The sequence below is a fragment of the Cannabis sativa genome, chromosome 8 (assembly GCF_029168945.1).
Source record: "Cannabis sativa cultivar Pink pepper isolate KNU-18-1 chromosome 8, ASM2916894v1, whole genome shotgun sequence".
Classification (NCBI taxonomy): domain Eukaryota; kingdom Viridiplantae; phylum Streptophyta; class Magnoliopsida; order Rosales; family Cannabaceae; genus Cannabis; species Cannabis sativa.
This window is the reverse complement of record NC_083608.1, coordinates 43,480,893-43,622,639: the sequence shown is the minus strand read 5'-3', so window position 1 is coordinate 43,622,639 and position 141,747 is coordinate 43,480,893. Positions and strand designations below refer to the sequence as shown.

Here is a 141,747-nt window from a genome sequence, read left to right as displayed (position 1 = left end):
TTAAATTATAATACTTAACAACTTTGCACATATATATTAATAAACTTATGTGCACACCGATTTCTTATATATATATATAAAAGAAAAACTGTATTTCGTTTACTGTTATATGCAAATCGCAGCAAACTTTTGTTTTATTTTATAATATATTTATATATAAAACAAAACAATCATAATGGAAAGCATATTTATATTGCAAACAGTAAGCTATATATCTGTATCGCAAATTGATATCCCACAATGAGTGCAATTAAAATGCTATAATCCAAATTGATAAACCAACATATATATATATATATTCTCATATGTCGATATCACCAAATAAAACCAAAACTTTCAATATATGAGAGTTTCTTTCGCACATATATGCGGCTGACGATTGTAATCGTAAAGCAATAGATATATGCGGCAGAATATATATACAATCGTAAAGCATTATATAAATGCTTTGCAAAATTTTCACTTCATATATCATCGCATCATATACATAAAAAACAACTTCAATCGCAATATATATTAATCAGTGATTGAAACTCAGAACAAATTTCAGCGGTGGGACATTAGCATGATTAACTAAATATTCCAAATGCAAAAACAATAATTTAATGGAAGATCAAATTACTATAAATCCTCAAGAATTAATTTTATTGTTTGATTCTCTTGAATTAATTAGGGCTATATACAGATTTACAGTATTTCTAACACGAGGTGCTAAACCTTTACTACAAAAAATGTCACTTTTGTCAGCACATTTTTGTGCTAGCAAAAGTTTGGTATTGCACTGGTAAAATGGAATTTACTTCTGTTGTGTTGGCAAAAAGGGTTGGCAAATTAACGTTGGTATTAGAACTTTTGCGCCAGCACAAAATAAAAAGCGCTGGAAAAAATGACTTTTCTCAGCACGTGAATGCGCTGGTAAAAGTTAGATTTTAGCCACTGCAAACGTGCACTGGTAAAACTTTGACCTTTTTGCCAGCGCAGTTTGCAAAATAAAACTGTGTTAGTAAAAGTGACATTTCTTGTAATGCTTCCGGTCGATGTGAGCTCTTGGGGAAGATCTTTATTTTGGCATATTGATTCCTACTCTTTAGCTTTCTTGCATCTTCACTAGTGGTCCAAGTTAATTAAATGGCACGTAATGAACTTCTACCTTGAAGGCTCGGTCCTAGATGAATATGGTTCGGGCTTGTGTAGGTACCCCTTTTAAAAAAAAACTATTTCAGAAATACTCCAAATTATAAAACATTTATGGTTTTATAGAATTTTAAATTTTCTTATATTTTTACGGATTTTTTTTCTTACAAACCATTGTTTATACGTTGTTCTAAAAATATTAATATTTTCACATTGCAGAAATATAGTATAACGTTGTGACAATATGAAAATATCATTGAAAGAACACAAAACAGTAAAAAATATAAATAGAAAAAATTTGTAAAAATGTAAAAAATAAATAAATAAATAAATAATGTTTTTAGGTTTATTATGTAAATTTTTCTTTTAGAAAATGTCTGAATTTTCAGAAAGGCAGAAATTTATTTTTATAGTTTTTTTTTTCAAAGTTTACAAAAATATAATTTTTCAAACACTACAAAAATTTTTACTTTTAGTCACAATAAAACTTGTGACTAAAAGTAAAAAGTTGTGACTAATTATAAATTGTCATTCCTACGTTGTGATTAAAAAATCGTGGCTAAAAGTATTAGTTACAAAAATCATAATTTGTTGTGAATAAATGTATTTTTAGTCACAATACTTGTTGTGACTAAAACTAAATTAGTGACAACTTGTATTTAAATATGTTGACCGAGGTTTTCGGCAACTAATAAAATATGAATATAATAATGAGCTATAAGAAAGCGAGATGAAGACTTTTTACGTGGTTGGGGCGTTAATGAGCCTTAGTCCACGAGCCACTGATATTTATGGATGTCTTTAATACAGATCTTACACTTGGGAGAATGTTTCTTAAATACAAAGAATGTTCTTGGTGAGTTTTTTCTCTGTTTGCTCTTAAGCAGCCAAGATTCTCCGACCCCATTAAATGAGCTTTGAGGGGGTATTTATAGTGTTTTTAGTGGGGCAATCCCTAGAATTGTACTTACACATGTGTCTGTAAGTATCCATAAAGTTGGGCATTTCCGATGAATATACCATGGGTGATGCATGGTCAAATCCCTAGGTGCTGTAGGGTTTTTATGGAGAATGTCCTTTTTGTCTTATGATTGACGTGACTCTTCGCAGAGTAGCCGTCGCTAGACTTAAATGATCATTACTGTAGCGCTGCTGTTTGGGGGATGTGCCGTCAGACTTTATTGCGTGCACAGTCCCAACACGCTTCCTCCCATGCGGCATTAAATGCGACTTGATGTCTCGGGAGAGACCTGACACATCCCGGAGTGCCTTTGAGCTATGCTTGCTTCCGGGAGTACCTTGTATTCCGGGTGCATCTTCCGGGACCCATGTGAATAACGCTTCCTGGTGTCATACAAAGACTTAGCAGTTCTTTCTTAAGTAGTTTGATCCACGTGTCCCTTCCTGACTGGTCCACGTATATTGGGCGATTTTAGGAGCAACAAAATACTATGTTTAGTCACAAATAATTTTTTTGTTGTGACCAAAAGTCACATTTAATCACAAAACTTTTTTGTTGTAACTAAAAAATTGTCACTAAAGATGGTCTTTTTTGTAGTGAAAATATATTTTATGGGATAATTAAAAAAAAATATGAAAAAAAAACAATTTAAGGTAAGTTACCAACTCGCAGAAATGATCCGGAACACCAAAAGCCTTTAAAACTACTAGATTGATAAAACTCCAACTCAATTTGTCATAAGCTTTGACCAGATCAATTTTAATAGCAAACAACCCTGTCTTTCCTTTCATTCTTTGGAAGGAATGGATAATTTCTTGGATAAGGACATTGTTATCATGAATGTTTCTACCAGGAACAAATACCGCTTAGTTGAGGCACACAATTCTAGGGAGGAATATCGGTTTGACACGGTTTGCATTAATCTTAAATATTATCTTGTAAACAACATTGCACAGAGCAATAGGCCTGAACTGAGACACCTTTTGAGGATTAGGCACCTTCGGAATAAGGACCACATTGGTAGTGTTAATGCCTCTATGCATCCTTCGAGTTTCAAAAAAGTTTTGAACAGTGTCACAAAAGTCTAAACCCACATTATTCTAGTAATGTTTATAGAAAAGGACTGGCATACCATCCGATCCTAGAGCTTTCAAGCTACTCATGGAGAAGAGGGTGGACCTAATCTCCTCATCATCAGGATGGGCAAGTAAACACTCTTTCTCAGCTAAAGAGAGAGGGTCAGGATAACCAGATGGGAAAAGGAGATTCAGTCACTGTTAGAGTTACCCCCAAATAAAAGAGCAAAATGGCCAATGAACTTTTTGCTGATCTGGCCACGAGTAGACACCCAACTACTGTCACGGAACTTTCAATCTTGTTTCTCCTTTGTCTAATGGTAGCTGAGACAAAGAAAAATTTAGAGCACTTGTCACCGTCTTTAAGCCAAGAAACACGAGATCTCTGTTTCCAGGAAAGGGCTTTTCGCCTCAGTGCTTTGTTGAGCTCTTTTCTTATACAATGCTCCTCATGCCAGTCCCGAGACCCTACTGGAAGAGTTTGAAGCGAAGAAAGTTGGCCTTCAATCAACTTTATCTGACTATCAACCAAGCCAAAAGTAGACCTATTCCATCTCAAAAGGGCCACTCGAGTGGCACCAGTTCTTCAAAAGAGTCTAGCAGAGGGCCAGACATGGGAAGTAGAGATCCAAGCTTCATCAACAATCAAACGGCTAGATAAATCTCTAGTCCAAGCCGCACTAAACCGAAAAGTCCTCATACTCCCATCTACCAGGCCTCCAAAAAATAAACAGATCGGCCAATGATTAGAATTGCTTGTATGAAGCGATTTGATCAGAACTTTAGGAAACTACTAGGAGCCAACTCTCGTCTCACAACAAATTGGGAAAGTCCCAAAATGCCCAAAAACGACACAAGGACAAAACCCAGTAAAAATGGAAGCACACTTGAAGGGAACCTTCGGCGAGAAATGATGTCGCACTAAAGATAAAGGGACACGAGAGTCGGCCGTCGAGAGGCACGGAGGGCACGGAGCCTCCGGCAAGCTCAGAGGGGACAACGAAAACATAGTCTCCAAGGTTGAACAAACACAACTAGAGCAGTGGTAAGTCAAAACCACAAACGTTGTTTACTGAAGAGGAGAGACTAGACCCTAGGGAGTAGGCGACGCCGGCAATGGCAATCACAGACGGCTGGAAAAAGGCTCAAATACCCAAGCTTCTATTACTTAACTTGCCTTGAAAGTTATATTATAACATCAAGAAGAAGAGAAAAAACACAAATTCTTAATACATAAGAGCGTGTTTGGTATTGTTTTCTGTTTTTTGTTTTCAAAAAATTGTTTTTAGAAATGAAAACAAAAAATAGTTTTTAGAGTTTTTTAAAAAAGGTCATGTTTGGTTAATGTTTTTTAAAAACAATATTGACTAAAAGTAAATTGGTTTTTAAAACAGAAAATAACATTTTGTTGTTTTCAAAATTCTTGTTTTTTGCAACTCTGTTTTCTGAAAACTGTTTTCAAAAAACAAGGCCAAACAAACCAAATTGTTTTTAAAAACAAAAAACAATTTTTAATTATGATGCCAAACATGCACTAAGTTTTTTTCTTCTTCTTTAATTTTAAGGAAAAGTACGTATTGGACATTGTATGTTTTTGCATTAATTAATAAACTATGTTGAATTATATTAAGCAAAAAAACTCAGGCACATAATTTGAATTTTGTCCCCTTCAAGATCAATATGCAGAATGTAATAAGGCTGAGCTTGATTGAATGATCGAGTTGAGGATATATAGATTGCGAATAAGATGATTTTTTTTCTTCTTCTAAAGATTGCAAATATGGTCTAATTTAAAAAGAAAATGATGATAAATAATTATTATTACACATATTTACCATATTTCTAATGTTAATATGACTTTAATTTTTATTGTTTAATTTAAAAAGTAAAATAAAAAAATTTACATACAAAATTAAAATCTCTTCCTTTGGACTTTTTTTGTTATCATATTTCTCTATCAAACAAATGAACCTAGTATTAATCATCCCAAATTCATACTATAAATTTATCATTCTTCTAATCCCTTCTACCAAACAAAAGGTAAAGGATCACATAGACATATATATCATCTAATATTAATTACATTTCTCTCCTAATATAATACTCTATTTTTTAGAAATAATATAAAAAAAAAAAAAACATCATTAATGAGTTATTAATTCCTAAATTAAAAAAGAAAAAACAAAATCATTTTTGCTCAATTGCAAAAGATTGGGTAGTGGTGGAGACATTGAGGGGGTTTGCCAAGTAGGTAGGGTTATGATCTCCGGCCATGATAACAACAAACTTAGGCTCATCACAATCCACAACCACCTCATCAATTTCCCTCCTTTTCAGATCATCATCATCATCATCATCACCGCCACCGGCCGCGCCAACCGCGGTTGGAGATGAAGATGATGATGATGATTTACGGTAGGAACAAGCTAGGATTATCAAGGCCACCGTGATGAGACCTAACATCAGAGCAAGCCCACCAAACAAGTACGGAATTGGAGTGTTCTTCCAATGCGGGGAACCTCCATCACCGGCGGAATGTGTTGCTGGAGGAATCATTTGATAATTTGATATATATCTATTAGTTGTATACACTCTGTCTTTTATATCTATTTATATATATTTATATGATTGTATTTTTAGTATATTTTTTTTTTCTGAAGCTTATCAAGACTATTTAACAGTATAATCAGAGATAGGAATTAGTTACAAATCTATATGTATATATGGGGCTTTAAAAAAGGAGAGTGATGTTATTATATTCTTGCTTCTTTTATATGGTTGATATATATACTTTGGACTTTTAGTGTTTTAAAAGTTTCATTGTTATTATTGTGGTTTGATTTGTTGGGGAGTTTTTCTCTTTTATACCCTTTTTTTTTACAAGCCAAAATATGTATAACTAAGCCAACTTTTGAGTTGTTTCAAACAATGTCAATATAATTAAGTCCAAGTTATCATGACTGATATTGACTCTAGATGAGGTTAATGGAAGACGACTGGGGTCAAGTCTTTAATTAATCTATAATTTACAGTATATGGTTTTGTCTTAAATTTTGGGGAAGAAAAAGATGAAAATAATTCCAAAAGCTACAGATCATTAAGTTTATTTTTACCAATCAAGAGTAATTTAGTCAACGAAAAGAAGAAAACTTCGTAAGAGAAAGTGATAATGTTCGTTATAATGTCACACACAAATGTATTACCAAAAAATAAAGAGAAAAAAAAAAACGATTTCAATTTAATTAATATCATGGTTTTTATGTAAAATCACTAGTACATGAATATTCATGTTTTATTGATGAAGCAAACGAGCATGAAAAGCATAGACAAAGAATGTGAATTTATGTCTCTATCTATCTATATAAATATATATATCATTTCTTCTATCTATATATAAATATATATATATTAAACCAATAATATATATACCCTAGCTAGCTATTAGTACTAAACGTGTCTTTACAGCTTAAGTATTAATTCCCTCAAAACAAAAATTAATAATTAATAACGTAACTTAATTGCAAAATTTCATTACATATAAAAACAATATATACTATCTTAGTATCTCTTCCTTTTTTTTTTCATTTACAGTCTGAAATGAAACAAATTTAGGACAAAAAAAAAAGAAAAAAAAATAAAAGGATAATCATTTAGATAACCTATGGTCAGATTTTTTGCTCTAGCGGTGTATAGTGAAAACAGACACTTTATCTGTTTTGAAAAAAATTTAAAATAATTTATACAATGAAAAATAAGATTTAAATATTTAATCACACATGTAAAAAGTAGGTACAGTATAAACTCTATATACGACGTCATAAAATATTCATGTATAATCATGATGATGATGATCAGATACTAATGAGCAAAATGATGATCATATTGGTTATATATAAGTACTTTTCATGTCATTATATCATCATATATAGGACTAATAATTAATATCAATCAGAATTAATGTACTATACTACGTACAACAAATTACATATATAATAGAGATTAATGATATCAGTTAGCTATATAGCTATTTACATGGTTTTAAATTAAATATTGTTCATCTTCATCGATCATGAGCTTCTAGTCATAACCATTACATGCAGTTCCTAGCTAGCTAGCTGGGTCGGTCAGCCCAGCCCCTCGTAGAAATCTTTCATGATTTTCTTTTAGTTGTTTGTGTTATTTTTATTATTTGAAAATTTTTTAGTTGTTTATATACATATATGTATATATATATGTGCGTTACATGTCAGCAACAACATTAATTGTATATACTTTAATACTTATAATATACACTCTTTTGTTTGGTGGGTTCGGTTGGACTAGGTATATGCCATTAATTTTCCATGGTAAAATTGCTGGCTAAACAAAACATGTAGATAAATAGATACTAATATATTATTGAAATTATAAAAATTAATTAAGGGTGATGATGAGTAGATCATAGAGGAGGATGAAAGAAAATTAAGAAAAGTTGTTGAAAGCTTTCTCTGCATATTCACACAAGTGGGTTAGTGGAGGGTAGGGCTGTACATCGGTCGGTTTAGTCGGTTTATACTATATATTTTCCAACCCAACATAAAGATCGGGTTATAAAATTCTGCATGCAAACTGCCCAATTTAAAAAAAAAAAAATCTGGACCCGACCGACGGGTTGGGCGGGTTGGGCGGGTTAACCCGCCCAAACCGAATTAGGAGTTTTTTTTTTTTTTTTTTTTTTTTTTTTTTTTTTTTTTTTTTTTTCAGATTCAACTAAAATAAAAATTAATAACATTAAATACATAATATTCCAAATCTAAATTCAATTTAGGGATTGGGTTTTTTTTAATATATATTATATATTATTATATATTATATAATATATAATATATATATAAAAAAAAAAAAAAAAAAAAAAAAAACTCTTAATCGGGTTAAATCGGTTTGGGCGGGTTCATTGGGCGGTTTGGGTCAAAATTCAACCCGCCCAATTTACAGATTGGGCGGTTTAGAATTTTGTCAAGTTATGTCGGTTTGTATTTTTTTTCGGTTTTGTCGGTTTGGTTTAGTCGGGTTATTCGGGTTGGGCGGTTTACGAAAATTTCTGTACAGCCCTAGTGGAGGGACCGCTGTCCTAAAAATTATTGTATATATATTTGCAAGTGAGATTTTGTTAAATGATCTCTCTCTTTAACAATATTACATCACATGAAATTGCTTGAAAGTTATGTGCGCACACACATGCATGATCAAAACTAGTGGCGCCTATGAGTTCATGGAAATTATTATTTGCTTGGATAACTATAATAATATTATATTTACATAATTAATGACACCCCACATTGAATTTTAATATAACCGCGAAGGTTTAAGTTTAACTTAATTTTTGTATTTTTTTTTAGGGTAAATACCATTTTGGAGTTTTGCAAAAGTTACCGATTAGACTTTTTGTTTTGTTAAATGACAAATTAAATGGGTGAAATTTCGTATTAATGAAATTCTAAATTTTATTCAAAAAAAAAAAATGGATCCTGTACTTTTCAAAATGGTATAAAAATAGGACCCTGGGCTTAATTTTTGATAATTTTTTTTAATATAACCAACTTAAAGATAATTTCTAATACAAACGGATATAGAATATGTAAACAGTTTTGTCATAACACTTTTAGATCGGATTATAATTATATTTTATTTTAATACAAAAATCAATTCAGTGTCTTATTTGTACCATTTTAGAAAATAACGGTCAATTTTGTCATTTAACAAAATAGAGGGTTCAATTAGTAACTTTTGCAAAACACTGAATTTAAAATAGTATTTACCTTTTTTTTTACAGTTTTGAAATTAGAAATATAATTTATTATTTTTCAAATATGTAAAAAGACAATAAAATTACATGTGTAAGTATAATAAGATAAATAAAAAAAAATAATCATTTTTCAATTTAATAAATTTTGTGTGTAAATAAAACGTGAAATATAAAATAACAGTTGTAAAAGGGGTCACATAACATTGTGTCTATTTTTTATAGTGAAATTTACATTAAGTACTAATTTTTTTTAAAACTTTACATTTATACTTTGATAAAAAAAAAAAAAAAAAACATTACATTTATATTTTTTATACTTATTTTTTTTTTTTTTTGTTTTTTACTGTTTTTTACTTATTAAAGTTTCAAAGAATTTTTTTTCACTCTTTTTTTTTTGTTTTTTTTAAGTTAGTTGCTCATCTCTTTTTTATTTTTTTTTTGACAGCGAGAACTCGTCAATTAACTTGTTGATCGAAATGTCAAACTATGCTTCAAGCTCAGATCTAAGACGAAAAAAAAAAAAATATGAAATCAAAATGCTATCTCAAAATGGAGAGAAAATGATAAACTTTCTATTGCATGCTCTCTTGAGGTCAAGTTACAAGAATGATTTTTCAACCCCCTCTCACATCTGAAAAATGATTTATAGGCTCTAATGGCCTGAAGTACAAGGTGGTCTCAAGGGGATAATGTGTCACTTTCAGGCTGCACGTCGCAGGTGCAGGAGGTGGCCTTGCTTCTCATACCTTTGTTTGGTGCCGAGTGGTCCCCAGTCACAGAAGTGGTCCCCGAATATATAAGTGTGGTTACAGTGGACTCTCAGTCGGGTCCTCAGATCTTGCAGGAAGGTTGCCTCTACTACTCATACCTCCTTACTTTTAGAGCTTGTAGAGGGTGTGGTTGTACACTTCTCCTTTGCACGCCTTATCCTTTGATTTTTCCTATAACGATATTCTCTTTTATGTGCATTCAAATTTCACCTTCACTCCTCTTCACGCAAGCAACATACTCGGCACTTCGTAACGCTTTCACGCTAACAGGCTTGCATGCACACACATACACGCATGCTTGCATGCACGCTCACGGATGCACACACGTGCACGCATGCATGCTCACATTCGAGGCCCCATCTCGCAGCCCCTTGCATCCTCGTAGCGTCGCACCCGTACACATTCACGCTCGTATGCAAGCCCTCTTCTCGCCGCCTTGCAGCCTCACAGCCTTGCACTTGCATGCATGCACGCTCGCATGTGAGCCTTCGTCTCGCTGTCTTGCAGCCTCGCAGCTGCGCATGCAAGCCCCTCACACAGACGTTACCATGGGACGAACGGATGCTCCACCGTGGCTCGCACGGATGCTCCTCCACTTGCATAAAGGCTCCACAACTCACCCAAATGCTCCCCAACTTGTCCAACGGCTCATGTGCTCGTGCAATGTCTCATGAGCTCGCACAATAGCTCATGGACTCGCACAATGGCTCACCGTCTTGCACACTGGCACATGGGCTCTCACACCCAGTTGTCACAATTTAGCGGTCTTACTATTTTTGTCATAAATATCTTGATATATTTTGAAATTAGACGATTCAAAATGTGTTGGAAAGATGAGAAATAATCTATGGGTTTTATATTTATGACAAGATCTAATTCTCAATGCATCATTATGAAAATCCCCCTATAATTATAATTTAGTAAGTTAATCTTACTAACTCTGCTTGTGAGTTATTATGGGATTGACTTCCGAGTTGCGTGGATATACCTTGAGACTTGCAAGCATTGATTCTCGAAATTAACGAGCCCTAGACCATACGCATTGATTCAGTCTTTTTTCGGCCGACTCTTAAAGTCGATGTCTCTGTACTAAGTGTTTACTCAATCTTAAAAATCACTTCCGTCAATTTTCGGGATTAAAATTTCTCCTCTCTCTCTCTCTCTCTCTCTCTCTCTCTCTCTCTCTCTCTCTCTCTCTCTCTCTCTCTCTCTCTCTCTCTCTCTCTCTCTCTCTCTCTCTCTCTCTCTCTCTCTCTCTCTCTCTCTCTCTCTCTCTCTCTCTCTCTCTCTCTCTCTCTCTCTCTCTCTCTCTCTCTCAAACTAATTATTCTTATTTGTGCATACATATAAATATATATAATAAATGTATATTTTTATGTCTCATTTTTTTAACACTCTTTCTCTCTCTTATAAAAAAAAAAATTAAAAACATTCCTCCTTTATTTTTTTATCTTTTATATGATTAATTAAAGTAGTATATTTTTTTGGATGTTTTATAGTTTATTCAGAGTTAATATATGAATAATTTGCATATTTTAACAAGATTAATGTCTTATTATTTTTCTGTTGATTTATAGTTATCTTTTTGCTATTTTATAGTTATTTTTATATTGTAATTTAGGTCTTCTATAGTTATTTTTCTGTTATATTTTTATTTTTTTTAATAGTTGTTTTTTAGTTTATGTGTATTTTTTATTGTTATATTTTCAATTTATTGTAGACAATATTTTTGTTGTATATATGTGCATTTGTTTTGTTATTTTTTAGTTATTTTTAACTTTATAGTTGTTCTTTAACTGTCACTAACTTATAAAAGAAAAGAGAAAAAAATGAAAGAATAAAGTTGTAATAACAAATTCTATGAAAAAAAAAAAATGTAATAGTACAAAAAGATAAATCAAGTTATCAAAACTAAGTAAAAATAATTATAATACAAAAACATATTGAAGAGTTGATATTATTTTGCTCATTGCAATTAGATCAATGTTTTGTTATTTTTCTATTGCTTTATAATTATATTTTTGTTGTTTTATAGTTTTTTGTTAAGTTGTTCTAGGATTATTTTTTAGTTATTTTTCAGTTGTTTTTTTATTTTACTGAACACAATATTTTGTAATTTTGAAACTTTAAACACACTATTTTTATGAAGTTGGTACAATAAAAATGTAGCACATTTCGTGTTAATAAACTTTCTCCCATTTTACAGTTTCTTTGTAAGTTCCCTTTTTGAAAACTAAAAACTAACTTCCATATCAATATAGTATAGGATAATGCTTCAGTAGAGGTATTGAAAATAACTTTATATATGTCCTCCAGTATTTTAAAATATTTTGTGGTAGATTATACAAAGCGCAATATAATTTATCACCTAAAAATTGAAGAATAATATGTATAAAAATTATAACAAACACAGAGGAGGGAATGTGATAAATAAATGGAAATCAGACAAAAATATAATTTAATAGAGTCATAATCAAAATTAGAAAAATATATATATATATATATATATATACATATATATATATATATCTTTATATATTAAAAGTGTCTATCTAGCGGCATTTCTTGGTTTAACATTCTTAGTTTAACAGAATATACTTAAAAATAAAAGAATATTCTGTTAAATTTAACGATTAGGTTTGATCTCTCGTTAAAAAATAAACCCAATAATTAAACCCAAAAAATTAAACAATCTTTTAAATAAACAATCTTTTAAATATTAATAATCTCTTTTTAAATTAAAAAAATCATCTTAAACACATATCTCTAACAAACCTATCTTGAGAGAATATTAATAATTTTTTTATTTATTTTTTAAAAAAGAAAAATATAGATAAAATATTTAGAAAAGATAATATAAAAGAAGATTGATTGTGTTGGCTTAGAGATTTTTGGGTTGGGCTTAAAAAAATAATAAAAAAAAAAAAGATAAAATGGGCTGTAATTAGTATTTACCTTATATGTTTGTGCTTATTTTTAGTTTTATTTTTAATTTTACCACCAAGAGGAGAAGGTTAAAAAATATTAGAATATGAAAATATTATTGGTGCTTATTAGTAATTTGCAAAGAATGTGAAAGTCTATAAATATATAGTTGTGTAGCTATTATTAGATATGAAATGAGATAATAGAACTTTTTTCAATTAGAAGATTAATGTACATTTTACTATTAATAACATACATTATTATAACACAACTATATTTTACTTACTAAATATACTGACACATATTTTATTTTTATAAAACAAATCGTTCAAATAATTATACTATTTTAATTATTAATTCAAATAAAAAACTAAAATATTAAATAAAACTAACACTACGTGGCTTGGCACGTAACAATCACCTAGTATATATAGGGAAATTTGATTTTCTATGCTTAGAAAATCAAAAAATTTGATTTTTAAACCAAAAATTTAAAACCTAAAAAAACTATTCCTTTTTTTTCAAAACCCCAAAAATACCCCCCTCACAATATTCTCTCTCTCTGCATCATCTCTCTCTCCCTCTATCTCACCCCAACCGCCCACCCTCACCCGAACCACCCTCACCCACCCACGTCAACCCCAACGCCGATCACCACCCTCACCCCCGTCGACCACGACCCCAACCCCTCCGACTCCAACCCCAACCCGAAAGAGCAACCCCAGTCTCTGAAACTTTTTTTTTTTTTTTTTTCCGCGATTTGAGAGAGGGAAGAAGACAAAGGTCCGATGGTCGGACCTTGGGGGTCCGATGGTCGGACCCATCGGACCCCAAGGTCCGACCATCGGACCTTTGAATTTTTTTTTTTTTATTTTTTTTTTTTTCTGCGATTTTGGAGAGAGAGGAAGAAAGGGTCCGATGGTCGGGTCCGATGGGTCCGATGGGTCCGATGGTCGGGTCCGATGGGTCCGATGGTCGGCTTTAATTTTTTTTTTTTTTTTTTTTTTCCCCGCGATTTGAGAGAGAGGGGAAGAGAGAGGTCCGATGGTCGGACCTTGGGGTCCGATGGGTCCGATTGGTCGGACCCCATCGGACCCCATGGTCCGACCATCGGACTGGGTGTGGGATTATTGGGGCCAGAGCTAGATAGAGAGAGAAAGAGAGATAGTTTTAGTTTGGGGGTATTTTTGGGGTTTTGAAAAAAAAGGTATAGTTTTTTTAGGGTTTTAATTATTGGTTTATAAATCAAATTTTTTGATTTTCTAAGCATAGAAAATCAAATTTCCCTATATATATATATATATATATATATGTAATTTAATTGAGAAAAAGTAAAAGGATGGGTACTTTTTTTGACAAATTGACTAAGCCAACTATCACGCCCTACTAACTTAAGTATACTACGGTGTTTTTTAATTATTGTAATAACTTTTGCTAACCAAAGAGTTGTAACATAAAATGGTGTATAATAAAAATTAGTATTAAATAAAACTTTATTAAACATACTTCATAAAAACAAAATTTGATATGAGACATAGGCTAGTCTCATTTTATTTTCTTTGCTACGTTTTTATATATAATTTTTTTGGAATTTTTTCATATATATTTTTTAATTGGCTTAAATTTCATAAATATATAATATACTCAAGTTTTAATTTGAATTGAGAAAATAAAATCCTTTGGATTTCTTTTTATTTACCCTCTTAAATTCAAGGTCCAACAAGGCCTTAATATTTTAAAATTAAGTTTCAAACATATCAATTTTATAGAATAGATTAAACTGTTGTAATTGTGGGATAAGTTGAAAAATACCACTTTTTGTATTTATTAATTAAAAATACTCTTATATTATATTTTATTAAAATATACCTACTTTTTTGAGTGGATTGCCCAATATATTCTCACTCTCTACTTAAATCTAGCATATAATTTACATTAATCTAAGAGGTCTAATGAAGATATCATCCATAAAAGTGGGTATATCTTAAAGGATATAAAAATAGAAGTAAAAATTAAAACAAGTAAAGTAAAGTGGGTATAGCATGTAATTTCCTCTATAATTGTTTGATAAAAAGAAAAGCCCAAAGTTTGAATAATATTTGATTGGCCCTCTTGTTAACACTTGTTATCCTTAATTGGACTATGTTGTTTCTATTTGGAGTAAGTTGAAAAATGCCTCTTTTATTAATCAATTAACTAAATTTACTTCTATTTTTTTTTTAATTGAAATATACTTCTTTTTATATGTATTGTACCCAAAATGCCCTGACATAAGGGAGTCACATGGAGAGTATCTTGAAGTGAAAGTGGCAAAATTGGTACAATATTTAAAAAAAGAGGTAAAAGTAATAGACTTTAAAAAAGATGGTAAAAATAAAAGAGTACAATATAAAAAGGGTATAGAATCTAATTTCCTCAAATAATATGTTTCATAATGAAAAAATTACATTGTATACCAATTTTATTTTATTTGTTTTAATTTTTTCTTTCATTTTCATATTCTTTAAGATATACACATTTTTATAGATGATATCCCTATTATACTCCTTAGATTAATGTAAATCATGAGTTATACTTAAGTAGAGGGTAAGGATATATTAGACAACCTACTCATAAAAGTGGATAGATTTTAATGAAATAAAATATAAGAGTATTTTTGATTTATAGATATAAAAAAGAGGTATTATAAAAGAGCTAGCCCATCAAAAGAGTATTTCTCACTGCTAATGGCCCCTTAAGATGGGTCTGAATAAGGCTCATTAACAACAAAAATTTGAAATTTGCAAAAATAACATCCTGAAATTGCCTTGTCAACGATCCTTGGTAAGCTGTTATAATACTAGACAAAATGATAAGCAAACAATGAATTAATTTGCTCCAAATTTTGGAAAGAAAAAAAAAACAGTGATCCTAACGTTAATAGTGGATAAATTATTGTGTTGTTTTCATTTTTATTCATGTATTTGAGTTTTTATGAGCTAAGAAATTATATACTAGTAATTTCATGACTTGGTTTTACAATTTTGCTGTGACTAAATGTATTTTTAGTGACAATATTTATTGTGATTAAAACTAAATTAGTGACAACTTGTAACTAAATGCTATGTTTTAGTCACAAGTAACATTTTATTGTGACTAAAAGTTACATTTAGTAATTAAAAATTTATATTGTGACTAAAAAATTATCACTAAAAGTAATTATTTTTTATAGGATTTATTCTTTAACATATGTTTTTCGTACGGCTATAGTCGTAAATTAGTAGTTCCTACGTTTATGATAGATGATGAACTACTCTCAATTCTATTATACTCTAGTTATTATCTGTTCATTGTTAATAATAATAATAATAATAATAATAATAATAATAATAGGAGTGCTAATTATAATTTCATATTACAATTTTTTAGTCAACCTCCACGTTTGAAATCACATGCTAAAATATTTTTTTTCAAATTTTTTTTCATGGCGGTATTTGTAACAGTTACAATATCATCCTTGTAAATTTAAGTTTCGAATAGTTTACAGTAGCAAAAACAGAGTTCTTGATAATTTAGTTTACCACGCGCGTTCAAAAATATTTAAGCGTATTTTCAGCACCGTAAGCATAACGAACGCCCCGTAAAAAAAAATTGAAAAAAAATAGTCCAACATGTATTTCGAGCGTGGAGATTGGCTAAAAGATTGTAACAGGAAGTTGACGGTAACACTCCTCTAATAATAATAATAATAAAAGTGTATTGTGATGCCATAAGAAGATGGGCAGTCACAGCTGAGAGCAAACGTTACATCTCTTGTTTAAAGGTACCCCTCTCTCTCTCTCTCTCGGCTGAGTTTTTGGTTCAAATGACCAATTATCCAAACCAAAAATGACAATGAAACAAGACCAAAACAAAAAACAATACTCAAATATATAGAACAATATGCTCTAGATGTTAGGATTGACTTGAAATAGAAATATACATATATGTGCATTTACATATAATAAAGTATACAAAAATATCAGCACCAGGCAGACATATAATATCATATTCATCTAGACCAAACAAATTGGTGAAAGAAAAGTACAATATATATATTTATATATCAGCAGTTGTAGTAGAAACTTCAGTGAATTTTTTCAAAAAAAACTAAAATCTTCTCTTCTGAAAATGCCAAAAAGAAAATTTAAAATGATGGGACAATTCCATATCCATTGTCAGCCATTAGAGCTGTGGAGAACATCTGGTCAACTTCAACTTCTACATCAGTTCTCTTAGCAAACCTTCCTTTGATCCTTGGTCTGGTCTCTGCATAGGCCTTCCTCGACGCATACCTTATTGTCTTCTCAAACTTCCTTGTCTTCTTTTTCTCTCTGTACCTTAGGACTCTTGCTTCCCTGTCCATTGGGGTGAGCTGTGTTGGCATTTGAATGGGTGGCCCTGAGAAAAGGTCAATTGTCCCTTTTGGTGGTCTTGGGTTGGAGATTGAGATATCGCTCATGGTTGAATCTGGTACAACGCTCACATCCATTGATGAAACAGAGACCTGAAGATTAGGATGAAACGACATGTCGTTAGAAAGCTAACACCATACATTAATAGTTGAACAAATTAAGTAAAGTAAACACTTTTAATGAGAATTGATCGGATTATAAGGAAACGTGTAAAAGGGAAAAAGGGATAAAAGCGTAGGAGCTTTATATAGTTCGATATTCCAATCCTTTTAGGGAGAAAGGTTTAAAAAGATAAAAGAGAAAATGGAATAAAGTGCAGATTAAAATATCATAAGATACCCTTTCAGATTTAACATACAGAAACCACGTATGTAAATGTCTAAAACGTGATTATGTAAGCAATAGGATTAAAAAAATGATATTCATGTTATGCATAATAAATATGAAATAAGAAAATAAAATCATAGAAACTTACACTGTGACTAATTGAACCGTTATAGCTGTAACCAGATTTTGAAGATTCAAAGTCCAAACCTAATTGAAAACCAGTCTGGCTCTGCTGCAATTGGCTTTTTCCATATCCACACTGAACTGGAACCACACTATCCCCACCACCACCGCCATAGCTTTTCTGTTGAGAAACACCGTAACTCTGCTGCATCTGATTATTGCTCTGGCTGTACTGATGATGATTATTATTATTATTATGATCACCAAACTGGTTATCAACACCGGAATTGTACTCCACCAGATCCAAATACTCATCCACTTCCCCACCAAACAAGTACCCATTCCCCTGATTCTGACCGTTCTTAACAGGATTCAGCAAAAGCCACGAAGCAGCTTCACTCTCATCGTCCTCCTCCTCATCCGGCTCCTGAATATCATCCATCCCCTCGTTTCCCTCAAGCTGAGAGAAGAACCCATCACCGCCCGAACCGACCCGGTCAACCGACGGAGGACCTGATATAGGAAGTACCGGGACACGGTGGTGGCGCCTGGCGAGCGGATTGGCCGAGTGGATGTCCGCATCGCAAGTGGCGCAGAGCGAAGCAGCGTCGGCCTTGCAGATGAAGGCCGCCGGGGCTCGCTCGCAAGCCTCGCAGACCCAAACCCGCTCGTGCCGCGATGCCACGCGGTTAGCTGCGTGGATCCGAGCATCGCAGCCTGAGCAGAGGTATGCAGAGTCAGCTCGGCAGTAGACAGTGCAGGCTGCTGCTCTGCAAGTGTCGCACACTCGCGCCCATGCCTTGGTCCCTCCTCCTCCTCCGGGGCCGGAGCCGGTGGTCTCGTCCTTCATCATCATAATCAGCAGAAGAAGATTATGTTAATTAAATACTATGATGTAAAAGTAGTGAAGAGTGTGTAGTTTTGAGAGAAAAAGAGTAGAGAGTTTTTCTCTTTGGTTTTGGTAAAATGAAAATAAGTAATGGTTTTAGCTTAAGCATAAGGCTTGGGTTTAGTTTTGTGTTGGTAAGTTTTCCCGGGTGATTGGGAAGAGATCCAGGGCTCACCACGTGGCAATAAATTAGTGGTGTGGTTGAGTTGTTGCGTTATCTTGTGGCTGGCTTTAGTTTGTGAAATGGGGTCCAGTGCTGAGTCAGTGCTTTATGGGACCCACCTCTTTTCCCATTGGTTGGACCATGAGGAGAATCATTCTCAAGCGAGAGTCGACATTAGAGAGTATAGGAAATAGAACAACAACACTCGCTCTCGTCGACCGAACCGTGTTAAGTTTGCGGAGTGTGTGGTGGGTCCGACAAATGGAAAGGAAAAGCACAATATAATTTTCTGCCAAAATCTAGGAAAGGAACACAATTAAACGTTTTTTCATCCAAATAAAAAAATTGTTACAACATGTTTTTGTGAATTTCATGATCCCGAATGAGTGAAGAGTGGCTTCCAGTAAGAAGTTCTACTTCTGTATAGTTTCACTTTTTCTTCAAACCAATATTAACACAAGAGAAAGACAACAATGATGAGTCAAAAAAAAATGAATTATTGAAGTTGAGGTTTTTTCCTAAATAAGCTTGAGTCATAATTTCTTAATTAATATATCCTATTTGAATTTGACTTCTAAAAATTATACTCGTGTTTTATTTACATATATTTGAAAATAAATAAAGGGGAATTCTCATTACAAGTTAACAAAAATATGATTTTTTATTAAAAAAACTTATTTTATGAAAATCTTTTAGAAGGAAATTAAAAAGTATGAAAACCCTTGTAATTTCTTCATAAATAAATGATTCCATAGCAGATGCCTCCAACCACATAGATGGTTACTCATTTTTTTTTTTTTTTGAACAAGATTCTCATCTAATCATCTTGAGTACAAAGACATTTTAAAATTAATGCTTTGTTTATTTTTTGAAAAAAAAAATATATAATTCTTCATATAATTGATTAAGTGATGATGATCTTCATTGCTTCATCAAATATGTCATGAATAATGGCTTGAATATTAAAAGCTATTCAGGATCATCATTGTCTTGCCTAAGCTCTACCACCTACTTCAATATATATTGTCATTGAATTCAGTAGCTATTCTCCTTCATCTCGTGATCGAGTACGTAGTCTTTTTTTTCTTTTTTTTTAATTTCCACTTAATTTTGACCTTTGTCTCCATATCGGAACCCTAGCGCTTCTCTAATCTCTCTGCAACTGCAATTCTTCCCGGATGATGATTGCTAGCTTCTTTCTCACCTTTCGTACGTGATCATTTATACTTTCCGTAAAATATACAAAGGGAAAGTTAGATCATGGCCTCATGAATCAAATGATCCAATTAAAGAAAAAAAAAAGTAGAAAGAGAATAAATTATGTGGCATAGTACGCAAAAACAGAAATTCAGTAGATTATATATATTTTAAAAATGTAAAATATTATTAATATAGTCTAATTAGGATTTTTACCCCTGAATTTTGACATGTACCAAATCATGCTCCAGAACTTTTAAGATCGTAAAAAATGCCGCCTGAACTATTGAGATTGTTAGATTTAAGGACTTTTTTCTAATTTTAGTAAAAAAGTCTAACATACATGAAAGTTCAGGGGCCATAATTTAGTACATATCAAAGTTCAAGGGGCATGATTTGGTAGATATCAAAATTTGGGGAGCATGGTTTAGTACATAAGCCATCAGTGAAATAGTAAAATTGAATAAAATTAGACAAAAGTCCTTAAATCTAACAATCTCAATAGTTCAGGGTGCATTTTCAACAACCTTAAAAGTTTAGAGAGCATGATTTGATACATGTTAAAGTTCTGAGGCAAAAATTCTAATTAGCCTTAATATTATACATATTGTTATACACATTATTATTATTATTATTATTATTATTATTATTATTATACACATTATTAATTTGGTATCCACTTTTATTTTACTCTCTAGCTATACAAAATAAAAGGTCACGTTGAGTATAGTAACTAAAGGGGACCCAACCCCATGACCGCCCTTAATGACACGATCGTTGCGTCACGAGGGGCTCACGTGGCAGTCCACGCCAGCCAAGCAAGCTGCTCCATGCTGAGTCAAACAACTCACGTGTGAAAATTCGTCTATCCAATGAAAATTTGCCACGTAAGAAGCAAGTAGATGAGGATGCACCTCTGCCACAAGTTAGTTGAAACACAGTGAGTCACAAAAGAGAGCCGATCTGATCCTCTAGACTTGGCCCAGGCTTGGCTCATATATAAACCAATATTGGGTCTAACTATTATTGACAGAAAATGTTACTATCATTTGATTTGATTTCATTTGTTTTGTTTTGCTTTGTTGATTTGCACATTTTGTCAGTCTTCTTACTCCCTAACCACTAGTGTTTTCTCTTTAATTAATTTTCCCATTTAATTTCAATTGTATTTGGTCTTCTAATTTTATACCACTTTTGGGATACGTTTACTTTTTTTTGAGTTAGCAAATTATTCTAAACAGGCAAGACTTTCACTAAACTATAATATAGCTATATTGGGACATTGTTCACAAATGAAGCTTTTGTATTATTCCATGCAGGAATGTAAAAGAACAATAAAATGAGCCCTAAATTTATTTGTTTTTTAAAAATTTATTATATTAATGTACATATATTATATTACTTTGTATTGATTTGAATTTCTGGACAAGATTTACACATTAATTAACAAAAAAAAAAGTTAAAATACAATAGCTAGGTTTATTTGTACAAATATGTTCGTTTTCATAATAAGATATTAATCAGATTATTGAATTAACTATCTAATTTGTTAAAGAATATTGGCAGTGGAAGTTATCTTTTGTTAAGCATAAAGCTATAAAAATATAAAATGTTATGAATTTATTGTATAATGAAATAAAGGGGGTAGATAAGATTGGGAAGCTAGGCAAGTAGGTCCTTATGCAAACTTAGTCATGAAATTTAAGTTCAGGCTCACTAGTCAGTAGTCACATACCGATGTTGACACTTTGGACATTATCTTTGAGAACATAATATAAGAAAAGAAAATATAATATATATGGCTGTAATGAAAGGAGAAACGATACACGTAGTACCATCTGGTCCAAGAAAGAAATCCTAATTTCCCAAAAGGGGCTTTGCATTGCAACTTGCAATAGTTGATCACTAGATCACTTTGAAAGTGATTTATCCTAAAATGTCTTAGGAACACACCCCACTTCACCTCACTTCATGAAACACACAAAACTCACTCTGTTGAGTTCTGCACATTTGTTTTTTTTTTTTTAGAAAAAGAAAAAAAAAAAAATTTGTGCACTCTTTTTCTCATTAAATTACACTACTATTAAAACACCCTTTAGAGACACTTTTTAAGGCCTTTTAGCGTCAATTTTGACAAAATTCACTACCAATGCTGATCCAAGTAATACTGTAGGGTCTAAAATAACCGACGCCATATGTACACTATGACGTTAGCTATTTTATAGTAACCGACACCATATGTACCTTATGGCGTCAGTTCGTAACAAATAACCGACGCCATATACCCCCTAACAACCAACGCCATATACCCCCTAACAATCGACGCCAAATTCTGTAATAATTTTTTTTCTTCAGTTTATTTAATTTCATTTAATTTATTTAAAGTAAATATTTATTAATTTATATATTATATTATTTAATTTAAATTTAAATTAAATATTTATTTTTTTAAAAGGTAAATTAAATATTATTTAAATTAATTTTATAATTAGCCGATATACCTAATTTCATTTCATAGAAATAATTAAATAAAATACAATTAAATATTACACAAATATCGTAAAATTAGTCAAATTATTAACAAGTTAATAAACCTAACTACAAGAAGCTAGGGAAGAAAAATTCTTAGGCCTTTTAGCATCAATCGTCTAAGTCTTCGTGAATCACCGCCATCAACCGTTATATCCATTGTCGCTGTATTGGTAATAAATTGGTTTTTGAATTATATTCCTACTTGTCTCCAAAACTCAAAAAAAAAAGTAAAATTTTATATTAGTTTATATATGTTATTATTTGTTATTATAATAAATACTATAATCAATAATTAAAATTTACTGTTTTTTGATCTTGTATATAACGATTGGGGTTCGCACGTGCGACAATGTCAGTCATGTATTTCAAAACATAAAAACTATTGTTGGGATTAAACTCACTTAACCTCTCAAGTCAGTATGTCCATCTATTTGCCTATCAGATGAATTTAAAGAAAGCTGCTGCAATTTATAACAGTTGGCTTTAATACCAACTTAAAGGGGACCCACCAGCAACTATATATAGGGGTTATTTGAGGAGGTCTGAGGGGAGAGTTCTGATCTCTAATCTCCAATGCTCATACTTTAGATTCAGTTGAGAGAGAGAGAGTCCAAGATCATAGTGAGTGTGTGTGGAGGGATGTAAAAAGGGAGTATCACTCTTGAAGTGATTTCCCTCAATGTGAGGCATTTCTTTGTAATTACTTGTTGTGTTGAGTTGTAATCTTGGGCTCAATCTATTGTGTACTACTGACTATTCCTATTCAATAAAGATCCATCATTCATCCATTATTGAGTTAAGTTTTCTTTGTCTTATTTCAATTAAGCTCAAGTTTTAGTTTTGTGATTGGTTTTAGTTTTGATTTGTGTTTCTTGAACATTGTTACTGCTGTAACAACTTGTTTTGAGGGTGAGGATTCACCGCAACTACATTCTTGATTTTTAGGTTGTCTTGGACAAGTTACTAGTGAAATTCCTAGACACGACCCAAGATACGCATTTGATGTCCCTATACATTCGTATGCTCTGTTTGAAAAATTATATTAACATTTCAATTCATTAGTTAATTAAATAATTTGTTACATAAATAGTCATTAAATTATTACCTTTTCAACATTTCAGTAATATGTTCGGGAACTTGGTGGCCACGTATAGGGTCTAAATGGATAACTTTCCTTAGCGCAACGACCTCTATAGCATCACATGCGCACTAAAAAATTATATTGGGATATAGGTAAGATAGTATAAAAATAATTTCAAGTTATAATATACAAAAAAATAATTAGCATTAAAAAATTAAATAGTGTTTACCCGATATTCCTGGGAATAAAGAACTTTTGGTGGTTGTTATTTATCAATGATAACCAAGCAGCCAATTGTCTTGTCACATTGTCAAAAGACTAACTCTTCTCTTCATCATTGATACTAGGGTTGAACATCGGGCAGGTTGACCAGGTTTCGGGTTTGCGGGTTTCGAGTTCGCGGGTTTCAGGTTCAAAAAATTGTACCCGGACCCGACTCGTGAAATGGTTCGGGTTCGCAGGTTTCGGGCTCGCGAGTTCGCGGGTTCGGATTGATCAAGTTGGCCGGGTCAACCCGGTCAACTCATTAATTTTTTTTTAAAAAAAAAAAAATCAAATTTTATGTAGTTTTTTCTATATATTAAATTAAGCATAACCATAATCTATATTTGTTAGATTAAAATAAAATAAAAAAATACATTTATTTCAAATCTAAAATACAAAAGTCAAGTTCCAAACTATATATAATATATTACATATTGTTATTTTTAATATATTATCTATGTAATAAAAATAAAATGATTAGATTTTAGGTTTTTTTATTTTTAATATATTATATATGTAATAAAAATAAAAAGTGATCGGGTTGGCGGGCGGGTTCAGGTTCAACCCGAAACCCGGTGACCATAAAAAACCAACTCGCGAACTCGTCCGAAAGTGTACTAGGTTGAACCCGAGCCGCCCGAACAACACGAATTTTTTTAATTTTTTGAGTTGACCGAGTCAGATTCAGGCGGGTTGGCTGGGTCCAGATCAAACCCGGTCAATATGTTTAGCCCTAGTTGATACCATTAACTACTAGAAGCTCTGAGTCATAAAACTTGAAAATTTTTCTTAAATCTTTTATGCTCTCCCAGATGTGTCTGCATTAAATTGTTAAGTATCAGTATTTTATAATAATTTTACTAGAATTTGATATATAAGGTTAATTAGATTAAGGAAGAGTATACATCATTCCAAATAGCATTCACTGGTTGCCAATGAAGTCACACAATGCAACCTGCTGCAAAATTTTTGTTTTTAAAATTTTATTTTTGAAAAAAGTATGTGTTTTATAACCACTTTTATTTTTTAATTTTAAAAACAAAAAACAAAAATGTGTTCAATAAATTTTATTTTTATTTTTATTTGTTGATTTTATTTAAGTTGGGTCTGGGGCTGAGATCGGGATTCGGGTCTGGGTTCCAAGGTCTAGGTTGGAGCGGGAGTTTAAAATATTGATAAAAAAAGATCAGTTTGAAAAAATTTTGAAAGTTACTTTTTATGTTTTCAAAATTTTTTAAATTTTGATTCTCAATTAAAAAATTAAAAAGTAAAAATATTTTTATAAAGCATGATTTTGAAAAATATTTTTATTTTTCTAATTTTAAAAACAAAAAAACTAATTAAAAAAATATTTCTAAACACACCCTAAAATTACTATTCTATCATTTTTTTTATGTAATTATACATTATTTTCTAAAGGGTAAAAAACATATTTTATATATTTTTTTATAATTTATCTATTCCTTTGTCCTTCTCCTTCTACCGCTCTCCCTCCATCTATCTCTCTTCTCTACCAAACATAGTGTAAAAGGTATTAGTGGTGAGGGCTACAATCATATTAATTTTTTTAGGAACACAATCATATTAATTTTATTGGTCATATATTTTTTATTTCATAACTATTATAAAATATATATATATATTTTTTATTGGTCATATACATTTAACTGTCGCACTTATACTTAAAGACACCAATAGTATCTGACACCACTAAATATATTATATTATTATAAATATAATTTAATATTAAATCTCACTTATTATAATATAATATTTACTATATGTTAGAAAATTCTTATGGCTTCGAAATTGTTGGGAGAGATAGTCTTGGTAAGCTTATTGAAGCAAAAACCTATTACAAGGAAGGGTTATATGTTGCTGAAGTAGTGAAGGCTATGGGAATAAAAGAGACTTTTAGTTGGATCAAGAGTCAGACATGGCAGATTGTAGAGATTGAAACGGATAGCTTGGTCACCATTCAAGGGATTCGACATAATCAATCAATGTACTCTGTCTTCAGTTTGATCATCAACGATTGTAAACATCTGTTTTTCTCTTTACATAATTTTAATTTACGTTTTATCAAATGATCAGCAAATTGAGTTGCACATGTTATTGCTAAATACTCTCGATTTCTTTCTGGTTGTAGCATTTTTTAGCATAATATCTAGACTGATTTATAGGCTCTTTTGTACTCTGAATGTTAAATTTAATGAAGTTTCATTTCATAAAAAAAAATGATGTTGGACACTACTATATGTACCTAATATCAATGTATACCATTGAAAGCAAGTCATTGCGTTACACAATGACTTGAGAGATACTGTTTTTTCTACATTTTATTGAATTTTTCTCATAAAATAATTATTTTTGAAAAAAAAAACATAATTTTGCTAACTTTTGCTATAAAACCCATAAAAATGAAGATTCCAGAAAAAAAAAAAAACATTTTGGTAAACATTTCACTTGTCTATAAGGCCCATGGGCCTAATGGGCTACAATTTGGGCTTGCTTAACAGAGCTTCAGAAGTGGCGTTGTACACGAGAGAAGCTGTTGTATTGGTAAAGGCGGTCTCTAACATTCTTCAAAAACTAAGAAGAAGAAGAAGAAGAAGAAGAATATTGCGAATTCCCATGGTTTGAGGCATGTACGGCTCCATATTCACGTCCTCTACTTCATTCTCAGTCGCTGTCACACACACGATCGCTGATCAACCTAGATTCCGTTGCATCGGTATTTTTCTTCTTCTTTAATTTACTCTTCTTTTAATTGCTTTTCTTTTTTGTTTCCCTACAAAATACCGATTAACTAGTATGGATTATGGATTATCTATAGGAAAGATATTTTTTTTTTTTTTTATGATACCCTTTCATTTATTTATTTATTTGTTTCTCTCATTTCATTTGGTTGATGGGAAAAACTGTCATGGAAAATGAAATGATTTGTTTTTTATTATTACTTTTTATTTTTATGCTGGTTGGGTTTGAGTTTATTGATTAAATTAATATAGTGATTGTCAAATATTGCCTATAATATCTTTGTCAAATAATAGTGCCTTTAATTATATAGGAAAAGGAAGTATGCTGTCTCTCCCGCGCCAAGAACATAAAATTAAAATATAATAATAATCTCCTATGAGTGTTACTAGATGGAGCACACACATTTCATGATTTGTTAGAACAAAAAAAAATGGACTTTGGTGTCAATTTAAGTTTTTCTAATCTATTGATTGGTGTATGGAACAGTTGTTTATGCAAGGGGGTTGATTTTCAACGTTAAAGCTATCATCTTTTGATTGGGTTTACGTTTGAAGATTTAACTTAAGTGATCCTTACCCGTTTGGCTGAAAATTAATGGAAAGGAAAATTAATGTAGACAGGCTTAGCAATTTACCATGGGATGTATTAGACAGCATTCTTGTACGCATTCCCTTGAAAGAAGCTGTGAGGACTAGTGTTTTGTCTACAAAGTGGAGGCTCAAATGGACTGGCCTCTCCCAATATCTCATTGATGATAGAATCTTCCCCACCGGTTTAGTGTTGGACCCGGTAGGCAGAGGGGATCAAGTTGCGGGAATCTTGCATCAAGTTCAAGTGAATCACAATGGCCCAATTGAGAAGTTCAAGTTCTCTGCTTATTGTCGTTTGGACCATTCAGTTTTACTTCAGTGGATCATTTTCTTAGGTGGGAGAGGTGTAAATGAGTTTCTTTTGGAGAGGTTTGATTCTCCCATGCCTTTTGAGTTTCCTTTTGATCAGTTCTCTTGTCCAAAGCTGAGGCATTTGAACCTTTTTTGTTGCACTATCAAGCTACCAATTGTTCATGCTTTTGAAGGGTTTAACCACCTTACAAGCCTTCAGCTCACTGAAGTTAGCATCAACACAGAAACGCTAGAGTGCTTGATTCACAAGTGCTCTGTTCTTGAGAAATTGACATTGTTGGACTTGGAGTTTGGTGATCCAATTTTCTTGAAGATTCAAAACACAAAACTTAGATATCTGAAGATAATTTCAGCAATTGGAGATATAATTCTTCACGATAATCCTTTCCTAGTTAGTGTTGAAATTCGCTTGAGAATCCCACCTATACCGAATATTTTGGAACAGGATAGCAATTTAGTCAGGATCTTTAGTTCCTTGCAGGGGATTAGAAGACTTGCTCTGTCGAATTTCTCTGTTTTGGTAATCAATCCCCATCATTATTATTTATTTATTTATTTGGATTTTTGGGAATTTATTTTACATTAAAATTGTTTCCTGCATTTCTTGCTAGTTTTTTTCAAATGGAATTATCCCAGAAAAGCTTCCTTGTCCGCTTCACAACCTGACAGTTGTTGAACTGAGTGAAGTATCAGTTGATACTTTGAAGCAAGCCATGGTTTGTCTCAGCCTGATCAAGAGTGCTCCAAACTTGGAGGAACTATTCATTTCAGTAAGTTTGTTAACTAAATTTTTGTTAATATAGAGGGCTTCTTGTTGCCATGTTAATGAGACTTGGCTTTACTTTCTTAGGTTGCTCGACCATTTACTAATGGAAAATTTGTGACTGATTTTCTGAGTGATAAATGTCGGTTTGGCTTGTATTTCAACCGGCTTAAAGTAGTGAAGGTCAGAGGTGTATGGGAAATGGATCATGCTTGGCACTTTGTCAAGTTTATACTTGCTAATTCACCAGTGCTTGAGACTTTGACTATAGTATCCTTAAGAGATGGAAGGTTTACAGAAGAACAATTAGCGCAATTGGATCGAGCCTCAGAACGTGTGAAGATTTTAAGCTTAACTGCATGCAGTTAAGACCCCTTTTAGCATTCCTCAATTTAAGTAGGAAGTAGCTCTGTTTGGTGATTTTCATCATCCCTTTGATGTAAATGCTGTTTGATAGTCTTATTTTTTTTTCCTTTTCTTGAGAAAGCTAAGCTATAATACAGGATTTTGAGATTGGTTTTAAGTTGACGTATGTATGTACGTGTAATTGGTTTGAGTTTAAATCCTAATAATTATGGGGTTTTTCATGTTAGAAGCCAAGTTTTTGTTCTTCCCAAAGTATGAGCGGCAGCATATTATGCATTAATTTCTGCGGAAAAGAACCGATGGGAATATCGATGACATTATATTTCTTGAATCAAGAGATGTCAGTTTCACAAACTAATATTCTGTACAGTTGCAATACAAGCATCAAAAAACTTTGTAACTCTAATATACAACAGGTAAAGAAATAACTCTCAATATTCATATATATATTTTTTTCACTTAATAACTTCAACTATAATTTGTCCCTAAGATATGCTCCGTTTCGTTTAGAGGAAGAAAATGGTTATTTCAGAAGAGGTATCACCTGGGACCAGAAAGCTCCATTGCTTGGACTAGTAATGACGAATCATCTGTGAGATCAGAATATCTATCTGAGGATGAAAATTCATGAGGTTTTCCCTTAGTTGCCTCAACTCTTTGAGAAGCTTCCCATCTTTCGACGAGCCCATCACCTTCAAGCATCCGAACAACTTCAGACATCTTTGGTCTGCGGCCAGGCAGGTATTGGGTACACAACAGTGCCACTTGAACCATTTCCTCAAGCTCCACCCTATCATAGTTTGTCTTAAGATCCTTGTCTACTAGCATTTCGAGTTTCTTTTCTTGATGGATTTTTCTTACCTGTGATCAGATTATTTCAATTTCACATAAATATACGTACGTACATACATAGTCATGAGATTTATAGCTAATCACTAAAAAAAAAGTGAACTAACCCAATCAAGAATGGCTCCTTTCTGATTAGCAGCCTTGCCAAATTCTAGTGCTCTCTGGCCTGTGATAAGTTCAAGGAGAAGAATCCCAAACCCGAAAACATCTGTTTTCTCTGAGGATTGTCCAGTGGATAGATACTCTGGTGCAATGTGTCCCACGGTACCCCTCACAGCGGTAGTGACATGTGAGTCTTGATGATCCAAAAGCTTTGCCAGTCCAAAATCTCCTACTACAGCCTCACAATCATCATCAAGCAGTATGTTTGCAGCCTTCACATCCCTGTGTATTATCTTGGGATCACACTGTTCATGAAGATATAATAGCCCTCTTGCTGCTCCTAAGGAAATTCTCTTCCTTGTGCTCCAATCTAGTACTGGTTTACCTGTTTAATATCAACCCAAGTTCAGAAAACTAATCCAATTTTCCATCATTGTAGCACATCTACAAATAAATTACACAAGTACTATAACTACAGTAACATTTTACTTACCTTTGAGACGAGAAGCAACACTGCCATTAGACATATATGGATAAATTAGAAGTCTTTCTGTCGGTGTAATGCAAAACCCATATAGTCTGAGAAGATTCCTATGAACTGCTAAACTGATCATCTCAACTTCAGTCTGGAATTGAATCTCTCCTCCAAGTGCACTGCCATCTTTAAGCCTCTTAACAGCTACAAAAGTACCATCATGAAGAGTTCCTTTATAGACATGTCCAAAACCACCTTTGCCTAGTATGTTCTTGCTGCTGAAGTTGTTTGTTGCAACCTGAAGTTCCCTAAAGTGGAATCTCTTCAAGTTTCCTAGCGAAATTTCTTCGTGATGCCGGTCTGAAAAGTTCATTATGTGTGGCAATAAGTAAAGGAGTTTAACAATTGGTTTAAGCATTGTTTCATGCTAGTGTTCCTAACTGAAGAATTGTGTTTTCTTTTCTTTTTCTAAACTTAATTATCACAAACCTTTGACATCAAAGAACTTTTGTTGATTCCGCCTATGCCTCCACCATAACACGGCTCCAAATCCAAGTGCAATCAGACAAAGGCAGCCTAGGCTTAAACCGAAGGCAAGGGCTATCTTGTGATTTCTAGGCTTGACAGAAGGAAGAGCTGCTCAAGAAACAGAGAAACTAAGTTTAGAAGCAGTGAAAGATCAACCAAATTGAATTTTGAATCGTTACGAGTTTAAAAAGCTTAGACTGAATTAAGCTCCTTACTATCTGAACTATTCAGGTTCATGGACATTGGCATTAATGTTGTCCCATAACAGCCTGCTTCAGATCCAGTTGGGCAGATGAGAGGATTCCCAACAATGCTGAAAAATAAATAAATAGATAAATTGTGTTGAACTTAGGCATTTGATTTGAAAAGAGAGAGAGAGAGAGAGAGAGAGAGAGAGAGAGAGAGAGAGAGAGAGAGAGAGAGAGAGAGAGAGAGAGAGAGAGAGAGAGAGAGAGAGAGAGAGAGAGAGAGAGAGAGAGAGAGAATTACTTGAATGTTTTAGCAGGAAATCTTGGTACAGGGGCGCTAAGATTATTGAAGGACAGGTCCCTGAAATTCAAAAGATAACAGAATGAGAAGAGCATAGCCCAAAAGACTCATGGTTTATGTATTAACAAAGAAATAGTTAATAGACTTACAGAAAGGCAAGCTGGGTCATGTTAACCAATGAAGTTGGAATTATTCCAGAGAGACTGTTATTATTAAGCCTCCTAAACCAGGCGACAACATTCATATCAGAATAAGAATTAGAATAGAACAAATACATTATGCAGATTGTACAGTATGAGTCTTTGAATGCTTACAAGTACTGGAGATTTCTGAGGTGGCCTAATGAGGAAGGAACTGTTCCGGTAAACATGTTATTAGATAGATCAAGGGTGTGAAGATTAGGGAGCTTCCCAAGCTCTGAAGGAACTGGCCCTTTAATGTTATTGTTCTGAAGTAATCTGTAAAGTGAAACACACTTCATTAATACCTGAAAAGAATGACAAAATGAAAAGAGCAAGAGGGAATTGGAAATAAATGCTAAATTGTACGGATACTTACACAATCTGGAGATTTGTTAAGTTGCCAATGCTTGGAGAAAGTGTACCGGATAGATTTTGACTAGGAGTGCCTCTGAAACAAAAACAATATCAATATACCGAAGACCTCAGAGGATTTGACTGTTATTCCATTATAACATTTTCTTTCTCTGTAATGAGCCAAAATAAACATTTCAAACAGAGAAGGTGGTAAGACTTACAGGCCAATGACTAAGCTTTCAGGTGAGCAAGTAACCATAGTCCAGCTACATGGGTCAACAGAATCTGAATCCCAATTCTCAAGCACGCCATGAGGATCTTCTAGAGAATGCTTTATGCCCATTAAAGCTTGAACTGAAAAAAAAGTACCCAGATGAGAAATGCCCATTTTTATTTAAGCTCAAACACATGGAGGACAAAACAAAGCTATATAAGCTTTGTAAGAGTTATACCTTCAAAGTTTACTCCTTTTGGTGATAGAATTCCAAATACAGAAGTCCAAAACAAGAGAAACGATAAAAAACAAAGAGCAGTTTCTGCTCCTTTCATTCCCATTGAATTGAAACTTGTAAGTCACAAAGCTTGAGTTCAGGCTCAGAGAAGAGACCCCCTTATGAATAATGAATTCTGTTTTGTGATATGATGACTGAGAGTGACAAAAGAAATCCAAAAACCAAAGTGGGGATTTCAATTTGAATTCAATATTTTCTATTTTCAAATCAAAAGCTTGGTGCTGCTGCTTCTGCTTTCCATGGCTATAATCCTTTTAACCACAAGAGACCATGTATGCTATGTAAGTATTCAATCAAGACCCAAAGAAAAAGGCAGTGTCTTTTGGTACTAGCAGTAGTACAAGTAGTAGTAGTAGCATAAAGGAAACCAGCATGCCAGACGTGGAGCCAAGAGGTAGTGTGAATAATAATATTTAATAATAATAATAATAAAAAAATAGAATAAGTATCTTTACAGGAACTAAATTAACCAAATCTAGGTAGAATAAATAAGGGAAAAGGATAGAATAGTAAATTCCACTATATAGTGTGCAAAATCAATCATGCATTTGGCTTAGAAAAAAGAAAGAAGGAAAAATATAGAAAGAGTAGTTGTGAATGATCTATTCCTACTCCAACATTACACATTTTAAACCATAATGAGAATAAAATGGGGTCATATAAAAACCATTGTCTAGAGATGGGCACAAGACAAGTATTATTATTATTATTATTATTAACCCAAGAGTGTATTTTCCTTTCTTTTTTTGTTGAATTATGTTTTAGATTAGAGACATAAAGTGAAGAGAGCAGGGTATGTGGTATAATTAGTTTATGTATTGTGAGTGTGAAAACTTGGAAAAAAGGGAAAAATGCTTTACTTGGGGAGTGAGAGAAATCCAACATTCCCTGGGCATGACCATCAAGTACTAACAACACAAACATCATCATCTTCTCCATCTGTTTTAAGGAAACGAGAATATATGTTAGTGGGAATCTCGAGGAAGGAATTGAGGCTCGAGATTGAAGATGGATTTGGTAACCCACTACATATATTTAACCTTCTTTCACCCCAGGATCTTTGTTTTTCTTATTTTTTTTTAATATATTTATATAGTATTCCCTATATATTATATAATATGACATGTACACAAGTTTATTTTATAAGTAAAGTTGGTCTCTTTTGGCTGGAAATGTTGGGCATGCTTTGTAGATAGATTCCACTATATCAACATCAGCAAAAGAACAATGACACATGCTCACTCTCCACCTTCAGCACACACTCATTCCCCAAAAATATAATATATATTAATTATATTTATATATATATATATATATATATATAAAGATAGAAACTTTAAAAAGCAAAAGTTGCCTGCCCTGCCATACCTCCTCTTTTCTCTAGGATACTCTCTCTCAATTATGAGACTGAAAATTAATATTATTTTTACAGCTGCTAATAATGAATGAACCCTATTTTAGAAGCTCTTAATTTTATGCAAAAGGAGACAATACCAAATAAGTGAGTTAAAAAAAAAAAAACCAACCAAATATTGTGTATTGCATGTTATTTTATATCTCTTAAGATTAGTTCTGATATAGTCATGTATGACTTTTCAAATTGAAATACACCATTTTGGTAGTGCTACTGCTATGCTATATAATAGGGACTGATATCACTCTCATGATTTATACTTACCTTTCTTTATCAAAGAAAAAAATGAAGCATTATTTGGTGATCCTTTTCTTTAATTCCAATTTCAAAATAAATACTAATATTCTTTCTTGTTTTTCTCATGCATGTATTATATATAATTTGCAATAGTATGGTTCAAATACAAAATATATGAAAAAGAAAAAAGAATCTGTAACTTTTGGACAACAAAGTGTTAAGCATATAAGCTTTATTTTGAACAGAGAGAGCTCACAGCTCTCAAGGAAGAATACACTTTTTACCACACAACGGTATATTTGTGTGATATATTTATATAATCCCTTTTTTTATTTTTTTTAAATCAGTCTTGAAAAATGAACAGAGGTTTAATTATGGTCTCTTGTGACAGCAAAAGATGTTAGTTAAACACAGGCTAATGGGGCACTTATCTATATAAGTTACAAAGTTGGAATAGACCAAACAGAGAAGATGAGAACAAAGTTAATTTTAATGCTGGAAAATGACAAAACTAACAGTGGATTAATAAATGCTGGCTAAGCCAATATTGTCTCTTTCTTCACATTTCATTTCTAATTATAAACCAGTAATAATTAAAAAGAGGTTTTGCATTTCCCACTAAACAGATTCTCTCTCCTCTTGATCAGAATCAGGACCATAACCTTAGATTTTGTTTAGATAAAATAATCCAAAAATAAATAGTTTAATCCACCATTTTGTTTACATTGCATGTCTTTTTCTCCCTTCTATTTACTAAAATTGACAATGATAGTGTGCCCAGTAATCTGAATATTTCTTAGAACAACCACAGCCATAGAAATTTAATTTTGACACCTGGACCAAATATATATTTGGCTTTATTTCATATCTTCTTGAATGGAGTGGTGTATGTATATGGATATGAACCATTCCTATATTATATAATGAAGTCATTTATATACTTAATGGCCACATATTGTTTTGTTGTTACATTATTAAGAGTAGTAAAATAATGAACAATATTTTGTGTAATTTTTTATTTTTTAAAAAAAAAAGTTTAATGGGGTTATTGTGTCTCAGATTATTTTGTTTATTAATTTCACTTTGATGATTAATCGGTGAGCTGTCTAGTGTGAAACTTGGATAAAGCTTTTGGGGCTGGCTTTGCTTATGTTCTCAGCAAACAATTTTAAAGCGATTGAAATTGATATTGCTTTAAAATTTCTAATTAAATTTTCTATTTCAAAAATATAAAAAAAATAAAAATAAAAAATTTTCTACTAAAGTAAATAAATAGTTGTGGTTTTAGGACAGGATGCAAAAACAAACTAGACAGAAGAGTTGTTTTACTCTATATATATTGAATTTGGAATACTGCTATAGCTAGCATTTTTTTTAACAACTACAATATAGCTAGTTTTAGTAGAATATATATACTGTATATAAGTTTCCATATTTACTTGATTGGCATAAATCATCAGATGGTCAATTTGTGTACCATTCTTTCTATGGATAAGAAGGGCAGTAGTAACATGTTGATAATGAGTTTCCCACTATTGAAGAAATAATTTCCACAGCAAAAGTAGGGAAAATTTAAAAAAAAAATAAATAAATAAATAAAAACATGTGGGGTTGGTGTGTTGAAAGCTGAGAGGGTCAAAATAAACCCTAAAATCAGAGAAATAATTGTTGCTATTCTTCTTCTTCTTCTATGTGTTGGGGTTTTGAATAGAAAGAAAGCTCAATATATATCACCACTAGTTTGCACTTTATTATTCTGAACTAATCAAGTACATACCCACCACATGCATTACATTAGTAAATGAATAATCATTTATTTATATTTAAATATATAGCCCATAAATATAAATGTAAGACAATTGTCTCTTATAAATAATATATATGTATATTTTCAAAACTTTGTTCAACCTCCACTCATTAAATATCTCCACAATTTGAGAATTTTTGTACCCACCAACCATAGCCATCAACTATATTGCCTACCCTCTAATCTTATTTCTTATGTTTGATTACATTTTAACCTTTGAATTATGTGTATTATTGAATTGATACTTGACCATGTGTATTTTTAAGCATAGAAAATTATTATACTATATCCTATTTGCAAATGGTAACAGTTTATATTCATTTGGACTAGTTTAAACTTTAAAGTTGATAATCAACAAAAAAGAAAAAGTGAATAAATTAATTGTATGAATATAATTTGTATAATGTATATAGTTAGTATACGTGCATATATATAGGATTTCAAGAATATAACCAAAGAACAAAATGGATATATAAAACATGCAGTAATTATTTCTTTGATTATAAAAAGCATAATAGTCTCATTACTTATTAGTACTAATTAAACAAATCTTAAAAAAAATAGTGTACTTAATGGAATGGAATCTGATTATTATTCTAGCCGATGGTTGTTATATAATGACATCACTATATATAGCTAGTGTTTTTAAACACACCTTAATTATCTTTGGACATTCTTCATAATAGCAATGATAATATTGTAATATTATTATAGGCATCCCTATTATTATAATGGTATCAATAAATGCCTTTTAAAAACTGCGGGAATCACTTGTCTATTGCCTTATAATTGATGAGTTTTCTGTCATTCTCAAACTACAAAAGTAAATTACAGAATAATTACTCCAATGCATCCAAAAGAATCTGTCAAATGGAGTACTTAAACTACTAATAATGATCACAACTCACAAGTACTTACTTTTATGTTACCCCTACTATACACATACACATTTATGTAGGAGAATTTGGGTTTTTCAATATTACAAAAGGTAAGCAATTGATAGTAACAGCAGGTACGTAGAAGTAATATTTTTGTTTTTTTTACTAGTAGGGAGTCTCTATTTGGAGAAATTATTGTTAGAGTACATAGTCAAATATACTTAAGGATAAAGACTAATAAAAACTAGTCCTTTGAGGTGTGCTTTGAAAGCATAAGTATAAGTGGAAACTAATTCTTAGAGATGTCCCGCTTGAAAAAAAAAAATACAAATTTACATATGGAAAATCTAAATTTTGGGTTTAAAATTGTTAGGGTATCAACCTGTCTCACATCGGAAGAGTAAGCAAGAGTTGCCTTGAATATAAGTATTTCACCAACTCTATTAATATGAGGCATTTTAGAAAAGTACCCACAAATAAAATTGTTAGGACTTAAACCCGAATCGAAAATATCATACTAATGTAAGAGCTAAGGTGATGTTGCAACCCAACAAGATAGAAGAACAGTGGTATCAGAGCCAAAGGTTCAAGAGCGCTGAGATGATGGGTTGTATTTACGATGTGTGGGAGAAGCCCTTAATAAGATGATATCGCAATTGGAGATCTATTAGGGATGCACATTTCTCTCATGGGGATGGAGCTTTGCGGGGACCTGCCTTTAATAGGGCGGGGATTTCCCATCTAAATGGGGAACGGGATAAGGACGGGGATTACTTTTTTTTTCCAAATGTTAAATAGGGCGAGGACAGGGATCACATTCCCTGTCTCGACAAGAACTCATTTAGTATTTTATTTTATATTTCTAGTAATATTTTATATTTTATAATTTACGTTTTCATTTTTTTAGTATATTAGTATTCTTTTTATTAATTTTAAGTTGTATTTTGGATAATAATTAGTTTATTGAATAATAAGTAATATGTAATATTTTAATTTTTATGCAGTTTAATAATTTTATATATTTAAATTTTTATTATAAACTTTATTTTTTTTATTAGGGGATTCCCCACCCTGTCTTTGCCTCCATTAGGGGATTTCCTGCCCCATTCTTGATGGGAAATAATCGGGGATAGAAATTAAAATCCTTAACGAGGATGAAGACGGGGGGAACACTCCCTGCTAATTCCTCACCCAGTGTGCATCCCTAAGATCTATATAGTGCCTTGCATCGAAAGTCTATATGATATTGTGGTGGTCAGACAGCGTGTCTCATTGATGATTACGACAACACAAGATGGAGATTGGTGTTTAGGGTGTTTGTCGAAAGTATTCTTGACAAAGTTGATGGTTAGACATCAAGTTTCGTTAGTGATAAGTTCATAACGGTGACACGAAGTGGTTTTTCCAGAGGGGAGGCCACGAGTACATGGTCCTTGGTTTGAGGGGAAGATTGTTGGGGTATCAACTTAAATCCCACATCGGACGAATAGGCAAGAGTTTCCTTAAATATAAGTGTTCCATCAACTCCATTAGTATGAGGCCTTTTAGGAAGGTTCCCAAAAGCAAATTGTTAGGGCTTAGGCCCAAATCGGATAATATCATACTAATGTGAGAGTTAAAGTGAGATTGCATCCTAAAAAGGTGAAAGAATGAGGCCCAACAAGTAGTATCAGAGCCAAAGGTTCAAGAGCGCTGAGATAGTAGACTATATTTGCGATACGTGGGAGAAGCTCTTGATGTGATGACATCAAGATTGGAGATCTATATGGTGGCTTTCATCGAAAGTATACCTGATATTCTAGTGGTCAGACGGTGTTTCACGTTGATGATCTTACGACAATACAAGATGGAGATCGATGTTCAGGGCCTGTGTTGAAAATATTCTTGACAATTGATGGTCAGCGATGAGTTTCGTTGGTGATAAATTCATAACAGCCGCAAAAAGTGGTTTTGCTGGAGGGGAGGCCACAAGTATGTGGCCCTTGGTTTGAGGGGAGGATTATTGGGGTATCAACCCAAGTCCTACATCGAAAGAATAGGTAAGAGGTTCCTCAAATATAAGTGTTCCACTCCATTAGTATATATGAGGTCTTTTGGGAAGGTGCCCAAAAATAAAATGTAATAGATTAGGCCCAAATCAGACAATATCATACTAATGTAGGAGTTAAGGTGAGGTTGCAGCCCAACAAAATAGAAGAACGAAACCCAACAAAAATAACCTTATAAAGTATATAAAGTTTTTCCAGAAATATTGGATCATTTAGAGATGTCTAAGTGGGAGCTCATTTGCTCTTGTAAGGCAAGATTCGGGTTGTCTCGGAGGTTCTTGCCTTTCTTCAATTTTCGCAGGGAGGGGGTGTTTGGTGTTGTATTTTTCTTTTGTTTAGTTAGTTTTGTCCTTTTAGCTTGATTTATGTTTTTTGTGTTTTGCACTCTATGTTCTTAGTGACGTTGGCTTTAGGTCTTTTTTGTAGGGTTTACTCCATTAGTTACTTCATTGTGAGTTTTAAAATGCCTTTCTTGTTCTCGGATTGGTTCACCGACATTTGGTCGTCCCCTCTTATTCTCAGGGGGTTTTTGGTGTTGTATTTTTCTTTTTTTATTAGTTTTTTGTTCTTAGCTTATTTTATATTTTTTTCGTGTTTGGCACTCTATGTTCTTAGCGACGTTGGCTTTAGTTTTTTTTTTTTTTTTTTTTTTTGTAGGGTTTGTCCCTTTAGTTACTTCATTATGACTTTTGGGCTATTTGCTCATCTTGTTCTTAGATTGGTTCACCAACAGTTTGGTCGTCTCCTTGTGAGATTTGTGTTGTCTCTGCCACTTGTAGGGCTTTGTTTGTTTGAACACTACTACAAAAAGGGTCTTTTGCTTTAGCTTTTAAGTGATTTAAAAAATCTGCATCAGTTTGTGTAAACGACGCCATAAACACAAACACAAATACTATGATTTTTTGCTTCACTTCATAATCGAAACTAGTTTTTTTTTTTTGCTTCATTTAATAACACAAACACAAATACTATTAGTTTTTTGCTTCACTTCATAAACACAAACACAAATACTATTATTCACATTTTGTGTCGGTTATTAAATTAGGCAAAAAAATTTGCTTCATCTAATAATTGACGCAAACTACAAATTAAAAAAATAAATAAATAAATCTAAAGATGGTTTCAAATCTGAGACGGTTCGATTCACCACCCCAAACTCGTTATCCTAGAACCCAGTCGCGTGCCACCACCCCAAACCTGAAAAAAAATACCAAATCTTGTGCGTTGAGAGAGCTGCCATAGAGAGAGAGAGAGAGAGAGAGAGAGAGAGAGAGAGAGAGAGAGAGATAAGCTAAAAATACCTTACTTATGTGATGGCTCTCCTGTGGTTTGGTGCGTGCTCTAACTACTCCATCACCTCAAACTTGCAAAACAAAAAAAAAAAAGCAAACCAACATTTTCAAAATAAGATGAGAAACAAGAGAGAATAAGAGCCCTCATTTTTATTTGCATGGAGATGAAGATGGTGGCAGGGTGCTCCGTCCACTGCTGGCAACGAGCTCGTGTCTAGCAAACATCGAAGGGGTGGCGCCATTTGTTGTTGGCAACGAGTCGGTGTCTAGCAGAGAGAGAGAGAGAAGGCTGACAACTGTGTGTATGAGTTAGGGATTTTCTAAATGGGCACGAAGCCCATGTGTTTTTTAATTTTTTTTTAAGTAATTTAGCATCGGTTTTGCACAGATGCAAAACACTAGTAAACTGACACTAAATGGTGCATCTGAACAAAATTGACGCAAAAATCAACCCCTCATTTGTGTAATTTTTTTTATAATTTCATCTTTAGTGTCAATTTTTGTTTTAGTATCGAAGTAACAACTTATGCAAATTAATTATTATTTGCATCGGTTAACAACCGAAGAAACAAAGTGAGGGTTGACTTTTACGTTGGTCAACAAGTTTGACCAGACACATTGACCGATGCAAAAACTCCTTTTTGTAGTAGTGAAACCTTAAATGAAATGGGACATCTTAGTTTAGACAGAGGGTCCAAGTAATATCGCTTGGTATTGGGCGACATGTCGCTTGGAAGGTGCATGAAACATGCAAAAACACGTAAAATGGGACACTGATCAGGTGATTTAGGCGACATGTTGCATAGGGCATTCTAGGACAATCTTCAACATTAGGTGATTTGTGTATTTCGGCTCCAAACTTTGAACCAAATATTTAAGAAATCTTTTCTTATTTTTCTTTTCATTTACGAACAATCAATTGTACATTAATAGCAATATGTAGAGAAACAACTCTAAGATATCTGTAAACCAACTTAATTAATATCAACCAATTTAATATATTCATATTCACCATGTTAAATAGAATTTTATTTAAAGAGATTTGTCTTTCACTGACAATATTAAACACCTGCAAATTTAATAAACACCATTATTATAGTATTAGTTTGTAATAGGGGTGTACAAAAAAATTTGTAAACCGCCTAAACCGAATAACCCGCCCAAACCGAACCGAAAAAACTGATAAAAATTACAAACCGAAATAACCCGAAAAAATTACAAACCGCCCAATCTGTTAATTGGGCGGGTTGAAAATAGGTCCAACCCGCCCAATTAAACCGACCAACCCGACCAACCCGATTTTGCACTTTTATTTTTTTTTTAAAACTTTTTTAGTTTTTATTATATATAATATAAATGATTAAATATATAATAATATAAAGTTATATACTTAATTATTAGTTTTAAAGTCATATATATGGTATTGTACTTTGGTGGAATGTGATATTTTTAATTTATTTTTAAAATTTTTGTTAATTTTGACTTTAAAACTAAAAAAAAAAAAAAAATGGCCGGTTTGGGCGGGTTAACCCGACCAAACCGCCCAAACCGTTGGTCGGTTTATAGAATTTTTTTTTTAAATTGGGCGGGTTGCACTTAAATTTTAGCAACCCGAACTTTAGATTGGGTTAGAAAATATATAAGATAAACCGCCCAAACCGACCGATGTACAACCCTAGTTTGTCATTATTGATATGTCAAGTTTCAAAGCATTAGCAAAATTGTTATGCAACTGTAAAGCAACCTTACTTAAACATAAAATACCAAAATAGTATTACGTGACTATTCTTACATATGAATTTACTATTCTATTTATGATTTAATATGAATAAATTTACCATTGAAAATCTGTAAAACAACGTTAATGCGACAGGATAAACATTAACTCTAGTATTGTTGCATTTTTCTTATTTTTTGTACTATACCTGATTTAAATTGATTGGGAGCTCTAGATCTATTTGTTAGATATCTACATTTTATGAATTTAAAAATTGATATTAGTAGGATCAGTTATTTGGGAATTAAATCGGAATTTTAAATTTTAATTTCGAACTAGTTTTTCTACTCTTTCTTTCATCAATACGAAACTATATTTGTTTACATTGATTCCGATCTTCTTCTTAAGTGAGTTTGTCGAAGATAATCGTGGTATTTTGCCTGGTTTAGTTTCGTTTAGATTTTCTTGCTAGGTTGATCGATTGAAGTTTGCGTTGGTGAGATTTTTAGTTCGTGCAGCTGAAAGTTTATAATAAGAGATGTAATTATAATATTTTGTTTGTGAGTTGTATAAATGTTTAAAGGTGCAGCCCACGATATTTTTATAATTTAGTTGCTTTTTTTTTTTTTTTGTATATATACCTAAAAAAAGCCCTTAATTAAATAATTTGAGAGATAATGTTCAAATTGCTATAAATATGGAAACGCCCTAGCTAATCGATATAGATAAAATGTGCCCCCATTATAGAGTTTCTTATAACTATATATGAAAATCATAGAGTTGAAGAATAATAGTGCACCCATACTAACTTTTAAATATGTACATGAAATGATTGAGTAGAAGAATTTGTATTGCTAGAGAGATAGAAATTTATTAGCTTCAAAAGTACTGCTATATGAATGTAAAAATTGGTACAACTGATGCAGATATAAAATAAAAGAGAAAAGTAATGAAATGCTCATAAGATGGTTTTGGTACCAAATTGGACAAAAGAAAGCTAAGTTTGAGGGAACACAATATGTCCCATTCTTTTACTATGCTTGTTGATGGATGATGCCCTAACCATGCCATCTTCAAAGGGGACCCAAAAATCACTTCATCAACAACAATTATTTGGTCTCTTTGCCATGCGCCCTATACTACTTTAATTTACTTTCTTCTGTAAAACTGTTAAATAAAATTATTTTCATATACAATGATTTCTTTCCTTTTTCTTTTTCATTATTTATATTTTTCTTGGATGGGAAAATCTGCCTCCCAAAAGGGTCTTTGGCTATTGTGTTTTCAAAGCTCTAGGGACCCTTTTGGGCACTTCTGCCGTTCTAAAAGTAAATATTCATCATTGGGTTTACGTTACTTCAAAATAAGATTCCAAATACCTAATGTAATTCTTATAACGGGTGGCTAAGTATCTTTGCAACATTATATTGAACTGTCCTAAAGTGACATTTTTGTGTGTCCTTTTTCATAAAGACCTCTCTCTCTCTATAAATATATATGTCTCCCCTCCATTAATGTCATGTACTATTTAATAGGTTGGTATTTAAGCAAAATATATAAGTTGGAAACTAGTGTTATTAATTGTCACATTTTAGCTCTTGACATCCCATGTGTATTGAGATTTAATTTTATACAAGTATATATGTGTGACATAAATGACTCAATAAACTTTCAAACTACTATGATACTTAATTTTCAAAGCCTTTAATATGTTCATTTATAAGAGTCAATGTAAGACTCGAAACATGGACTGAATCCATTCAATTATTATATATATATATACACTTATATAATATGTTAGTGATTTATAAAACACTTAAGAAATATATAAATCACAGATCTAAACATATTCATAAAGTGCTTTAATATAGAAAACCCTAAATCATAAATCTATAAAGCCTTTGCTAAATTAAAGAAGAAGATGATGATAAAAGATCAGCGGAAGCACTAACCTGAAGCCATTGTTGGAGATTGCAGAGAAGGTTTTGATCTTCCAAGAATACACTATTTTCTTAGGTATTTTCTCTGATGGGGAAGGAGAGAATACAGAAACCCCTAGTGTTTCTTGGGGACCACTACCTATTTATAGAGTCATTTTAGAATAACACTTGGGTATTTATAATTTGGCCCCTCAACAAATTATAAATTAACTTATGGTATCTACACATTAATTCCATGACACTTTAATACCCTTTTGATACCCATAACATAATTGGTCACTTAATTTTGTATCACACTTTATAATAGCATATACATTATACATATGTGCCCACAAATGATTTTTAATCCAACAATCTCCCACTTGGGCAACATATGTTACCTGATAAATGTATAACCTTATGAGCTCAAAATTTGCTATTATGTAAAGGTATTCACAACAATCTCGTCCATCAACTATACCCATATAGGATCAAAGCGATTTTCGTCATATCAATCATGACTAAACCCATCAATGGTCACATATACAAACATAGCCAAATGACATAGATCAATCATGGATGTGTAGCATGGAAATTACATGCAATGTGAACCGAACATGCCTATTTCCAACTGGTCCTCCTTAAACCAAAGTGAGGTCAAACTTAAACATAACAAAACAGAGTGAATAAACTGAAAACTTTATTTCTGATCAGAAAATAACCAAATACATAAATGTCTTAAACAAACATAAAGCAAAGAGAATACAAACTCCCACTAAATCATGATATCCTCAAGTAATACTACACCCATATGAGCAGTGTGCTCATGAAAGACCTTGGGTGGTAATCCTTTTGTGAGCGGATCCGCTATCATGGAGTTTGTCCCAATATGCTCTATGGAAATCTGTCCACTCTGCACTCTTTCTTTCACAACTAGGAACTTTATGTCAATATGCTTTGACTTGGATGAGCTCCTATTGTTGTTGGAATACAGCACTGCTGATTTATTGTCACAAAATATCTTAAGTGGTCTTTCAACATTCTCCAAAACACGCAGCCTAGTGACAAAGTTTCTCAGCCATATTCCCTGATTTGATGCCTCATAACACGCTACAAATTCAGCCGCCATAGTGGAAGAAGCTACAAGTGTCTGTTTGACACTTTTCCAAGATATAGCTCCTCCAGCTAACAAGAAAATGTAGCCTGATGTAGACCTTCTGCTATCTTGGCATCCAAATAAATCGAATCGAATACCCTACGACCTCCAAATGATCCGATTTCTGTATGTGAGCATGTAATCTTTTGTTCTCTCGAAGATACCTCATAACCCTCGTCGTTATCCAATGGTCCATACCGGGGTTGCTTAAATATCCGCCTAACATCCCAACAATGTACGCAATATCCGGACGCGTACATACTCGAAGATACATTAGACTCCCTACAACCGATGCATAGGGAATCTTTTTCATTTCCCGAATTTTAAGGTCGCTTTTAGGGCATTGTCTAAGACTGAATTTGTCTCCTTTAGCAACAGGGGTATCACCTGGTCTACAATCTTGCATGCCAAACCTTTTGAGTACTTTATCGATATAGCTCTTTTGTGATAATCCAAGAATACCCCGAGAACGATCTCGACGTATTTGAATTCCTAATACAAAAGAGGCGTCACCAAGATCTTTCATCTCAAATTGCTTAGATAAAAATCTCTTGGTTTCGTGCAATAAGCCTATATCATTAGTGGCAAGCAATATGTCATCGACATATAGAACCAGAAATATGTATTTACTCCCACTGAACTTGTGATATACACAATCATCAATAATATTCATCTCAAAACCAAATGAGATAATTACTTGATGAAACTTGTGATACCATTGACGAGAAGCTTGCTTGAGTCCATAGATAGATTTCTTTAATTTGCAAACCATATTCTTTGGGTCACCAACCACAAAGTTTTCTGGTTGCTCCATATAAATTGTCTCATCAATGTCGCCATTGAGAAACGCTGTTTTAACATCCATCAGATGTAACTCAAGGTCAAAATGAGCAACAAGTGCCAATATTATCCTAAAAGAGTCTTTCGATGAAACCGAGAGAAAGTCTCGTATAATCAATGCCTTGTTTCGAGTATAGCCTTTTGCTACAAGACGTGCCTTAAATCTCACCACATTACCATATTCATCCTTCTTGGTTTTAAGTATCCACTTACAACCAATTGGTTTTACACCTTCTGGTAATGGGACAACTTCCCAAACTTTATTGTCTTGCATAGACTTATTCTCTTCATCCATGGCATCAATCCACTTTTGAGAGTTAGAACTTTTCATGGCCTGATGTAAGTTGATTGGATCATCTTCCATCATTCCAATTTCATCCTCATGTTCTTGAAGAAATACAAAATAGTCATCTGAAATAGCATTTCTTCTCTCTTGTGGACCTCCTTAATGGCTCTTGTTCTTGAGGGTGTTGAATTTGTTCTTCCGGAACAATAGCCTCATTTTGATTTGGGAGTTGTTCAACATTGTCTTGTTGAGGTTCCGGATTCATTTCTTGATCAATGACAGTGTGGAAGCTGAACATTGTCTAAAATGATAGTAGAACCGAGTTTGAATTCAATTCCTCCTCAAAAACAATGTCTCTAACCTTATTTCTCCCCCCAAATTCAACATCCTCAAAAAATGTTAGCTTCCCGTCTCAAAAATATTTCGACGGTGGGATCATAAAACTTATAGCTAGATCTCTCGTAATAACCAATAAAGTAGGCTAACCGTTTTGGAGTCCAATTTCTTTTCATGTGGCCTATAAGGCCTTGCCTCACCGGACATCCCCAAATGTGAAAATGCTTTAGACTAGGCTTTCGACCTCGTCCAAAGCTCATAAGGTGTTTTTGCAATCGCTTTACTTGGTACTCTATTCGAATGTAAGTCTTGTCTTTAATGCTTCTCCCCGTAGGACTCGGGTAAGGTAGAATGAGCGATCATGCTCCTTACCATGTCCTTAAGAGTCCTATTTCGTCTCTCGGCAACACCATTCATGCTAGGTGATCCCGGCATGGTGTACCGTGGGACAATACCACATTCCTCTAGGAATTTAGCAAATGGTCCCGGACGTTGTTCACCCGAGCCATCATATCTACCGTAGTACTCACCACCACGATCGATTTGACGTTCTTAATCCTTTTGTTGAGTTGATTCTCAACTTCGCCTTTGTAAGCTTTGAACACGTCCACGGACCGAGATTTTTCATGAATGAGATATAGGTACCCATAACGTGAGTAATCGTCTATGAATGATATAAAATATTGTTGACCATTCCAAGATGCCGTAGGGAATGGCCCACAAATATCCTGTGTGAATCAATTCTAAGACTTCGAAGCTTTATTGGCACCTAATCTCTTAGTTTTGGTCCGTTTTCCCTTGATACAATCTACACGTACATTGAAATCCGTGAAGTCAAGAGACTCTAAAATGTCATCGTACACAAGACGCTCAATTCTACCTCTTGAGATATGACCTAAGCGTTTATGCCATAATGGAGCTGAATTTTCTTTATTTAATTTGCGTTTAGTACCTCGTGATTCCACATACAAGGTTTCATTATAGGATGCAATTGTTTCTAACAAATAAAGATTGTCATAAGTATTCAAATAACCAGTTCAATAATATTTGAATTTAAAGACAAAGTAAACCGATTGTTTCCAAATGAACAACAATATCCAAATTTGTCCAACAAAGAAACGAAACTAAATTCCGCCTAAAAGACGGCACAACAAAAGTGTCTTTCAAATCCAAATAAGAACCAGCTCCTAATAACAATCCGAAATGCCCAATTGCTTCCACTTCCACCGATTGACCATCGCCCACAAAGATGTATCTTTCACCATCACTTGGCTTTCGGTAGCTCGTGCAACCCCGCATAGAAACACTTATGTGAGTAGTAGCACCGTAATCTATCCACCAAGTGTTTCTAGGTACCGAAACTAAATTAACCTCGTAACGTACCAAAGCAAGATTAATACCTTTCTTTACACGCCATGCGTGATATTTGGCACAATCTTTCTTCACATGTCCAAAGTTGGTCACAAAAGAAACAACCCTTAGAATCCCGTTGTTGTTTCTTTTGAACCGGACCCTTAGCACTTCATTCTCAAATTTCCTTTTCTTGCCACTTATCCTTAGGAGTAGTGGCCAAATGAGCACTTTCGGTTTTGTCCTTTTTCAACCTTTCTTCTCTTCGCACACAATGAGAAATAAGCTCGTTGAGAGTCCATTTCTCCTTTTGACGATTGTAACTAATTTTAAATTGGTTAAACCGTGGAGGAAGCGTTAACAAAACCATGAGTACAAGTACATCATCCGAAAGCTCAATCTTAAGTGTCCTTAATCTTGAGACAATATGATGCATTTCCATAATGTACTCCCTTACATTTCCTTGACCCTTATACTTCATGTTCATTAAAGAACCAAGAAGTGTTGTCATTTCAACCTTATCGTTTTTAGCAAAACGTTCCTCAATTTGTTCAAGGAAATTCTTAGCCATAGTAACCCCTTCGGATTCTGTGCCCCAAAAGGCTTCTGGAATGCTGTGTTTCATAATCATTAGACTCATGCGATTTGAACGATCCCACCTCTCAAATTCCCTTTTATCATCATGGGAACTTTCCTTAGTGAGAGGTGCAGGTTGTTCATTCCTTAGTGCATGGTCCAAATCCATACATCCCAGAACTATAAGTAGGTTCCTTTTCCAATCCTTGAAATTGGTCCCATTAAGCATAGGAATAGAATTAATGTTAGCAGATATTGAAGCAGCAGAAGATGAACTAGCTGAATATAGAACAAATAAAACAAGCTCACATTAATATGCATAATTAAACAATAAATTCAAAAATTGGTTAATCCCATCTCAAGATACCAAACAAACATTAATATTAAGTCTTTTTGGGCAGTAATATTAACTATAGTCTATAAGCGGTACTCTTGGTGTATCAATCAAACATTGACAATAAAATCGTGTCAAACAATAGATTAATCTTTGGACTAACGTATTGTTCACACAAAATACCTTATAATTGTCACACATTTATCGCCACAGGTATGTTTGAAATCTAGCAAAATATTCACTTACCTTTGGGCTAGTCAATATAAGCATCAATTACAAACACACAACCAACCTAATATTTAAATAAATTAATCTACACAAAAGAGGTCACTTTGGCGACATATTGTTTCAATTAATTTACTCAAAATATTAGTCATAAACCAACACCAAAATTTGAATTAAATTGTTCCAAATATATAATAAACTGAATATTTATATATCCTTAGTATATGTAAACAATACAAATTCCATAGAGATTCTAAACCATAATATGAATATATTGATCAATAAATAAAACTTTATGGGTATAATATATATCAATACTGAGAGAGAAAAAAAAAATACATCGAAAATTATTTATATACTGATCCAAAAAAAACAGTAATATCCAAATCAATATAATACCGAAATCAATTAAAATATATATGTGAGAGCCATATATACTGTACGACTCAATTAAAGTCTCAAATCTTATACTGTTAACTAGTACAGTACGAATATATATATATAATTTAATTTATCTCCTTTACTCGTACAGTAAAGAAAAAACAAAACAAATAATTATACTGAATTGTGATAATCTTATGGCAATATATATATAATTGTATTCACAAAAATTGACGGCAGCATAAAAAATAAGAACCCTAATTTTTAAAATCTCCAAATTTCATAAACAAATCATCAGATCTTCAATTAATTCAACAAAGGAGGCTCTGATACCACTTGTTAGTGATTTATAAAACACTTAAGAAATATATAAATCACAGATCTAAACATATTCATAAAGTGCTTTAATATAGAAAACCCTAAATCATAAATCTATAAAGCCTTTGCTAAATTAAAGAAGAAGATGATGATAAAAGATCAGCGGAAGCACTAACCTGAAGCCATTGTTGGAGATTGCAGAGAAGGTTTTGATCTTCCAAGAATACACTATTTTCTTAGGTATTTTCTCTGATGGGGAAGGAGAGAATACAGAAACCCCTAGTGTTTCTTGGGGACCACTACCTATTTATAGAGTCATTTTAGAATAACACTTGGGTATTTATAATTTGGCCCCTCAACAAATTATAAATTAACTTATGGTATCTACACATTAATTCCATGACACTTTAATACCCTTTTGATACCCATAACATAATTGGTCACTTAATTTTGTATCACACTTTATAATAGCATATACATTATACATATGTGCCCACAAATGATTTTTAATCCAACATAATATATATATGGTCCCCTCACTTTAACAAAAGATAGAGGAATTCAGTACTAGTACTCTATAAGTGTGGGGGAAAACAATAGCTACTAATCATCACGAGATGATGGCCACTTTGTCCCACTCTCTGTTACAATATCAGTTGTCGTTCCTCTCTTAAGAAAATATTCACAATGTTAAACAAAATATGAAGATAAATATTCACAAGAGAAATTTGTAGGGTATAAAAAAATCTCTCTAGCTAGAATAAATTTGAGTGAGCTCCAATATAACCAAAGATATATAGTGAAAAAAGACACAAAAATATTGAAAACCTTCATAGTCTCTGTTTGTTGTATAGCTAATATAAACATAGCTGAGTGCTCATGTTGTGTCACACTCATCACGTTTTGCCCTCGTTGTTTAGTCTTATTCGATATCCTTTTTGATAGACAGACGAGCAAAGCTTGTCTTCACTTGAAGAACCTCCAATACTATTAATTTAATATTTACAAAACAATTACCTCTATAAATATTAACATATTTATTATGCCATGCAACTGAGGTTGTTTGTTATGATATATTTAATGTAGTTTTTTCAACCATCTCATACATATTTAAGTCACTCATAAGTTAATCACAAGTCAAAATCAAATCCAGATATATAACGTACCATACAGATTAATTAGTGTATTTTATTATTTTAAGTTTAATTATATGTGTGGCACCATTCTACAACACTAAATCATGATTGTGAGTATATTAGACCAGAATTTTATACTCTTACCACTTAAGCCTTTGTGTTTGGAGCCCATTTATTGCCATGTGGCAATACCCTTTACCAATAATAAACCGAAGAGACAGCTGGGTTTATTTTATTTTTACACACTTGTTGGTGTTTTATGTTTGTTTTCCGTATAATATTTTGATGATATATATATTTATATATTTATGGGTTACAAAATTATACTAGAAGAATATGCACATTCAACACCAGAGCCCATACCCAGAAGTTGCTCAAGCCCATCATTTGTTATTTTACTCTTTCTCTTTTGGGTTCTTCTCTTCTGTGTAGCCCATATGTATTAGAGGTTTTCCCTTAGCCACCAAAATTAATATACATTGTGGTTTCATTAATGTAACTATTAATCTGTGCTTATTGTCTACATTCATTTTGTTAATATAAGAAAAAAAAAAAGGACAGATTCTTCTTTTAAATTTGAATTTAAATGATGTAATTATAATGCTGCCATGTAAAGAACTTTCTGCGTGTGCTATATTTATATATTACATATTCGCTATGATTGTTATTTATTATTAGTTTCCCCACCCATTACAAAAAAAAAAATGGTTATAATGCTAGATTTCTTTTGATGTTGTTTATTATTGTTTCCGAAAATAACATGTCGTTTGTTGTTTTAACTAGACAAAGAAACATGTCATTTGGTCACTAATAAATTACAATTTGGAACAGAAAGTGCAAACTAAGAAAAATACCCAAATTATTAAGTATCATGATGAATAAACCATATAAGCAGCTGATAATTGATAAAAATACAAAACTAATACTTTGAAAACAACAAAAAATAATAATAATAATAGAAAAATTAATGTTGAAATCTTCCTAATACTCGTTAAGATCATAGAGTCGAGGTGAAATTTTCGAATATGAAAATATGAAATCGGGGTTTTTTACCTTTTTATATGTTAGGAATGTGTCTTAAAAGCATCTAAACATATTAATTATTAGTTTATTATTATTATTATATTTAAATTGTTAAATTATTAATTAATTAATTTATGTAAATATAACGTAATTTTATATTAGTACAAGAGAATTAAGATCACATAAATTATGAATAAAATAGTTAACAACTAATTACACTTCTAGAATTCTTTAATTAGGGTTGTAAGTGCGATTAATTAAGCATCATGTTGATACAAATAATCTAGATTAAGATTATTGATATGGCTAGACATTCGATAAAAACATTTTATGTAATTATGTAATATATATATAATAATGACCCATATGAATTAAAATATTTATACAAAATCCATTTAATAATACAGATTAAAATTCATATCATAACATATGATAAACTTAAATCAACTTCATAAAGTCTTATTCATGTTAATTATTTTTTTAATTCAATTGTTAAAGTCTCTTCATTCATTGTACAAGGCTAGTAATTTTCTTTTTTAAATGGTCTAAGAAAATTAAGAATCGAAAGGAACTACAGTTATAATATAAATACAAATGGTAAAGTAAAAGAATTCAAAACTAGGAACAAAAAAGCAAACTATAACTAAATTATTTACAAAGCATAGGAGTTATATATTATGTCCTAAAACATAACAAAATAAAAAAGAAACATACTCATTTTCATATTACAAAAGCAGAAAGAAATGCCTTCAAAAGAACATCATCTTCGTCCATATCAACAGAGAAAAAGTGCAATAAACACAGAAAATAAACGTAGCTGTGAAATCATATTAAGTTTGAATCCAACACCATTGGAGAGACATGCACCTTAATTAACAATGAGATTGTTCACCAAACGATTGAAAGGTCAAAGGCTTATATCAATGCATGGCATTATAATGAAAATACTTGAGCAGAGCTTCTCTTCGTTTTCAATCTTTTTCCATTGAAAACACAGTATTAGCTTTATTCTCAGACAGTAAATATGGATGCAGGAAGAAACATAATAGCCATGCCAAATTTTTTTAACAAAAATGTCTTTCTACATTAACTCAAAAATACAATGAGATAGATACCTATAAAAGTTTAAGCAGCCACAGGACTGGTAGGAGCATCTCTCTTAGACTTTGCGGACAAAAATAGTTCCAAAACATCAGGGTCATTACGGATGAAACCAGGGCATTTAGAAAGGAAAGTATGTGCTTCATTGTGCCTTCTGGCCTTGAAAAAGGCTTCAAATAAACGAAGCACTGCAGAGGTAGATGGGAAACTCTTTGAAGTCATTGCCTTCAGAAAAGCTATAGCATCATCTCCAGTTCCATGTTTTGCAACAAACTCAATAAGTGGATCAATAAAAGGTGGAAATCCGTTATTTCTCATCAACTCCAAAATATTCAGAGCCTCCCCAAATCCATCTTGGACTAATAGATTTGTTATCAATGTTTGGTAAGTGGTATGCCATGGCATCACCCGATTTTCAGTGATCAGATCATTAAGAAGCTTGTAAGCCTGTTTTGCCTTGTTCCTTTTGCAATGTGCAACCACAATCACATCAAGAGTGGAACCAATGGACATAGCATCTTCGATTACAATCATCTTCCGGAAACAATCAGAAGCTTTCTTAAGATCTCCGACTGCACAAAGTCCCTGAATTATTGTTTTCCATGTCTTCTCATCTGGTTTATAGCTGTCTTCAATGTTATCCAAAAAGGCATGTGCTTCATCCTTTTTGCCAATACAATTTAGCTGGAATACAATTTTACTCTGCAGATGACCACTAGGTACGTATCCACATTCCTCCATTGCTTTCAAAACCTTAGTATACTCTCCAACTCTACTAACACTAGCTAAAGACTTGAGAACGGCATCTAGAGTAGAATCTGTCAACACATTCCCATTGTCTGTAAAAACCTTCACAACCCTAGAAAACAAACTCATATCCAACTGCTTAGCCGAGACTATCTTCCTCAACAGAAATTTTTCACAATGTGATGAAGGCTTATCCGAACCAGCCATTGCATATTCATAAAAGGTCACAGCTTCCTCAAACATTTTTCTCTTACAAAACCGCCCTAGAACAGTGGCAAATGTTATCCCCTCTAATTCAAATTGAAAGCTCCTCATCTCATCAAGTACTTTCCAAAACCTATCAATGCAATCTTCCCTTCCAAGAACTCTTGCCATAGCATTATAAGTTTGTTGATCATGCTTGAACAATTCACTCTCATCAAGCCACCTAAAAAGTATAAGCGCTTTCATTGGCTCGGTGCTAAGCTTATCTAGAATCATTTTAACCATATCACTAGAAAAGGTTACATTCAAATCCTTCAATTGTTTTTCAACATCGTCCCCCCATACCTCATTTCTGATAATCCTACAAATCCTCACACAGATCTTTTCATCCGAGTTGTCCACCGACCCTGAAGAAAACACCTCTTTCAATTTCTCAACGTCCCCATCCAATCCTTCCCCCTCACATTTCTCCAAAGCTATATCACGTACGCCCTTTGATATACCATAACCCTTTTTCTTCATAATCTCAACCAAGCCCCAGAACTCACTCACAAACCCATTCAGACCCAGAATGCGCAACATCGAATTATAAGACTTAGAACTCAATTTCTTTTCTTCACTCTCAGATACCCAATCAAAAAACCTCCTGGCAACATCAGGACTAGACTCAAGCTTTTCCAAATTCCATAATATGAATTCATGACTAAGCACAATGTTATTTGATTCTAAATCATTCTTAATCTCCTCCAAACTCATCGGTTTGGAGAAAATTTCTAATACAACCGCGTGATCCGAATCCTTAAATTCAAGCTTCGGTTCGGACGAGAAATTCCGAAACGAAGAGATTCCAGGGTTTAAGTGATTGACGAAATTAGGACAAAAAATGGATTTTGAAGGAGAAAGCGAACCAGTGTGAATGAGTGAAGTGAGAGATCGAAAGGACTCGTGGTTGGGAAAAGATGGTACCTGAGAGTACGAGCGGTGTACGAAGACACGAGACCCCGGGCCAACGCGAGATCGGAGAAGTAACAGACGCCATGAAGGCCTCATTGTAAGTTCTCAGTAAAGGAAGGTTTTTTTTTCTTTTGATGGGGCTCCGAGCAGGGTGTTCAAGCGAGTGAGAAAGAACTAGTTTAGGGTTTAGAGAGCGAATCGGGGTTTTGACCCTTAGAAAAAATTGTGTAAAGTGAAAACGACATGTCGTTTCTTTAAACAATCCCTAGCTTGGAACATCACTGGTTTATTAAGTTTTTTTTTTTTTTAATTATTATTATTATTTTACAATTGTATGGTTATTAATTTTCTAATTCTTTTTCTGAAAAAAAAAATGTTGCTGGTTCATTTTTATTTTTTAGGGTAAATATTATTGGGGATTCTGTATTTTGCAAAATTTATCTTTTTATTTTATTAAATGACAAAATTAACTCTATATTTCTTAAAATGGTACAAATAGGACCCTGAACTGATTTTTTATCAAAATAAAATTTAATAATAATTCGATCTAAATGTGTTATGACAAATGTTATATTAAAAGAAAAATTATCAAAAATTAAGCTCAGGATCTTATTTTTACCATTTTAAAAAATACAGAATTCATTTTATCATTTATCAAAACAGATAGTCCAATCTATAACTTTTACAAAACACAGTCCAAAATAATATTTATCCTACTCTTAATAACAAATATATAATAATTTTGTTCAACAACCGAAACATTATTGGATTCTTTTATAAAGAGAAAATTAGGCTGTATACCTCTTTTAACTTGCAGTATTTAAATTTTACCCTCTCTTTCTATATCTTTCATTTCTACCTTTTTTTTCAGCCACTATACCAATTTTGCCCTTTATCTCCCTTCCTCTCCAACTTGCCCAAACTCCTACTGAAACCTAAGCATCTCCAAATCCTCTCAGATTTTTGCTATTGCTATTGCTTTCCGATTTTTTCAGTAGCTATGGAGGAATTCGTAACTTATAATAAGGGTATATTTGGTAGTTAATTATAAAATAGGGTATATTTCAATTAAATTTATTTTAAAGTTATTTTTGGTGAATGTGTAATAAAAAGAGGTAATTATCAATTTATCCCTTTTATAAAAGCCTTCAAGTGCTCAAATTAAAATTAATATGTTTCTCTAAGTTCAGTTCAGGTTGTGCTAAAGTCTCTTCCGAAATCAAAAAGAATGTTTTATTAGTTATCGGGTTGTGAAAATTATCATCTAAAGGTTGCTTGAAAATAACTAATTTGAATTTTAAATTAGGAATTTTTAGAAAATAATTTTTTTATGTTTTATTTTATAATTTTACTGTTTAAATTTTTTATTTATAAAAATACATATGTAAAGTTTTAAACTTACAAAAATACATTTTATTCAGAAAATGTGAAAAAAAAAAATAATGAAAAATCAAAATCAAGATAACTATAAATCAACTATAAAACAACCAAAACAATTACAACTTCATAATAACAACTATAATACAATTATAAATAAACTACAAAATAATAAAAAATAATTTATTATTTTTACTAAAAATGTATTTTTGTAAATAATAAATTTTAAAGAGTAAAAATAAAAAATAAAAAAATAAAATCGTGTGAACGTATTTTTATAATTTTTTTCAAAATTTTTGATCTATTATATAAATTTTTCATTTTAAATTGCGTTATCTCCAACATCATTTATTTTGTATGTCAAATATCACCTACCAAAATTCATAATTTAGCATCACAAATGTTTTATAGATATTTTAAATAATAAAATAATACTACATGAGCTTTACAGTTATGATAAAAATATGGTAAATGTATTATTATTTACCTCATTTTTGGTATTTCCATTAGTGTGTATATAACCAATAATAATGCTGAACATTTGTCATGGAGAGAGAAAATACTGGGCCTAACAATAAGTGCCTTAAAGTTGAAGTTGAAGCATTGTCCCGACAAAACTAGCCCAATAACAATTACATCATCAAACTTGGTGAAACAAAAGTAATTTTATCAGTAATTGGGCCTAACAATAGTGCCCACAAATGGTAGCATTAGTTGGATATACACTATGTTTAGTATGATAAAAAAAAAATTAAAAAAAAGGAAGAAATTTACATCAAGTATTATTTTTTTAAAATTAAATATATATATTTTTTGTATTTTTACAATGTCAACGAAAATAACACAAAATCACGTGAAAGTAATAGAAAAATAATATACAAATAATAAAAAACTAACAACAATACAATAACAAAAGTACAATATAAAAATAACATGAAAACATATTTAAAAAAAATCTATATTTTCAACAAATAATTATCTTAAAAACCGTAAAATTATATAAAATTTTGTATAGTCATATTTTTGTAATTTTTTTTAGTTTTTGGTATTTATAAAATTATGCCAAAAAAAACATAAAATTGATTTTTTTTTTTTTAATAATAATAATAATTGCGCTTTAACTTTCGTGTTACGTTTTATTTTATGGTTTATTTAATTTTGATTTAGTTGAGCAACTTGTTTTAATTATGAACTTCTCTCCCCAAGTAGTTGCCATTTTCATTTGGCTAAACAAATTGCTGATATTTATGAATTAAAATAATAATATAGAACTTAAATAATAGCAGTTATACTGGCACTAAAATCCCTTCAGAATTATTTTATTTTATGCACCAAATTAAGATTGTGTCCATAATTATTGGTGCAGTATGCAAACTTTGGTATTTGATTGATTGTAGAATTTGCTAACCACAAACGTGAGACTTCCAAATATCTTATTTTCAATACATAATTTACTTATTAACATAATATTTAATAAATAGCCGTGTTGATTGAATTTATTAAAACCTTTTTGTGTTAATCATTACATTAAAATACATTTTATGTTTTAGCCCTGCTATGTTGACATGCACAACAATAGTCCATATGTTCAATCATTGAATTAAAAAAAAAAAAAAAAAAAAAAAAAAGCCTATTTTGCATCATCAAAGTATGAGTTTATAGAACTTTCAATCAAAGTTGAACAAAATTGGTATCATATTCCAATTATTTAGGTATGGAAATATAGTACAGTATGGCTTTCCAATTTTTTTGCTTATAAGTCATCATCATTTTTTTTTATTAAATAAATTATCATCTTACTTGGGCCATTTCTTGATCTGGTCAAGTTTGGTGGCTCCATTACCATTATAATAAATTTAAAATTCTTTATTTTGTGGTCCCAACTTAAATTATTATTACTTCTTTACAATCATGTTTCTGTACTAAAAAGTAAAAAAGAAAAAGAAAAGAACACGCATATATAAACAGTCAATTTAATTAATTGATTTGTTACTTGTTTACTAGCACAAAAACAAACTCTCCACTTGCAATTTTAAAAACTTTTCTTTTCTTGTTCAAAAAAAAAAAAAACTTTTCTTTTCTTTTGTCTTGTCTTATCTTATCGAAATCTTCAAGAAGATGTACTCTCCATTGTGAAAAGATTGGGTTTGATAATTTATTAGGAAATACAATGCATGCACCTCACCACCCCAATTGGAACCTAACAACAAAGACATTGCTATTCATCACAGCTGTATCTCTAATACAATCAACATATTTGATTGTCATTGGATTTTGTAAATTTTAAAATGGGACTAGTAAGATATTCCTAGAAGGAGTAATGAGAAAATGTGGTATTTTATTTATTTTTGGAAAATAGAAAATGTGGTATTTAAATCATTACAATTATTTTTTCTTGATATTTTCAAAAACAAAAAATATATATATTTTTTCTTGAGAAAAAAAAGTCCTTACAATATATATATATAAATATATATTTTAACTTCTATACATCTCAATTTATTCCAAAATATATTCTACAATAGCATTAAAAGAAGGTTAATTAAAAAAGAAAATTCGAATTTTGACATGTACTAAATTGAGTTCGATAAAAGTTTAGGGGACATGATTTAGTAAATATGCTCCTAATAAGATTGTTGAATTTAAATTTTTGTCTAATTTTAATAAAAAAAATTAAACAGATAAAAATTTAAAGAACATGATTTAAGTTCGAGTAGCATGATTTGATAAATATCAAAGTTTAAAAAATATAATTTAGTACATACATAAACAATCATTGAAAATTTAGAGATGGTCATCTTGAGTTTATTTTCTTACAATTATTTTATCACTTTTTAAATTTTGAAAAGAGTCGATGGTTTTAATACATGTGACCCATGCAAAAATTTCTACCATGTTTTTTTTTTCTTCTTTTTTATCATAAAGAAGGGCTTGCCTAAAATTTCTACCAGGTTGAATTGCAAAGTTTTATTTAATTGCGATGATGGTAGACAGCGACACTTAATAATATTTGATCTAATTGGATTTCTGGCAGGACAAAATACAAATTTTGTTTTTATACCTACCAAAGCTACAGAGATCGATATCAATTTATTATTCTGCCCACTTCTATCTTTAGTATTATTAAAACCATATCACTTGATTTTTTCTTAAAAAAAAAAAAATCCTATCAATTTAATAATTTCATTGTATTATTCTGCCCACTTGTATCTTTACATAACATATATGAATGGATGTCACTTTATTTTTAAATTGATAGAATCATAGAATAAAATAGGAATAAACTTTTTGGTTGAGATGGGAGCTTATCCGAACCCTGACTGTGCTTTGAGCCTTCCCTAGTCCACATCATTAAAGTCATGCTCCTCCATTACACTCCATTTCCACAAACTTCTTCAGAAGACTATTCATGTCAGCAATAGCATGGCCCTCTTCCATCAGTCAGCTAACCCTAAGAGGAAGATGCTTCCTACAAAAATAAAAATTGTCCCCACACAAACGAATTGGTCCAGTTATAAGATCTAACCCTACTACCACAAAATCCTTTCCCAAGTGACCCTTACCCTACCCTTAGAAACAAAATCAAGTATGGGTGCTCGTGCTCTCTAGGATCTTTAGAGAAAATAAATTGACAATTGATAGAGACGAGAGAATTCATGAAAACCGTAAATACAATAAGAAATTCCTTTATTTATTTAAATAGGTCCAACACTCTCAACTCAAAGAGATAAAAAGCGTCTCGCCTATTATCAAAGACAGACTCTTAAGTAGTAGTTCAAATAAACATAAACAATGACAAAAGAACAAACCATAACCCCGAAAGTTTGCTTTATTCAATGACTAACATTAATAGAAAAACCACATCCGAAATAACGATAGGAAGAAGAAACTAATTCTCGTCGGATTCACCTCCTGAATCCTTCTCGTCCTCGCTCCAACAACGTTTCAGAATTGACCGCGGAGATGCACTCTCTGCATCCTTAACAAAGCTGTAGTAGATGATACTTCCACCCATGCCGAGCGCTTCAGTGTTCTTTTCTCCAATAGAGTAGCCCTTCAGGTGCACTGGGAACTTGTTTCCAAGGTCTTCGTTCACAACATTAGAGTGCAGAGCCACAGAGAATTCATTTGGCTGGAAACAAACCAAGACCCTCTCAAGCAGCTGGCTCAGATCAACCTTCTCAAAATCATATCCCATTGTTTCAAAGCTTGCATAACTGAACCCATCTTCAGGGGTCACATGGATAGTAGAGATTGCATCCCCTTCGATAGAGTTCATGGAGTAGCCACACGGCTCAAACTCAAAATCACATATTTCAGATTGGGGGAGAATCTTCCTGATACCAGAATTCTCAGTCATCCCGATGGCAGAGCTTGCTTCAGTTTTGTAGAAGACAGATGCGCTTTCTCTATCAAGACCAGTCATGCACATCTCAAGAGTATGCACTGACCCAGACTGCTGAGTGCCGAAGACAAGGCTAGCCAATTCAGCGTGGGCAGAGTACACATGCCACTTCTGTGGTTGATCAGGGCTGCCCATCATGTAAGCGCTGCTAGACAAACCAAGCTTGCCAAAGTAGCTATCAAGGACAGTAACTTCCTCAGAAAAGCTACGGTGAGGGTACGACTGAGCACCGGGAAAGATGAAGTTCCCACGAGTGTACTTGACAGATTTTACAGCAAGAGAAAGGGAGCTTGCAAGCTTCAGTATAGCAGGAATAGAGAGTAGCAGTTTAGTAGTTCCGCAAGTTTTGATAATGACCTTGTAAGGGTACACAAAGAAGCTGGATTCTGAGAGCACATATGAATCAAGTTGATCATTAGACAGTGAGGAAACAATAGTGCACTCAGCTGGCTTCAGAATCTCATCCAATTGAGACTTCGACAAAGATCGGAAGCCCATCCCCGAAGGATCAGCAAAGAGTCCAGGCTCAAAGAATGAAACTTCGAGCCTCTTCTCAAATCCTTCAAACCCGATTGCAGAAACTTGATCGGCCATTTTTATGTCAACTAATCAAAAGACGCTGAAAGGAGCAGAGGACGAGTAAAGGAAACAGAAAGTTCAAACAGACGAGAGTTAAAGAGAATAGACAGTAAGTGAAGAGGGAAAGAGGGCGAGAAAAGAAAGAGAGACAGTGTATTGTTTTGGATGCAGTTTAAACGAGCTCAAGGGGTTAGATCGGAGCACGGGAGAGTCAGGATGGCTTGCGAACGCACTGCAAAAAAACACAAAGTTAAATAAAGTCAATAAGCCATTAAGACACATAACTGAAAGAACTTTCGCATAAAGAATAAAACTAAACCAAAAGCTTACGTTGGAGTAAGCAGCTGATCTGAATTTCTTGATTCCACCGGCAGGGCGAAGGTCTTCAATGCTGTATCCGAGGGGTGCTTCGTAGATCAATGATTTACTACTACTACTACTAGACTTCTTTTTCCCACCTTTAGACTCCATTAGCTCATTCAGATATCTGAAAAACCAAGCAATAAACAAGAGTTAGCAAAAGAAAATAATTACAGTAACATCTAACAAGACAAGATAAATAAAAATTAAGACTCCGAGCAAATTGTTACAAAATTATGTGTAACTCACAATCATACCAAATTAAAGTTTAATATTAAAACAAAGACCAGAAGTCACAACAATCATTAACCTATGACAAGACACGATAAAAGAAAATTAAGAAACCTGGTAAAATGGTTACAATATTATAGTATGTCTAACAATCATAACAAAATAAAGTTAAAACATTTTATCAAAAGACCAAAAGTTTATCCTTCCCATATAAAAAGACATAACAATCATTAAAAAAGACCAGTAGCTTGTCCTTCCAAAACAAAAAGACATAATCTTTAAAAGTTACAAAATTATAATCATTATACACAAGATCCGAAAAAACCAAACTATGAACCTCAAATTCTTCGCCCTTTAGTTTTATTTAATTCATCATTCAATAAAAAAAAGCTTCAGAAAACAAGATAAACCCTAGATTCGATAAAATATTAAGAATCTAATAGGCATCCAAAATCACCTCGTTTATCAATTAAAATATTTCAAAGCAATAATATCGATGAAAAAGTTTGGCATAGAGAGAAATCATAAAACCTAGAATAAAATAGCGAACAGTGATAGTACTTACAAATTAATATGATATCGTGAAACAGAGAACGAACTCCTTCAAGAACCCCCTTTTGTAACTTTTAATCGAAAAGCCTGAACAATATATTGCAAAACAAAAAAACAAGAATTAAAATCTAAAGAAAGCAAATAAAGAAACGAAACAGAAATTTAGAATACGAGCATACAAGAGAACAAGATCGTGAGAGACTTACGATTTGGAGAAATATAAGGAAGAAAAATTGAGAACAATTCTGAGGAAACCCTAAAAACTTGAGAGTAAAGGACTAAAAGGAAAAGGATGCGAAATAAGCTGGAAGCAAAGAATAGAAAAACCTAATGGGAGACTGGGCTTATATAGGGGAGGGAGAGAGAATGTGAGTTTACGAAATTGCCAAGCAGTTTCTAATGTAATTACTAAAATACCCCTTTCCAGGCTGGCCTAGAGCTTTATCCTCAGCCACGAGTTCTCTACGGTTACTCATTCACGCTTTTCGGTCCCAATAAGTTAGGAGCGTGTAAACCACTCTCGACTAAGAGACAGATGTCCTAATTTTCAGTAATATTCACCGTGTCATTCGGAAAAAGGGTAATTTCGATATTTTACATAAATTTCCACGTGGCAAAAATTTGTTGGTTGAATTTAAAGGACAAAAAAATCGAAAAAAGAGCACCAGATCCCTGTACGTTGAATTATGAGAATCTTTTTTTCTGGGCCAAGAGTTTTAAAAGGAACGACGCAGATATATTGTACGGTCGAGATTGCTCAGATACACGTATTGAAATTAATTTGGTCTGAGCTGTCTTTTTTTGTTTTTTCCTAATGTGCTTTGATTTTAGATTTTTTTTTTTTGGGATTTGTTTTGGGATTTTTTTTGGGAATAGCTTCAAATTTTCTTATATCTTCTATACACGTAACACCTGCTATTAATGGATAAATGGGCCCAGTTGGACCAAGCCCAGTCCATATCCATTAACTTCTTTCATATTTATAGTAAATTTATTTTGGAGTGAAATTAATACATGCAGGATGGAGGGTAGTTGATAGTCGTAAATAATGTTAATTTACATTTTATAATTATATTATTTAAAAAACTAGAAAAAATTAAAATATCACATGTAGAAGAAGATTAATTAATAATTAAACAATATAAATTTTTGTATTGGCAGCCGATTAGCTTGTCACGTGATATGGGACGCGACTATTTGGATGAGAGAAAAAAGAAAAAGATGCCATCCGAATATATTCTCATTATGACTTTTTCTTTTTGATGGAAGACAAAATTAGGTTAGCTAAGCCTACCTATTACTAGTATATTAAATTGACATCTATAATTATACTAAAAATATATAAAACTCTCTAATCTCTTTTCTTTTGTATTTATTTATTTTAAAAAATATTTGTTAATAAGTAAATCAGGATCTTGTTTAATATAATCTTAATGAGAAATATTAAAACACATAGTGTCTCATTGGATTTTTAGTCAACCTATCCGGAGTCGTCATAAATGAGACTTAAATCAAAATCACAGTAAGAAATGCAGTTAATGACATTGGGACTTACAATAAATGTAAAAAAAAGATACCAAAAGTTAAAGAGATTCGGCCCCGAATATCGGTAATAGCCTACTCCCCTTGTGTTTTATTGATCTGAGTTGCAAGACTCAAAAACAGGCTCTTAATTGCAAAGAATGATATAATGTTTATTTTCTAAGTACTCAAAATTGTGGATCCCCCTCTCAGGTCATGGATGACCCCTTATATAGGGGAGAGGATCGGTGCTCTCGCTTCATGAGACGCGACCAACGCGGAGCTACCTCAACTGTTTCTTTGATTTTTTGAGGTAGTTGAAGTCTGTTTTTTATGATAATATCCTGCTATTTTTTGTGGGTTGACAACTATCTTTAAGTCTTTCGTGGGATTTGAACATTTGAAAGAGTTACTGAAGACGAGGGTCTCTTATGGGTATAACATGGTCATCAACCACCTTTGGGGACGAAGCCCATACTTAGGGGCAACACCCCCAAGACCCAACTTGAGCGGAGTGACAGTCGTCATCGTTGGGTGACCCCCCGAGACCCAACTTGAGGGGGTGACAGTCATCATCGTTGGGTGACCCCCCCGAGACCCAACTTGAGGAGGGTGATAATCGCCATCGTTGGGTGACCCCCCGAGACCCAACTTGAGGGGGTGACAATCGTCATCGTTGGGTGACCCCTCGAGACCCAACCTGACGATGGTGACAATCGTCATCGTTGAGTGACCTGCCGAGACCCAACTTGTCTGTTGTCAATAGTTATAATGTAATGTGGATGTCTACATATACCTTTGAGAATGTCATTATGTCTATGGTAAAATACATGACTTGTACCATGAGGGTGTAAGGGGTATGGGTATACCTCTAGACTAACTCTATAGGGGTTAAGAGGTGTACCCCTAGACTAAATCCCACATAGATCATTGCAGTTGAGGTAGGGGTAGTAGTATGTACCCCCAAGACTGGTTTGACTCCCGTAAGTGTGTGGTGATTGTTCATTCCGCTTACGAAGGTGTTAGCCCATCATTTTTCCTTCTTGGAGACGCATATCTTACTCAAGTTAGGGGTAAGGGTGACCGTCTGACTTCCACTCTAACGGTCATGACTATCGTTTATAGTTGACAGTCATCCCAACGGTCATGACTTTACATATTCTTTATTAATTTAGTCCCGGTATTTTTGTGTCACGTGTTGCTACTCTTGACACGTCATCGTCGTTAAAATTTGGGTAAATATTTGCCCCTTGTTTCTAGCGGTATGATCATATGGTAAGAACTTTCTTCTGTAGTTCGGGTCTTGCTTTTGTTGTTGACGGCTTGGCGCAATGTCACCAAAAATACTATGCCTATACTAAAATTACATTCCAAAAACTCAAAAATATTTTTCCCAATCATTACTTTGTTCACATTTTACAATATATCCCAATGATAATTTTTCCATTTACAAGCAAAATTAAATTACAAGAAAAATAAATTATTTACAAAAGAAATAATCTAAATATTTACAAAGAAAAAATTGAATAAATTACTTGGAAGCTTTGAGGTTTTCATCTTCATAGTGGGTAGGTTCTCTACACTTCCTCTTGCAATTTTCTTGCTTGAAATTTGAAATTTGATGAAGTTTTTAGCACTTCTTTTTGGTAGTTTTTTCCATGGCCGAAAATAGCATTGAATCTTTGAGATTTTTGAGTTTTTGATAAAATGCGATGGTTTGGCTGAAGAGATTTTCTCACGAGGCAAAATGATATGTCGTTTTTCACAAAAAGAGATTTTCTCACGAGGCAGTGGAGATGTGTGATTGTTCAACTCTGGAACATTTCTGGCGACGATTCCGGGAGCAAAGAGGATGATCATGGATCATACAATTCAACAAGTTGGAATAAATAGAGCCTGTGAAAATAAAGCTATCAAAATTGATGTGGTTATGTCTAAAGGTTACATTAATGTGCATACACCTTAAGGAGACGATCATGGTGCTAAAGCTAGAGAGGTCGACAGTTGACGGAGGTGGTTAGAAAGTAGTTGGGTGCGTAAGGAAGAGAGAGAGAGAGAGAGAGAGAGAGAGAGAGAGAGAGAGAGAGAGAGAGATGGAATTAAGGTTAGTAACTTCAGAAGAAGAAAAAAGAAAAGAAAAAAAAAACAAAATATTTTTTTATAATTTTAAATATTTTAATAATTAATATTATGTGATCATTCAAAATTGGTCATGTGTGGACAGTTCACTGTGGTACTTAACAAAATTTTTTGGATGAAACAATAAGTAACAAAATAGAATGGGAGTTTGGAGGGTTCTACTATCAAAAAATTAATTTATGTGGTGTGATAAATCGTAAATTCATGTGGTTTTGCCGCTAATTAAAAATAACGAATTGGATGTAAATATTTCTAAAAGAAACATGAATTGAACAAATCCATAGGTAAAATTTCCTATGTGAGATGCATTTCCTTGAAAAGAGTTTTTGAGAAAAGGCCTCTCTCAACCAAATGGTCCCAGAAGATATGTAGGATTTGATTGTCACTAGCATAAGAATCGTTCATACTTCTATAAAGGTTGCGATTTATCATCAACCTTCTCTTATACATTTCATCTAACAACACCATAGCAGCACTAGACTTCTCAGCTTTCATGTTGGCATAAGCTAGAGTGGTGTATATGACACTGTCTCCTGAAACTTTTTGCCCTTGCATAGAACTGTATAACTTTTCAGCACAATTAAGCCTTTCCCTTTTACATAACCTTCTAATTAAAGCTCTGTATAAAGAAAGATCAACACATAGACCTCTTCTTGCGAATTCCTCTGGGAGTTTTGCAATGGCATCTTCATTATCTTTATTACAGAAACCATCTACAATCCATGAATAGGTGCAATAACTAGGGGAGAATCCGGCATCGAGCATTGAGAACAAGAGTTCTTTAGCATTCTCCATATCCTGCATCTTGCAGAATCCGTGAATCAGCGCTTTGTATGTGAACTGATCTAGCTTTAGTCCAGCATCCAACATCTTCTCCTTCACCTTCATTGCAGACTTCATATCTCCTATCTTGCAATAAGCATTAATTAAAGTATTACATGTAACATTGTCTGGTTCAACTTTTCTTTCATTCATTTCAACCAAAAGTTTATTTGCACCCCTCATCTTGCCTTGCTTACACAGCATGCGAAGAATCGAATTATAAGCAACTACTCCAGGGTATAATCCTTTGGCCTTCATCACCTCAAGCAATCTTAAACTTTCTTCAACATCATTCTCTCTACAATATCCATCTACTAAAGTGGTGTACGTTATATGATTAGGGGCAGCACCTTTGATTTCTCGGAAAAGCCTCACAGCTTCTCTCATCCTACTTTCTCTACAAAATCCATAAATAAGTGAGTTATAAGTTACAATATCAGGACTAACACCTGCGCTCTCCATTCTATGTTGAACAGACAAAGCTTCATAGTGCATGCTCCTTTTGCAATACAATGATATCAACGTGTTATAAGTGAAAAGATCAGGAAAAATACACTTTGACTCCATCTCACTCACTAAACTCTCTGCCTTCTCTACATCTCCTGAATTGCAACAAGCGTGAATCAGCACATTGTATATGTGAATATTTGGAACAATTCCAAGTCGAATCATCTTCTTGTAAACCTTCCAAACCAAATTAGTTAATTTATCCTTGACCAGAGAATTCAGAAGCACAGTGCAGGCTGGCAAATGTGGCTTAAGCCCATGTAACCTCATATGGTCGAAAACCTGAATTGCATCTTGGGTCATCTTCATATTCGCGTAAACTATCACAAGCCAACTAAATACATGAGAATTTGCATCTGAGTCACCATGGGTGCTGCTGACCAAGGCATTCAAAACTGAAGGTGAAGACAAGAAATCTCTCTGGGCAACTTTTCCAAGCAGTTCTTGTGCAGATTTGAACTGTCTGTGCCTTGTTAGAATGTTAATCATAGTCCATGAGCACTGCAAGGAATGCTTGTAATTTGATTTGGGTATTGATTCGACCCATTTGTAGAAAGCCCAAGTGGGAGAAGGACCATAGCCATGGAGTGAAAGTTGCAGAAGTATTTGGTGGATAGTAGTTGAGTTGAGACTAAAGCCGACCTTGGGATTAAAGAAGTTGTTCCACTGGCCCTTTATTACAATGGCACAAGCACCCAGAATCAATTGTGTCTCACCGATAGGACAAGTTAAACCAACCATGGGCACAAGCAAGCTCACAATGGACTTGGAGAGTTTGCAAGACAATAGTAGTCTGCTATTTGTTTCTGGCTTGGTTTCAAAAGTGTAATCACTTTCATTTCTAGGAAGCTGGAGGGAAATAACCTTGAAAAGAAATATTGATCAATATTATTTTGTGCAGACACAAACAGAAATGGATAGAGATGAAAAGCTTACAAATGGAGGAAGATGGTTTGGAAACGAGCTCACAAATGACAATGATATTGAAGACGAATGCATATGATAAATACAATTACATCTCTATTAAAAGACAATTTATGAAGAAACAATACAAATATAAAGCATTTTCTTATAGCTAATTGACAACATATTTCCAGACTAGTAACCTAGATATGTCTTTTAGTTCAACACTACAATTACGAGAGACATAAAGCATTGCAACTTACAAAACATTAGCAGAAACATGGACATATTTTACTTTAATGTAATTCCAAGAAATAGAAATAAATGATTCTGCAAGCAAGCCATACGTATCTCCCAGTAATAACTAGCTTAATCCAACTTATTGTTAAACAATGAGATAGTGAATTGTAGGAACACAATCTAAAAAAAAAAACTCATGTTCAAGGACTCCACATTCATCATATTGCTGTTTAATGGGATACTTTATAACTACTCATACAAGTAATGATGTATTGAGAGAGAGCCTTAATATGGGAGTTTTTCTTGTTCATGATTGCAGTATATTGGAAACAAATGATTCAAGAGCCTTTACGGAACGATTTTGAAGCTGGCGACAATAGGAAAATGGACTTAAGTGAATGTTCAAAAGATTGTTAAATGTTGAGAAGAAGATTAATAACATTGGAGTTTGACAGTTATGAAAGTGTCATAAGATTCTCGAGTATTTGAACAAATTTGGGGTTGGTTGTGAGTTGTAGGAAATTGGTATGTGTTCTGATTCTAGTTGAAAAAAAGGGTAAAAGGAGCATAACCCAGATAAAAATATACAGTAATATGAGCCACACATAAAGTGAAATCATCTAGACATCTGATGAGGAATTTCTTCGAACAGGTGGCGTGCAAATGAAGCCATGAACACAACATTAGCCAAACAAGTACGACACATGCAATTCAGCGGAACACTTAAAGACGCATGAAGAGCAAGGGTAGAAACAAATCATACCTTGGCGTGTTCTTTCAATTTCAAGCTTGAGAAAAATTCAGAGAGTCCGAGGTTGGGTTGCGAACAAAAGGCGAGGAGAGACAACAGCTTGCTTAGGCTGCCTTACTCTGACTTTTTTGAAATCAACTGAACTGACTAGAGCATCTCTCCACCCTAGTGTAGTGTGTGTGTGTGCTGGACTTAAGTGGTCATCTAACAATGGCTAGTGGCTAGGCCCCTCCTCCAATGTAACTTTTAATCATCGGAGTTTTTACACTACATACTCAAATTATTTTTTTTTTTTTATTGTAGAGCAGAATTTTTTTAAAAAATATTGTGTAAGTTTGACGCTGTGTACTGTATTAAATTTTTACTATTGTTTTACGGTTGTCTTTTAATTGTTCTACTGTTGTTTTTAATTGTTTTGTTTTATTGTTTTGCGGTTATTTTATAAAAAGATAGTAATTTGTAAAAAATTCCGCGTGACAGTAAAATTATAAACTTTGATCCAAAATTCAGTATTTTTGTAAAAATTTATTAATCATTTAGTTTTATGGGTTTTTTTTTTTTTTGGTAAATAAAAAATTAATTGAACTTATTTTTATATGGTATAAATAAATAAATTAAAAGATAATTAAAATTTAAAATATAAAAAATAAAAAAATAATAAATAAATTTGATAAAATTTATAATAATAATTAATAAGTATTGTTGGGAAAATTACCAACGTCAGAAAAGTTCAAGTCACCGGAAAAGTTACAGAGAGTAGATGACTCAGATATAAATTAAAATAGAATTAGTTATATAACATAATGATTAAAACAAATAACACAGAATAATTCAAAACAGTTATAAATTCAAAAAATATGGGGATCAATTCTAAAAATACCGAGACATAAATCTAAATTGAACCAGTTCTATAACAAAATAAGTAAAACAAATAACGTACAATAACACAAAATATAATATAAAGAAACAAATTATATTTATTAACTAGTTAAAAATCTGAGACAAAAAAAACTAGTTCTGTAAAGTAACCAAAATAAACACTTACACACAAAAATTAGTTAAATAAAATAAATAAATCAAAATCTCACTACTTGAATTAACTAACTTAAAAATTGATTATCGAAATAACTTAATTAAAAATCAATTTTTTGAATTAATTAAATCAAAAACTAATTTCTGAAATAACTAATTCAAAAACTGTTTTCTAAAATGGCTAAATAAAAAATCAACTAAGATATAAATTAAAATAGAATCGGTTCCACAACAAAATGACTATAAACAAATAACACACTATGACTTAGACACCAATTATAATTAGAAGAAATAAAATAAGTGGGAATCAATTCCAAAAATACTAATACATAACTTAAAACAGAACTAGTTCCATAACAAAATGAGTAAAAACAAATAACAAAAAATAACTTAGAAATCGGTTCTAATTAAAAAAAAAAAAAAAAAAAAACGTTCCCAATAACACTAAGACATAAATTAAATAGAATCGATTCCACGAATAAAAATAAATAACACCTAATTTAGAAACCAATTATAATTTTAAATCTCATATTTGAGTTGTCGACACTCTTCAGTCGTGTGACCAATATCCTTGCGAAAGTGAAATTTTTTATTATGATCCCGTTTATTCTTTCCATTCCTCATAGGTTCTGGTTTGCAAAATGCGATCATGTTCTTCTCGTGTTTCATTCAGCTCGATATACACAATTTAAATTTGGACATACTTCTCATTTTTTTTTCTGTTTCTTTTTGTCTTTGGATGATTCCTTGGACTCATCTTTCCTTTTCCCATGTGGCTCATGGCTCTTGCTTGTGTTTGCAACATCCAATTCTGCATTTCTTGAGCTGGGTTTATTCCCCGAGCCATCTTTTAATACTTTTATTTCAGACCGAGCTTCTTCTTTTCTAACATATATAACTGCCTTGTCGTTAAATTCATTTATTGATTTGACTTGGTGCCCTTACAAACCACCCCACAACTCGCCTCCCATAGTAGACAAGTGAGTAGTTATCCAAGCTTGGAGTATTGTTAACTGAATACTGTCATTCAAGTTTTTTACCTTTGATACTGTCATGCAAAAGCAGCTCAGAAATGCCTTTAAGGACTCCCCAAGTTATTGCTTGATATTTGTCAAGGATGATGCCTTTGGTCGTCTGTCCCTTGTAGCCTGGAATTACTTTTTTGAATTCTTTAGATAGTTGTTCCGAGGAGGTGATGGAATGATTTGTAAACTTATCAAACTAACTACTCGCTGTCCCTGCAGGGATGTAGGGAACAGTATGCAACATAAGTTATTAGAAACATTACTTGCTCGCATTATGGTATTAAAGTTATTCAAATGTGCATCCAAGTATGTGGTTCTGCCGTATTGCGTGACATGAGGGTTCTTAAATCCTTTTGGAAACTGAGAGTGAAAGGTTTTGGGTTGTCAACTGAATCATACCCTGGAAGCTTTCCTTATTCTCCATCCTAATATTTTATGAACTGATCTCCAACTGAATTATCCTTTGTTGAATTGAGTTATCGGTAGGTTGATTAGTTTGTTCATTTGCTTGATGAGTATTTTTATTTAATCTCTCTCTAAGGTCTGGTGTATTTCTATTTATTTGCTCGTGTAGATTAGGACGCCTTCAATTTATATGGTCTCACAAATCAGGTTGATCACACATATTTTGTCGTTGATCTTGCCTATCATCGTAATTGCTCACTGATCAACTTGTACTTTTGGATTGGTAACTTTGAAAATTACTCATACTTTCTTGCTCACTGCAATATTCATATCGAGGTGTTCTCTCCCCCCACGTGATGGGTTTTCCCGATTAGCCTCAAATTCTTGTGGTGAATCTCGGACAGGTCTTTGCCTTTCAAATAGGTTAGCGAATCTTCCTCTGTTCAAGTATGTGTAGATATTGTCTCTTTCTTCCATCCTATGTCCTTGTGGTGGACGTGGAGGACGACCAGACCGGTTAGACGATTAATTATTTGTATTTTTATTATTTCTTTGAGATGTTTGTTGTCCCCTTGCTCGCGTTTCCCGTGAGATTGTGGCACCCTGATTCTGGGGACCTCGTCTATCAACATGAATGTCCCTTATTTCCCCTGGTTGTTGCTCCTAGGGGCAGTGGGATTATTTGGCTCGCCTCTCTCAACAGTATTCAAGAATAGCTGGTCTTATTCTGCGAGACGCTAGTTAAGATGTTTGTTCTCGCTATAGCCTTTCACGACAACTCTTGAACTTAGTCTTTTGAGATTCTAAGATAAGTTGCACTTTGCTTATTTCCCTTAATCTTGTTAGGCTAAAATTAGTCTAAGTTTCGGGACGTATTTTCGGTTAGTTTTCACTCTTTGTTTCTAGTTTTAGGACTATTTTACGCTTGATTCTTTTGTTTCAGGTCCCCGAGTGTTTAAAGAAAGTATTTACAAGAATTGAGGACAAGTGGTGAAAGAATTGAGAAGAAAAACCAAAAAAAATATGTTGCTGCCAAATCCCGTCGCGACGGGACAATATCCCCGTCGCGACGGGGATTGGCAGAGAGAAGTTCGAGACAAAGTTGCTTAACCCCGTCGCGACGGGGGCATTGCCAGTCGCGACGGGGACCCCAGTGACAGGATTTTTGGGCAGTTTCGTAATTTCGCGAATTTTAAGGATGAGACTTGGTTTAAATAGATAGAGTGCGTGAAAATTAGGGTTCATTCAGAATTGGAGCCCTAGAAACCAAGGAGGAGGCTAGAAGAGCGACTTGTGGCGACCCGGATCAATTGCTTCAACTAGTTCTTTCTCTTCTCTTTAATTTTTCTATGCTATTTTCTGTTTCAATGTTAATTATGGATTTGATTATGGATGTTTTGAACTAAACTCCTATTTAGGGAGAATGATGAATGTTGTTTAAGTTTTTCCTAGTTAATGGATAATTGTCATTCCTCCATATTGATTGTGAACACTATTCATATTTGTGTTTAATTTCCATGTGCAAGATTGATCACCTTTTACATGTTTTATGATCTCAATTCGAAATCTGAAAAGTGAGAATTGAGAATGCTAAAATTGGATAGTCTAGGTTTTGATGTGAAACGAAAGTATTTACATAGCCTTTGTGACATTTAGATTATTGCTTAATGCTGATTTCATGTTAGTTTAATTAAGAGATTAATTAGAGAGCATGAGATTTAGAACCTAGAAGATCTGAAAAGAGCTAGGTTAATTTATAATCTGTCATTCACTTCAAGAGAAGGATAGCGATTAGACATTAACATTGGTAACTTAACAACAGGATTCGTCTCCATATTCTCTCATCTTGATTAATATTCACTTGTTTCTTTAAGTTTCTTGAATTTCTTTCTTCCTTTTTCAATCATAAATACTTTTGATTTGCCAAATAGAATTATAAGTATAGTTTAGTAGTAATTAATCCAATTCACTGTGGTTCGACCTCACTTGCGTGAGTATACTACTTGATTGCGTGCACTTGCGTAGTAATTAATAAATTTTTCGCAACAAATCTTTCAACATACTCACGAATATGTGGGCCAATGATTTGTAAGCTTTTAAAGAACTCATTATCTACCCTTTCTAGTGATATTGTTTCGATCTGTTACACCCAAGAAGACTTCTATATTTATCATCTTGCTATACTTTCCTTATTCCACTGTCTTATTATCAATGTGTAATGTGAGACTGATATTACTTGTTGTCCATTATCTCTCCAAGACAATTCATTTATTACGCAATGAGTTTTTTGTAATTTCTGTGTCCATGTGGCACTTTTATATTTATGACTTAAAATATGGGCATAACAATATTAATATTATAATAAAAAAAATTAAAAAATTAAAATAGTGTAATATTGAGTTTTTAATAAAGAAAAAATTATTATTTTTAATCTATTTTAATATATATTCGGTTGGTACATTTTGAGTCATTATAACACATTTTTATAATTAAAACAAACTATTCAAAATTTATACATTGTGATGAACAAAAATAATCTTCTTTTATTTTTTTTTTCCGAATTCATCTATTAATTTTTTTTTAAAAAAAAAATAGGTATATTTTCAACATAAATATCCTAACTAGCTAATCTATTATTAATTTCTTTTAAGAAAAAAATAAAAAGTCTTATAATTTCAAAATACATATAAAATAATGCTGATAATTAATTTTTTTATTTTTTTTTTTAAAAAAAAACTTTACCATAATATAATGACGGTTACAAGTAGAATATGGTGATGACAATGTAGTGGCAACTACAAATGAGAGTACGGCTTTAAAATTATAAAATAAGTTTTCTGTAGATTTATATTTAAACTTATTAAGAAATATATTGACAACCACAAATAAGATATAAAATTAATAATGACTTTGAATGTAATAGTGACTACAAGTAAAGTATGGTGATGGCATCAATTTTAAAATCATACAATAAGTTTTCTATAAATTTATATTAATTATTATATATTTTTTTAAAAATTTTAATTCAATTTATTCAAACGATATATATTTTGAAAACTAATCGTATAATAATATACATCTATAATAAACCAATTAAAAAAAAGTAAAAACATAAAAATATCCAAAAAAAAAAAAAATACGGTAAATTTATTATTCATATTATAGCAAGAAAATTATAAAAAAAATATATAAATTTAGAATGTAATATAATTTTATAATTCAATTATCATTAAATAAAAGATAACCGCACGCAAAGTGCGTTATATTTTCTAATTTGTTATAAAATATGATTATTTAATTGAATTAACGTCAAATTTAAATTTAAATTAAGATTTATATTAAAAAATAATTATCTAATTTTGTTGATACTTTTAAATTAAATTTAAATATTTAAAATTATTTTTTTAAAAAAAAAAATGATCAATTAATTGATTTAACGGTGTTAATTTTAAAAGTAATTTGCAATGTAAATATCTAAGTTTAACTTTCAGTTGTAGATAAATACCTAAGTTTAATTTTTTACGATAATAATACTTAAGTTATATTTTTAGAACTTCCGTAAGTACCTGGTCGTTAAGTATCAAATCATTATCTACGTTTTATTTTCTTATTGATATATTTAAATTAATTTTAAATAAAAATAAAAATTTAATGACTTGGACAAATTATGGACTACCACGTGACCTTTGACTGTTTGACTTACACCTAACAACTAGGTATCTAGTATTTACGAGAGATTCAGAAATGTAACTTAAATATTATTACCGTCAAAAATTAAAATTAAGTATTTATACCATAAATTACTCTAATTTTAACTTTTTATTTTAACAAAAATAAAAATTCATTAAACTAATAATTTTTTTTAGATAACCATATTTAATATGGTTAGATATATAAGAGAGAAGATAAATAATATATATTTTTTTATAAAAGAATCCCTTTGGTCACACAGGAACAGGATAGGAAAGAACAAAGCATTTATGTGCTGACAAGGCTTTACTATATCAATAAAGAACCAGAATTGTTGGATAAGAAAGCCCAGATTAGCATAATCTTATTTATGTGCTGGTAGTTGTCATTCGAGATTACTTTTAAATTTAAAAAAGAGTGATATTTTATTTATTTAGTCAAATTACTTACTTATAATTGTCACCAAAAGACTTTGGAAACTTGATTAAGAAAAAGAAAACAAATTAGACGAGAACATTTAGGAGGGATAACTTAGTAGATAAGTTATCAAGTGAGAAAGCTTCAACGGGAAATACGAGAGCTGCTTAACTCTTAAGAAAAGAATAAGAAAAAGAAAAAAAATCTGTTCTGTTTTCTAAGGGATAACTAAGCACGAGTCACATATGAGCTCATTCAATACATTCCAACAACCCAAAATATCAACACAGGACATTTCACACTTCATTAATTAATTGACTAATAATAATAATCACACTTCAAGAAAAAGTGATGACATGGGTCACAAATGGAATTTGTCACTGTCCTTGGTAGAATTTTCAAAAACATTGGTCATGTTTTTGTTTTGTTTCATAGAGAAATTTTCAAATGTTGACTCCGAACGAAACAGAGACACTTGTGTTTCGAGTTTTAAGACATACCATGGAATAGAAGATTGCCCCACTATGCAACATGGTTAGACTATACTATTCTATTCTTACTATATTACAAGTCAATTTTGGCAGAAGAAATATGAGAGTTTTGAAAAGACGTTGATCCGGGTAAAGCTGCCATGACTGCATGAATTTACATGACAAAGAATGAAAGAATTGGTTTATTGTGTGTTCGTGATTAAGCGCAACTCCACTTCGAATACAAGCCTTCCTAGCAAAGTTCCTATTTCCGACCTAATTCTGTAGATCAAACGAGCTTTCCGTTGTTCTTCTCATACTCCAGCTTCAACTCCTCTAAACGCTTGGATACCTATGTAAGAATCAACCAAAATACATCTCATATAAGTCAAAGCTTAATGCACCTATCAAATGGTCCTCCAAACTTGATTGAATAAATAACTATGTTTGTTTTGTTTTACCTTCCAAGGTTAATTTCCTAAAAAAGAAAAGCATTGAATGTTTTAACATAATTTGATTGAGAAAGCTAAACAGAATATTACCTTAATTGAGTAAGCCATAGGTAATAATGTATCAGGGTCCATTGCGTCCTCGGGGAAGTTGCGCAAAGCTTGTATGAGTTTCTCAAAGGGTAACTTCACCTGTCAAAATTTACAGACAAGCATCTGTAAGCATTGAAACACTAGCTATATGGGTCTGAAGCATACAAAGATTCTTGACATGCTCACCAAATCATCATGGCAATACTTTAATAGGGCCAAGCCAACTTTAAACACAATCTTAACACCCTGTCAAAAATGTTTCAAAAGACAGTCATAATGAGTTTATAACCGAAAGTAGTAGTTCAAAGAAACTAGATACAGCGATATAGTAAACCAACCTCAGAGAGAAATACATCCCAAATTCGTAGAGCTAAGTGGAACGGGAATGAATAAGAGAAAACAGTTATGAACCATTGACTGGCATACATACTAGGATTTATCATTTCTTGAGTAAAATGCTCCCCAAGCTTTGGCAGAAACTCCCTCACCAACTGTTCAAACTGAAAAAGGTATTGCTGTACCAGAGGTAACCCTACCTACTCAGCAAGAACAAACTTAACAGCCTCAGGATACTAAAATACTGTTCTTTGTCCACAAAAATGTGAATATAAAAAAAGGTTTCATATATATATTTATATGGCTACATGCATACACATAAACATACACACCTTTCCTCTAATTAAGAAAGGAGTGCAAAGACAACAAAAAGAGTTATCAGATCGTAGGATATCTAGGAAAAGCTTATAATGTCTACATAATTCAAATAGGAACTTCTACTAATTAGGGAGGCTTAAGCACATTATATTAATATTGCAAGCCAAGGTCCAAGATGTGTGGAAGCACAAACACTAGGATAATGTGACAAAAATAAGATTGAAGTACCAGATACAATCCTTCCATTGGAGCATGCACAGCTCCTTTAAGTAGTGCAACCAACAACCAAAATGCATCTTCTTCACTCATATAAAGAAGCAACAGCCCAGCCAGGAAACCCATTCCCTGCATTTTTTTTTTTAAACAAAATGACTTTATTCAGCATTCCACTTGAAAAAAGGTAAATAAGAGAGAAGGCTGAAAATAACAAACCTGAACATATCCAACATCTCTGTCATAGACAGAGTACGCCTTCAGAACATTATAGAGGGACCTTTGACCAGGGCCATGTCTTTGCTGGAAGAAAACATGCGAAGGGAAAGTACGAGAAATATCTCGAATTATATCCAGTTCTGAAGCTGAAGTCTCGTATATCACTAATTGCTGCATAAAAAATTAAGCTTCTTCAGCACTACTGTATGAATACGAGGAAGCAAAAGAACTGATAGTATTTGAAGAGAATCACCGTGAATCAAGAAAAGCATTATGGGAACATACTTTGGCAGTAACCTTAATCACAATCGAAAGTAATACTGATGCTACTAAACTATAGAAGATGTACAAATTTGGCACCAATTATCAATCATACAGAGCAAAAATGAAAGTACCCAGAAGTACGATATGATAAACTTCACTCCACAAAAGATTCTATTTTTAGAAAAATGAATCAATGCAGATTCAATAAAACAACCAGGATTTTCAAAAAAGTGATCAGCTATAAGTATTTACTCAATTGATCTATCTGCTACAAGAAATTGATAAAGTTTTAAACTACCTAAGAAAACCTCTGCCAATAACAAAAGCAAGTCTGGGTACTTTAATTTTAGATGACTCAGAAATGCATCATGAGCAGAGTAGGTAAAGCTTCTGTGCCATCAAGTAGAGGTATGTAGATTCAGAAATTTAAAGAAATAAAAATTTAAAGCTTCTGCAAAAGTATACACATTCCAAACATACCATCTGTCAACACACCACTTTAAAAGACTACAATCCAGGATCCACATTAGGATCAAAATTCATCAAAAGTAAGATAATTTAAATATCTATTCAGACAAGCTAAGAATATGAATATTACCTCATATACTCCTGGATTCATCAGCAAAAGGTCACGACTTCCTGAGATCAACTGCCAAACAAGACCCCTTAAACAATCAGGAATCCCTTTCCTAATACGCCTTTTAACAACATGAGGTTTTCTTCTGACATAATGCTTCCAATCACTGCCTCCTACCCCAATCATCTTTCTCCATTTTCTAACCCTCCTTTCATCTCTAAGAAACATCAAAAGTAATCACGAGTTGATACATCTTATTGTGAAATCTCTCTTCACTAGAACATCTAATAATCATTTAAACTAAATCACTTATAAATGATTCAAGTAAAAAAAATAAAAAACACACCTTTCGTGTTCACTGGCTGATCTACTCTTAGTAAAAGCATCAGATGAGTTATTGTGTTCCTGTTTCACAAACCCAAATCTGTCCAATGCCCTTGGAGATGGAACTGGACCGGGTTCATAATCATCTATTCGTTTCTTCTCCATTGTAGTATATCTAACAAATTAATTTAAAGCCATAACCTTGCCAGACAAGACCCACATATAAAGCAATCTGCAATAAATTAGGAAGAAAATAATTAATACAGCTTGCAGTAAACTGTGATCAAAATCCAAACTAATAAGATTAAAAGAATATATATGTTCCTACTGTTTCCCAATGACCCAGATTTCAAGCACTCTACATAAGACTTTTCAATAATGAAATCTAAGCAAGAGGATTTTATTATAAAGATACCTAAAGAATATGCTGAAGCAAAATGTTACTACCAGACAAAACTAAGGACATAAAACCCATCTTATCTTACAATGATTCAAGCCTATATAATTCAAAATGTAAGACAAAAAGCTAACCATACCCAATAATGAAACACACCATAAATTGATAATGGAAGCATTATAACGGATGGGGGGTTCCACCCATTACCATAAATTATCCCCTAATTGAGATAAAGTGTAAGACCCGTGAAGAAAAATAGGATGAGAGAACGAAACTAGGTCTAGAAATCTGAGTCGGGGAGTGATGGGTTTTCTTCTGCGGACAATTTTATGTAATATTTTTGCTAATAAATAGTGTTAATATTTGCGGTTTCTTCTTACCAATGAAATCGACAGAAAAGGAAAGCTCAGATATGGTGAAGCTTGTCCTTCCAATCACATGGATCATAATTCATAACTACGCGTGTATAAACAAACGACAAATCTCATTGGTGTTTCTGTGATTTTAAAGTGATCAGAAGAATATAGGTGTTCTGCAGTGGGTTTCATTCGACAACAACAATAAAACGACATTAAATAGATCGACGACGACATTATTATCAGACAACGACAGCTTTTGGAGAATGAAGTGGTTTTGAATAAAAGACTTTTTTTTTTTTTTAGAAGTAATGGAAAATATATTTATGATTAATAGCTCAATTGAACAAAGTTCATTATAAGTGTAAAATCTTTATTGAAAATTTACAAAATTATTTTACTATTGTTGTCCTTAATTTTGCCTAAAATACGTAGACTAATATGACAACGACACGTGGATCTAAGAAGCACAACTATTAGATAAATCGACCAAGTCTTTTTGCATCAGGAGTGTCAACGAGAATATGCCTCCCGGAGGAGAGGTGAAGGCTCCACATACTCCTGGAAACCAAGGGAACGCTAAGGTATCTCCGGGAGGTACTGGACCTTATTTGAACAGTCACCTCTTATTTAATGCCGCATGGGAGAAAACGTATTGGAACTGCCATAAGCAATATGTATGACGGCGTAACCCCTCTTTTGCAGCTATTACGCTATGATTAATAAGGCTAGTGATGGCTACTTTAATTCTGGGTTCATAAGAATTAAAGAGAGCAACTAAGAGGAATATCTTCCAAGAACATTCTCTGTAATAAATACTCTCATAAATAAAAAAGACTCGTGGACTAAGGCTCATTAATGTCCCAACCACGTAAAAATCTCATGCATTAAACTTCCTACTGCTTTCTTACATATATTATTAAATTGGTTACCGAAAACCTCGGTCAACAACTATGGTATTATGTGAAAAAGTTCATGGGCACGATTTACTACATGTCAAAATTCAGGAGAAAAAATTACTAATTAGCCATATTTTAATTTCTTGTACTGTCTAGTACTGTGTGGATATTGTTGAATTTACTATTTATTAGAACATGTTCTGAACGATTATTTTAAGGAATATTTTACACTTACTTCTTGATTGTTTCCTTTCTCTTTTCTACTATCTAAAATGTCTCTAGGGTGTATATAGACATTCTTATGTCATTGGTTTCTGATCATCTCTCTTGTTTATTATTTTTTAATTATTTTTCAAATTTTTAGAAAGAATTTTATTATGTGAAGAATTTGAGTCTAGCAAGTAGGGCTGAGCATAAAATCCAGAAAACCGAAAAAACCGATCGAACCGACCTACCGAACACCGCTGAAACCGAAACCGAAAAAACCGAAAACCGAAAAAACCGACGACGGTTAAAACCGCCACTAAACGGTCGGTTTTTTTTTGGGTACTGAACCGACCAATTCAAACCGAAACCGACCGAATATGTTATACATACATATATACAACTTTCATATTTAATTTATAATGCACACAGTAATAACATATAATACACTTATACACTCAGTACACAATACACATAATATAACCAAAAAAAAAAAACAAAACCCTTTGACCAGTCCACTCTTTTTCTCATTAAATGAAAAGTGAATTGTACATTTTCATTTTCCCACTCTTTCGTCCAAAACCAACACAATACACATAATGCTATTAATTATCATCTCTTTCCTTCTTTCTTTCTTCTTTAATTTTCTTTTGCTGCAACTGCTAGGGTTTTAATTTTCTTTTAACTACATATTTTAATTTATATGGTTGCACTTATAATATGTAGAATCATGTGTTTACAATTGGTTTTTGAACAAATAATTTGCATGATTGTGGTATTTTTTTTTTTAAAGAAAGTGTCTATATGGTTGTAGCTTTAGATTTAAGAATAATGGGTTTATGGAATAAATTGGACTATATTTTTCAGCAAAAAAAAAAAAAAGTCGGTTTTGGCGGTTTGAACCGACCGAACCGCGGTTTAGTTTGGTCGGTTTTGGGGCGGTTTTAAATTTGGTCGGTCGGTTTTGGATTGAACCAATCCAGACCGAAAAACCGAAAGTTGGATTTTTTTGAGGGAAAAAACCGACTAAACCGACCAATGCTCAGCCCTACTAGCAAGCTCTTAGTGTTTTACTGTTTCTGTAAAAAAAAAATTGTGATAATTATGCAAGCACTACTAGAAAAACAAGTTTTAGTGACCTATGTTAAGTGACTTTAAAACTCTATAATGACATTTCATTGCACGTCAATTGGTTTTGAGATGAAACCTCATTTATTTTATCCCAAAATTCTAACACACTCACGTACTAAGTAACAACAATACACAAAAACCATCACTTTATCTTTTTTTTTTTGTTATTTTTTAATTCTTTATTATTATTTTATAGATTTAGTGATTCAAATAAATGCCATTATATTAGTTTTTTTTTTAAAAAAAATAATAATATATAATTCTTTTAATTCAGATTTTATATATTATAAAAATTATAATAATAATTTAATATATTATATATTAATACTATTAAATATAACAATAATAATTTTAATTAATTAAATGTAAAATTTATAATTAATATATATCTCATATATATTACTAAAGAAAATAATTCAAAATACTTTTTAAACATTAACAAAACTAACAAATATTATATTGTTTATTAATAAGAAACATAAGTAACATCAATAAAAAATAACTATAAAACTATATATAAATTCCAACTAACAACTAATGTTGGTCTATTAAAAAAAAACTAATCTCGGTAAGTTTTAATAACCGATAACATCTCACTTGCTTAATACTCTTTCACTTCATCAATTTCTTTTTGTGTATACTTTGTATTAGATTCTTTACTAGTGGTTCAGGCGGTCAATAGTACGATTCCTATGTCATCTTTGTTTGGTCTTTTAGTTCAAGATTGTCGTTTATTGCTCTCTTCTCTAAATCATATTTCTCTATATTTTGTTCAACGATATGGAAATAAGACCGCTTATTGTATTGCCAGAAGATTTTGTTTTATGTTAGATTGTACTTTCAACAAGCTTAATGCTACTACTTCTCTAGTGGACATTGTAATAGTTGAAAATTATTGAATAAAATTATTCACCATTTGATAAAATAAAAAATCTCTTTTAATTATATATTTTCTGTATTATTATTATTACTGTTATTATTTTGAAAAAAAATACTATTCCTGATTTCAATTTATGCATAACTTTTTTTTTTTTACTTTTTTCTTAATTATAAAAAGAGGAAAAAAAGGAAAATTTGTGTTGATATTATTTTTGGAACCTCTTAGTCTTAAGACTGTGGAAATTTATATTAGACTGTTAAAAATTAGGATTTGCCAAACTCCGGGCAACAAAACACCGCGTGGCTTATCTCTTAGCCTCAAACGGGACCTAATCGAAACCCAAAAAATACGTATTTCTTCCAAGCTAGTAAACCTTCTCTTCCGTCTTCACCAGACGATTCAATCAGGTCAGTTGCTTCATCAACCTGTTCAAAGCTGGTAGCTTTAACTCCATTCATTTAGTTTTTTATATTTCAAATCACAAAATGGATATACAGTTAGTGGCAGGAAGTCTTGCTCATTAGTGGTAGTTCTGTAGTATATAGAGACATGGCTTGTTTTTCTATTTCTTGCAGTAATGGGTTATTTATTACCCACAACAAGTTGGAATTTTGTGGTGGAAAAACCAAGCCTTTGAGGGGATGTGAACGTTTTTGTTATACTTCTTTTCCCTACAGTTATAAGGGATTTCATAAATTTAATAAATCTCAAGTTGGGTTGCTTTGGAATGGTAATTTTAGTTCATTGATTAATGATAAGGGTAGAGTTGCGCCATTTGGGTTCTGTAGCTGTTGTAAATTGCATCATGGGTTGCCTTGTAAAGATGAGATTAAGTCAATGAGGAGTGGAAACAATGGAGATAAACAATCCTATTTAGGGAAAAAGGAAAAGGGCAAAATGAGAAGGAGATTTTCATTGAGATTACGTCCGAGATTGCGGTTATTGACTATTAGAATGAAGAGAGTTTCAATTGAGACAATGTTGAATGATGTCAAGACTTATGTGCGAAAGAATATAAGAAGAGTATTGCTATCTGGCTCTGTTTCAGTTGCATTGGGGATGTGCTATTTGTTTTTGAAACTAACAGCATTGCCATCTCCAAAAGTAGTTCCATATTCAGACTTGATAGCGAACCTTCAAAACGGGTCTGTTACAAAGGTTCTGATTGAAGAGGGGTCTCGCCGTATATATTACAATACAAACTTGCAGAGTGAAGAAGCAGGTACTCAAAAGTCCAATGGAGAAGCAATGCCAATAAGTTTGCCAAATGAAGATGAGGCCAGTAAGGTTGAGAGTGATATTGGTACAAGATCTGTCACACCACAAAGTTTCAATATATTGAAGAAATCCTCAAAGGCTCGGGCTTCAATCCCTGAGTGGCAGTATGGCACAAGAAAAGTAGACCATGATGAAAAGTTTCTTCTTAGCTTGATGCGAGACAAGGGAACTAGTTATAGCTCAGCCCCTCAATCATTATTGATGTCAATGAGGAGTATTTTGATAACTGTTCTAACTCTATGGATTCCTTTGATTCCTTTGATGTGGCTCCTTTATCGGCAACTTTCTGCTGCTAACAGCCCTGCCAAAAAGAGGCAACGCGATACCGAGGTAGTTGGTTTTGATGATGTTGAAGGTGTTGATTCTGCTAAAGTGGAGCTCATGGAGGTAAGCACTAAACATTTTGTCATTTGAGGTTACATCCAGTGTTTAAATATTTTTTCTTGTCAGTCATTTCTTATCATGGTAGTTAGATGATTAACTAGATAATGATATATGTGGTTCTGGATAAATAATTATTTTTGACATATAAGTAGTTGTTATGGTTAAAATCCCTTCTAAAATTATGGGAAACGTGTCCTGGTTCAGCCACAATGAGTGTTGTGTACCCATAACTGTATGTTGAGTGCATACCACTGTTGGGTGCTAATTGTTATAAGCCTTGTTTGTCTGGGGCTATTTTTGTAACCAATGTTTTCCTCCGCCACAAGTGAGGATTCTCAATACATAACAGGGAGGGTCCTGTCTAAGACAAGAGGTCCCTTTCTCTTTTTCAAAAAACTGTATGTATTATGTGTATGCATACATAGAAAATCTTAAGACTAGAATCACAAGTGTATCATAGTTTGTTGTTGGAGCTTTCTCTTTTGGGATTAATTTATTGGTATATGTAGGCGTATGTACATATTATGTATTACACTAAGAAATTTTTATGGGAACAATACAGACATTTTAGGATTCAGTTTGTTCCGAAAGTGTTTACCTACAAATTTGTGCTGATAGAATCTCTTTTTTGATGAGTTAAAACATTTGCTGACAAGATTACTCCAAGAAGTAGAAAACTGCAAAAGCTAGCTTTTTTTGTGAAGTATCTTAGTTTATCTTTAATGACACAGTTTTTGTTTCTAGATAGTTTCATGCTTACAAGGTGCTATAAACTACCAAAAGCTTGGAGCAAAATTACCCAGAGGTGTTTTACTGGTGGGTCCTCCAGGAACAGGGAAAACGTTACTTGCCCGTGCAGTGGCTGGAGAGGCAGGTGTACCATTTTTCACTGTTTCTGCTAGTGAATTTGTGGAGATGTTTGTTGGAAGAGGGGCAGCACGCATTAGAGACCTTTTCCTTGTGGCAAGGAAATCTTCCCCTTCAATTATTTTCATTGATGAACTTGACGCGGTTGGAGGAAAGCGTGGTAGAAGTTTCAATGATGAGCGAGACCAAACACTGAATCAGGTAGCCTAACTTTTCATTAACTTACGTTTTCTAATTATGCATATTGCTCTTCATAGTTTGATGCATTCTCAGAACTGTTAGTAATTTGACCTTTTAAACCATTAATCATCATCTGGGATTTTTTTTAGTTTATCAACCATTACTCTAATATAGCTTTCCCTTCAGACAACTTCTTTTTCTTCATCATAACCTCATATTAACTTTGAACCTTTTTCTTGTTTACTAAGGTTTCTACTTTGACATTATAATTTTATGAATAGCTAGTCTGCTAGTCCATAATTCTAAAACTTTTCTGCCTGTGCAGTTGCTGACAGAAATGGATGGATTTGAGTCAGACATGAAGGTAGTTGTTATCGCAGCGACCAATAGGCCAGAAGCATTGGATCCAGCCCTTTGCCGGCCAGGCCGATTTTCGAGAAAAGTATATGTAGGAGAACCGGATGAAGAAGGAAGGAGAAAGATCTTGGCTGTCCATTTGAGATATGTTCCTCTAGAGGAAGATATGAATCTAATATGTGACTTGGTTGCTTCCCTTACCCCAGGTTTTGTAGGTGCCGATCTTGCAAATATTGTCAACGAAGCTGCTTTACTCGCTGCTCGCAGAGGTAAGTTTAAATATATTTCATATACCTTCAAGTCAAAACGCATTTTCCTCTATCGAAATATCCATTTTTAAAACATGTCATAGATGCCATTCATTATGGATTATTCAATGTTTAGTCTGATTGTTCTTGTAACTTGTAAGGAGAGAACAAATACAGACCAAAAAAATGTGAATATATAGCAACTGTGAGTAGAGATATTAAATTCACTTCTGGGGTTTGCAGGTGGTGAAATTGTTACAAGAGATGATATAATGGAAGCAATTGAAAGAGCAAAGTTTGGAATTAATGATAAACAGCTGAGGCCTTCTACAATAGGGAAGGAGCTGGGTAAACTGTTTCCATGGATGCCATCTTTGGCAAGAAAGAGTGACACCAGAACAGAAGGGTTTCAAGATCCATTAGGATATCAGACTTTAAGCTGAAGTGAAGAAGAGAGTATACAAAGAGTCTATTGATGTAACTTATATTGGATTTTGGACTTGAATATCCATTTAAATTTGGATTGGTAATTTTTTTTTATTATTTGTTACCATCTATTGAACATATAAATTTTCATAAGAATGACATAAATGGAATCTCAAAACTATTACTTGAATTTGAGCTTCACATCATAAGAGCCAATCAAATTTCTGGTATGAATTCCATGAAGTGTCATGCTGGTAAAAATGGAGTCATATTCTGGTCAAAAGTCAACTTCTAAAATGTCCTAATCAGTTACCACTCAATTTGAAGGCCCAATATGAAGAAAGCAATGCTTACTCAACTTGCTTTTTGTTTAGTGCACAAAATTATCAAGTGTATTCTCAACTTGCGTTGCATGCATTGCCAATCATATCAAGTTTTAAGATATTGGAGTGAAATAGTGACTATAAAATTGGTTTATTGTGGGAACCATCTCATTATATCAATGGTCTTACCTTACTTCTTCCTATTTGATTTATGTACTTGAAGAACTAGGCGTGGGATATTATGGAAATCCAATTCAGCTAAAAGACAAATAGAAAAAGTAATATTAACATTGTCCTATAAAGATGACTAGACCGTTACTAAAATGGAAGTCCTTTTCCAAATTGGTATATGTTATAACATTTTTGTTCCTATTTATTTCCTATTATTCATTCTTTTCTAGAGTCTAGTTGATGATTCCATTGGCCAGCAGACAAAGGGAAAACAAAAGAGATGTTATTTATTTATTTTTGTAATAAATTTATCTTTTCTCTAAAATTTTGGCACAATCATTTCATTATTTCATTGTAATTTGTGGATTTTGAGTGCATTTAGTAATTAAAAAAATGTTAGGTATTTTATTTACATAGACTAGTAGATTAACACGTGCGAAACACGTGCATGTAATTTTATTAGCATTATTAGGGAGTTGGCTTTGTGTGAGGTTAATCTTTTTGTTGATGTTGGGCTATGTGTTGAGGGTGCAAAGATGGGAATGGGAGTGATTGCTTTGGATTCTGATGAGGTAGTGTTTTTTTGTTGCTTTTCCTTCGACTGATAATTTTGAGCCTCATGTTACTAAGGCAATGGTATTGTTTCACGGTCGTTCACTTTATTTTCGATTGGGTTTCAAAATGTTGCAGCGTTTTTTGATTGCTTTCGTTTGGTGGCGGTCAATAGTCAGAATGTTCGTCATAATGAATTCGGTATAGTGCTTATAAATCTCATGTTCGAAAATTCTTCCTTAGTTTATCTTTGTCTTATTGTAATAAGTCAGTAAATACTATTGTTTATTCTTTAGCAAAGAAGACGCTTATTTTAGATGAGTTTCGTGTTTGGTAGTTGGGACTTTCCATATATCTAATTGTTTGATTTTGTGTTCTTTTTTGTATTTTGGACCTTTTAAGCTTTGTACCGTTTAATGGACTATTTTTGTTAAAAAAATCATTTTAATTTTTTTAATTAATTCAAATATAAAAATTAAAAAAAAAATCTATTTTGTCAAAGAGAATCATTGAATAAATTAAAACAATATATAAATGTAAATATATTTTATTTTAGGGTTAATTTTACAAATGCACAAAAACAACAAAAAAACAACAAAAATACGGTTTCACGTAATTTTAAACATTTTTACGATTTTTTTGATTTTATTTACATAAAATACAGTATTTTTATGTTGAAATTTTGTTCATTTGTTGTTAATTTTTTGTTATATGTATGTTATTTTTTGTTGTTTTTTTGTTGTTATTTTCATGTTACTTTTATGTTGTTTTCTTGTTGATTTTATGTTGTTTTCGTGTTATTTTTTGGAAAACCATAAAAATATAAAAAAACATTCTTTAAACGTAAAAATGTAAATATTTTACAAAAAATGGTGCCTTAGTAATTATTCCTTTATTTTATATATACTAAATAAAATTATAAAGAAAAAACGCAAGGCCTTTATATTTAGTAAAATAAATTCAATTGGTGCTCTGAAATCAATTTTAATAAAATAAGTTTTCAAAAAATTGATAATTAAACAAGGTCAGTCTTGAACTTTAGTGAGTTATATATATATATATATATATATATATATAAAAAAAAAAAGGAATTACCTCATATACTATTATTTTAACCTTTTTTTTTTTTTTTTTTTAAATTTACGGTTTAGGTTTCTAAAGTGGTTGCAGCGCTAGTTGCAATAGGGGTTACTATACGATTTTTTATTGCAATTCAGGTTGCAGCGCTAATTGCAATAGGAGTTTCTATGTAGAATTTCATAAAAATGCAAAGAAAATTATTTTGAAGTGTAAAAATGAAAAAGTCCCCCCAAAAAATTAGGCCTTTATCTAGAAAGAAATGTAGTCTTTTCAAAATCAGTAATAAAATGCGTGTTTTAATAAGAGAAAATATATTTTTTGGGCTCCTACGCTAGGTTGGCCGTAGGCATAGGCCTAGCCCGCGTATGCCCAAAATAGAACCTGTACTTAAGCTTAATTTTTCAACGGTTGCTTCAGATGTAAGCTGATCATCAACTTTAAATTTAGTAATAGGAGAGTTTTATTTACACTCCAAAAATTTTTAAATACACTTCATTCTAATCATTTTTATTTTACACAAAATATATATCTTTTATTATATTAATTTTTTTTTTAATTTTTTTCTTCGAATTCATTTTCTTAAAAACTATACATACTAAATTAAAATAAATTATATTTTAAATATTATAACAAAAAATATTAAAATAAAAAATCATAGGAAATCTTATTAGAATTTTTTCAAAAACAAAATATACGCAATTTAAAAAAAATTATAGTGTGAGAATATTTTCCTTAGTTTATCTTTGTCCCATTGTAATAAGTCATTAAATACTATTGTTTATTCTCTAGTAAAGAAGACACTTAAAGGCGTTTGGTTGGGAGGAATGAAAATATAGGAATAGGAATGAGAATGGGAATGGGAATAGGAATAGAATGGAATAAAATTTAAAATGGATAAAAAAAATTGATAAAAAAATAATTTAATTTTTTTTCTTGTTACATTGGAATGGTCATTCCTTCCTTTTTAAAATGGAATAGCCATTCCACCAAAATGGTGGAAAGAGCATTCCATTGGAATGCCATTCCAATACTTTAAAATGCAACCAAACAAAAGAATGGAATGAAAATTATTTCCTTTCCATTCCATTCCATTTCATTACCTCCAACCAAACGCCACCTTAGATGAGTCTTGTGTTTGATCGTCGGAGCTTTCCATAGATCTAATTGTTTGATTTTGTGTTCTTCTTTGTATTTTGGACCTTTTAGGCTTTGTGTCGTTTAATGAATTATTTTTGTATTTAAAAAAAAATTATTTTAATTTTTTAAATTAATTCATTTATCAGAATTAAAAAAAAAATCTATTTTTTTTCGAAGAGAATCATTAAATAAATTAAAACAATAAATAAATGTGAATATATTTTATTTTATATATATTAAATAAAATTATAAAGAAAAAAGGTATAAATTTTTTCAAAAGTATTAGCGAAAAATATATGATTGGCCTTTATATTTTGTAAAGTAGATTGAATTGGTGCTCTTAAATCAATTTTAATAAAATAAGTTTTCAACAAATTGATACTTTAAGTAGGGGCAGTCTTGAACTTTGGTGAGTTATAAAAAAAAATTGGGTCCTTATTTTGAAAGAAAAATAGTTTTTTTAAAATCAATAAAAAACTATGTGTTTTAAAAAGAGAAAATTTATTGTTTGGGCCCCTACGCTAGGTAGATCGTAGGCATAAGCTTAGTCCGCATATGCCCAGAGTAGAGCCTGTACCTAAGCTTAATTTTTCAATGGTTGCTTTAGATGTAGGCTGATCACTAACTTTAAATTTAGTAGTAGGAGAATTTTATTTACACTTCAAAACTTATAAATACACCCCATTTTAATTATTTTTATTTTACATAAAACATATATCTTTAATTATATTAGTTTTTTTTTTCTTCCAATTTATATTCTTAAAAAATATACCTACTAAACAAAAATAAATTATATTTTAAATATTATAACAAAAAAAATTAAAATAAAAGATCATATGAAATCTTATTAGAATTTTTTTAAAAAAAAACAGAATATACATAATTTAAAAAAATTATAGTGTGGGAATTTTTTTTTAAAATATTAAGAGTAATTTTTAAAAATTATTTTAAGCTTAAATTTTTAAAAAATTTAAGTGTACTTATCATTTTGTACCTCATAAAGTTATAAGTGTACCCCAATATTATAAAATAATTAACTTAAATAAATTTTAAATATCACTTTTAATATTTTTTTTGAAATTTCTTTTTCATATAATTTTTTTAATATCAATAGTTAGTTTTATTTTATTTTATTTTCATATTTTTTAAATCATGTATGATTTTTTGTAATAAAATTTTATATAATTTTTTGTTTTGATATTAAAATATATTTTATTTTTATTTTATAAGTATATTTTTTAAGAATATGATAAGAAAGAAAAATATTTTAAAAAAATAGTATAAATTAAAAATATATATTTTATATAAAAACTTTATAAAGTGCCAATAAAACTCTCCTAAGAAAATTCTATATATACTTCCTAAGAGTTTTTGTTTAGAGAATTATGAATGATTGAATTGATAGTGACTACAAAAACAATATCATATGCAGTTGTATCAATTGTGTGTGTAAATTTAAGTTCTAATACTAAGATCGTAAATTATTATATATAAAAATTTATCTTTTTAGAGCAACTCTAACGAGCCACTAAAAATGTATTATTGTTGTAATTAATGCTTCAAGTAGACAACAAATGGTGCACTATTTTGAAGCTTTTTTTAGAGTGCATATTTTTTTTTTAATATTTAATTAATATTTATATGTATTTATAATTATATTTATGAAATAAGAAATTTATTTTTAGAAAATTCTACAATGCACCTTTTTAAAAGTGATGTAAGAATGTATTTTTATTTGTTTCGGTACCTAACAAACTTTATAAATATTATATAAAATTTTAAAAAGATTTAAAAAAAAATTAACACGCCGAAAACAAATTTTTTTTTTTTAAAATAGTACACTGATATACTCTGCATGTTAAATTAAATTATATTAAATTGACTATTTTATCAACAGCTCTTAATTTAGCATTAGTTGTATCTAAACACAACTACCAAATGTTAAAAAAATAAATTGAGCACATGATTTTGAAGGGACATGATAAGGTGCTTTACTGGTTGGAAGCATGCTTAATGGAATATAATATGATATCTACATGGGCAAGTGACAGATTATAATGAGTATTCACTGACTGTATTGGCAATTTTAAAACAAAATTCTTTTAGAACTTTAAAATAATGATGATTATTTAATCAATTTGCATTTTGATTTGAAGCGTATCAAATTAGATTATGTAGGGCACTTGACTCAACTGCGTGTGTACGGCTAATTAATTACTTTCTATATCCAACTCATTCCATCGTGTCAGTGCTTATCTTACATTTTTTTATTAATACCATTTCCAAGAGAACATTAATATTTTTTAGGTACAAGCAAAAAGTTTCTTGCAACTAACGTTTTTATTAAGATAAAGAAAAAACGTTTTTATTAAGATAAATTAAATAGTCTATGAAAATGTCGGCTCTATATATTTTGTAAAAGAATATTGGACACCAGTAGTGCCTAGCACCCTTAAGACGTGTCGCATTACGATTAGCTAGCGATACTCCCTAAAAAATTATTATATTAAACTATATGAGACCCAATACAAAATTAAACTAATAACGATATTGACACGTAAGAGGGTGCTTGACACTATTAGTGCCTTTTAGCATTTCTCTTTGTAAAAGAGAGGAAACTTCATAGATATAACGATCAAATTAATTTTCAGAAACAAAATGACTGCCTTTTGACATGTACAGAGAAACCTGTTAGGTCATACGCGTAGTACTAATTTTGATTTTGTTAATAGAACAAACCTCACAAATGTTTCACCAAAATATAGTGTATACAACTGACCGATTTACATTTATTATTAAAAAGTCTTGAATAAAAAATACAAAATTGTAGTATAATACCGACCAAATCCCACCACCATGTGAATCAAGACAATAAACAAGAAAGTAGAAAATCAAATGCCAAAACATATTTAATAATCCTTTATTCCCGAGATTCTAAGTGAATATTCACCATAGTAATGTCTTTTTTTATTATTTTTTGAGAATTGTTAATTGGATTGTAAAAGAAGCAAGAAAGAATGAAATGTATTATATCTGTCTTTTGAGTCACATCAATGACACTATTTGTCAGAATTTATAATTTCCAAGCCCAAGTACAAAAATTCAAAATTAAAAAAGTTAATGAAAATCATAGACCATAATAAATAACGTAGTTTACTTTTATTATTATTAAACTTCGGGGGCATTAGGCTACACAACATGAAAGTAGCCCTTTTTCCTTTTTCTCATAAACAAACATAATTAAAGAACTACTAATTAGCACACCACCAACACAAATTATCCTATATTTACACACATTGGTAGTGCGTGTGTGTGCGATTCAAATGTGCTCCGTTGAGATAATGTGTCTAGGCTCCCACAATGGCCGCTTTGAGTCTCCTCTTCAATTCAGTCCTATTAAAAAAGAAAAAAAAAGAAAAAACAAGTGTTAAGATTATATTTAATACTAACCAAGTGGGCTAGAAGGGTTAAAGGATTTTCGCACCACCAAATGACCTAGCTAGGTGGGTCACTCTCTCAGATTCTTCGCCAATAAGTCTCAAAGAAGACTTGATTGAGTGAAGTGAATGGTCAAATTATATCTTCTTCCGATCCAATCCAATCCAACACGTCGGATAAGTGAAATGATCACCGCGTCATTTTAGTCCGAACTCCGGAGGGAGTTAATCCACACCGTTTTTTTCCCTAATGACTATTTCTCTATTAGGATAATGAAAAAGGAAAGCAAAATCCGAAAAAGAAAATTACCTCATGAGTTGCCTATCAAGAGAGGAAGCAGACAAGAGGCCCCTATTCTCTTCAGCCCTACGAAGGAGATAAGGCATCACCATATCAATAGGCCCAAACGGCATATACTTGCTCACTTGAAACCCTGCGTTTCGTAAACCAAACGACAACGACTCTGACATCCCATAAAGCTGCGCAAATTCAAGCCTATGATTCACTTTACCAATCCCCAAATCATGGGCTTTAACCGCGGCCAGTCTCCCTGTCGTTTAGCCAAAAAATAACACACATCAAAACAAAACTTTTACGCACGCCAAGTGTTTGATTAAAACTTTTCATGTTAATTTTTTTTTACCTGACTCAACATTATGGCTGGCAAGCACCAAAGCGCCGGACCCATTAGCGATATTTTCGAGCATGAAAGAAGCACAGTCGTTGTAACAGTCATGAGTGTCCTGAATAGTGTTGTGAATAGGAGATTCATAGCCTAAAGAAGAAGCAATTCTGGTCTCACTCGACATATAAGCTCCTCTCACAACTTTGAACCCCATTTGGATTCCCTTATCCTCGGCGGCATTTGCAGCCAGGAGCAACCTATCTTTTGCGTCCTTGAGATAAGCTTGGATGGTTCCATACACAATAGGGCTATTATTTTTGTTGTACTCGACCGCTGCAGCGTACGTTAAATAATCAATGATGGGCTGAACCGAAGTGTGCTCGGCATCGACCGAGAGAGGCACATTGGCCTCGGCACATGATTGACACAATTTGAGGAGTCTCTCGTAGCCTAATTGTAGGTCTCTCTCTTCTTCTGGGGTTAATGGTTCTGGCTTTTTAAGGGTATGGTACATTGGGCTATTGTCTGCGAAAATAGGCAAGCTGTCTAGCTTCCATGGGAGCTCAAATGAAGGGTCTTGGTGATGCCATCTAAGCAAGTCACTAGCTCGTTCCAACACACTCATGGGACAAATTGCCGTGATTTTAACAATAATGAAACTCGCCTGTTAAGATCAATCACAAAACCATAATCAAAAAAGGAAAAAATAAAATAAAAATACATTATAGGTCATTGTCACAAAAACCAAACCAAACTTCACGTGACTAAATCAAACAAAGATTGACGATATTTATATTGATAACTATTGGAAAAAGTCATGATAGCTTGTTTTGATTTGAATTTTAGGTTGCGTGAAATAAAAAATATTAATTAAACTAGTTTTAGCTGTGCCTACACATTACCTTAAAATTAAAGGTGTTATCTTAAACAGTCAAAGCCACCAATTTCCAATTTAAAATATTTTAAATATCATACCATATTGTTGGAGCTTTGATTTTATCGATTTAACTTTTATAATAAAGGCAGAACCCAACTTGTTTGTCAACTAAGTAGTAAGGCTAGTACGGATCGAACATCCTCGACAACTTGACACGGCTACTTACCTCGTAGCTGTAACAGGACTCTTACATATCCCAGGTGTGTACATGCATGGGTATGTATATGTATTTATATATATATAAACACAACAACAGCTGTGACTACTTTAATCAAGCTCATGAGGCCCACAAGCCACGTGGCAAAAAGCACAAATAACATATACGTGGTTCCACGTATTAAAAATTTATCTTTTATAATACCCTTTAATTTCTTACCTACTCATATAAACGGTAAGAGTCCCCACTTTTCTTTAACCGCGGTTAAACGGTAAAATATATATAATCCATTTATTTTTGTTTTCATTGGCCTAAAATATATTTACCTTTTTTGATTAAGACCACGTATGGTTATCGTTTTGATTTATATATTTTCATTCATATAAAAGAATATGAAAAATAAAGAAACTAAAAATAGTAACAACTCACAGAAGATGGAGGAAGAGACTTGGTTGATTCAACGGTTTGAAGAAAGCCATCAAGATTACGATCGCATGACTCGTTATCCGCAGCGTACTCCAACGCGTACACAAGCATACCTCTCAAACCAGCTTCTCGAAGCTTCAAGATCGTTTTGCCGGCGGCTGCGGTGTCTTCGCCGGCGCAAAAATGCTCGTAAAACGTGTGACGTATTGTCTCCATAACGATGTTCTTAACCAACTCCGTTTCCATAAGCTTCGATTTCATCACCCACATTCCCAAGTCCACCACCGGCTCGATAGCCGCGACGTGGAGATTCGCCGACGCTCTCAGCAGCCTCGTCGTGGGAATGGAAGAGAAAAGCTTCTCGGTGTTGTAAACGTCGAACACACCGGGGCTTCCAGTTTGGAATTCGTCGGCGACGGCGACGGCGGATGTCTCAGATTTCTCAGCGAAATTGAGCGGCGGAACGCCCGGAGCAGAGAAGGCCGAGGAAGAGGCCGCCGAGTTTAGAGGCCTTGAGAAGTAACGTAGGCTTTTCAGGAGATTTCCACGGGGAACACGGCTTGCCATAAACTCTCTTGTTCTTTCTTTCTAACTCTTTTTTCTCTTTCTCTTTTCTTCTAAGAGCTCTGTTTTTTTTCAAGGAAATAGTTTTGGAGTTTTTCTTTAATTGCTCTGCAAAAATTTCTGTTGTGAAGATCAATGGTAGGAATGGTGCATTATATAGAAAAATATTTCGTGATTTTTAAGTGGTATGGGTAGTTTTGTAATTTCCAAAAGTTCGGGAAAGTGTTTAAGTTGGCTTTATATTCTCTACGACTAAGGTGTACATAAATTATGTTGACCATTAGGGAGGATGGTGTTTGACTTTTTGACTTCAAATCAGATATTTTGATTGGTGAAGGTTTATAGTAGCGTTATATTGAGTAGCAGTAGATTATATCCCCCGTACCCCATTGGTTTCGTAATTGTTACTAAATGAAGGCAAGTGGAGGCAGTCTCATATTTTCACGCGCGGAATTTGTAAACGTGGGATGGCACGAAGATCCCGGTTGAGAATTGACGATGCAGCGTGTTCGTCGGGAGTGTTTGTAGTTCACGCGCGTATCAGAGAGTAAATATGTGTTGAGTAAATAGGTAGCTGTCAAATTTGTATACTTACGTGGATCCACGGAATCTTGATCAAGTCTTAAGATTCCATTAGCTGACGCCAGCTTTCCCACTCTTCTACGTGGTTCTAAAACTTATTACTTACCCCTTCTCGGTACTTACCCGTTCTCTCTTGTTTTTTTTAACTTACCCGTTCTTTTTTAACAAGTTAAAAAATAAAAAAAATTCTTTCAAAAAATAAAAGATAAAAGAAAATAATGAAGGTCTCTCTTAAATGTAATTCAAATTATTCTTAAAATAATAATAATAATAATAATGTAATTTAAATTTAAATACATATCTAAAAAAATATTTTATATTATTACTTTTTTTCACTTATCTAAAAAAAATAATTTTATAATTATAATAGATACAATTAATATTTCTATTATACATTATTATTATTATTATTATTATTATTATTATTATTATTATTATTATTATTATTTTACATTATTTAACCGATCCCAAAAGTAAAAGACCATTAATTACCAAACTCCCTTTCTTATCAAAAGCAAACAATAATAAAGTAGGAAAAAAATATGTTTTGCATTTAAATTTAAACCCTGTTTACTGAAAGATAACAATTTTTACGATTAAAAAAGAGAGATAAATATCATAATAATGAATGCAAAATTTTGTTTCCATTAAAATAATCCTATTTTTTTAAGAAAAAAAAAAAGATAAGAATTAAACAATTATGGAAGTTACTTTATTCAAATCACCCTTCGCTTCATAAAAATAAATAAAAATAATAATCTCAATAGTAATAAATAAATAAAATACTTTAACCATATTATAAAGAGGGAAAGATAACATAACCAATATGGAAATTTATTACTAAAGATCTAGAAAAATTCACAAATCTGGTAAATAATATTTTTAAAGAATACAATCCGACATTATTCAACTATATACTTTTTTTAGCTAATGTTACTATATGTATATGTACTATTATTCAACTACTTTTTTTTAGCTAATGATATTTTCATAATTTAGGAAAGTTTGTATTTGTTGTGTACGGGTAAAGACAAATATTATTAATGAATATTATACACGTATATATGTATTAGATGGATAGATATTATATTAATGTTTGGCGGTGGTAATAATAATAAATTGTTGTTGGGTGTGTGTGAATGTATGATGACGAGGCTCATCTCAATATATATGGATCGAAGGTTAAGGTGCACCTTCAATTTTTGGTGGATCGTGTTTTGTAATAGGTACTAGTAAATTTGCGAATTTTAAGGTAATTATTAAAATCAGTCTTGTAAAATTGTTCAAAAAAATTCAGTCTAATAAAAAGCATCTACCTAATTAGTTAAAGTGATCACTCTCATACTCAATATTAATTCCTAATTAAATAATTATACTCTTCTCTCTTCAAATTATTAATCATCTTAATTATTAGAGCCAACTATATAATGATCGCTATATATATGCTGTCAATTCTTATCCCAAAAACACACACGCACTTGTGTGATGATATGAAATGATGGTTATATGTACAGCAATTGGATTGGATAATGGATTGTATGTAGTTTAATTTTTAGTGGTGCACAAAGTGTAACAAGTAATTGTTACAACTTGCTCAATTAATTGAAGGGTCCATTTATTTATTTTATTATTCAGTTCTCCCGAAGAATTTGGAAAGTGTAAGGCTAATTAATAGTGTTTCCTCTCATTGGTTTGTCTATATTTTGAAAGTTGAAATGCATTAATCAACTCATAAATGGAGTATCTTCTTTGATTCGTTTCCACTTTTTAGATTCCATGCATGACTTTAAAATTTGATATTAAATATTATACAATTACGACACAATTGAAGAAAACACTATATTCTCTCATAAAAAAACACTATACATTATAATTAATTAACTGAATTAGATATCAGTTAAGTCCCGATAGATTTTTATTATTAATATTATTTTTTAAAAAAACAAATCACGATAACTAAATGTGGGATTGTGCTTTTAATTAGATTATGGGTAAAAATAACATGGAATGGATGGATGGATATGCAACTTTTGAGGAAATGTACTAAAATCGATCTATTATTTAATTTGAATTATAATGTAATTGATAGGGAGATAGTTTATGTTGGAGAGAGATGAACACATATACATGGGCTATATATATATGGCCATAAAAACAGGATCATAATGTACAAAGCAAGACAAACTTTGTGGTGGGTGGCCAGTTGCTATATAATATATATATATATATATATATATATATATATATACAATAATTTGCTCATCATACTAACTCATGCAATACTACAGCAAAAAGAGTACTTAGTCATTTTCTTAAGTTAGAAAGGATATCAATATATATTGCAATTGTTCGCAATCAATGTCTATGAAAAGAAAAGTAAATTAACACTCTTTAAAAACAAAACTATTATATAATTAGGAGTGCTAACAAAGATTTAGAGCCTAGCCTTTGGGTGTGTTTTTAGAATAGAATAAAATATTTTTTTGTCATTTTAAAAATTGAATAGTGTTTGGCTCATATTTCTTAAAACTATTTTTAGATTTTTTTTATTGAAAAAAATATCAATATTCTATACCATACCACGATATAAACCTAATCCACTTTAAACCAGACTTTAAATTCAGACTCGGACCTCGTACCTGAACCCCGACCCTGGACAGAACCTGTGTCTGTGGTTTGGGATCGAGGATTCGGAGTCCAGATCAGGGTATATGAGCAAAATTAAAAAAAAAATATGTTCAAAAATAAAATAAAAAAATAACATTTTGATGTTATTTGTTTTCACTTAATTCAGTTTATAGAAATCTCTGTTTTTAAAAAATTTAGCTAAACACATCGTCTAGTTTTTAAAAGTTTTTTTTATTTTTTTATTTTCTGTTTTAAAAATTAAAAACAATTTTTAGTTATAAAGTCAAATAATATCCCTTAGCATCCATTTATAAAATTTATATATAATATGTAATTATATGCTTAGAAAAATAATTAAAAGTTATTTTTTAATTAATTTAAAAGCATTTTTGGGAGAAACTAGTTTTTTTCTTTTTTTTGAAATCAAAATCAAGTTACAGCTTACAAAGGATTAGGCATGTCTCGCTCAATAGCAAGACTTGCACAAGGGGGAGAAACTAGTTTATTCCTATATAATTTATATATAATTCTTAATTTATTAATATATTTTTTTTATTGATATCTAAATAGTTGGAAATAAACTTTTCATTTAGAAAAGATTTTTATATAAAGAGAAAAAAGATAAACTCTTACTTATCTCATACATGTAAAAAAAACAATAAAAGTTTAATTAAAAAAAACATAATCTTCTTATTAATTTTTATCTTTCGTTTTTTTATTTTTACTAAGTTTAATTTTGAAGGGTTTAAATCCTGAGAAAAGAGACGTAACAATTTAATTGTTTAATAGTAATTCTTCGAAATTACTATTTTATTGTGAAGATACATTATGCCTTATAAGTAGCCTAGGCTGCATGGAAATAGCTGAGAAGGACATAAGCAAAAAGAATTTGGTTTTGCCTTTAATTTGCTTGGGAAAAACTAGCTTATTACTAAGTCATTTTGTGAGCATCAAGTGAAATGTGTATAGTGTATGTATACGTATTTTATTAAATATATGGGTGGAAAAGTAAGGTCTTCTTATTCTAAGTCAATAGCAAGGTGATCCTTTGTTAGTGAAACTCTGAAACAAACCAATAATCATAGCTTTTGTTGTATATTGATTTTAGAGTAGAAAAAGCGGCTCTTGTGATGAATATTCAATATTCTGTCTCTGTTATTAATATAGATTGGTGTTTGGAAATTGCCAACTACTTTTCTCATGCTAACCTTATTATTTATTGTGCAAGTTGAACATTATAAAGCAGCTGTCATTAATATATGTCATCAATAGAAAGGTATGAGTACATCTTTCCCTAAGGTCTACTCAACTTTAGTGAAGTTTTCATTTGGACTGATTTTGAGAAAAATAGAAATTATTTAAAAGTTAATTTTTTTATTGCTTTGGGGTTATGAATTTTTTTATATTTTTTATATTTCTATGATTTTTTTATACAATATTTTTGTAATAAAAGTTAAGAATACCATATTTTAAGTTTTTGTATTTTTTTTTATATCACATTTAATACACTTAAAAAATATTAAAAATATTTTAAAAAAGATATTTACAAAAAAATATGAAAAAATAAATAGAAGTTTTATAATATATATAGGATGTAAAGTTGATGTCACTAAATATGACATTTTATAAATAAACTAACTAAATATAAGAGTATTTAAATAGAAAATGCTATAAAAAAATATTAAAAAAGATAATTAATTTTTCAAAATAGGATCACGCTTTCTCCAGCCACACAAATTTTTTTTATCTCGTGCGATTCAAATTGCTTAGTTTCTCATGCGATCAAAATCAATTACCAAAGATTATTTATTAAAAAACTGATTTTTTTATTACAAAATTGGTTTCTTCATCAAATTTTTTGATCTTATAAAATAAAAAAATAATATGACAAATATATAATAAAAATAAAAGGCAAAACACTAATTTTGTTGAGTAGCTTTGACAGTTGGAGAAGAAATTTCCCTCCCCTTGAAAACTACCAGCCTCTAGGCTAGCTAACCTAGCACTTCAAGCCAGTTCATCCACTACTGGAGAAATCAAACAACACTTAATAAAATAAAACTTACAATTGTTCAACAAATTATCTAAGTCTAACACAACAAGAGAGATACGGTAGCACCCCCAAATCAGGAGCACATTTTAGCTTTGAGAAAGCCAACACAACAACTTGACAATTAAAGAAAATGGAAACATCATCCCAAGAATTCCTTTGAGTTCAAGAGAGAGCAAGGTAGATGGCTTGCACTTCGCCTTCCAAAGCTGAAGCAGTTGCGATGCATTGAGTGATGTAATTAAGCCGAAGAGTGATCTTCATTGTTGGTAAACCATGAAGCATCAGTAATCAAGGAGTACTTCGTTGGTTCTTTCTTGGTGTTATCAATTCCCTCCCTTAAGCAATGAGTTTGGCAGCCATGATCAACGTCCAAGGAGTACTCCTTGAACATAACTACAATATGATTCTTACAGAGAGCCCAGATAGGGGGTCTGCCCTTAATCCTGGTACTATTTATCTGTTTCCAAATCTCCCAAGTAACACAACCAAAATACAAGATGAGTGAATACACCTTGATCTCGTTAAGATTAAAGACAAGGCCTTCTAAGAACTGGATTAAGTTGTCGTCTGGAATTTTATCAATCCGAAGTGGGATATCGCAGGAAAACTAAACAGCCTTAGCAAAAGCAGTCCCTGAATAAGTGCATACTATTTTCTTTCCCACCCCGCAGAGGAGACACTCCTTCTCTTGGTTATTATGATGCTATATTATTATAATTTAATCTAGTATCAGATCTTGCTGGTGTGTTTTTTTTTTTTGGGTGACTTACGGTTAGAGACAAGATCCCAGTTATAATGCTAGCTAGTTTTGGTAGCAAGAGCAAAAAAATCACTATTAAAGTATAACATGTTAGCAGAAAGTTTATTAAGGCTCTTAGGTAGATGACCAATCTGTCTACATAAAAATAAAAAATAACAAGGATTATTATATTAATGAATGATAATATTTGATTTGAAATTGAACTAAAATTTTCAATTGTAATAAGTTCTTACAAATGAGAAGAAGTTGAAAGAAACTTTTGAATTCTCAATTGATAGAGGTTTGATAAATTGGAAAATGGTTTTTGAAGACTCATACGGTGTTGTTGTAGGTACTTGTGTTACTTTTGAAGACTTAGTTGCTACACTTGATTGAGAAAGTAATTTTTGTAGAGTACTCATTGATTAGTTGAGATGATTTCTCTTTCTTTCTTAAAAAAAACTTTGTCCTATGTCTCAGTGTTGTTAGAATCAATTTTTTTTAATTGGAACCGATTTTTGAATTATTGTTTGTTATTCATTTTTATTCATTATATTGTGGAACTGGTTCTATTTCAATTTTATCATTATATTTGGAACCTATTCCCTCTTATTTTTTAATTATAACTGGTTTATGAGCTATTGTGTGTTATTTGTTTTTAGTCATTTTTTTTTTTTGAACTAATTATATTTTAATTTATATCTCATCTGGTTTTTTATTTAGTCATTTCAAAAAATAATTCTTTAATTATCTATTTCAAAAACAGATTTTTGATTTAATTAATTCAAGGAACTGATTTTTAATTTAATTATTTCGAGAACCAATTTTTGATTTAGTTAATTCAAGGAACCAGTTTTTGATTTACTTTTATTTAACTGGTTTTTGTGTGTCAGTTTTTATCTTGATTTTTTTATATTTTTATAAAATACCCTAAAAGTATGGGAAAAAAATGTAAAATTTTTACAAAAATAATAATTTATGTAATTTTTCCTTCAAAAAATTATGCCATAAAAAAACATAAATTCAATTTTTTTAAGTGTAAATTCTACTTTCATTTACTAAAATAAAAACAATTTTAAATTCTGAAATACGAGTGCCAGAGTAAAGCAGTCAAGTGGCGAAGTGTATCGACCACAGACCTTATTCCTCTTTGATTAAACGAATAAAGCTCTTTCAGCCAAAAAAAAAAAAAAAAGATTAATAAAGCTTGAACAATCCGCCATTGAAGCTTTTTGAAGGTAAACATGTCAGCCTCTAAAAATGAAAACTTGTCTTTCCATTTCATCGATTAAAGCTTTTCAGTGCTGCGCTGCTCGGTTTAAGTTTCTTTCATTTTCTTTTTGTGTTGATCCCTTTGTCTTTGGTTTTAGTTTAATTCCAGGTCTGAACCATTTGGAGTTTCGTTAATCCGAAAGATAGCTGCTTTGAGTTTTAAAATTACATACTTTTTCGTATATTTTAGTTCTTATCATCCAAATTGTGATCTTAATATTAATATTTGGTCTCATTGAATTGCTTATCTTTTCAACCTTGTTGCAGAATTTGGATTGTTCTGATTGGCTCTACTCTTCAAACTGAAAAAACCATAGTTGCTTTCAACACAGAGAAGGTCAATAAACCCTATTGATAACCATGAGTAATCAACAACAGGTAAAGAAAAGAGTGGCATTTGTGCTGATTGATGGGCTGGGGGATGTGTCATTACCAAGGTTGGGGTTGAAGACTCCTCTTCAAGCAGCAAAAATACCCAATCTGGATGCTATTGCGTCAGCTGGAGTTAATGGTCTAATGGACCCTGTGGAAGTGGGGTTGGGTTGTGGGAGTGACACAGCTCACCTCTCTCTTTTGGGATATGATCCAAGAGTATATTACCGAGGTAGAGGTGCATTTGAATCTATGGGTGCTGGATTGGCAATGTCACCGGGTGATATTGCATTTAAGGTTTGTATATATAAATGTATATGTGAAGAGTTTGCTTATTGTAATTCTATATTAATTATCATGTTTTTAGTAGAAAAAAGGCTTTTAGTTTATACTTATGCTGATTATGCAAGATTTAATATGTTGGGCATTTTGAATTTTTCATTTGTTATTAGTGTGTTCAACATAGTACTCATGGGCAACTTTTGATCTGCAGTCTAATTTTGCAACTTTGGATGAAGAAACTGGAGTTGTTATTAGTAGAAGAGCGGACAGGCATTTTGAAGAAGAAGGTCCCATACTCTGTGCCGGGCTTGATGGGATGAAACTACCATCATTTCCTCAGTATGAAGTAAGAGTCAGGTGCAATGTTTATTACTGCTATAAATTTTCTTTGAAATTGATTTTGCTTCCTTTTAAGTTGGTAATTAAGGCTTTTGTTCACAGCAATCTCCTTTTGTTTTTGAGCATACGCTATACTTTTTTGTATTTTTTTTTAGTGATTGCAAAGAACTAGCTTCACTAACTCTACTCAAACTTTGTAGTGTGTGTCACACTGCAATAACAAGTTGTAGCGATCCTTAAGTTTTCACTTAAACTTGCACTTCTAACATACGTATTACATGGAGCAAAACTGATATATAATAATTTCTTACAGGTATGCTACAGAACATAGGTGTGGAGTGGTCGTAAAAGGACCAAAATTAAGTGGAAACATATCTGGAACAGACCCATTAAAAGACAACCGCTTGCTTTTGAAAGCTGAAGCTCTTGATGACACCGATGAAGCACGACATACAGCCAATGTTGTTAACGAGCTATCCAAGGAAATATCACGGATTCTAATAGCTCATCCATTGAATGAAAAACGGGCCTCAGAAGGCAAGAACATAGCCAACATTGTACTTTTGAGAGGATGTGGAATTCGGATTGAGGTTTGTTGTCTCAAAACTTGTAATTGAATTATGCCCTACTGATGTTAATAGAGAATCGGTCTTGTAGGAATCGTCATCCTTTGGAAAGTTTTATAAACTTGTACTTTGTTTTTAAAATTCTAAATCCTGGTAAAATATTTCATGTTGCAGGTTCCTTCATTTGAACAGAAACATGGGTTATGGCCATGCATGGTGGCTCCCACAAAAATTATTGCTGGTCTGGGCTTATCTCTTGGCATTGATATTTTGGAAGCTCCTGGAGCAACTGGAGACTACCGAACACTTCTAACGTCTAAAGCAAGTGCAATAGCTAAGGCACTTGCTGCGCCTTTGCAGTCATGTCCAAATGTTTTTGTTCCAGGAGCGGATGAGCACAAACCAGGCCGTCCAGATGGTTATGATTTTGGGTTTCTTCATATAAAGGTATCCTATACTGTTCTACTTCTTGCTTCTTGTTTTCTACTTGCATTTTACTTAACCCATAACATGGTAGTTTGTATTTAATTTACTAGAATGAATTTTGAGTACGTTAATAGTATGTCGATTTGCTGAAACTGTTAACATTTTTTTTTTAATATTGTAGGCAATAGATGATGCAGGACATGATAAGGCAAGTCTTTTCAAAGTCAAAGGATTGGAAGCTGTAGATCGAGCTATAGGACAGCTAGCCAAGTTCCTGTGGGAGGCTGAATCAACTGGGGAATTTCAGTACTCCTTGTGTGTCACTGGAGACCATTCTACCCCAGTTGAATATGGAGACCACAGTTTTGAGCCAGTACCATTCGCATTATGCCGATTGAAAGATTTTGTTGGTGCAGTTGGATTAGAATCCATCTTAGGAACTTCTACTGATCCATTCCCACTTCCAACCATTGATGAAGGAGAAGACCTTGCAGACAACGTAGCAGCGGAACAAGAGGAGGCAAAAGGACCATTGCAAGCTTTTGCTGGTGATTCAGTTTATGAGCTGAATGAGATTGCTGCTGCAAGAGGATGTCTTGGGCGTTTTCCTGGTGGTGAGATGATGGGAGTTATAAAGCGATTTCTTAAGCTAGATGCATAAACCACTTTGACCAAAACCTCAGTGAATTATGAGTGGAATCAATTCACCATTAAAGGTTACCCAAATAAGTTTTCTCTTAGCTTGAATTTTCTGACTAATAATGTCCTTTAACGAAGGTTTGAGAGTTTTCTCTATTTATTGTTCAAGTAATAATATGATAAGTTGATGCAACTTTTTTTCTTTTTCTTTTCCCTTCATAATTTTTTATTGTTGTTTTAACTTTTGCTATTGGAAACCTGCATTATCGGCTGAACCAGAAATTAACTCCGAAAAGGGTAAATAATAATAAAATAAAATGAAAAAAGAAAACATTGTATATTTCCTTTCAGAGGGGCTAGACTAACAAGGGTCTAATGTATCATTCTTTCTGATAGGCTGAATATGCCTGATGGTGCTTTCAATAATGCATTTCAGTTATGTCACAAAAGGAGGTTGCTTTATCTATTTGAAATTAAAAATAGAGAAGAAAACAGACAAAACTCTCCGTGCTACCAACTTTTGATATTTGTATTGTTTTCCCTTGTCACATTTGCTTTATTTCTCATTATGCAAAATAATATATTCCTAAATAAGGTTATGAATGATTTCTATACCGTGTGTATGAGATTTCTCTGGAAATTGTAATGTGTTTAGCAAAACAATATTGTTTAAACATATTACAAAAAGAAAGTGGTAAAGATCAACAAAAGCAAGGTAGTCTTTCTTTTTCTTTTCCCCTATCTACTTTAACTTTATTAAATGAACACCATTCTAGCCTCTTGAAAATATATTTCTCTTATGAAAAGCAGTAGTGTTACACGTACATGGTACAACAAACTCCACTTTCCTTTCTTAACTCACAAGGAAAAATAAGCTTATAAACTTCAGAGACAGAAGAAGAGTAAAGAAGATCAACTATGTATGTAACTAGGCCTCTTTCCATGTACAGGAAATCTCCAAGCACCCTTGAGATGAAACCGCCTGATGGACCATATTCAGGCTTTCTGGTTATTACAGATGAAGAAGCTGATTCACAGGACATGCTGTGTTGGGGTCAATGGGGTCTGTGTGGTATATGCAAGCGTAAGAGTGTCAAGAAGCTTCCCTTTCCACAGGATAAGATTTTGTCGATTGTTTATACATCTGAGTATCATGAAACAACAACCACCAACGTCTGGTTCATCCCAGTTCCAGATCAACCTCTCTCCTCCAACTGCTACTATGTTATCAGAGCAAAAGGCAGACATAAAGGGTAAGTCCATTTCTTTTCCTTCGGGTTTTTTTTCCCTCTTTGTTTGCCGTAGCTTATCCTTATATATGGATTTCCAGAGAAGAAAAGAGTATATACCCTTTTGAAATATGCTCTCAATTTTCTCAGCCAAGTCACCCCAAGACATAACCAGACAAGACAAGATTATTCATTTTCAACCAAACTTTTTGTACATAATTCTCAAACAAATAGCTTAGAGTTGTTTTCTTCTTCTGATCTTACAGAAAAGCATGCACGTGTTCAAGAGAGGGAGACATAATAAACTGTTGCTTTAGAGATGTCTTAAGGGACAAAAAGCCAAAGCCTTTAAACTTTAAAAATGTATACCAACAAGTAAAGATCTACCACCATCATGGTGGAGGTTTTTTCGCCAAGTCAGTAGCTCCAGATGGTGTTCCTCCAAAGTTCCTAAGAACAAAAGGTTGGACAGTTCATAGCTCAAGCTTAAACCGTTTACGGCTAAGCGAAGCTCTGGGCTTGGAAACCTCTCTTCGGGCTCAACTTCCCAACTTCAAGTTCCCCATCTTCAACTTCCACTCATCCCCTGTGGTGGTTGGAAAATGGCACTGTCCATTCCCTTTTGTCAGAGATAAAACAAGTAGTCCAAAAAGCCAGATGAAAAAATCAATCTTTTACACTTTGACCCTTGAGCAATGGTGGGAAGAGATATTCTCATGTGGGAATGTTGACCGCAACAACAACAACAATAATAATAACCAAGGGAATTCAGTGACTGTAGATGTTTATGTCCAAAGGGAGGTGTATTTGGTGGCTGGAATGGAAGCTGTGAGGGATGACAGAAGTGGTCATGGTGGGTTTTCTTGGTTCAAAGTGTATAACCCAAATGGAAGAAGAGGGGTGGTGTTGAGTGTGGGAGTGAGTTCGGCCATTGCTGAACATATGAGGTGGGTTTTGGATGCAGGTGGTTGGGTTAGTGGAGATGAAAGAGAAGTGAAGGTGGAGAGAGTTGAGGAGAATACTAATGGAAATAACAGGTGGAGGAAGTTTGGGTGTTATGTGTTGGTAGAGAGCTTTTCTTTGAGAAGATTGGATGGAAGTTTGGTGCTCAAATGTTCCTTTAGGCACACCCAAAGGATTCAATGCAAATGGGAATAACATATCAATGGTTTTAGATGTATAGATAGTTTATATAAGATCCCTTTTATGCGTGTAATAATACTTAAATACAACGTTAATACAATGTAAACAAAGACGCTCACAATGAATTGATGTTAGAACGAGTGAGTGTATGGTTAAGGAAGTAGGAATAGGTGAGTGTGTGGTAAGGTGCATGGGCTTCTATCTCAAATGTCCTTTTAGGCACATCCAAAGAATTACAATGTAAACAAAGACGCTCACAATGAATTGATGTTAGAATGCGAAAATGTATGGTTAAGGAAGTAGGAATAGGTGAGTTTGTAGTAAGGTGCATGAGATTCCACCTTAAAACCAATTAGCAATGAGAGGATTGACCCATGCATCTTATGTATTGGTTTATAGTTTTCACATATTATCAATGTGAGACTCTTTAATATTTCCCCTCAAAATAGTGGTTATTTTTTTGGGTAAATACCATTTTGGACCCTGTGTTTTGTAAAAGTTACAGATTGGACCCTGTGTTTTGTTAAATAACAAAATGGACCATGTATTTTCTAAAATAGTAAAAATAGGACTCTGAGCTTAATTTTTGACAACTTTTTTTTAATACAACCAACTTGAAGACAATGCTTAATACGAACAGATACAAAAAATGTAAACAGTTTTGTCATAGTACTTTTAGATCGGATTATAATTAAACTTTATTTTGATAAAAAATTAATTTAGGGTCCTATTTGTACTATTTTAGAAAATACAGGGTCCATTTTGTCATTTAACAAAACACAGGGTCCAATTGGTAACTTTTGTAAAATAGAGGGTCCAAAATGGTATTTAACCTATTTTTTTTTTTTTTTTCTCACCAATCTTGCACAGCTGGATCACAAGTGGCACTTTTAGCTCACTATCTCCGAATTACAAATAATTCTCTTTGGCTCGTTTTTTTGGATTGATTGTTGGATTTGGATCAGATACTTGTTAGAGTTTTCTTTGCATGAGGTTCCATTTGCACAGCTTGATCACAAGTAGTTTTTTTAAAACGTCTTTTTAGACTGATATAATGATATTTGAATTTAGATAGATAAGTGTATGATAAGGTGAATAGAATTTTATTTTGAAACTAATTGATAATGAGAACAACACGTGTATTTTATGCATAGTATTTAGTTTTCATTGAATTTGACTCCCACTTAATAATTTGAATTCCCACTTGAACAAATTCTAGTTCCAAATGATAAATGAAAAACACATGGTCTAAATCCCTCAAGTATTTATAACAATGAAAGGGATAAGGGAGAGTACATACAATACGACTAAAACAGGTCAAGTTGTGGTACTACCAATTAGCAAATATCAATCTTGTTGTCTATGCTGTTACCGTTGGATTCAACCGTTACAGTATTTTTAAGGCTAAGATTAAAATTCAAAACAAGAAAGGCAAGAGAGAGACAGATGGTCACTTAATTCTTCCACATGGCTTTTAGTGACTACCCTCATTAGATCATTATTTTACTATTTTTTCTTCTCCATCTCCAAGCACTTGACTAAATCCATTTAAATTCTTTTGACTATATTTCTCTAATATATTTTTGTGCTAAAACTACAAAGCTCCAACTAAGGTATGGCCAGCCATTGTTTTTCTTCTGCAGGCTCACTTTTCACTACATCTTCATCTACCTTACACTCTAAAAAAGGTACCTTTTTTCTTTTTCTTCTTTGCCCAAATCATTTGATCTGGGATTTGATTGAGCTGCAAGACATGTATATAATACATTGGATATTAGATACACTCCTTTTCATTTAAGCTATTTCTTCAGAACCAGTCTACTTGATACTATTTTGTTAGTGTAACTCTTAAACTATTTTTTTATGTGCTTTTAGTTGAGGAGAAATGGATTGGATCTTTTCCCCTAAAGAGAAGAAACCCAGTTCATCTGAGGTTCTCTAGTGTCACTAGAACAAGAGCAGTTCTCAATAACAATTCAAAATCAGTCGAAATTCCCAGACAATGGTATAATCTAATAGCAGATCTCCCTATAAAACCACCTCCACCACTGAATCCAAGGACTCATGAACCAGTAAAGCCTGAAGACTTGTCCCCTCTCTTTCCTGATGAGTTAATTAAGCAGGAGACAACTAGTGAAAGATACATAGATATCCCAGATGAAGTTATTAATGTCTATAAGCTTTGGAGGCCAACTCCTCTCATAAGGTTTTACCTGTGTACACATTTCTTTTTGGAACTTCTTTCCTTAGTTTGATGAGAATAATCTTACACTATTGAATTGACTACAGAGCCAAGAGGTTGGAGAAACTTTTGGACACCCCAGCTAGAATTTATTACAAGTATGAAGGTGTTAGCCCAGCAGGATCACACAAACCAAATAGTGCTGTTCCACAAGCATATTATAATGCAAAAGAAGGGGTCAAAAATGTTGTGACAGAAACTGGTGCTGGTCAATGGGGGAGTTCATTGGCCTTTGCTTCCAGCTTATTTGGTATTGGCTGTGAGGTGAATTAAGATTTACTATTGGTTTATCTTTCCTTTTAATTATGAGATTAAGATGAGGTACTTATTGTTGATGTGTGGTATAAATAGGTATGGCAAGTTCGTGCATCTTATGATCAAAAGCCATATAGGAGAATGATGATGCAAACTTGGGGTGCAAAAGTACATCCTTCTCCATCTAACCTTACTGAAGCTGGTAGGAATATTCTTCAGATGGATCCTTCTAGCCCCGGAAGTCTAGGAATCGCTATCTCTGAAGCTGTGGAGGTTGCAGCTATGAATGGCGATACCAAGTACTGCCTTGGAAGTGTACTCAACCATGTTTTGCTCCACCAGACAGTCATTGGGGAAGAATGTCTAAAACAAATGGAAGCTATTGGTGAAACACCAGATATTCTAATAGGATGCACTGGTGGGGGTTCCAATTTTGCTGGACTTAGTTTCCCTTTCATCAGAGAAAAGCTCAATGGGAAAATGAACCCTGTGATTAGAGCTGTTGAGCCATCAGCATGTCCTTCTTTGACTAAGGGTGTTTATGCTTATGATTATGGTGACACTGCTGGACTGACTCCTCTCATGAAAATGCACACTTTAGGCCATGACTTTGTCCCTGATCCCATCCACGCAGGTAAATAATTTGTACTCATTGCCAATTGGTTTTGATATAGAACTCGGTAAGTGTTTGTTAATGCAATATCTTCTCCTTATCTGATTACACTAATTTGTTTAGGAGGGCTGCGTTACCATGGAATGGCACCGTTGATATCACATGTTTATGAACTGGGAATGATGGAAGCTATTTCGATTCCCCAGCTAGAGTGTTTCCAAGGTAATTTTGAGCTTAATGAGTGTGTTGTGAACTTGTGATATTAGGCATAGAAAATGGTGCAGATATGAATGTTGTGTGTATGTGTGTGTTTTAGGTGCTATACAATTTGCTAGAACAGAAGGATTGATACCAGCACCAGAGCCAACACATGCCATAGCTGCTACCATTAGAGAAGCCCTGAAGTGCAGAGAAACTGGAGAAGCAAAGGTGATTCTAACAGCAATGTGTGGACATGGTCACTTTGATCTTCCAGCTTATGACAAGTTCTTGCAAGGAAATATGGTTGACTTGTCTTTCTCAAAGGAAAGGATTGATACAGCAATGGCCAGTATTCCTAAAGTTGTGGCCTAAAGAAAATGAATCGTATATTAAATTGACTGCTATATTTGCTAATAAATTTCCTGAAATGTTGGGTTGTCATCGACTCTAGTTTTCTAGGTAACTTGAGACTGAGAGAATCGTGTTTTGAAGAATAAAATGGTTTTAACGGATTTTATTCTTTGTAATGTTATGCATTCATAATTAATCAGCTATTGTACGCGTCTTCATCAAATCGCTCAAACTGCAAAAAAAATACGGTTTGAATTTCTTTGCAGTGCGGTTGCGGTTTGAATTTTTCTTAAACTGCACCGCGCGGTGTGGTTTGCGGTTTTGAATTGTTAATATGCTGTTCAAACCGCACCACACTGCACATTATAAAAATACCAATTTTTATATTTATTTAGGTCCAATATGTGAATGTTCAACTTAAAGCCAACTTATTATTATATTGTTGAAACTTAAATTTTTTTCTTTTCATATTTATTTTCAAGCCTTATGGTATTTTTGATAAGTGTTGCTCAAACTTTGTTGTATTTGTGATAGTTTAATTATTTAGTGATAGTCTAAACTACAGAAATTGCAAAAACCGCACCGCATCGCACCAATTTTTGCGATGCAGTGCGGTTTCTGCGGTTTTTAGTTTCGCGGTGCGGGTGCGGTTTGGAAAATTAGAAAAACTATATGTGCTGGTTAGTTCGAAAAATGGTTAAAAACTATGCCGTGAGCATCGCAAACACCCTTAAATTTGTCACTAGACATTCAATTCCAGCTGATTGTTATAAAGGCTTAAGAGGTTTCATTTCAGTCTGTTTTTTGTTGCTGCCTGGTATATTTAGGGAGAACAATGTCAAATTGTTCATGGCCAGGAATCTTATTTTCATAATAACATGGTCTCGCGAAAACATTATCCTTTGGAGAGTATATCGATTGGTCTCGAGCTTATGTCTTGTCTTTCTAAACCTTAAAAGTTCATCGTTGTTCACGCAGAAGTTGTAGTCTTAATTAATCTAACTAACAGCTTCTTTGATCCCCACCACCTCTGCCAAAGCTAGATCCACGTGATCGGGTCTACACAATGAGGCAGCTTCCACCAATTAGCCAACACTATCTTGAGCCACCATTCCAACATCGACCTCATTAATACAGAATATTAATTATCAGACCTAGGGTTGTACGTTGGTTGATTTGATCGGTTTATACTACATACGTTTAACCTATTGTAAAGGTCGGATTGCAAAATTATAAGTACAACCCTTCCAAATAAAGGAAAAAAAAAATCTTAAACTGATCGACGAGTGGTCGGGTTAACCCGACTAACCCGATGAAAAAATATTTTTTTTTTTCTAAAAAAAATTAATAAAGTCAATAATAATAATAATAATAATAATAATAATAATAATAATAATAAAAAGTGTTTTATAATCATTAGTAGGAACTGTAACTCATTAAATGTATCACTTATTATTTTTATGCAAATATATAATATTACATATATATAAATAATTAAATATACTTGTAATAAAAATAATGAAACCTAAATTTTATAATTTTTTTTATACCTATACATATATATGCTAAAATAAATTATATAAATGTAAAGATAAACGCAATTAGTACTACAAGCTACGATAATAGATAAATACAAAGATAGAATATATTATATATAATAGAAGTGAAATGTGAAAAAAAAGAAAGAAAAAAAACCTACTAATCGGGTTGGGCGAATTATTTCAGTTTAATTGGGCAGGTTGTACCTATTTTTAACCTGCATAATTAATAAATTGGGCGGTTTGTAATTTTGTCGAGTATTTTCGGTTTGAATTTTTTGTCGAGTTTTTCGATTTAATTTGGACGATTTACGAAGATTTATATTATGTACATCCCTACTACTATTAATATATATTGATAGAACTAATAGACATTATGTCTGAATAGATCAATCATTAAAAAATTAAAATTAGTTCTATTCGGTATAAAAATTAATCAATTTAGAAAATAATTATTATTTTAGAATTTTTTTTAATAAGCTGTTTTTTTTAATTGACAAAATAAAATAAAATAGTTTGAAAAATTCAAAAAACAAAAATGCTAATTATTAATTTTTTGCCAAATTGAAAAAAATAAAAATAGAAGCCACTTCTTCTTAGAGGGTCCGTTCCGTAGGCGGATATTGGTTCCTTTCTTCTTTCTGTACTCACCTTCGTTCCCAACATCCTCAAAACCTCATTGCTCTGCTCTCCTCAGCTCAGCTTCAATCTCAGGCTCAGGTAACCCACCACCACAACCTTCTCTTTCCTATTATTTTTCATCTTTTTTTATTATTTTTATTTTCTGAAACCCTAAAACTTATAACTCAACCTTTATCCGAACCATGGATGAAACATCTTGGCTGTGGCATCAACACTCGTCAATGCAAAACACTAGGGTTTGATCATTTAGCCAAATAAGGACCAATTCTTCACAAAAGTCCCGTGTAATTAGATATTTAGCACGAGTAGCATAAAATGGTTGATCTTTGTATAATTCAACTCAATGTGCTTTTTTTTTTTCCTTTCTCAATTGGGTTAGAGGTGTTTATGCAATATTCTTATGTTCTCCTTTTGTTTTATGTTGTTATTCATATGTAAACCTTTTGTGTCGTGTTGGTTCTTGCACTGTGAATGAATTGCTATGTTTTTTCTTTTCTAGAATTTTGTCAATTTCAACAATATTCATGCTTTACGTGTAAATGAGTAGATAGTACTTGGGTTACTTTCAGTTTATTGCTTTATCAGCCAAATTGTTACTGACTCCATGTGTTATGCTTGTTTCTTACCAGCCGTTGGGCTGGTTTTTAGACCCTTTGAATGGGAAGCAAGGGTCGAATGCCGCCTTCACATCATCGGCGCCCACTTCCAGGCCCTGGGATGGGGCATCCTGAGCAATTTGGCCGTGGTATGCATCCTCCACCAGGTGGATTTCCACATTTTGATATGATGCCTCCGCCAGAAGTTATGGAACACAAGCTCGCTGCACAACATATTGAGATGCAGAGACTTGTGACAGAGAATCAGAGGCTTGCTTCCACTCATGGAACCTTGAGACAAGAACTGGCCGGTGCACAACATGAGTTGCAAATGTTGCACGGTCAAATAGGTGCTGTGAAGGCCGAGAGAGAGCAACGGATGAGAAACATGATGGAGAAGATTTCCAAGATGGAAGCTGAATTGAAGGCTGCAGAGCCTCTTAAATCAGAACTGCAGAAAGCTCGAGCAGAAGCACAGAGCTTGGTTGCAGCAAGGCAGGAACTTATTTCCAAAGCACAGCAATTGTCCCAAGATCTTCAAAGAGCACACTCAGATGTACAGCAGATTCCTGCACTGATGGCTGAATTAGATAGCCTCAGGCAAGAGTATCAGCACTGTAGGTTTGTGCCATCTAAATATACCTTGTGTGGAGCTTTAATTTATTTGCCATAGGATATCATTTGTTTAGTGTTCAACCTTTTGTTTAGGTTTGTTGCGATTTCAATATGGATTACTTGTTCTTAAGAGTTAACCCATGTGCTCTAGTTCAAGTATCTTTTCTTTTTTCCTGCTTCCTTTGAACTAGGAAAAATGCAGATTGTAGACTCTGACTGGATATACTCTATATATAGATTGTAGAATGTTATGCTTTCTATTTTCATTCCATGTAAAATTCTGTGCTATAGATCTTTATTTCCCCAAAATGAATCATCTATCAAAATGCCTTAATATTGTCTTTGAGTTTCAGTTGATTAGTTAATTTAGTTTTAGTTATCTAAAGCCATAATCTTCTATGTTTTGATCTTGCAGGGCTACTTATGACTGCGAAAAGAAATTATACAACGATCATCTTGAATCACTCCAGTTGATGGAAACTAACTATATGACTATGGCAAGAGAAGTGGAAAAGCTTCAGGGAGAGTTGATGATGAACCCCACTTATGCTGATAGAAGACCTGGTATGTTCTCCTTTAGGCTTTATCGGTCTTACTCTATGTTTTCCTCAAGATCTTTTATAGTGTAGCAAACAGCTCATCATTAGTGGAATTTTCCACCAAATGCAGGTGCACCTTACGGTATCACTCCTGGAACCAATGATAATGAGGCTTCTGGTCATCCTGTGGGGCAAAATGCGTATGAAGATGGCTACGGAGCTTCCCAGGTTTTTTGTCTTCCGTTTTCTCTCCCGCTTACACATTTCTGTCTTTACAATTTGCTTTGATATCTTTTGATGGTGGCATTGTATAACTATGGTTTTCTTATTTATTTCATGATGACATTAGGTTTTAGTGAAATCTGGTAAGAATACTTAATTGCTTGCACTTGTCTCTAATTCTGCAGCAAAGTCATAATGTGGTACAAGTTATGTAATCGAATAATAGTAAAAATAAAAATGAAATTGTATTGTTTTGGTTTGAACCCAACTGAAAATGCTGCTTGCACTTAACAATAAGTTTTTGTGTTTCTAACTTCCGAGAAAGAAAAACAACTTTTACTCTTTTTGCAACAAGAAGAAACAAACTCATTACTCTCACGTTGTGTAACAGGGACGTGCCCCACCCCCTGCTGGTAGCAGTGCTCCTAGTGCTGCTGTTGCTGCTGGAACTTCGACATATGCTGGAACTTCAACTTATGCTGGAGCTCAATCTGCACCTGTTTCTGCTAGGCCGGGTTATGATGCATCAAGAGGGCCTGGCTATGATTCAGCAGGTGTCCCTGCTTATGATCCACAAAGGGGACACGGTTATGAGGCACAAGTTCAAAGAGGAGGTAATTATGATGGACAGAGAGGATCTGGTTATGATGCACATAGACCTGGATACGATATGCAGAGAGGACCAGTTTACAATGTGCAAAGAGGAGGACCTGGCTATGATCCCTCAAAGGTTAGCGGTGGCTATGACCCACAGTCAAGAGGTGGCCTTGCTCCTCAAGGCCATATTGCACCTACAAACCAGGCGCCTTATGGGTCTTCAACACCGCCAGCAGCTGCTCATGGTGGAAACCCTGTACGGAGATGAACTCAAGGCATTGTCTATCTGTAGTCGCTGCTCATCAAGGCCATGCCACCTGCAACCTATGCACATTACGGACCTGCAACAAGCGAGATGATGTGTTGGTTCTGAGTAATTGAAACATCAGTTTGATCCTTAATTTTCAAATGGGGCAGGTTTGCTTTCCTTAGGGGAGAATATTTTTGGTTGTTGTGCTTGTTTCTCTGTATGTTATTGGCAAAATTTGACAGGCAGTGTCTGCAAATAAGGTTTATGGTCTTAGTTCTCAAGGGAACAATACCAATTAAATAGAAATTCACTGGAGAAATGACATTTTTTTTTTTAAATGGCCGAGATCTAATATTGAGGTAATTAGCACATTTGCTCTTTACTATTTTACTATGTACTATTTATTTTTATTTTGACGTTTTGTTAGTTTTTTTTATCAGTTTAATTATTATGATATAATCTTTAATTCGTTAATATTGGCTTGAAAGTTGTGCTAATATGGTCTCCAATAGTGGTGTACATCGGTCGGATTATAGTGTATTTTTACTAACTCAATATAAATATCGGGTTGTAAATATCTAATTGTAACCTATCTAATGAAAAAATAAAAAAAATGTAACCCGTCTAATAATTTTTGTCGGTTTGGTCGGGTTAACCCGTTTAAACCGATCTTTATTTTTTATTTTATTTTTCATTGTTGTAAGTTTTTGGTGTTTAACTAATTGATTTTAAAAAATAAATGTATAGTATATGCCTTTTAAAATTAAAAATAGTTATAGTTTAAATTAATGTTAAAAAATAAATATGAATTGAATAAACATTAAAGTATTAAATAATATTTTTTAAAAAATAAAAAATAAAAAAAAATATACTCATCTGTAAATTTTAAATTTCAACTTCAATATTCAACTACAATCAAAATTATCAACTATAAATTTTAAATTTTAAAATAAACACTATAAAATACAAACTTTAAATATAAAATAGTTTAACTATTAAACGTAATTTATATATTATGTTATAAATAATTTTAGTAAAAAATATGTAAATCGGTTTATTCGGGTTATTTGGGTGCTAACCCGCCCAATATATTTATTGGGCGGTTTGAGTTTTTCGTAAAATTATTCAAGTTGTATTTCTTGTCGGTTTATTCGGTTTGGTTTGGGCGATTTATTCGGGTTGGGCGCTTTGTTAATTTTTTTGAACACCCCTAGTCTCCAATTCGCTACTTTCCTACTAAAGTAATCTAGTTACTAATTCTTTTAGGGGATTTTTCATAAATATGGAAAAAATATAATAGTGTTTACTTTTATATTGCATAAATAAATAACATAAAAAAATATGGGATAAAAAAATAATTAAAGTTTAAAATATGTGGAAAAAAATAAATAAATTTGATAAAAGTTGTAATAATAAGTTTCGTCGGGTAAGTCACTAGCGTCGAAAAAGTTATCAGAAAAGTCGCTGGTATTGGAAAAGTCGTTGGAAAAGCTATTGTCAGCGAAAAAATTATCACCGAAAAAGTCACCAAAAATAGATGTCTGAGATATAAATAAAAATAGAATTAGTTCTATAACATAATGAATAATAATAAATAACGCAAAATAACTCAAACCGGTTATAATTGAAATATAACTAGTTTTGTAACATAATGAATAATAACAAATAACACAAAATAACTCATCCCCTTCTTTAAAAGGTAAATTTATACTTTTTTTTTTTACAAAAAACAATGTTTTGTGTAATTATCTCTTTTTATAAATACCTAAAAATGACAAAAAATAAAAAATGGACTATGCTCCTATTTGTTAAAATAAAAAGAGAAAGTTACACCCAATATGAGATTTTAAAACTTATTTAATTAAATATGATACTTTTAGGTTTAATCAATTTATATAGCATTTTTTTTTTTTTAGGTATTTTGATGGTATTTGATATGCCATTATGTAAATTAGGTTTTTAAAGTCCATATTTAATATTTTTATTTATTTTTAGGCAGTTTTATTTATCATTGGTGCCGGAAAAGTTGCTGGAGTAGCTATCGGTATCGGAGAAGTCGGCAGAGTTGCTGCCAGCACCAAAAAAGTCATCAGAATTGGCATTGTTGCCGAAAAAATTACCGAAAAATTACCAAGAAACCAGTTTCTAGGTATTTTTTCGGCGTCAATGCCAATTCCGATGACTTTTTTTGACGCCGACAGCAACTTCGTCAACTTTTTCGGTGCCGACAACAAACTCCAGCGAATTTTCCGGCACCAGTGACAACTGTAACGATCATTGTAGTTTCATTTGTTTTATTATTTTTTTACAAAAAAAAAATATATGAAAAAAATATTTTTTATGGTAATATAAATAACATATCCCATATATGTTATATTTTTTATTTTAAATACCATATTTTTTCTTATTAAATTTTACCATATATGTAAACTAGGTTTCTTATTACAATATTTATCTAATTATCCCAAAATAAAATGGTATTCTCTTCAAACTTTGGGCTTTGGGTTGGAGACTGACTCTGGGCCTATTGTAGAGCCGGTCCAAGACGTCTCATAAAACAGGATTCAAAATTTTTGCTTCCCGGCAATTTGATTTCCAAATTCATCTTTATCGTCTTCGTCTATGGCGGGAGAAGAAATTTCTCTGGACTATCATCTTCTTCCTCTTCTATCCTCTTTCCCTCAGTTTCTTTTGTGAACCAGAACAAGGCTTGGTCTGTGGACTGTCATTCACACAGACTTTCTTTTTCCACCGACACTTTGTTCTGATTTCCTGAAATTCCTTCTCGTTTTTCTTCTGTAGCTTTTGGGACTGAGAGACTGGCTTTGCGAAATCAAGAGTGTGTTCTAGTGGAGGATGGATTCTGTGATTGCGACCGTTAGTGGGTACCATGGAACCCAGCGTTTAAACCTCGTTAGGCTCATACTTCATGCCGGTGCCCATCGCGTGGGTCGAGTGTCAGAATCAATAACTCATCTGGTGAGCCTTTTTCTTCTCTTTCCCTTCTATTATTTCATAACCCATTTCGGGATACTGCTTAAAGAATCTTTTTTTTTAATGTCGGTATTGAAAATTTGGGAATTAGGTTTGCTGGAAATTTGAGGGAAAGAGATTTGATCTTGCTAGGAGTTTCAATGCGATAATAGTTAACCATCGATGGGTCGAGGATTGCATAAAGCAAGGAAAACGTCTCCCGGAGGAGCCTTATACTCTTCAAAGGTATGATCAAATGGTTTTTGTATTTCTTAATGAGCTATGAGATAATTTGCGTTTCTATTCACTTTTCACCTACAAATGAAACTGAGATTTTTCCCCGTTGGGATTTTTATTTCTACACAGTGGGCAAGAAGTTGGGCCCTTAACGATGGAAGTTCCACGTGTTGCTGAAGTTGGTGTCTTCAAGAAAAATAAAAAACGCAAATTGCTTTCTCACGAATCAAATACTTGTGATGGCTTTCTAAAACAAAGTGGCGATACAGCCCTTGGAATTTCTGGGAATCCTGTTCGGAATACTTCTTCTTTAATGAATGAGGTTACTCTACTAAATCTTTCACGCTTATCGTTTTATCAAGGGTCCTTTTCTCACCATATTTTGTTCAGTGACGCTTGTTTCATTTTTAATGTAAATGTATTTTTATGGGGGCGCTTAAACATGAATTATGATAGTAATTTGATATATGAAGCTATTTATCTTTGGTGTTAAGAAAATGGTTTGTCTTATAGTTATACAATAGTGTAAAATTTGGGGGCTGTTTGGAGTTTTAAGAATTCTGTTCTGTTTTTGTTTTTCCCTTTCAACTCTCTCTTTTACAGAATGTGTTTCCTGATATGAATAATCTCAGCACTTCTCAGAAGAAGTCAAAGCATAAACCTGTTAGAAGCCATTTTGGGAAAAATTTGCCTTCAAGTAGCAGATGCTCTATTCAAGAATCTCCTTCATCTGGATTACTTAGAAACCAGGTAATTTTTTTCTGTACATAAGTTGAGTTATCAAACAAATTTATTAATTCTCTGCCAATTCTTTTGAGTTTTCATGTACTCAAGCCCTTACTTTCAGCTGCATTTTGTGTTCTGAATCTCTGACGAAGCAAAAGGAGTATTTGAAATCTTTGATTTTATTCCTTTTCTTTCTCAATGTTCGTAGTTATTGTTAGCCGGTGCACTTGAACATGTTGAGAATTTGTTTTAGTTGGAAGTAATATATGTTTCTTTGGGATTGTTGTATTGGTTATTCCAAGAGAGGTATAATTAAGTGAAACGAAAATTTCCGTTCTGAATATTAAATCCCTAAAAATTAGATTTTGAGAGGTTTCATTTTGCTGTTAATATTTTATTCCTTCCTGGTTAGCACTCATATTTGTGAGAAATATTTAAAGTGTGACAATTCGTTTTATCATTTTTGTTCTTTTGAAAAGCATGCGCAGTCAAGTTCTGATTCTTCAATGGATTTGGTGAGAGGTAAAAGAAAGAGCTCCAAGGGTAATGGAAGAAATAAACCTCTTTCTCGTTCTCAAAAAAACTATGTAGAGTCAAGTTCTCATTCGTCTATAGAATTGGTGAGAGGTAAAAGAAAGTGTTCCATTGGTAACGAAAGAGATAAGGCTGAAACCTCACGTAAAGGAAGGAGGCTCTTTAAAAAGATGAAAAACAAAGATACTGTGGACCTTTGCTCTTCAGACTCTAGTGAAGACTGCAGTCCTGTCAGAGTCAACAACTCAAATTACGAAGATGTCTCAACTCTGTTTCATCATGTAAATGGAGAAACACATGACAATGTGTTAGAAGACGGAAGAATATCTGGTGAGGGATTTTCTAACCATAGGAAAACTAGAGTTGATGATTCTAAAGCTGTAGTTGATGGTCCTATTTGTATAAATGCTTCAATGGATTCAAATGTACATGCTGAGAATGCATTAAGTACTGCACAAAGGACTTCAGAAGATGGATGTTTGGGTGTAGATAAGTCAGATGAGGACACAGCAAAAGGGGTGGAGATTACTCAGAATTCTGAAATTGATTCTTCGATGGAGTTATCGTGTGTTATATGTTGGGCAGATTACAGCTCAACTCGAGGAGTTTTGCATTGTGGTCACCGATTCTGTTATTCATGCATCAAAGAATGGGCTGATCATATGGTATGCATTCTGGCCTTTTCCTCTTCTAAACAACTTGAATGTTATTTTATGTTTGTAATATATAATGTTACTATCAATTAGTATTGATTGTGATGGCTTATAATTGTATTTAAAAAATAAAATTGCAGCCTAACCTTTGATTGTGTTAGTCTGAGAAACAGCCCTTTGTTCCTTTCCTTTCGGTAATGAAGTAAAAATATGTTAGCTACTGTAGATTTTCTGAATTGTTAAAGTAAACCAAATATAGATAATCATGAAAAGTTGATGTCTGTGTGTGCATGAGTTGTAGAGCTTTAGGACTGTCAAGATGTACTACTTCGTGTTCTTAATGTTATGTGCTCAAAATTTTGTGGTGTTGCATGTAGGCTTTAAGAAGAAAGATATCTACATGCCCTTTGTGCAAGAAAAGTTTTAATAACATTATCCAGTATGAGGACACAGCTACCATTGATCAGAAGGTTTACTCACAAACCGTTCCACATGGCTTATCAACTATGGACTTGTTTAAACTTCATGAACAGGACACTCACATTGCTAGTGCTCAGGTACCATATATTTATGCTTATTGAAGTAAATATCATGTCTTGTTAGTATGTAAGTTAGTGATAGAAAAATGAAATTGGATTTTCTTTTGCCATGTGACTGTTTTGTTGTTTTAGCTATTTCATATTCTCAATTATAATAATGGGTGTAATTAATACCTAACTGTCTTACTCTTACTCTTACTAAGTTGGATACTGGCCTGATCACTTGTAAAACAATAAAAAAAAATGAGTGGGTGGGTAGTGCCTAATATAATTTTATAATATCCCTGAACATCAACAACTCCTGTACCTTAAAATGTTAAAAAAAGAAAGAAAGTTCAGGACTTTTATGGGGAGAAAGACTGACCCAGACTACAAGTAACTAGTTACTGCAATTCGTCTTTGTACTATTGTATATACTATACATGTGGGATCTTGAACAGCTCAGTTTCATGTGAGTGGAGCCATGTTCAATTACTTACTGACCCACATAAAAAGTTTGCCAATAGCAGGCTCAGTATTCATATGGCTCTCTTATCTATTGAGCATTGTTCACCTGCTTTCCTAGTGTCACTACATGATTGGAACTTTGTGTTCAAACTTTGAATTTTTCTCTTTCATTGCCTTATTCTTATGTGTTTTACAATCTGTTGACAGGTTGAACAGTATGAACAACCAGCAGCTGTTTGTATCGTATGCTGTCGTGTGGAGCCAGTGGATCTTCTTGTCATGTGCAATGTGTGTCAAAATCGACGCATTCATTCCTACTGCCTGGACCCTCCTATTAATCCATGGACGTGCTTAGACTGCAAAGATCTACAAAGACACTACCTTTACAACCGTCGATAAAAAGCATCAAGTTGTTTCAAGTTTATGAGATAGTTTTAACTGCGGAAGTGTACTAGTGTAGGAACAAATACATATTTTAGTTGGATGAATATTTTTCTTAGGTTCAACTTTGCTTCACGCAAACTTGTTATTGGCAAAATCAAAAGAAAGATGAGTACCAATATTTCTCACTTAATGCTTATCATTTTATTGTATCACATTAGCTTTAAGTCAAAGCATGAAATTAATCATGAAAGTGGCTTTTATATAATTGAAAGGGGAACATAACAAAATAGAAAGCGGCGTTTCTTCATGGGATCTTTTTCACATTATATAAAAATATCATATAAATGCATGTCATGCAGTAAAGGACAACGTTAGGGCTTAGAGATATGTAGTGGGTGAGAACGTTGGGTTTCTTTCTAGAGAAATTATAATGGGAAAAATTCCAAAAGCTGAAACCACCATGTCCACTACTACTAGTGTCTCATTTTTGTGTCCAAACAATGGCCACATCATCACAAACTGTGCTCTTCTCTTTGTCTTATTATACCCCTCACCATAATTTATAATCTTTTGTTAATATTAGTATTCTTTCTCTACTACTTTACACATGAAAATTAATAGTCACGACTCACAACATTTCCTGCTTTTACACCCTTCTACTGTAATAACTTATCTTATCTAGTTATCTTCTTTATGGTTAACTTTTCAAAAGTAAACGAACTGCTTTTGAAGAATATGTACGAACCAAGTACTTTTCATATTCTAGTAAAACTTTTATTGCCATATATTAAGCTATGCAACATTGACAATTGAAAAGTATCGGTTACAAGTCTTCATGGGTGTAAATGAATAATTTAAGTTCTGAATTTGGGAGTGTATTTGGAGTCAAAAGTTAAAACTTGCCTTCTCAGAACTAGCTAGAAATAATTGAAGACTGCACTACATTACTCTAAGAAAAGTTTCAGCAAAATGAAACAAGGGCCTTTGCTTAAAGTGACCAAAAAACTTTCAAATCTATGATTCTTTTTAGACTAAAAAAAGGAATTTATTTGGTACACAATAGAATTTCAATTTGCATCATGTTTTTATTTCACAGGCTCACATCACCCCTTTCATATATATATTTGTAGACCCACTTTCAATGTGGGTGAGTAAACAAGACTAAACATTAGTTCAAGACTTGAACTACTATTACTACCATAGCTTAAGCTCAATATATAACCCCAAATTACTTGCAATGTTTCTTCCAATAGTTATTATATATACTTCTCTTTGGAATATGCCGAAAATTCATTAAATAAAAAAACAAATTATATGTCATAGGAATTCCTCATCCTGAACTAATACACACCATTGGTTATTGATATCAGAATTTCAAGTTGTGTGTGTGTGAGAGAGAGAGAGAGAGAGAGAGAGAGAGAGAGAGAGAGAGAGAGAGAGAGAGAGAGAGAGAGAGAGAGAGAGAGAGAGAGAGACTCTTATTCATCATCTTGTATAAACCAAAAAAAAAAAAAAAGAGGAAAAGCAAGAGTTGAAGATTAAACATAAAATTACACTAGTTTTGAGTTTGAAGGAGGAAGGGAGTGTTTGACTTCACTTCACTCTTGTTCTAAGAAATTCTAGTAGTAAAAGTAAAAGAGTATCAAAAAGCATAAGACTTGGTGGTTGGAGAATCAGCAATCTTGAGAGTCTTTTCAATAAGCTTCTTGGCCTTCTTGCTTCTTATCTCCACTCTCATGCTTTCACTCTTTTCAATCTTATCATAAGCTTTCTTCACCATCTTCAGTGATCTTATCTTTGTCTTCAAACTCACCACAAGCCTTTCCAACCCCATCATAACCATTTTCACCTATCTTTACTGAAATTAATCTGCAGGAATTCCCCCCAAAAAAAAGAAAATTGTAAGAAATTTTTTCATAAAAAACAATAATAATATCACTAGAAGAAGAAATTGTAACTAATATTACCTCAACAATATCAGAGTATATAATTGTTAAGAGAGCTATAACAAGTTTTTGGCAAAAACAGAGAACTTGGTGTTAATTAAGCTCAAAGTGGAAAGAGGAGCTATCTATAATAATTAATATTGGTGGTCATCTATATAAATATAAATATATAGGTAGAGACTAGACAGAGAGAGGGACCAATAAGTGATGTGATAAATGGAATGAAAATAAAAGTAATAAATAAGAGAGAGTAATTAAGGAGAAAACAGGTGAGAGAGATCATATGTGTGAGTTTGAATTGAAAGTGAAACCCTTTAGAGTCAAAATGGTAGCCACATTAAGAGCTGTGATGGAAAACCACGCAATACTTAAGAGTTAGGACCTTTACTTCACATCCTTTGACTTTCTTATGTTTCATTTGATTTTTTTTTTTATTAAAAACTAGGGAATAAATTTGAGGAAATTACACTCTATACACTTTTCATATTGTCCTCTTTTATTTTTACCTTCTTTTTTAAAATCTATCACTTTTACTTCTTTTTTTAAACATTGTACCACTTTTGCCCCTGTCACTTCAAGATACTCTCTATGTGACTCTTTTATATTAAGGTATTTTGGGTACAATACATATAAAAAGAGGTATGTTTCAAATAAATATAAAATTAGAGGTAAACTTGATTAATTGATTAATAAAAATGGTATTTTTCAACTTACCCCAATAAATTTTGCTGTTGTGCCGTCTTCATAAAAATTAAAATTATATATATTATAATTTTTTCTTAAATTACTTTACATACAAAATATATATTTTAGAGTAAATAATATTAAAAAATTCTACAATACACTCATTTAAAATGGGTGTATTAATGCACCCTTATCTATTTCGGTATTTAAAAAATTATTTTGTCCAATTTTTTTTATGATCGTATATATTATAGTTATTTAAGATATTTGACAAAATTTTGAGAAATTCAGAAAAATTTAACACGTCAAAAATAGTGTTCAAAAAGTCTGTTGCAAGCGTGACTTTTTTATTTTATACGCGTGTGAAATAGAGGGTTTAAACATTGATTTTTATATTGTAAATTATTTGAAATTTCTCAAATTTTTACAGAATGTTTTAAATAACTATAATGTGAACGACTATGAAAAAAATTTAGATTAAAAGTCATTATATGCCTATCCATTTTTTTTTTCTAATATATTGCCTATCCTTGTTCAAATAGAATTGATAGTAGACTTTGCTTATATATAGAACTTAAATTTTATTTGATTAGTTTCAATATTTTCTTCCTTGAAACAGAAAATCCATAGCTTAGTTTAACGCTTTGAGTTAGAATGACTTGGTGTTCTGTTGCATAATCATTAAATGAGATTAATGCTATTAGGAGCAAATAGTATTTCACTATCAAGGACTTAAGAAGCTTGAAGATGATGAAAGTAAATTTCACTTGTTGTGCTTAAATGTAAAATAAATGATTGGTGAGTGCTTGGTATGATTAACTATATTTTGTGTTTTGTGATATGTGAAATTTGAAAGTTTATTACCTTAGTTGGTTTGGAGTGGAGTTGTAAATTACATGTGCGTTGGATTGGAATTCATGGATTTTAATATTTACTTTTTTCAAACCCAACCTTTTTAATTATTTTTTTTTTCTTCATGCGATATTTAAATTTGAGATTTTAGGTTTGATGTCATTTTCTCATCAATTAAGTAATGTTATACAAATAATCTTAAAAAGATAAGAGAAGTTAGAAGAAATTATATGTACTAAAAAAAAACATGCAAGAAATAGTTTTAAATAAATAGATAAAAAAGTTGCATTATACGAAACAATAGTTGACATAAGCTCCCTAAAATAACAATAGTAAAACTAATAAGTACACTAGAAAAGATCTATGCTAAACTTAATGGAAGAGGTGTTGGCACTGGAGGATGCAAAAGGGTGTACACTTGTAATTTCCAATAAAAGAGATAACTAGTACTCCTATGTTCTTCTGATATAAATTGTCCAATTTTTGTTGTCTCATTCCTCAAGATATCATATTGGTAAATAATATAAGAATTACGGAGTAGAAATATGATATTTTCATTGTCCCCGTGGAAAGCAGCCACACTTAAATGGTGTGATGCTTTCCACTTCACCTCTTCAACTTTATGCACCAAACTCCACTTTAAAGAAGACTTCTCATCCTCATCACTGCTATGAGGATCATAATTGAATTCCCAAACTTTCAAAAGGAAAGATTTCCTTCCTACCAGATTGAGTTGTGAAAGTCGTAGCCGTCCCCGAACAACTCCTATTCGCACAGTTAGCCTGCCTTGTATTGTGTCAAGGATTGAAGTGTCAAGGTCTGGAGGAAAATTAAAATATCGAAAGTATTTGGGATGGTTTGAATCCTTAAAAGGATCAATGGCAATAATCCTGTAAGCACGTTTGGTGATCAAGTCATTCTCTGTCTCTAGCCAATGTACCATTCCATTACATGAAATGTAATTTTTTTCATCATCCAACTTTTTCCCAATTAAGAAAAAGTTCGATCTACTCCATTTTCTAGTATGAAAACAAAAGGTCATAGCTGTATATTCTTCTCTATTACTTCTTCTTCTTCTTCCTTCGTTGTTCTTATTATACCATAATACAATGACCTTGTACCTTATCACACTCCTTGTACTATCCCTGACCAATCCACCACTTCCCTCAAGTGCTAGACACCGTTTACATTCTTGTGATGTTAAGGGAAATATTGGGAGTTGAATCCATTGTCTAGTGAGTGGATTACATATAAGAAAATGTGTATGTTTCTTACTACTACAGAAAAGTAACAACAAATCATCTAAAGATGACAGCAAAAACAATTTCTGTGGTGGTAAGAAGTTGAGGTAATAATTAGCTTTCCACGCTGTCGAGGGTGAAACAAGGAAATTGATGAGATTCTGGAAATTAGTCTTGGAAGACTTACCATGGAGAACTCGAGATTCTGGTGTTAAGAAACGGAAAAATGGTATTTCATCAAATCGTAAGTGCCTATAACTGTTTCCAAAGAGTAGCGTCACTGGGGATTTCGATTGGGTGTTGTAATGATAAATTATTTTTCTTTGACGATACTGCTTGGAGTTAATAAGAGAAAACCAGTATTTGCATACTAAACGACATTGTACCAGGGATCGAAAATCATTAATTCTGACAAATATTTCAACCAGTATGCGGTTGTTGAGAATATCATTGATGCTCTCTTTTGGTACAACACAATATTCTTTTGGTTCTGTCTTGATTTTCTCCGTGACTCTGGCTATAATTCTCTTCGTACTTTTCATCATAATTGTGATGATACACAAATTAGGAATGAATGTTTTTTTTTTTCTATAAATACAAGATGAAGAAGATGATGATATATATATAGAGAGGATTTATTACTATAAATATCCTAATTTGAAGTGGAAAAGGCATTTTTAATATATTTATTATTATTATTATAGGAAAACGATTTATTAAAAAAAAATCTTTTTAAATTACTTTATTTATCTTTTTTTCGTTTTTACGTTCTCTTTTTAGAATTTTCAATTTAATAAACCCTTATTTACATAAATATTTCTTTCTTGACTTTTCAAATTCATTTTTACATTTTGTTCTGAATTTATCTCTTTCAAAAAGAAAAAAATCACAACTTTTTTACTCTTCTCCATTGTAAAGATGCTACCCACTATTTTGTCGCCATTGTTTGAGTCGGAGCTACCTCTAGACCAGTTTCTGAAGAGAAATGCAAGCTCAGTTCGAGCGATGACTGCCAGCCACGCCATCTCCGACAACACCGACCTACTCCAACTGCTCCCAGCGCTGCGATTGGCGGTGACTTCCAGTGCGGCCAACCATCAAGTCGACTTGGCTGAGGGCCGTCGCTGAGGGGTTTCGGTGGCCAATATTGATTGATGTGCTTAGCAAAGTTGCCTCCGAATCGCTGCGTCAGACATGGGTTCTGAAAAGTCAAATAGGAGATTTTCTCTTGCTCACAAGGTAAGCACTACTACTTTTTTTTAGGGAAAGATGCAATAGTTAAGAATATCCCATATATTATATAGCTGTAATTTAACAAAATTAAGAATTTGTCAAACTAAATTTTGCTAACTCCACATTATCAATTCAAATTACCATTTACAATTACTTAGAATTAAGTCTGACAACTTGTTTAGTTAGATAAAATTCAACTTTTTCTTTTAGGCATATTTAGATTTTGTAGGTTGTACCACATAAAGTTTTTTATCATTGCAAAATAATCGTAATAATAGTAAAAAGAATCAGGGTTGTTAATTGGCTGTGAAGTTGGTAAAAGGCTTGGGGCATTTGGCTGTGAACTTAATTGCTCATTCAAAACTGTGATTAAAATATTTCAGTTGAGACATTTAGTTTAGAAGCTGTAATTAATATAGGCCAATTTTGTTGGTAAAAGTTTAAGCTAATAAGTTATTTGCGATGATGTATTCTCTAAATAGATTTTATCTTTTAACCTGTGCTTAATTGAAGTGTGAATTTACCCACAGCATAAACAAAGTTACGAAATAGTGCAACTAAAATTGCTTAATTTACATCAGTTAAGGCTAGAAAAGGTTTGAAGGTCATTATGAGTGCTATAAACTCGATAGCGTTAATAATGAAGAAAACCATCTGATCACCCGCAATATAAACTCCATTGAACATAAGCTTGATAAGAAATAGAGTCGAAATACTACAGAAACGTTTCTATATCTGAACTTTTAGACTTATTATCACATAATCATTTTAGAGCATTTTTAAGGCTAAACCATCTTTAAGGCCAAACAGACCATCTTGTTGAACCCTAAAATTCTTAAGAAGAAAAAAAAAAAAACTTAAAACAATGGTGAGGTGTTTCTCATATGAAAATCTCATCCAAATCTATTGCCAATCAAATGCTAAACATGGATGGGCCTGACCAATATAAGGAAAGATCATTTGTACAGAAATTTTGCTCCAAAGAGAACTTTTTCTTCCAAGTGTGCTGTTGTGACAACTGATTTTATATTTGTTCTTCTTCATCTTCTTATGTGATAGAAAGAAAGTCCTTAGATATTTATATTTGCTTCATGACAAGCCAAAGTCCAAAGCTTCATCATTCCTTGTTACTATTTTTTAGAACTTTTTATGTTAATTTGATTTGAAATTTTGAATGATTCCTATTTTTTTAGTTTGATATGATTATGACCTCCAATGTAGTTTTAAGAGGATTCTTATATTATATGGTATAATAGTTTCATTGTTCTCATTTTAGTGGTTGTTTCCCCAGTTTCTCTTTTTGAATTTTAATTTTATTTTTTAATTTTGCTGGAACATTTTTTTTTTTTGTTATTTTAGTGATTGGTTCCTCATCATTTATATTGCTCATCATTCTCTTTGATTATAATTATGTGCAACACTCTCTTCATGAAAAAGAATCATATAATGAATAAATAGTACTAGAAGCAGCCCCTTCATTGCTAATGCTTTATCAAATCTTTTTAAATGCTAGATGTTTAAATGTTAGATGTTAACATTTTTATTGTGTGTTGTTTCTATTTTTCTCTCTCTCTTTTTTTTTTTTTTTTAATTTTCATGCATATGAGAAATTGACATCTTCATTTTGGCAGCATAATAAATCTTTAGAGTCTGGTGTTACTGTTATATCTTCATGGTCATCATGTGTCACCTTACTTAAAATTGTTGCTTTGAACATTCTGGTGGCATCTGACAATTGAACCTTTTAGTATCTTTACAGTAATTATATATCATGTGCTGACCCTTCTGAGCATTGCTCAACTGCTTGTAAACAGGGGAAGTCCACCAATTTCCTGGGGGTATTAGAGGCACATTGGCCAATGCTCACAGGTCCATTCCACTTGCAGGCCTTTCCTCTGAACCGGCGAAACTTAGTTGTGAATGGCGAGCTATTCCAGTCTATCTTCACCAAGCCACCTCTGGTTGACCAGTTATCTGCATTCCATAAGCTTGTGTGAACCTTCATCCCTTGCTTGTTGGGGTATGCAATGCCCTGGTTTTCATAGTTTTGGAAAACTCGAATCAGCAAACTATCAATTTACCACCTGATATTTCAACCAAAGAGTTTAGTGTTTTGTTTTGTTTAGTATTTTGTGTTTTATTTCTTTTAAACTTACACAATCTTAGTGGGGTTCCAATGAATGGTGTAGTTGTGGAAATTAGCTGTTGGATCAAATTAGGGGTAGAATTGATGCTCCTTGCTTCCTTTGCCTTGTGTGTAGAGGTTTGTGTGGATAATGTAAGGTTGTCCCAAGACGATTCTTAAGAACTCGAAATTGATCTCGTAATTTATAGTTTTCATTTCTAGGTTAAATGTTTTTCTATTTTTAATTATAGTCGTTTCCATTTCAAATTATAATTTTCATTTTTAGGTTAAATTTTTTTCATTTTTAATTATAGATGTTTCCATTTCACACACACATATACATATGAGGTTAAATACTAATTGTTTTCTTTTTTTTAGATTAAATTATTTTTATTTTCAATGTCAGTTGTTTTCTTTTTTTGAGGTTAAATGCTAGTTGCTTTCATTTCACAAACTATACTTTCCATTCCGAAGTTAAATGGTTTCTATTTTTTTAGATTAGATGCTGGTTGTTTCTATTTCACAAACTATTGTTTTTATTTTGAGATTAAATGCTAGTTGTTTCCATTTTACATAAATGAGGTTAAATGCTAATTGTTTTTATTTCAGAAACTATAGTTTCTATTTTGAGGATATATTATTTCTATTTTTTATTATATTTATTTCAATTTCACATATATGATGTTAAATGTTAGTTGTTTCCATTTCGATATTAAATGGTTTCCATTTTTCGAGATTAAATTATTTTCATTTTCCAAGTTAAATTGTTTCAATTTTCAATATGAGTTGTTTCCATTTTTTTATGATATTTGTTTCTATTTCACAAACTGTAGTTTCTAGTTCGTTATTAAATTGTTTCTATTTTTCGAGATTAAATGTTAGTTGTTTTTATTTCACAAACTATACTTTCCATTTCGAAGTTAAATGGTTTCTATTTTTTTAGATTAAATGCTAATTGTTTCTCTCTCACAAATTATAGTTTCCATTTTGAAATTAATTGTTAGTTGTTTCCATTTTACATAAACGAGCTTAAATGTTAGTTGCTTCCATTTTAGAAACTATAGTTTCCATTTTGATGGTTACTGTTTCCATTTTCAATATAACTTGTTTCCGATTTTAGTGTGAGTTGTTTTTATTTTTTATGGCATTTGTTTCCATTGCGGTTAAATACTACTTGTTTCTATTTTAATGTTAAATTGTTTCCATTTTAAATATGACTGGTTTTCGATTTTAGTATGAGTTATTCTTTTTTTTTTTTTTTCGATTTTCAATATTCCTAAAAATATATAATTTTAAAATATGTTATTATTTTATTATGGAAATATTAAAAAAAAGTAAAACCCTAAAGTATACCATCTTTTAGACTCTTTCTCTCTCTATGGTATTGTCTCTTCTCTTTCACAGTAAATTGTAGCCGTCGGTGCTGCCAACCAACAGCCATGCTCGCTCGTCCTCCCATCTCCAACTCTGACCAACAGACCAGACGAGTCGACGACGACGGCAACTGCCCCCCTCGCAGACGACAACGGCGCAGGTCTTCTATTAATCGCAGACGACAACAACGTAGCTTCTCCTTCGAAAACCGCAAGGACGCAACGCAGATCTACCTCACTCGTGGCTGAAAAGGTAGTTTTGTTTGAGAACCAATGATATTATTAGTGATTAATTATTATTCCTTTTAATCGTGATGCTCTGTAATCTGTATGGATTTTGAAATTTCAATGGATATTTCCCTCATTAGAGATTCATATATATATATATATACAATTATATATTATATATTAAGTAAAAGTTGCGTGTAAATTTTATAGAGGTCTTTTCTGCCCACTTAAAGCTTGTTCTCTCTTGAACGTGGCAATTTATTTCAATCCTACATCATATATGAATATGTATATATGTATATAAATCATCTATTCTTGTTATATTTGTTGTAAGTCTTACTCATCTAATCTGATCTGCATCATCGTACCATGTCTTTCCTGCTGTGTGTAAGTGAAGTTTCAATAGATTACTATTTCAATCACTTTAATTGATCATATCATTAGATTATTGAGAATGTAGGCCAACTATATATGTATATAATTTGATTATCTTGAACCCAAAAAAATGGTCCTCCTAATCAATATATATTTTATCTTTTGTAGGGGTCGAAACGCTTAACCAACATTTTTGAAAAGACATCATTAGCTACTTATAAAATCTTTATTCTAACTTATATACAGGCCGGCCCTGAAAATTTATGGGCTCAAGACGAATTAAATTTTGGGGCCCTAAAAAATATATCAAAAAAAGAGTGTAATGTGATTTGAACCCATGACCTTGAACATTATGTCCTCCACCTCAACCAACTAAGCTATAAATATTTGTTGTTTATATTACACTTAAATTTTACTTAAATAAAAGCTTAATATTGTTTTTTTTTTTATTTTGGGCCCCCGGAAAGTGTGGGCCCTAGGCACGGGCCTAGCCCGCCTATGCCTAGGGCCGGCCCTGCTTATATACAAAGTGGTTTGAGATTTATGTGGTCTGGTTGTAACTTTTTTTTTTTTTTTACTTCTTTTTCACTCTGTTTCTACTAAAATGGAATACATTTTCCGGGTCTTTGAATATATATACGAGTCTTTTGGGTCTTGTCTCACTTTCAATATAAGAGACTTGGTTCAAACCAAAGATGATCTTTGTTTGATAAGGACACTATTCAAGTGAGTTATACTTGGTCATTGTTGGTGAAATCTTGAGTGTATATATATTATATTTTTTTATATGTATACATAAAACATGCATTATATATGTGAATCTGAATTCAGCCATCTAATTTCTTATTATGTTTGATAATATCTTTATTTATTATTTATGTATTTCAATGGCATGGTATACCAATGAGTTTATTCTTTTTCTATTTTAGATTATTGAAGTGGGATTGAGAATAAATTCATCATCACACTAGACACCGCTATGAATTTTGCAACTGCAGCTAGCTTGGTGAGTTTAATTGTTTATCAATTTTTTGAACTTGGAAATTCAAAGTTAATTTAACACTTAGATGGCTTCAACTAGACACAAACAACAACAACAACGGATATTACTGGGGCAATTGAAGAAGTGGAAGCATTAAAAAATGGTAAATGCATTTATATTTTCACTATATTTTATATGAGTTTTCAATATTCTTATTATTTTATTTTATTGTTTTAGAAATACTAGTTAGGGGTATTTATCAAACCGCCCACACTGCAAAAAAAAAAATGCAGTTTGAAATTTTTTGCGGTGCGATTGCGGTTTGAATTTTTCCTAAATCGTGCAGTGCGGTGCAATTTGCGGTTTTGAATTGTTAACATGCAGTTCAAATCGCACTGCACCGCATATTATGAAAATACCAATTTTTATATTTATTGAGGTACAATAAGTGAATGTCCAACCTAAAGCTCATTAATTATTATATTGTTAAAACATAATTTTTTTTTCATATTTATTTTCAAGTCTTATGGTATTTTTGACAAATGTTGCTCAAGCTTTATTGTATTTGTGATAGTTTAATTATTTGGTGATAGTCCAATGTGCAAAAACCGCACCGCACCATTTTTTACGGTGCGGTTTCTGCAGTTTCTTAGTTTCGCAGTGCAGGTGCGATTTGAAAAATTAGAAAAATCGCATGTGCGGATTGGTTTGAAAAAATAGTCAAAAACTGCACCACTGGGAACACCCCTATAATAGATCGGATCCATTTAATACTTTTAATCCAATATTAGCTGGATTGATTGGATCCATCCAATCCCATCCTTGAAAATAATTAAACCTTATTTAAAAGTGATACTTTCTACTTTATTTAAAAGTGATACACTTAAAAATTAAAGAATAAATGTTATTAGTTATTAGGTGAGATTATTATTATGTATATCTAAATAATATAATTTATAATTTTGACAATTAAAAGTAAATAATAATTGACCTTCAAATACTTAAGGAAACACAACTTAAATGTGTGTAAGATAAAAAAAAAAAAATAAATCATTCTCTAAATTGTTGATAATTAAAGATAACATCTGTCTAAAGATATGCAAAATAATGATCCTCATGGGTGGATTTTAATCTTTCTTTGTTTGTTTCGATAGAGACAGTGTAATTTTTTTATTTTGCACTTTTCATTCTAACTAGGTCTGCATATAATTAGATTGTTTATTTGTCCCCACCATTGCACCTACTCGTCGTTTAGATATCACCTGCCGTTCATAGACTTCCGACCGTTCAGCCGCACCCATTGTTGCAGCAGTAATCGATCGCACGTCGTTCAGTCGCACCCAAATCTAGGAATTCCAAAATTGGGATGCAGTGACAGCCATTATACTACAACCAACACTATAGCAGAAGTAGATAATTCAAAGATACTAAGTGCAACAAACAATACTAACAAAAAATAAACAGTGTCAATCACCAACCATGGAAAAGTTTGACAGTCAAAGGGGACTTATACCTCAGAGCTTAATTTCTTATTAAACAAATATACAATTCTAAGACCAAAAAAATAGATAAAGCAGAAGGCAAAAACAAGACCACATGTCCATCCCCAGGCCCCAGATTAACTAAAACAAAATACAAAATGTATTTGCAATACAAAACATAAAATTCCAAGAACAAAACTCTATCCCAAACAAAAATATAAACTTTATTACAGCATGTTTTAAATGCAGAAGTTAAAAAGGGAAAAAATAAAGGAATTCCCAAGAAGTTGAAGGTTTCAGTGGAAATTCATAAAACTACTTGAAGAAAGATGCAAATAAAAATTAAATAAAAACTCACAGACTAAGTATAGTCCATTTCACAGTATAGAGATACTAATTTTCTATCACATCATAACTCATATGTGCTCAATACTGCTGCTTGCATGTTACCAGACAAAGATCAGCTTTGCGCTTTAAAGTATTTGCTAGTTTGGTTCTGTTTATTCATGTAGATCTTTCTCTACTTGGTATTTGTATTCCTCCCTCAAATTAATACAAATTCGAAATAAATAACAAGACTATTTAAAGAAGCAACAGCTAATAAGGCAATCAATCCTTTTAGTTACAAAAGATTTAACCTATGTACTATAAGAAAAGAAAAGAAAAGAGAAATAGTCATACGGATACTCAAACTCCTAAACTCCATAATCAAAATGAAGAAAACGACTGTGCAAAGCAGCCTCATTCACATTTCTCTCCTTAGCACACTCTTTGATAACATCTAAGTGAGCTAGTTGAACAGTCCTTTGTATAGAACAAAGAACCTCCATGTCCTCGTCCTCAGCCTCAGACTTAGTCGCATTCTCTTCACTCTGTGTTGTAATAGCTAAATCAGAAGGGTCATAACCTTCCCAGCCTCCTCTTATTTGCCTCTGTATATTCAAGCACAGGGCATCAAAAACATCTGCATACACCCAAATCACCTTCCTCAAACACACCAAATCTCCTTCCTCAATAATAGTAGCGACCTTCGGATTTTGAGTCCGATTATCATGATTAGCATCATCATCACCCACAACTGCATCCACCTTCAACCTCTTCACTCCCAACTCAAAAATTCTATCCAAAACACCTACGGAATTCTCTCGTTCACCCCTGGAAGCTCTCAGATCGTCAATTTTATCCTCGCTCTTCTTTAGTAATTCAGCTCGCTTTTCAAAACTCTCACTCTCACCTAAACCATCATTCTCTCTTTCCTTAGTACCAATGCACTCCAAATCAAAATTCCTCTTCATAAATTCCGAGACCCGATCGATCAAGAGCTGAACCAACAACAAAAACTTGGCTCGCAAACGCAATTACTCGGGATCGAAGCTCCAAACAGATGACAAATTATCGAACTGTAAGAGCTCGAGAGTGGCCAAGAAAACGTAAGTAGAGACGGAGACGGACAAGACGAATACCATAGAACGTTTTCAAAATGTCCAGAGAGAGCAACTATCGTCTGGAGCAAGGCAAGAGCAAGCTCTGGATTTCAAGGTACCAATTTCATCATTATCGTTTGGGCACATTCAAGGTCATTACTTTTTGGATTGGAATTTTATGGGTTGGGCATGCGGGAGTGTGAACCATTTATGGGACTGGAAACCCAGATGAGGAAACCTAAACACGACTGGAGGATATAGTGTTTGCTGTGAGATACACTGTTTGATATTTGGAAAAAAAAAATTACAAATGAAGATATGCATAAGATAATTGTTATACCAAGAGTATTTTTTTTCTAAAAAAAAATAAAGTAAATATGAATTTGATATGTTTATATCACACTTAACAATCTATATTGCACATCTCATAATACAGGACTAATATAAAGTAAAATATTGATGACTATAAAAAAAGCTATTGAATATGAATGATGAAGCAGAATTCCTCCAAACCCAAAATCTATTAGTTCAGGCCTATAAAAAAACCAATAATATGTACCATAAATTATTATAATGTCTATCAATCAGCCAAAAATGATGTCTCAACTTGTGCATAAAGGCCATCTCAACCCGTTGATTAAGTCCCCAGCGTCTTTGGAGGATTTGACAGATATTGATGCCTCGGGATGGAATGATCAGATGGTGGAGAGAGTTTTTGTTCCTGCGACAGCTTCTTTGATTAAGTCCTCGGATAGGAATTTGCTTCCTGTCATGGATGTGGCTTGTTGGAAGTCTTCAAAAGATGGGAGTTTTTCCTTGAAGGCAGCTTACTGGGACTATAACAAATCTCAGTTTGATGAAAAAAATGAGGCCTGTAGGCGGATTTGGCAGTCAAATATTCATGAACAGTTCAAAGTTTTTCTTTGGAAACTTTGTCAAGACGCTCTGCCTTTTAGCTCTAAGCTGCAGAGCCTTTTTGGGAAACCCCTGGGCGATTGTTCTCTTTGTGGTTGTGAGAGTGGAGACGATGTAGGACACTTTGTGTCTGGCTGCCCGGTTACTACTCGCCTTTGGTTCTCTTCCCGATGGGGTCTTCGTCCTGATGCTCTTTCTTTTCAGAATGGCAGGGACCTGATTTCTTGGCTCTCACAACCTCCTTTTCAATCTCTCCTCCAACCAAAGGATTCGGCTAGATTTTTCCTTTATGGTGCTGTGTTGTATCATAAATTGTGGCTTGTTCGGAATGACGCTTTTCATAATGGGGTGCCTGTGGATCTTTCTTCTTTGAAAAAAGAACATTGATCAGTGTTTCATCGAGCATGAATGATCTTTGCTTGAAGAGGTTGACAGGTCTGAAGTCTGCCGTGGCGTGATGGAGATCAGATGGGGACTTCCTAGGCCTGGAAGGGTGCGGGGTTATGTGGATTTTGCGTCTGCCAGAGAATTTGGGGCTGGGGCAGTGGTTTTCTTTGACTCCTCTGGTGGGATTTTGGCTTGTGGCGCGAAGAAAATTATGACTCTTGATGTGTTGCAAGGGGAATTGGAGGCCTTGCTTTTTGGGGTCTCTTTGGCCAAGGACCTGCAGTTAGTAGGGGTGGATTTCTTCACTGATAATTCTCTGTTGGTCAAAGGTGTGATTGACAAATCTTCTCCTTCCTGGCTGTCTCATTTCTCTTTTGCTAAATTGTATGAGTTGTTGGTTAGTCTTGACTGTTCTGTTAGTTAGATTTCTCGTGTTTTAAATAAGGTCGCGCATGCTCTTGCTCGATGGGGTTTGTCCCATTCTTATAATGGTTTATTGCGTTTCATGGGATGTGGTGTGGTGTTTTTTGCTCACGGGATGTGGTGTTTCATGAGACCATTTTTCCTTCTGTTCAGTCTGCTGAAATACCACCAGATATTCAGGGTTTTTTTTCCTATTTCTACACCTGAACCTGAGCTATTTGCAGCCTCTTCACCCCATCTGAGCCTCATTTTGAGCCCCCTTCCATTTTCAGTTCCCTGTGCTAGGCAGCAGCAGACAAGATTTTCTCGAACCATCACTAAACCTTCATATCTTAGTGACTATCATTGCTTTCTTGCCACTAATGATCTTGTTGATTTTTCTGAGTTTACAATGTCAGTGACTGCACATGCTCTCCCAAGTGCTTGATTACTCAAAATTGTCTCCTAAGTTTCGAGCTATGGTGCTGTCCATTTCTAGTCATATTAAACCCATGTGCTTTAGTCAAGCAAAGGGCATTCCTGAATGGGATAATGCAATGGATAATGAGATCGATGCCTTGGAAAAGAATCACACTTGGATTGTGGTTACTCTCAGCATGTGATAGGTTGTAAGTGGGTTTACAAAATTAAATACAATGCTGATTGCTCCATTGATAGATTCATAGTAAGGCTTGTAGCTAAGGGATATAATCAACTTGAAGGAATTGATTATCATGACACTTTTGCTCTTGTCACCAAGCTTGCTTTTGTCAAGCTCATACTTGCCTTAGCTGCTATCCATGGCTGGTTTTTACATCAGCTTGATGTAAATAATGCTTTTCTTCATGGAGATCTCTATGAAGATGTCTATATGACTCTACCTCCTCGGTATAGTCCTAAGGGGGAGAACAAATTACCACCAAATGCTGTTTGCAAGCTTCAAAAGTCTCTATATGGTTTAAAGCAAGCATCAAGACAATGGTTCGCCAAGTTCTCTACAACCCTTTTAGAGGAATGTTTCTCATTTAACCACTGATCATTCCATGTTTATAAGGCACTCTTCTACTAGTTTCATCATCTTACTTGTCTATGTAGATGATGTTATTCTAGCTAGCAACAACATGAGTGAGTTAGAGGCCTTAAAACTAAAGAATTTGAATGACAGGTTCGAACTCAAAGATTAAGGGGATTTAAAGTACTTTCTCAGGCTTGAAATTGCAAGATCAAGCAAGGGCATATTTGTGTCTCAAAGACCATATGCTCTTCAACTTTTAGAAGAACTTGGTTATTTGGGAAGTAAACCAGTAAGCACACCAATGGAGCCTAATCTAAAGTTGTCACAAGATGAGAAAGACAAGCTGGCCGACCCTACAATTTATAGAAAGATCATTGGGAAGTTGCAATATCTTGTAATTACAAGGCCTGATATAGCTTATTCAGTCAATAAGCTTAGTCAGTTCTTAACCATTCCAAGAGCTAAACACCTTGTTGCTGCACAAAGGGTTCTTCATTTCATAAAGTCAAGTCCAGAACAAGGTATTTTGCTTGCTGCAACTTCAGAAATTCAGCTAAGAGCATTCACGGGTGCTGACTGGGCTGCTTGCATTGACACTAGGAGATCTACAACAGGTTTTTGCATCTTTCTTGGAGATTCTATCATCTCTCGGAAAAGCAAAAAGCAACATACTGTGTCAAGATCCTCAGCTGAAGCTGAATATCGAGCAATGGCAAACACAACTAGTGAGATGATTTGGTTATTGTCATTGCTGAAAGAGTTGAAAATAGAGCACAAAGGGCCTGCCTTGATGTATTGTGACAACAAAGCCGCTGAATATATTGCAGCCAATTCTGTTTTTCATGAGAGAACATAACATATCGAGATTGACTGCCATCTTGTAAGGGAAAAAGTTGAAGAAGGACTAATCAAGACTATATATGTTTCTACCAAAGAACAACTGGCTGACATTATGACCAAAGCTTTATTTCCAAATCAGTTTAAGGCTCTTAAGGACAAGATTGGGTTGGTTGATGTATACCATCCATCTTGAGGGGGAGTATCAAAGTTAGTTGGTTAGTTAAAATTGTTTGTTATAGTCAGTTGATTAGTTTGTTGATCAATCTGTTATGACAGCTGTAATAACTAACTGATATGAGTTGTATAATTGAGCTATAAAAGCTCTGCTTCTGTACATTGTTCAGTAATGAAAAACAGTTGGTTTTCTCATTCAATTCCTCTCTCAATTCTCTCTGTTACTCTCTCTTCTTCTTCTTCTTTCTTCCACAGCTAATAAAGAGCAAGGTCTTAAGTCCTTGACATTACAATCAAAACCTTACTGTTGATTCTTATCTTGATCATCTTGTCTGACGCTGCTCATTAGATAATCTAAACAAAAATGTTAAATTGAAAAACACATCTTCAATCGGAAACAATCAAAAAGCCCATCTATTAGAAGAAAAACTCATTAGTAACAATCGCTACCATTGGAAAATTGAGAAGAGAGTGAGTGAGAAACATAAAATTAAACTAAAATAAAATTAAATATTTTTAATATTCTGTAAAAACTTTAACTCTTTGTAATTTTTGGGTATTTCTGAAATAATTTATTTCTATGTTTTCTATACTTGTATCTAGGCCCATCTCAAGCTAATTTGGGGCTTAGACAAAAAAAAAAATCTAATTGAGTTTTTTATATAGTGATAAAAATTTAAAATATAGTATTTTGAAAATATAATTGAGGCTTTTATCTTAATAAATTGTTAAATATAGTATTTTGAAAAATGTTTTTTTTCTTGAAAGAAAAAAATGTATTTTCTTTTAGAAAATAGTTAAATTTTTTGATAAATAATAGTTGAAAAACAAAATATGCTATTTTTCAAAAATAAATTTGGGCCTTTTTGTTAAAAGGGTTTTTTGGACTTGGGTGCGGGCCTCGCTTGTGTCACAAATGTTATTTTGTATTTTTATATTAAAAAATATAAAGGTTTATTATTACTTAACATCGATATTGCACTTGGTTATTTTTTGAAGAGTAAATAATCAGCCCATGAAAAAAAGTATGATTAATTGAAATATAATTTCCGTGTGTTATCTACTTGGATCATGCAAAAAGTTAGTTTAGGAAAAATAGAAAAATCATGGGTAAGAATTTCACTACGTATATATATATATATACATGTAGGATAGTAGTTTACAATATTATACATTTCAAATCTGCACA

At 32.6% G+C, this 141,747-nt stretch overlaps 15 protein-coding genes, 1 long non-coding RNA gene and 1 other non-coding gene across 29 annotated transcripts; 7 read left to right on the top strand and 10 right to left on the bottom strand.

The window, feature by feature from the left end:
• Positions 1-5,148: 5,148 nt before the first annotated feature.
• LOC115700290 (protein GLUTAMINE DUMPER 2) lies at positions 5,149-6,033 on the bottom strand. The gene has a single exon (XM_030627859.2). The coding sequence runs from the start codon at positions 5,725-5,727 to the stop codon at positions 5,359-5,361; it is 369 nt and encodes a 122-aa protein (XP_030483719.2). The 5' UTR covers positions 5,728-6,033; the 3' UTR covers positions 5,149-5,358.
• Positions 6,034-16,565: 10,532 nt separating this feature from the next.
• LOC115700744 (zinc finger protein CONSTANS-LIKE 2) lies at positions 16,566-18,594 on the bottom strand. Its single transcript, XM_030628378.2, has 2 exons — positions 17,560-18,594; positions 16,566-17,176 (listed from the first exon to the last, which is right to left on the bottom strand). The coding sequence occupies exons 1-2, from the start codon at positions 18,388-18,390 to the stop codon at positions 16,817-16,819; spliced, it is 1,191 nt and encodes a 396-aa protein (XP_030484238.2). The 5' UTR covers positions 18,391-18,594; the 3' UTR covers positions 16,566-16,816.
• Positions 18,595-26,203: 7,609 nt separating this feature from the next.
• Positions 26,204-28,681, top strand: LOC115698933 (F-box/FBD/LRR-repeat protein At1g13570). Its single transcript, XM_030626135.2, has 4 exons — positions 26,204-26,394; positions 27,037-27,842; positions 27,934-28,092; positions 28,173-28,681. Exons 1-4 carry the CDS (start codon positions 26,307-26,309, stop codon positions 28,452-28,454), a joined length of 1,335 nt encoding a protein of 444 aa, XP_030481995.1. The 5' UTR covers positions 26,204-26,306; the 3' UTR covers positions 28,455-28,681.
• A 68-nt stretch (positions 28,682-28,749) lies between these two features.
• On the bottom strand, positions 28,750-33,195 carry LOC115698932 (protein NSP-INTERACTING KINASE 1). Of its 2 annotated transcripts, none has more exons than XM_030626133.2 (12): positions 32,803-33,195; positions 31,883-32,193; positions 31,652-31,784; positions 31,453-31,524; positions 31,209-31,352; positions 31,044-31,115; positions 30,895-30,954; positions 30,621-30,718; positions 30,367-30,516; positions 29,896-30,237; positions 29,408-29,787; positions 28,750-29,312 (listed from the first exon to the last, which is right to left on the bottom strand). In XM_030626133.2, exons 2-12 carry the CDS (start codon positions 31,983-31,985, stop codon positions 28,992-28,994), a joined length of 1,875 nt encoding a protein of 624 aa, XP_030481993.2. In that variant the 5' UTR covers positions 31,986-32,193; positions 32,803-33,195; the 3' UTR covers positions 28,750-28,991. The 2 variants fall into 2 exon arrangements, with proteins under 2 accessions (XP_030481993.2, XP_030481994.2); XM_030626134.2 differs by having other exon boundaries at positions 30,367-30,513.
• An 18,639-nt stretch (positions 33,196-51,834) lies between these two features.
• On the bottom strand, positions 51,835-54,439 carry LOC115699669 (small ribosomal subunit protein mS81 (rPPR8)). Its single transcript, XM_030627188.2, has 2 exons — positions 52,331-54,439; positions 51,835-52,191 (listed from the first exon to the last, which is right to left on the bottom strand). Exon 1 carries the CDS (start codon positions 54,315-54,317, stop codon positions 52,341-52,343), a length of 1,977 nt encoding a protein of 658 aa, XP_030483048.2. The 5' UTR covers positions 54,318-54,439; the 3' UTR covers positions 51,835-52,191; positions 52,331-52,340.
• Positions 54,440-59,268: 4,829 nt separating this feature from the next.
• On the bottom strand, positions 59,269-60,809 carry LOC133028935 (S-adenosylmethionine decarboxylase proenzyme). The gene has a single exon (XM_061101989.1). The coding sequence runs from the start codon at positions 60,595-60,597 to the stop codon at positions 59,488-59,490; it is 1,110 nt and encodes a 369-aa protein (XP_060957972.1). The 5' UTR covers positions 60,598-60,809; the 3' UTR covers positions 59,269-59,487.
• A 103-nt stretch (positions 60,810-60,912) lies between these two features.
• On the bottom strand, positions 60,913-62,123 carry LOC115699586 (uncharacterized). The gene is made up of 3 exons (XR_009683888.1): positions 61,932-62,123; positions 61,739-61,812; positions 60,913-61,069 (listed from the first exon to the last, which is right to left on the bottom strand). It is a non-coding gene; the product is annotated as an uncharacterized LOC115699586 (transcript).
• Positions 62,124-65,653: 3,530 nt separating this feature from the next.
• LOC115701197 (pentatricopeptide repeat-containing protein At5g38730) lies at positions 65,654-68,833 on the bottom strand. The gene is made up of 2 exons (XM_030628919.2): positions 68,621-68,833; positions 65,654-67,578 (listed from the first exon to the last, which is right to left on the bottom strand). The coding sequence occupies exon 2, from the start codon at positions 67,453-67,455 to the stop codon at positions 65,680-65,682; it is 1,776 nt and encodes a 591-aa protein (XP_030484779.2). The 5' UTR covers positions 67,456-67,578; positions 68,621-68,833; the 3' UTR covers positions 65,654-65,679.
• A 6,638-nt stretch (positions 68,834-75,471) lies between these two features.
• Positions 75,472-79,588, bottom strand: LOC115700750 (uncharacterized). 5 transcript variants are annotated; one of them, XM_030628388.2, is made up of 9 exons: positions 78,977-79,588; positions 78,463-78,672; positions 78,138-78,333; positions 77,276-77,446; positions 77,072-77,188; positions 76,528-76,725; positions 76,376-76,435; positions 76,190-76,288; positions 75,472-75,999 (listed from the first exon to the last, which is right to left on the bottom strand). In XM_030628388.2, exons 2-9 carry the CDS (start codon positions 78,603-78,605, stop codon positions 75,937-75,939), a joined length of 1,047 nt encoding a protein of 348 aa, XP_030484248.2. In that variant the 5' UTR covers positions 78,606-78,672; positions 78,977-79,588; the 3' UTR covers positions 75,472-75,936. The 5 variants fall into 5 exon arrangements, with proteins under 5 accessions (XP_030484248.2, XP_060957971.1, XP_030484249.2 ...); XM_061101988.1 differs by having other exon boundaries at positions 78,994-79,588; XM_030628389.2 differs by having other exon boundaries at positions 79,045-79,588.
• A 2,958-nt stretch (positions 79,589-82,546) lies between these two features.
• On the top strand, positions 82,547-86,248 carry LOC115699683 (probable inactive ATP-dependent zinc metalloprotease FTSHI 3, chloroplastic). The gene is made up of 4 exons (XM_030627206.2): positions 82,547-83,972; positions 84,714-85,037; positions 85,342-85,642; positions 85,865-86,248. Exons 1-4 carry the CDS (start codon positions 82,857-82,859, stop codon positions 86,062-86,064), a joined length of 1,941 nt encoding a protein of 646 aa, XP_030483066.2. The 5' UTR covers positions 82,547-82,856; the 3' UTR covers positions 86,065-86,248.
• Positions 86,249-92,447: 6,199 nt separating this feature from the next.
• Positions 92,448-95,603, bottom strand: LOC115701162 (proline dehydrogenase 2, mitochondrial). 3 transcript variants are annotated; one of them, XM_061101987.1, is made up of 4 exons: positions 94,897-95,603; positions 93,392-94,037; positions 93,058-93,298; positions 92,448-93,001 (listed from the first exon to the last, which is right to left on the bottom strand). In XM_061101987.1, exons 1-4 carry the CDS (start codon positions 95,458-95,460, stop codon positions 92,995-92,997), a joined length of 1,458 nt encoding a protein of 485 aa, XP_060957970.1. In that variant the 5' UTR covers positions 95,461-95,603; the 3' UTR covers positions 92,448-92,994. The 3 variants fall into 3 exon arrangements, with proteins under 3 accessions (XP_060957970.1, XP_060957969.1, XP_030484731.1); XM_061101986.1 differs by having other exon boundaries at positions 92,448-92,994; XM_030628871.2 differs by having other exon boundaries at positions 92,448-92,703; positions 94,897-95,602.
• A 6,908-nt stretch (positions 95,604-102,511) lies between these two features.
• On the top strand, positions 102,512-105,548 carry LOC115700581 (uncharacterized). Of its 3 annotated transcripts, none has more exons than XM_030628167.2 (6): positions 102,512-102,697; positions 102,999-103,400; positions 103,597-103,742; positions 104,038-104,314; positions 104,465-104,737; positions 104,898-105,548. In XM_030628167.2, the coding sequence occupies exons 2-6, from the start codon at positions 103,092-103,094 to the stop codon at positions 105,375-105,377; spliced, it is 1,485 nt and encodes a 494-aa protein (XP_030484027.2). In that variant the 5' UTR covers positions 102,512-102,697; positions 102,999-103,091; the 3' UTR covers positions 105,378-105,548. The 3 variants fall into 3 exon arrangements, with proteins under 3 accessions (XP_030484027.2, XP_030484028.2, XP_030484029.2); XM_030628168.2 differs by having other exon boundaries at positions 102,529-102,775; XM_030628169.2 differs by having other exon boundaries at positions 102,689-102,840.
• Positions 105,549-105,694: 146 nt separating this feature from the next.
• On the top strand, positions 105,695-108,189 carry LOC115700582 (uncharacterized). Of its 2 annotated transcripts, XM_030628172.2 has the most exons (3): positions 105,695-106,070; positions 106,306-106,608; positions 106,851-108,189. In XM_030628172.2, the coding sequence occupies exons 2-3, from the start codon at positions 106,328-106,330 to the stop codon at positions 107,740-107,742; spliced, it is 1,173 nt and encodes a 390-aa protein (XP_030484032.2). In that variant the 5' UTR covers positions 105,695-106,070; positions 106,306-106,327; the 3' UTR covers positions 107,743-108,189. The 2 variants fall into 2 exon arrangements, with proteins under 2 accessions (XP_030484032.2, XP_030484031.2); XM_030628171.2 differs by lacking the exon at positions 105,695-106,070 and having other exon boundaries at positions 106,082-106,608.
• An 832-nt stretch (positions 108,190-109,021) lies between these two features.
• Positions 109,022-111,837, top strand: LOC115700580 (uncharacterized). Its single transcript, XM_030628166.2, has 6 exons — positions 109,022-109,415; positions 109,603-109,933; positions 110,017-110,233; positions 110,321-110,858; positions 110,961-111,059; positions 111,154-111,837. Exons 1-6 carry the CDS (start codon positions 109,343-109,345, stop codon positions 111,408-111,410), a joined length of 1,515 nt encoding a protein of 504 aa, XP_030484026.2. The 5' UTR covers positions 109,022-109,342; the 3' UTR covers positions 111,411-111,837.
• Positions 111,838-113,485: 1,648 nt separating this feature from the next.
• On the top strand, positions 113,486-116,781 carry LOC115699754 (protein FLX-like 2). The gene is made up of 5 exons (XM_030627294.2): positions 113,486-113,647; positions 114,199-114,786; positions 115,196-115,344; positions 115,450-115,547; positions 115,933-116,781. Exons 2-5 carry the CDS (start codon positions 114,227-114,229, stop codon positions 116,404-116,406), a joined length of 1,281 nt encoding a protein of 426 aa, XP_030483154.2. The 5' UTR covers positions 113,486-113,647; positions 114,199-114,226; the 3' UTR covers positions 116,407-116,781.
• A 2,078-nt stretch (positions 116,782-118,859) lies between these two features.
• LOC115698747 (probable E3 ubiquitin-protein ligase RHG1A) lies at positions 118,860-123,146 on the top strand. Of its 3 annotated transcripts, none has more exons than XM_061101985.1 (8): positions 118,860-119,101; positions 119,191-119,367; positions 119,474-119,607; positions 119,728-119,920; positions 120,241-120,348; positions 120,804-121,523; positions 121,889-122,068; positions 122,705-123,146. In XM_061101985.1, the coding sequence occupies exons 2-8, from the start codon at positions 119,245-119,247 to the stop codon at positions 122,894-122,896; spliced, it is 1,650 nt and encodes a 549-aa protein (XP_060957968.1). In that variant the 5' UTR covers positions 118,860-119,101; positions 119,191-119,244; the 3' UTR covers positions 122,897-123,146. The 3 variants fall into 3 exon arrangements, with proteins under 3 accessions (XP_060957968.1, XP_030481772.2, XP_030481773.2); XM_030625912.2 differs by having other exon boundaries at positions 118,875-119,101; positions 120,202-120,348; XM_030625913.2 differs by having other exon boundaries at positions 118,875-119,367.
• Positions 123,147-124,339: 1,193 nt separating this feature from the next.
• Positions 124,340-125,254, bottom strand: LOC115698873 (uncharacterized). Its single transcript, XR_004008248.2, has 2 exons — positions 124,849-125,254; positions 124,340-124,750 (listed from the first exon to the last, which is right to left on the bottom strand). It is a non-coding gene; the product is annotated as an uncharacterized LOC115698873 (long non-coding RNA).
• Between the last annotated feature and the right edge of the window lie 16,493 nt (positions 125,255-141,747).

Coding starts and splice junctions, on each gene's coding strand:
- LOC115700290 (XM_030627859.2), bottom strand. CDS start 5,727: ATGATTCCTCCAGCAACACATTCCGCCGGTGATGGAGGTTCCCCGCAT.
- LOC115700744 (XM_030628378.2), bottom strand. CDS start 18,390: ATGATGATGAAGGACGAGACCACCGGCTCCGGCCCCGGAGGAGGAGGA. Junction 17,177..17,559: donor ACGGTTCAATTAGTCACAGT/GTAAGTTTCTAT, acceptor CCTAATCTTCAG/GTCTCTGTTTCATCAATGGA.
- LOC115698933 (XM_030626135.2), top strand. CDS start 26,307: ATGTACGGCTCCATATTCACGTCCTCTACTTCATTCTCAGTCGCTGTC. Junction 26,395..27,036: donor ACCTAGATTCCGTTGCATCG/GTATTTTTCTTC, acceptor AAATTAATGTAG/ACAGGCTTAGCAATTTACCA. Junction 28,093..28,172: donor TGGAGGAACTATTCATTTCA/GTAAGTTTGTTA, acceptor TTACTTTCTTAG/GTTGCTCGACCATTTACTAA.
- LOC115698932 (XM_030626133.2), bottom strand. CDS start 31,985: ATGGGAATGAAAGGAGCAGAAACTGCTCTTTGTTTTTTATCGTTTCTC. Junction 30,238..30,366: donor AAAGTTCTTTGATGTCAAAG/GTTTGTGATAAT, acceptor TGAACTTTTCAG/ACCGGCATCACGAAGAAATT. Junction 29,313..29,407: donor AAGGAGCCATTCTTGATTGG/GTTAGTTCACTT, acceptor ATCTGATCACAG/GTAAGAAAAATCCATCAAGA.
- LOC115699669 (XM_030627188.2), bottom strand. CDS start 54,317: ATGAGGCCTTCATGGCGTCTGTTACTTCTCCGATCTCGCGTTGGCCCG.
- LOC133028935 (XM_061101989.1), bottom strand. CDS start 60,597: ATGGCCGATCAAGTTTCTGCAATCGGGTTTGAAGGATTTGAGAAGAGG.
- LOC115701197 (XM_030628919.2), bottom strand. CDS start 67,455: ATGGTTGGTTTAACTTGTCCTATCGGTGAGACACAATTGATTCTGGGT.
- LOC115700750 (XM_030628388.2), bottom strand. CDS start 78,605: ATGGAGAAGAAACGAATAGATGATTATGAACCCGGTCCAGTTCCATCT. Junction 77,447..78,137: donor TGAATCCAGGAGTATATGAG/GTAATATTCATA, acceptor TTTTTTATGCAG/CAATTAGTGATATACGAGAC. Junction 76,726..77,071: donor CAATGGAAGGATTGTATCTG/GTACTTCAATCT, acceptor CTTGCTGAGTAG/GTAGGGTTACCTCTGGTACA.
- LOC115699683 (XM_030627206.2), top strand. CDS start 82,857: ATGGCTTGTTTTTCTATTTCTTGCAGTAATGGGTTATTTATTACCCAC. Junction 83,973..84,713: donor CTAAAGTGGAGCTCATGGAG/GTAAGCACTAAA, acceptor TTTTGTTTCTAG/ATAGTTTCATGCTTACAAGG. Junction 85,038..85,341: donor GAGACCAAACACTGAATCAG/GTAGCCTAACTT, acceptor CTGCCTGTGCAG/TTGCTGACAGAAATGGATGG.
- LOC115701162 (XM_030628871.2), bottom strand. CDS start 95,460: ATGGCAAGCCGTGTTCCCCGTGGAAATCTCCTGAAAAGCCTACGTTAC. Junction 93,299..93,391: donor CAGCCATAATGTTGAGTCAG/GTAAAAAAAAAT, acceptor GCTAAACGACAG/GGAGACTGGCCGCGGTTAAA. Junction 92,704..93,057: donor CTTGATAGGCAACTCATGAG/GTAATTTTCTTT, acceptor CTTTTTTAATAG/GACTGAATTGAAGAGGAGAC.
- LOC115700581 (XM_030628167.2), top strand. CDS start 103,092: ATGAGTAATCAACAACAGGTAAAGAAAAGAGTGGCATTTGTGCTGATT. Junction 103,743..104,037: donor CAGTATGAAGTAAGAGTCAG/GTGCAATGTTTA, acceptor AATTTCTTACAG/GTATGCTACAGAACATAGGT. Junction 104,738..104,897: donor TTGGGTTTCTTCATATAAAG/GTATCCTATACT, acceptor TTAATATTGTAG/GCAATAGATGATGCAGGACA.
- LOC115700582 (XM_030628171.2), top strand. CDS start 106,274: ATGTATGTAACTAGGCCTCTTTCCATGTACAGGAAATCTCCAAGCACC. Junction 106,609..106,850: donor GCAAAAGGCAGACATAAAGG/GTAAGTCCATTT, acceptor CTGATCTTACAG/AAAAGCATGCACGTGTTCAA.
- LOC115700580 (XM_030628166.2), top strand. CDS start 109,343: ATGGCCAGCCATTGTTTTTCTTCTGCAGGCTCACTTTTCACTACATCT. Junction 109,934..110,016: donor AGGCCAACTCCTCTCATAAG/GTTTTACCTGTG, acceptor AATTGACTACAG/AGCCAAGAGGTTGGAGAAAC. Junction 110,234..110,320: donor TATTTGGTATTGGCTGTGAG/GTGAATTAAGAT, acceptor TGGTATAAATAG/GTATGGCAAGTTCGTGCATC.
- LOC115699754 (XM_030627294.2), top strand. CDS start 114,227: ATGGGAAGCAAGGGTCGAATGCCGCCTTCACATCATCGGCGCCCACTT. Junction 115,345..115,449: donor TTATGCTGATAGAAGACCTG/GTATGTTCTCCT, acceptor CACCAAATGCAG/GTGCACCTTACGGTATCACT. Junction 115,548..115,932: donor ATGGCTACGGAGCTTCCCAG/GTTTTTTGTCTT, acceptor GTTGTGTAACAG/GGACGTGCCCCACCCCCTGC.
- LOC115698747 (XM_030625912.2), top strand. CDS start 119,245: ATGGATTCTGTGATTGCGACCGTTAGTGGGTACCATGGAACCCAGCGT. Junction 119,921..120,201: donor CTTCTTCTTTAATGAATGAG/GTTACTCTACTA, acceptor TCTCTTTTACAG/AATGTGTTTCCTGATATGAA. Junction 121,524..121,888: donor AAGAATGGGCTGATCATATG/GTATGCATTCTG, acceptor TGTTGCATGTAG/GCTTTAAGAAGAAAGATATC.